This window comes from Acipenser ruthenus, chromosome 14, assembly GCF_902713425.1.
Source record: "Acipenser ruthenus chromosome 14, fAciRut3.2 maternal haplotype, whole genome shotgun sequence".
Taxonomy (NCBI): domain Eukaryota; kingdom Metazoa; phylum Chordata; class Actinopteri; order Acipenseriformes; family Acipenseridae; genus Acipenser; species Acipenser ruthenus.
The window spans coordinates 30,150,408-30,272,303 of NC_081202.1; the positions used below are offsets into that span (position 1 = coordinate 30,150,408).

At 39.4% G+C, this 121,896-nt stretch overlaps 3 protein-coding genes across 4 annotated transcripts in view; 1 reads left to right on the top strand and 2 right to left on the bottom strand.

Annotated features, from left to right (window-relative positions):
- LOC117419587 (single-stranded DNA-binding protein, mitochondrial) overlaps positions 1 to 722 on the bottom strand; it is an 11,253-nt gene extending 10,531 nt beyond the window's left edge. The window contains exon 1 of the mRNA XM_034032472.3: positions 601 to 722. The gene's annotated coding sequence lies outside the window, so the exon portion shown is untranslated. The remainder of the gene's footprint in view (positions 1 to 600) is intronic.
- A 548-nt stretch (positions 723 to 1,270) lies between these two features.
- LOC117419641 (aldo-keto reductase family 1 member D1-like) lies at positions 1,271 to 20,392 on the bottom strand. The gene is made up of 9 exons (XM_034032607.3): positions 20,086 to 20,392; positions 11,533 to 11,700; positions 10,404 to 10,520; positions 9,895 to 9,972; positions 9,089 to 9,211; positions 7,286 to 7,395; positions 6,498 to 6,663; positions 2,578 to 2,660; positions 1,271 to 1,777 (listed from the first exon to the last, which is right to left on the bottom strand). Exons 1-9 carry the CDS (start codon positions 20,176 to 20,178, stop codon positions 1,735 to 1,737), a joined length of 981 nt encoding a protein of 326 aa, XP_033888498.2. The 5' UTR covers positions 20,179 to 20,392; the 3' UTR covers positions 1,271 to 1,734.
- Positions 20,393 to 46,719: 26,327 nt separating this feature from the next.
- Positions 46,720 to 101,533, top strand: fbln1 (fibulin 1). Of its 2 annotated transcripts, XM_034033355.3 has the most exons (17): positions 46,720 to 46,989; positions 53,336 to 53,444; positions 60,541 to 60,676; positions 60,991 to 61,153; positions 62,721 to 62,771; positions 65,069 to 65,170; positions 66,824 to 66,961; positions 68,637 to 68,774; positions 70,558 to 70,701; positions 73,371 to 73,499; positions 74,202 to 74,327; positions 75,663 to 75,782; positions 76,939 to 77,070; positions 78,808 to 78,931; positions 92,417 to 92,559; positions 93,456 to 93,587; positions 100,398 to 101,533. In XM_034033355.3, the coding sequence occupies exons 1-17, from the start codon at positions 46,935 to 46,937 to the stop codon at positions 100,535 to 100,537; spliced, it is 2,082 nt and encodes a 693-aa protein (XP_033889246.1). In that variant the 5' UTR covers positions 46,720 to 46,934; the 3' UTR covers positions 100,538 to 101,533. The 2 variants fall into 2 exon arrangements, with proteins under 2 accessions (XP_033889246.1, XP_033889247.2); XM_034033356.3 differs by lacking the exons at positions 92,417 to 92,559; positions 93,456 to 93,587; positions 100,398 to 101,533 and adding an exon at positions 85,418 to 86,157.
- The last annotated feature ends 20,363 nt before the right edge of the window (positions 101,534 to 121,896 follow it).

The following is a 121,896-nucleotide window of genomic DNA, read 5'->3' on the forward strand; positions in this document are numbered from 1 at the left end:
CGGTACAAAAACTTTGAGGTGTAGTTATTTTGCTGAAGAATGCAATTAAATTTATCTCTGAACGCGGATGTGACATTCAGACACGATCACTTTAAGAGATGGAATGGCACTGCAATTTATTGTATTTGATTAGTTCTATTTAAAACAGTTCCATGTTATATCTGACTGTTAGTCATAGTTTTCCCGCTGAAGCACATTATCATTATACCGCAACAATTTACACTTTATTATTGTCGTAAGGTACTAATACTGCCTGGGCTATTTACTAGGGAATCCCGTTAGCTGTAGGGTTTGTATAGTGACGGTTTTACTAAATACTGTTAACCTTATATCAGATGTTATCCTTCATTTTTTAAACAGAATTGTGTTATTAAAAAGGAATATATTGTTTCAGTCGTTTCGTTATATCCTCTTGCAGTTACTAACACGAGCTTTGCGAACTCACGACAATTTATGCAACTCATAAAACTACAAGATGTCTTCGTAAATACTTCTATCTAACTAACAGATTTTGTGTCTTCTCATCTTGGCTGTCCAATATGTTCATGTATCAACGACTGTTCTACGGGTAATATAATTATTTTTTATAAAGATATTTACTTGCTCCAAAGATCTGTCTCCAGTTGGCCCACGCTGTATCCGGTCCGTCGCTTTAACCACTCCTCCCCGAGGAGAAACATGAACTGCAGCGTTTGCCTTCTGTCTTACTTTCTCAGTGTATCAATTGTCATGTTACAACCTTTCTACCATTTTCATGCTATTAAAATATTACTTGATAAAAATTATGCAGTAGGATGAAAAAATGATCTGTGGGTATGCTTCTATGAAATAATCACCAGAAGCCAGTCAAAAAACAGGAACAGTTTCAATATATCAAATATTTAATCTTATTATTTATACAGTATTTAATTTTTAATTGGATAAATGGCTCTCCTTGGTAATAACATCTTTTGGCCTAGGTTATTGGGAATATCACATTCTGGCGATATAAGGGCCTGTCTCTGTACATCTGTATGTGACTCTTGCATGCATCTATCTGGAGATCCACTTATCCAATTGTCATGAAACTTGCTATCAACATTTTCTTAAGGTTAGACAATAGGTGACCTAAAACAGTAGACTCTCAATCATCCAGACTCCTCTGGTGACAGACATTTTGTTCTAATAAGTTACATCAATAATGTTTTTTCAAAGTATGTTTTAAATGGAATTTTAGTATTTCAAGTATTTAAAATAACAGGTATTGAAATATGAGCCATCATTAAAAATGTCTTGGATAGAGTGTTGGACCACTATATTTTATTAGCATTTTATTAGTGAAACATTATACACAAAACCACCATGTCACTTCTTTTGTTTATTAGAATAACTTCATCAGAATGACTATTAGAGTATCACAGCTTACACTTCACAAACACATGCTGAATTATTACACATTCTCATTTGGCTCCTGGGTGATGTCATCTATTTAAACTGACCCATGGCCAATTCGGGCTTCAGGTCTACTATTAAACATTCCAAAAAGCTAAAGAAAAAACCCCAAAAGAAAGGCCAGTTACAGAACAATTTATTACTGGAAAACAGGCCAGTTACCGCAAAGCAAAGTAACATTCTGATGCTAATAAATATGTTGCGTGAAGCTGAGATGATCCACTGATTGGTTATTGATATTGGGTCATTGGGTCTACGACATCTTAATCTCATTTTCACCAGATTGTCGGAGAAGCCTGAAGGCTAGTATTCATCATGGAATGGATATTCTGGATGGTCACCCCACCTGTACAAAACCAGGAAGAAAATGACACACTGGCACCCTGCCTGCTAAAAACAGCTAACACACAATATAAAATATTACAGTGATTATACTTAAAAACAACCTTTACAAAAAGGTACTACTTGATACTTGTAAAGGTACTAGTGCTCTATAATACCACTGTACTACTAAAGCCAGTAATGAAGTCCAGTAGATGACTGGATTAAAGTGATTGTAGCTAATAAAGAATTCCATAACTCTTAGCTGTTGTGCACTTTCATTCCATTGAAAGGTCTTAAATGTGTAGTTTTGAAAGAAAATGATAGTAAACAAGTATTTTTATGTTAAACCATGTTACTGGCTGAAAGCATATCGGTCAATATGGGAAGAAGCTGATTGGTAATGACAGTAAAGGAAGCAATGACACAGGAAGTACAACGTTATCTGAAAGCATGAGATGCAAACAGATTTTTTAAAGTGTTTCTTTCAAAACTGCACATTTTAGACATAGTTAACAAATGGAAGTGCACAAGTGGTAAGATTAATGGAATGATTTTTAAAAGTTATCAAGTGATGTCCTTAATTTAGATTTCTGTTGATAAATCAATCAGTCATTGTAGTTGTCCGTGGTTAACCTATCATAGCTGTTCTGAGACACGTGTAATCTGAACACAATATCTTTTGCCATGCTTCTCTCCAGACATGTTTCAACTGCTCAGTCACTTCTTCAACTTATATCAAGCAGAACTCAATTGCATTGAGAACCTGAGACAAGCTGGAAGTTGCACTTAGGTGCTTTTCCATTTCAACAGTAATCCACTTACATTTTAAGTTCCACGAAACGTACATTTGTGTTCAGCCCTTCAATGGCTTTCATCTCATTTTCAGTCAATGAGAAGTCAAAGATCTACAAAAGTAAAATCACATATTGTTAAAAGTGGAGTGTTTCATACAGTTTGAAATCCGTACAGTGTGGCACATCAGGGACTACCAGCAGGTGGAGACAATGAGTGCCCCTGTAAAGGCCATGAATTGTACTGTAGTTTTAGAGTGGCAGACGCATGTCAGTCCAGACAGATGCATCATGCATGTCAATTAGCTGGCACAACCAATACAAAACAAAAATAGTTTGATATCTAAATTGTTACCATATTGCTATAGTTATAAGACGATGAACTTCTGTGTATGTGGGTAATATTGGCACGAGCAGAAGTGAACATCCACTTATAGTCCTATAAATATATATATATATATACACACTGCTTTATTTATAATATACAAGTTAAAAATCAAGCTATATTTTTTTTTCTAATCATTACCAACTTTGATTTAGTACAATGTCAATGTCATTGATAAGAGCAGCTCATTTGATGATAAACCAGGGGTCAGCCAGCCAGACCATGTTTTGGTGAACATCCTGCTGTTCATTGCTTTCCACGTTGTTTTCATAATTTATAACTGCCTGGGATCATTATCTTAAGAATGGCCCCTTCACCTATAAGTGTGATGCCAGAAGGTATTGCACATCTTTGTAAAATGTCATCTCAGTGCATGGAGTACAGTATGTAGGATGCATTCTGATACTGACGGGTAGGGTCTGACAATGCTTATATATGTACATTGCATGTAATAGGTCTGCTCAAAACCTTTTGCTTATTACACAAAGCATTGCATAAAGTAAATACAAAATCACTTCTCAATGAATGCTTTGTTTTTGTTCACATAGCACTATCTGTAATAGGTCTTCTATGGCCTCATACTTTACTGACCCTCACGTTAAGCATGATTTGTTCTGTATATACATGATCAACGTTTTGACTTGTGTGACCGAGCTGTTGTTGAGTGGAATGTGGGTGCTGACGTCACGGACCAGAAACAGAAACCAAAACAGGTAATGGCGGTGGTGAAACTGAGCGCTACGGTGTGCAGCTATTTATTAAATGAACAAAACAAAAGATTTAAACAAAACACCAAAACACTAAACAAAAGGGCACGTTGGCCAAACAAATAAACAAACAATAACGGAAACAAGTACATTCATATATATATATTGCAATATTCTAATTCTCCTTCTCCCTCTCCCTCTCCCTCTCCCTCTCCCTCTCCCTCTCCCTCTCCCTCTCCCTAAAACACGTCTCACCTCTGACACGCTCCTCTTTCAGCACGGACAGCTGCAGGCTTTTATATTCTGGTTACCTGTTAATTATTTTATTACCCCTCGGCCATATTCTGCACGAGTTTAGTAAGGATGCGTGACTGTCAGCTAGTTAAATAATCAGTAGCTGATCAGTCACGCATCCCCACGAGGTTTTTAAAATACAAAAACAATAACGGATACTGGCGGCGGCTTTTATCTGCTCCGCAAACAATAATACAAATAATAATATATATATATATATATATATATATATATATATATATATATATATATATATATATATATATATATATATATATCAGTGCCTTGCGAAAGTATTCGGCCCCCTTGAACTTTGCGACCTTTTGCCACATTTCAGGCTTCAAACATAAAGATATGAAACTGTAATTTTTTGTGAAGAATCAACAACAAGTGGGACACAATCATGAAGTGGAACGAAATTTATTGGATATTTCAAACTTTTTTAACAAATAAAAAACTGAAAAATTGGGCGTGCAAAATTATTCAGCCCCCTTAAGTTAATACTTTGTAGCGCCACCTTTTGCTGCGATTACAGCTGTAAGTCGCTTGGGGTATGTCTCTATCAGTTTTGCACATCGAGAGACTGAAATTTTTGCCCATTCCTCCTTGCAAAACAGCTCGAGCTCAGTGAGGTTGGATGGAGAGCATTTGTGAACAGCAGTTTTCAGTTCTTTCCACAGATTCTCGATTGGATTCAGGTCTGGACTTTGACTTGGCCATTCTAACACCTGGATATGTTTATTTGTGAACCATTCCATTGTAGATTTTGCTTTATGTTTTGGATCATTGTCTTGTTGGAAGACAAATCTCCGTCCCAGTCTCAGGTCTTTTGCAGACTCCATCAGGTTTTCTTCCAGAATGGTCCTGTATTTGGCTCCATCCATCTTCCCATCAATTTTAACCATCTTCCCTGTCCCTGCTGAAGAAAAGCAGGCCCAAACCATGATGCTGCCACCACCATGTTTGACAGTGGGGATGGTGTGTTCAGGGTGATGAGCTGTGTTGCTTTTACGCCAAACATAACGTTTTGCATTGTTGCCAAAAAGTTCGATTTTGGTTTCATCTGACCAGAGCACCTTCTTCCACATGTTTGGTGTGTCTCCCAGGTGGCTTGTGGCAAACTGTAAACGACACTTTTTATGGATATCTTTAAGAAATGGCTTTCTTCTTGCCACTCTTCCATAAAGGCCAGATTTGTGCAGTATACGACTGATTGTTGTCCTATGGACAGAGTCTCCCACCTCAGCTGTAGATCTCTGCAGTTCATCCAGAGTGATCATGGGCCTCTTGGCTGCATCTCTGATCAGTCTTCTCCTTGTATGAGCTGAAAGTTTAGAGGGATGGCCAGGTCTTGGTAGATTTGCAGTGGTCTGACACTCCTTCCATTTCAATATTATCGCTTGCACAGTGCTCCTTGGGATGTTTAAAGCTTGGGAAATCTTTTTGTATCCAAATCCGGCTTTAAACTTCTCCACAACAGTATCTCGGACCTGCCTGGTGTGTTCCTTGTTCTTCATGATGCTCTCTGTGCTTTAAACGGACCTCTGAGACTATCACAGTGCAGGTGCATTTATACGGAGACTTGATTACACACAGGTGGATTCTATTTATCATCATTAGTCATTTAGGTCAACATTGGATCATTCAGAGATCCTCACTGAACTTCTGGAGAGAGTTTGCTGCACTGAAAGTAAAGGGGCTGAATAATTTTGCACGCCCAATTTTTCAGTTTTTTATTTGTTAAAAAAGTTTGAAATATCCAATAAATTTCGTTCCACTTCATGATTATGTCCCACTTGTTGTTGATTCTTCACAAAAAATTACAGTTTCATATCTTTATGTTTGAAGCCTGAAATGTGGCAAAAGGTCGCAAAGTTCAAGGGGGCCGAATACTTTCGCAAGGCACTGTATATATATATAGGGGCGGGACACTCCGCCACACTTGGTAATGTTATATTAAAAAAAAAAAAGTTTTCTTATTTAAAAAAAAAACCCAAAAATTGTGACAGTATACTGTTCACAAAAATGTTACAAAATAAGTAAAAATTAGCAAGCTAATACGTTGTGAAGAATGGTGTCCTTTCCAAAGTTTAAAACTGATAGTTAAGATTCCTAGATGAACCTTTCATGTTTTCATCTACATTATAAAAATAGACAATGGTGTTACCTTGCATGGTGTGTTCTGGTAATATTTACAGTTCAGAGTTTAGATCTAACAGTTTAGATCTAACTGAGATGCAAGTGGTAAAGTCTACATACAGTAGGATCTTCAATAGCATATTCCTAAAATATATACATTTAGCTGTAAAAAACAACATCATCACAGTTGTCGTTTGTTTTGTTAAAGACATAAGGACACAGTTTCATTATGAAAACATAATACTAGGGTAAGTGTTAAGAAGGTTGTTATACTTTCTGATAAAGCTGACTGCACAGGCAACCATAAAGGATACCAGAGAATTCTGTAAGTAATTATTTTTAAACATCAACTTCATATAAGATACCAGAAGTGACATCTTCTCCATGTAAAAAGCGAACCAAACTTAGCAGCAATACAGTACTAACCTGGAAGTTTTCCTTTATGCGATCAGGGTTGAAACTTTTTGGAATGACGCCAACTCCACGCTGAACATTGAAACGGAGCGCAATCTGAGCTGCTGTCTTGTTATACTTCTTTCCAATGGAAATAAGCAGATCATCTTTTAACAGAGGTGGATTGGTTAAGTTTACCCTGGTGTGAACAAATCAAATAAAACAGAGAAAGGGTTATCGGTCAGTGTTTATTGTTTTATTGATCTGGAAAATCAAGTCTATGCATATAGTTCCAGAGAGACCGGACCAAAAGTCCTTTCCATTAATTTAGCCCTATCAAACGTTAACCATGAGTGGGTTTGGTTGTCACTGACTACCCCTGATTTTCAAAAGCGGATGTCGGTGAGCTACAGGTCTCTGGGTGAGGTAGGCCAGCTCTGCAGCTGTCTGCTTTAGCGCACCATGAACCTGACCAGTAGGGTCCGCTGTAGCACCATGAGGAAAAACAGTCCCAGCAGGTTTTGCCCAATTATATTTTTGTCAATCACGAGGGCTACTCATGAAAAGTGAGGTGGTTTCAGAAATGACCACAAGGCTTGTGTAACTGTTATTTCTTTCCCCTCTAGAACTGGGACAACAATAAGTTAGTAAACAGAAAACCTCTCTTTATACAAAATCAAAGTTACAGAGGGGTGAAAAAGTACAGCTGCATATCCCAATAGTGAATGACAGATAACATGATACTGAACAAGTAATTAAAAATGAAAATGTAGAGGAGATAAAGACATGCTTGCATGGCACTGCAGCATTATATGGCATACCAGGACTCATCTCTGGAAGTGCCCAAAGGACTGTAGCCTAAGATCACAATGTCTTTCTGTCTGCAATATTCTAGCAGCTTGGGCTGGGTGAAATACGGGTGGCATTCAACCTACATAAAGAAAAAAAATCATACGTTACAGAAATATGAATTCAAATTTAGTATTGCTGTTAAGGTAAAAGTCAGAATCTGGTCAATCTTAGGTTTTACCGGTAAATGTCAACATTTACCAAATAAGATGGTAAATGTCAGAAATGATAAAGAAATAAATTGATTTTTGGATATTTACCATTGGTAAATGCAGTTATATCATAAAAGAATGTATTTAATCCTGCCTATAAATTGTCAATTAACAAAATAATCATTAATGTCGAACAATATATTTATTTCTGCATACACATGTTCTATTAACAAAATAATCATTCATACGCTTACAATAATGCACAACTGTGCAATTCAAAATGGTGCAGAACAATATTGTGATCCACTTATGCAACACAACCAACATTCTGGTAAATCACCATTCACAATGGTGTTGAAGGATATTGTACTCCAAATATGTAGTAGTTTGATGAAAAATAACATTTTGTTAAATGCAAATTAAATCATTTAGGACCTTCGTTTTTTCAACAGTACCACACTTTGGTTATGACACAAAATGCGACAAATACAGCCAGCACTCGCATATTCGACCCTACAAAATTTTGACTTCAGTGACAGTTAAACGAGTGTGACGCATATCTGATTATTTCATTTTGGCCTGTTCCAACCCTTGTCCGTTTTTCCGGGAACACAAAAAAGATACAATATCAAAAATACATAGCTGAAAGGACTGTTTTAAAATAATTAGGCTTCCATTTATATGTACTGTATTGGTTTTGTTGGTACAGTAGAGAAGTATTTTAATTCAGAACAATATGATTCTAAAAATATCACTTGCCAAAAGAGACGACACATGGACTGTAATACAGTACATACTTTTAAATCTGGGTACGTATTGTAGAATTATGTCAAATTCCCCGTTAATGACCCAACAGCAAAATTAAATCATAAAGTTTCCCATGCACAGAACTGCGTACAACGTAAAAGGTAATGTAATTTAGCAAAAGATAAAAAAAAGTTTCCAGAATTAAAACAGTATCCAAAGTCAGTATTCAAAATTGCAGAATATATGCTTGATAAGGCCCTAATGTCACAGTTCACTTGCAAATGAAAATGCACAAAAGCAACAAAAGACCACAGATTTAAAAAATACATCATAGTATCTAAAACTGTTTAATGATGAACTGTTACCTAGCTTGTCTCTTTGCTTTGTTTTGGCTGCATTTTCGTCAGGTGAAACTGGAGGAAGCGATTGTGTAACTACACAATAAAAACAGACTGATTTACACATGTGAGAAAAACACGGGCTGACGGATAGTCAAATAAATTGTAACATTGAAGAGATGGGCTTGTATCAGAAAACTGGTGACGGAGTCAGAAATCGTGTGTGACAGGTAGGGGCATTAATTTGTTACATATATATATAATGGGGATTGATTTTATTCTTAATACAAGGGCAGTAAAACGGGTAACGGATATCCGAGTGCTGACTGTATTTACTTATTTATTGCAGCATGGTAGACTCTTTTGGTCTTACAATGCGTGAAAGACATTCATCATTAGCCAAAGGCACTTACTTATTCTTGAGATTTACCAGTAAATATCTGAAATAAATCATGTTTGTTTCTGACATTTACCATTTTGCTTCGACAAAGTGAGGGCGACTGGAACCAAGCTTTTCAAAGACAGTACAGCACTGTACCTGGTTGGAGACGGGCCTGTATTTCAGGCCTGGCTTGTTCAGGATCAGTTCCAGCTGCCTGCGGTTAAAGTTAGACACCCCGATAGACTTTGTCAGGCCTGCGTCTTTACATGCTTCCATTGCCTAGTATAATGAATAAATTGATCCAACAATCAGTAAACAAGAACTAAATGAACAGCAACTGTGCATATTAGTATAGACATGGGAATAAGTATGGCACATATTGTCTATAAATCACACTTTAGGGAATTATAAAACATGTACAGTAATCTGTCGTGTATCTGCCATAACTGGTTATCCACCATGATCAACCTCTTCAGCAACGTTAGTTTATTATTGATCAGAGGAGATTAGTTCAGATGTTGCAGATCCTACCAAAGTTTTCGTACACTGTTGTATGTGCTCCATGCGCTGCCATTACTTGTTTTGGGTACTGTATGTGACCGTGTGACATACAGCAAAATGGCAGGATGCAGCAATTTAACTATAGCGTTGTGTTTGAAATTTTGCATATTTTCAATTAATGTGAAAAAAACAAAAGTTTACCACCGTAATTTTGCAGTTTTCCCATGCTTTTCCTGTGGTTATACTATGCATTTACCATAATTAACCATGCTTTTTAATATGCTTTACCACACCTCGCTGTGCTTTACAATGTTTGCCTTTGATTTACTTTGCTTTCACTATGCTTACACTTTGCTGTGTTTTTACTAAACATTTATAAAGGAAACAGTGAAGAACGAAAAGACTCAGATTTTTGCTAACAGATTTTTTATAAGTTTGTTCTCGTTGTCTGTCCATCTTACCTCCCAGGTGGCACAGAGATCGGTTTTGTGAAAAATATATTTTCCATTGTCATCTCTGGGGTGAAATGTGTCTCCTGGCTGAAACAGGGAAACAAACTCTGATCAGTCTGCGGACATCTGTGAAACTCAAACTACAGTAAGAGAAGAATACCTTGGTTTCAGGCCACTGTCATTTTGTCCCTTGACAAAATGACAGCTTACAAAATACAGCTTTGTATACATTGTACACGTGCTTAAAAAACAGCAGCGTTTACAAGAAAAAACATTTTTAAAACATAAAACTGATTGATTTGATATTCTTATTTCAAAAATCATGGGTCATAACTCAGGGAATCATTTCCATGGCTGTTTAATGACCCATGATGTGTGAATAAAAATAATGAAAACAATCGGATTATGTTTAAAGATATGTCACTGCAATACAAACAACATAGGATTCAGAAAGGTACACTTGTTTTTAGGTATTCTTTCTGCAGGGAAAAAGCATTTTAGGAAAACATAAATCCTACCTTGAAGGCCATTGGCAGCTCAACAACATAGAGGTCAACATAATCCAGCTGCAGGGTTTTCAAGGTCCTTTCCAGGGTAGGCCTCACCAGCTCTGGTGGGTGGAAGGTGTTCCATAGCTGCAAGAAATCAAAACAGGGGCAAGTCAGTCGTTTACAAGCCGATTTCTAAATAATAAATCTTATATATGGCAAAAAGAGCGAGAACAGAAGGGTTTGACAACTGTTATCCTGTGTGTTACTAGAACTAGGACCCCTCAAACTGTAGTTTCTTATTACTTTATACAAACCAGTGGTTAAAGCCTTTAGGGGGTTGACCACATTTTTTGTGTGGATTAGAATTACACAGTGAGGTCTTTGCCCACACAAATCCACATTAAGACACTTTTTATGCAGGGTTGCTGCAGTAGTAATCACTCGGATTGCTTCACCAGATGATAACAATAATTGCTAAACATTAACAGACTCATCTGTCCATCTAAACTTTCCTGGGGGCTTGCCCAATTCAAATTTACAGTTGGTACAGTGTTATGCTTCAAAGATAAGTGTGTGGTAACCAGCTAATTTTTTCAAAAGTAAACCTGAAACTGAAAAAGAAAGCAGAAGCCACATACTGACAAAAAGTTAAGGTAAAGAATTTTTGCATTAGCTGACCTTTAGGAAAATGTAAAAGACGTGAAAAGGGTTTAATTTGCCACCGTTTACCAAAACACAACACATACTGTGGGACTCAACAAAAAAAAAAAAAGTATTAACTGATCGACGCTGTACAGGATCAAGTGCATATGCGCTCAGCAAAGAATAGTGCAGACATCATCCAAGTGACAATAAAAGGATTAGTCAGGAGAAGAACTAATATCTGCATAAGGGTGCAACACAGGATATACTAATTCAATTGGAAGAATGTATTGTCAGATGTTTTGATACTGATATTTCATGCTATGTGTTGTTTTCTGTATATGTATGTGTGCTGTTTTCTGTATATGTATTGTCATGTCCTGTACAGCACTCTGAAACCACTTGTGGCCTGTTGCGCTCTATAAAATTTTAAAATAAATAAATAAATACAATCTTGGGACTAACTCCTCCACTCCTAACTGAACCCAATAAATGTAAATAAAACGTTAGATACTTTGCCACAGTAGAAGATATCTTCACGTTTGACTTTTCCTTCAGCGATCTTCTCTCGAATGGCTTGTCCAACCTCGTGTTCATTAAAATAGACCAAGGCCCCATCAATATGCCGATATCCAACATCAATTGCCAGCTTTACAGACTCATAGCCCAATCCTTTTGGTGTCTGCCAAGAAAAAAAAAAAGTTTCAGGTACTTATTGAATACAGTATATAGTTGTTCTTACAGTACACACAATACAATTTAATGCAACAGTGAAATTAAAACGTTGTAATCTGTTTATATCACATGATATCTGTTCACAATCACCATATACCCTGTGTTACTGTTTCAGCACTAAGGAGTAGATGTACAAAGATGTTCCAGTCACAGCACAAACATACCGCAATTTGCGAATAAATAATGAAAGGCAGTTTAATCCCATCATATTCTATAGTGGGGCCCCCACCTTCACCTCCAATGTGTTTCTATCAAAAAGATTTTCATAATCATAAGAGTAGCCCCTTGCTAAACCAGACATGTTTGTCCGACATAAGGTGTCAGATTTAGAAAAAATACATTGAAATTGCACACGCATACATTTACAGTGCTCAGTGTATTTTAAATGTATAAATCATTGAGCTAAAATAACACTAATGTGTTTTAGGTAGGCGAAGCAGGGCAATTGCCCTGCACATCGGGAGATTAGTGTTGGTGTAATTTATATGTGGAAACGTGTTTGATTGAATCATTGTTTACAGGCGGCAGTTCGATTGAGACTAGGTTTGGCCGAGAGGAAGGGCAGCAAGTGATTGGCTGTGCTGGTCCTTGACCAGCAGGTGGCTGGGTCTTGACTGAGTGTCCATCAGCATAAAAACTTCCGGTGGGGATCGTTCTGGGTGACTGCCCTGCCATGCTACACAGGAGGGCGCATTGTGTATATTCAGCAGCGTCCCCTCTGCAGGCAAACTACAACTACGCAACCCTTAAACTGCAGACAGTGCTCGTGAAGGCAGTGCCCAGCCGAGGCCGTATGAAGAAGCAGGAGTCGCCGTAAGAATACCGGCTCATAAGTAGGTTAGTTTGGGGGATATTGATCCCAAGTAATGTATAGCGAGGGTTACATAGTGTAGCAGGTTCCTGGAGCGGGACGCCTCGTTTAGTAAGGCTAGTGCTTGCTCTGTGTGGCACCTTTTATTGTAGTTTTTGTACGGTGTTTTATTTTGCATTTTGCACAGTCTCCTGTATCTGTCCTCTATGCGTTACCATCGCTGGTAGCTTCACATGACCCGTTTGTTTACTTTCTTTTGTGTTAATAAATCCTGTGCCCCTGTGGCGGCGTTTCAACTCCAACTTCCATCTCTCTCTCTCTCTCTCGTATATCAGTGGTTACCCACACACGTGACAGGAGTACCCTGTCACAGTAGACTACACATTACATTATGTAAAAATATAAATCTGTACAGTAGGCCTATACAGTACAGTAGTAAAATCAAATGAATACCTAGTGCACTTTCCTTTTACTTTAGCCTGTAGGCTACCGGTAACACAAAATAATTGTACACATTTTAGATTATTTTAAATTGAAACAAATGATTTTAGCGATTTTTAATTATTATTATTATTATTATTATTATTATTATTATTATTATTATTATTATTATTATTATTAATAATTATTCACCCAGCTCCTCCGTCTGCCAAGCTTACATTTTGCTCCATCGTACATGCTCCCCCAATCACTGGCACGCATTCCTGTCTCACCGAGATGAGTATAACTGCAGGCTCAGAGACCTTGCTTGTGGTTGCTCGTGGTGGAATGTGGTGGCTTAGCTTTGGTGGCCTATGCGCACGCAGCTTCAAAATACATCATGGGTTTGTGGCTCGATAGGCGTGACATTTGAGACGGAAATAAAATCAACAGCAGCACGCGATGTTGTTCAGACCAACTGGAGAAGAGAAAGGTGAATGTGGGGTTCCAAGATGGAAATTTTAAGGAGTTAACTTCAGAAGATAAAGAAATCAGACAGAAACTGTGGCCTTTGATTGAGAAAGCTAGGAAGGATGGCAAAAGAGCTGGGAAACGCATCTCTGACTCACAGACATTTTTTGAAGTGCTGACCCCTTTTTTCTATTATTATTATTATTAAATTTTTGTTCCCCCCTTTTTTAGGATGAAATGTTATATTTAATAAGCATTTATCGATGTAGTACTGCCACCTACAGTATTATTATGTTATTAGTTTTTATTGTTCTCTGAGTTTTTTTTTTGGGGGGGGGGGGGGGGGGGTTTAGTAGGTTTCTGATAAGTGCTAATATTTTCAGGGGTCATTATAGCATTCTCTTAAGATTTAATCTAGTCTAGTTACTATTTTTACTATTTCTGCATATTGCTTCTTGTGTGATCGGGGTATCTGGGAAAGCAATTTTTTAAATTTTGAAATCGAGAAAAGCGGACTTGTTATTATTACAGGAGACACATTCTTTTAATTCTCCTGTGAAATTTTGGGAAAATCAATGAAGTGGAAAATGCTTCTTAGTCATGGTACTATTCGTGCTGCGGGTGTTGCAATTTTCTTAAACCCTAACTTTGAGGGAGCTGTGGTAAAGTCATGGGCAGATGTTGAGGGTTGTTGTATTATTTTAGTTCTGAAATTGGACGATTTCTATTTTATTATTACTAATATGTATGGTTTTAACAATTTGTCTCTTAACAATACTTTTTTTTAACAATAATTCCAACAGTTTAATTAAATTTCTTTCCCGTTTTCCCAATGCTTATTTGGTTGTTGGAGGTGATTTTAATGAAACACCTGATTTGATTTCCATTACATGAGAAAGTAGATGTTAAAACTTCATGCTGATTTGAACTCAGCTCTCGCCAACACCAACTAAGACGTAGCTTTACAGTAAACTAATATAATCCATCTGTGTCTCCATCCATTTGTGTTTCCTTCCATATGATGATGTAGATATTCTTCTGCCTGGTGTTGATGGCTGAAGTGTAATGCTGGCTCCAGGGATCAGCTTATTTAGCCTCCCTAGCACATCAGCACACAGAACGGCTGCAATGCTGGCTCTGGGGATCAACCACAGTGCGGTCTCCCCAGCACATCAGCATGACAACCGTCTGGATTGAGCTAAGTAGGGTACATCTCTGGGGTCTTCAAGTGGGTAACTTCCATCCTATGTGTTTCGTCTACTAGCCCACAACACCTCAAGAGGGCTCGACAGTGATTCTGGCGTCCCAGCATTACACCCCTCCGTCCCCCACTCAACTCAGCCCAGCTTACTTACCCGTACATCAGTGTTTCTTTCTTTCTATTGTGCTTGAAATCCCCAACCAGAATCTTTCTGTCTCAACCACAGCCAGTTGCTGCTCCTCTCTGCTGCTTCAGATAAGTTCTTCACTGTGTGACACAACTCTTGGCCACTGAATCCGACGTCTCTGAGAAACCTGGTTGTAGAGTGTGCCACAAATCCACCCTTAGGCTGAGTGGTCCAGGAGGCTGTGCGGTCCAGTGGTTAAAGAAAGGGGCTTGTAACCAGGAGGTCCCCAGTTCAAATCCCACCTCAGCCACTGACTCATTGTGTGACCCTGAGCAAGTCACTTAACCTCCTTGTACTCCGTCTTTCGGGTGAGATGTAATTGTAAGTGACTCTGCAGCTGATGCATAGTTCACATACCCTAGTCTCTGTAAGTCGCCTTGGATAAAGGCATCTGCTAAATAAATGAATAAATAGAAATTTGCTTTGTAGGAAATTGAATGAAGGTTGAATTGTGTGACAAGGGGTCCATCTGGTTTATGATTTCCACCTTAATGTTTAAAAAATGTGGTGGTTTAGAATTTCTGATAAATTGTAATTTTGATATTAGAAAACTTCCCTTGAAATTATCTGATTTTCATGCACAGGCACTGGTTTCATGGAAGATCTTTTTCAAACATAACTTTTCACCCCACAAATACTGTACATGGAACAGCCAGTTCATTACTTACAAAAGTAATTCCTTATATTTTGAAAATTGGGCTAATAAAGGCATTATATTTCTAATAGATTTATTCAAGAGATGGATCTCTGTTAATTTATATTCAGTTTTTAAATAAATATAATGATCCCTTTACAACCAAAGATTATTCAATTGTTTTTGATGCCATACCTTCAAGCTCATGTACTTTAATATGACACCATTTACTTTATAATTCTATAACCCATAATGCCTTACCCTCTTTAGTTATTGATGATAAGGATCTTCTAGGTCATTGTTATAATACATTTATTCGTAATCGTTGCTTGCCCCAGTATCACATTTCAAAATCTAAAATGTATTGGGAACAGATTGTGGGACCTCTAAACTGGTCCTTTTCCTGGCTAATACCTTATAGATTTGCTATTAGGTAAAAGAAATTCATTTTAAAATACTCCACAGGTATTATCCCTGTAATAAATATATCTCTAAATTTAATCCCTTGATTTCCAGTGCCTGTGCGTTCTGTGGTCAAGACAACTTTAAGAATACTCTGGATTGTTCTTTAAATCCCCAAATCACTTACACCCGATCTTTGTTATAATTTATTTTAACATATATATATACACAATATTTTTGTTTTTGATCTGTAGCTCTTGTTCTGTTTAATTGTTGTATATTAGAACTTTTTTTTTTGCAATAATAACAAAACAAAAAAAAAACAAGAGAAAGGTGAATGCATCCCATGTGTTGAATAAATCACATTATCAATTAAGAAAATAGTTTTGAATGACCTTAAAGGCCTAATCTGAGAAACGTTTAATGTAAGGACAAACAATCGTATATAAATCATATTTTTGCACATGCACAACCGAAAATATAAATTTAGTAATATATATAGATAGATATAAATATATAGATGTGTGTGTGTGTATATATATTTATATATTTATTAAATTTTTTTCTGTGTCTGCTTAAATTAATTCACCAGATTTTTAACTACCATTTGCTAAATGAATGAGTGTTCATTACCATTACAAGATGTATACTTGTTGTGTAAAGTTGAACAATATTTATAATGCTTAATACATTTATAAATTACATTGCTACAAATAGAGGGTGTAAATACTTATGACTACAATAAATACTGTATATACACATTTCCATACATTGCGGTATGTAAACTTTTGACAACAACTATATCGATCACAAGCATGATTAATTTACTCCACAAATGTAGGACTTTTTCTAGTTATCTGCAGTAATTACCCTTCAATGTGCAGTATTCCATTTAATTTCTTTGAATTTATCAATCATGAATGTGCAGGTATTGTACTGAACTGTGATAAGATCAGTGAGCCCAGTGAATGTTGTCTTGTAATATGAGCTGTCTATTGTAACTCAATCAATGTAACTTTGGCATCTTACTATCTCTCCCTTTTGAGCAGCAAGAGTGGAGGTTTCAGGAGGGGGATGGGGGATGGTAGAAAATCAACAATTTGGTGTGGTCAATATTTAACAGGGTTTGGTCATCACTCAGCTAGGCTACTTGTGACAAAGAAGGGTTCTGAAAGCTAACGTGACTGTTTTATGTAATATTGTTTAATACTGTGTGTATCATGGAACTACATTACATTATATATATGTTTCTATTCTGAACAGCTATTGTAAATTTCACAATGTTTTCAGCAGTGTGCAAGGCAGAATATTGTACGTTGTTCAGAATTTCAACATGTGGACGCTGTGGGTACCGCTACAAGGACTTTGCCCCCGGATACGTGGGTAACAGGAAACGTGGCATTTTGCAGGGGTTCTGCAGTCATGTAGAACACAGTGGCTTCTGCTCTATGGAGAGTGCAGAAAGATAAGACTCCAATCCTGGTCCTGGGAGGCCAGAGTCCAGCAGTTCCCTCTCTCACAAAATGACCAACCCTTTCAAAACTGCACTCTATAGTAACCATGAGCACTCTGAAAGGAGTCCTAAGCAGGGGTTCTGATTTTAGGCTTTTACCCGATTTAACCCGATTTCTCCCCCCACGAATGCTTTTTTTCTGCATTAGGGTTAAATCCGAAAATTCCCTGAATAGTGCTATTTCTCTTGCTCCAATTGGCTAATGTGAACACGCTGAAGGAAGTTCAGGAAACAGCTTTTTAATTCTACCTTGTAAATGAAGCTTGTTTATAATCCTTTGGCATGTCTGGGAATCAGTTTTTAAAAAAGCTACCATAGTTTAAAGCTGATATTTGTTTTTGTGTGTTTGTTTTTTTCTTGCTGCACTTTGTGCTTAAGCATTTCATTAAATAATTCTACCTGATTTGTTTTTTTTTGTTTGTTTTTTTTTAAATCACCCGAAAATCAGAAAATAAGCCATAAGGGTAGTCTGTGCCCCAAGGTTCACATCTCTTAGTTTCAAATAATGTTTTTTTATTATTATTTCATGTGGCCTGGGACCGTTGTCTTTCCTACTTCAATAGTCTGCAATTGCAACCTCTGCCTTAGCATTGTTGTAATATCTTTTATTTTTATTTATTTTCTTTTTTCTCTCTCTTTTCTACATTTTATTTTTTCAATGATTTAATTTGATTTGTTAGTATTATATAATAACATATCTCTCTGTTTTCATTATTATTTATTTGTGTCTAATTTAATAGCATTCTGGTGGGTGGGTGGGTGATATGATGGGTGATTATCAAAATGTTAATTGGAAGTTGCCCATGTTAAAATCCAATTTAAAAAAATTTAAACAAATAAAAAAAAGAGTTTTTGTTGCTTGGCCCCCCTAATTAAATCTTAATTCCTATCCTGTTATATGTCTTGTTTGTTTGTTGTTTTGGTTTTCCTCTGTAAACATTTTTTATTCCTGTTGTCTTTGTTCAGTCACGTATTTCTTTGTGTTAATGTGTGTAATAAAGTGTTGCCTTTAATAAGTTACATTGTTTCGTTTGGTGTTTATAGAATAACTGAAATGGCTATATTTGTGTTCAACAGGTGGACCTCCCAATCCATATCAACAAACTAATTAATAGTGTTAAATCAAATACATTGCTGTGGTTAAAGTCTTGAAATTAATTGGCAGATCTTTTATTCAAGCAACCAGTGTTATGCATTCATAGAGTAGTAATCTGAATTCTACTTTTCAAATCTTGGGGGGGGGGGGGGGGGGTAGTTTTCAAAGTATTTTTGTCAATGATCTGCGATGCTCAACTTCAATCCAGGGAATCTTTTTTTTTCCTTTCTCTTACTGTCTTCACTGAGGATTTAACATTTTAATAAGGGTTCCGTGCTTGTAAATCTACCTTGGTTTACGTTAATGAAACATGTTGGTAGAAGCAGTAGCCTATCTTTGCACTTCTTCATGTTGCATTTGTTTATAACTTGTACTTTTTGGTCATTGCCAGATAAGGCAATGTCCAAACCTTGGGGGGCCACAGGGTGCTCAAGATGTGAGTACTGGGGGGGGGGGGGGGGTTTAAATGGTCATGAAAAACTGACTTTACAGTAACAGAATTTTGCAACACTACACTTGCACCAATCAACTAATACATGTCAGAAATAATTACTTACAATTATACAATGTCTGATCGCCATTTAATAGTAAAAATAGAAAGCAAACATATTTTTTCCTTATATTTTTCTGATAATATTCAAACGACATCTTGCAAATAAATAATTATACACATCCCATTGTAATGCTATTAAAACAGCATGTTATTAATTTTAATTTTATAAACTAGAAAATGTTCGGAAAATGACTGCGCAGCAGGCACTCAAGTTAACTAATGAAAACACGTCAATTAGTGATCGCTTTATTTATGTTGTATAAGCATCTTATTAAGCGCCCGATTAAAAGTGTAGCATGTCTAAATATGCATGTTCTAACTCCAATGTGTTTAAATGTAAACGAAACGTTTCTAAATTAATCTAAATTCTTTGAGAGGCGTGCCGTAGGTGCATTTCTTACTGCTGCCAAACAGGTTTTTTTAAGCCCACATAAAAGATCTTTGACAGGCTTGGTTTCTTCTGCCAATTTCCTGTGCCTGAACACTTACTGGTGGTCACATTGCTAATTTTTTCTAAAAATACTATCAAATGAAACATAAAGAAAATATAGACATATGCACATAAGTTTTTAATGTATTTCTATAATAAAGCCAAACTGTTTCTCATTTTAAAACATACAGAAGCCCCTCTCAACTTCCCAAGCCTTTCTATAAAAACCCAGTAAGTTTAGTTGCAGTTACACACCTGTAGTTCTTTTGTGTTTACATGAATAAAAACAGCAAACATTACATGTCAACTACACCTTTACAGTTTTAAACAACCCACTGTGCTATATATAGCATGGTAATGATGCAAACCATGGATAACCATTATAAAGAGTAGTAAATGCATAGTATACGGAAAAGCAAAAGAAACTGCAAAATTGCTGTGGTAAGTGCACTATCCATCTTAAATAAAGCAGCAACTGTCAATTTAAATATCTACCTGTATTTACCTGTAATCGAGCTGACACTACAGTTATAGAGGGTCATAGAACACATTCCTCCAACGTTTCATGTATTATTTGTGCATTTGTTTAAAAAAAAGGAGAATGTTGTTCTTACTGTCTTTGGGTCTGCATAGGTTCCAATTCCCATAAGAGGCATTGTGTTCCCATCATTCAAAGGAACGGAATGTCTTTCTGCAGTCAGGCTCATGGTGTTGAGGAAAAGTACCCTTTAAACTAAAGAGGTTCCAAAAAGCAAATTATCCGACTAATGCTATCAAGTATTTTGTTTTGACCTTGGTAATATATGATTATATTGAGTAAGTAAAATTAAGTTACGGCAAATTGATTAACTTAAGTAAAAGAACATCCGATTAAAATGGCTAAAGTGGTGAAAGGTTGTTCCTGCTTTCCCTACCGACAGGACCGACAGGTTTTTCAACAGCATCAAGCCCTATTGGCTCTCAAAACAAGCCAGTCCTTAACCAGCTAACGTTCAGCAGTTTTGTTAAAAAGCTAGTACAGGTTTATACTTTGTGCGAAAACCAGCACAAACCAGCAAAATTTCTTACCACTCCACTGACTCCATAGAAAGAATTCTGCCGAGCTCTTATATACTATAACAACCCGGACAATTGTATTGTTGCAGGACTTGTTGTCTGTCCCGTTTGTCTTGTCTATCTTTTATGTTATGTGTATTGTAAGGGGAACGGGTCAAGCCGTTAGTTAGCAGCGGGAAAAGGGGGACTGCAGACCATGGGTCGATTGGTTGAGCCGGACAGCGGCGGGAGATGAGGAGAGGTTATATAAGGTGGTGCATGAGTGACAGAGAGTAACAGCGACTTGAGAGAAAGCGAGAGATAGCAATAGAGGATAAATAAGGGTTTGTTGTTTTAGTGGCGTGAATTCCGGCCCCTGACAGGAATTCCCTGTTTATTCCAATAAAAATTCGAGACCGAGAATTCCACACAGTCTCCGTGAGTCCTGCTTCATAAACCTGACAAAAACGCTACACTGGTGTACAGAAGCGGGATTATGGCGCACTTGCCTCGGAAAATTAAGCGGGAACTGGCGGAGATAGCAGTTTCACCGCCACTGGGAGGAGCAGGCTGGAGGACCTTGTAGCAGAGCTGAGTGTCAGAGGGGTGCAAAAGACAAGCGCCAGTAGGACCAGGAACAGCGGGGAGCGAATACAAGGCGGGAGCCTGCAGGGCGAAACAGAACGAAGGGCCAAGATGGCGGAGGCTGCGGCCAGGAGATCTGCCACACGCGCAGGGGATCAGTGTGTCATCAGCGTCGATAGCGAATGCGGAAGCATCACGACGCGTCAAACAGGAGGCAACGTCACAGTGGGGCGGAAGTGGGGCAGAGCACAGGGCATTGAGCGCCCATGGAGAAAAAAATGGTCCAGGAAGTGACGTCATCACGGTGCGGGGGAGCGACATCAGAGCTGCTGGATCAAAACAAAGGGGCCTGCATCAACAAACCCACCTATGATGGTAAGGCCGACTGGCGAATGTTCTTAATACAGTTTGAATTAATGGCAAAATTAGAAGGATGGACTGATAAGGAAAAAACTGTAGGCATTATCACCAGCCTGACCGGTGATGCCTTACCATACCTCCTGATGTAGCTCACGGTGAGAGCTACGAAAGTGTGTTGGCACAATTAAGTCACTGTTTTGTGGGGATCCAGATAGCTAGGCCCCGAGATGGGCCCCGTGCCGACCAAGGGAGTGGAAGTAGAGCAAGTGTGAGTGGCATGATGCAGGTGGCAGGCCGAAGTACGGTAAAAGCAGGCCGCTATGACGGGACATCGCCATGGGAGGCGTACCAGGCCAAATTCAAGATGGCTGCGCTCAACAATGCCTGGAGCCCGACAGAGAAAGCTGGCCAGCTAGCGGCAGCCCTGGATGGGAAAGCGCTGCAGGTGCTGCTAGACCTGGGCCCAGACGAGCTGGACAGCTATGATGTTATCGCCACGGCCCTGGACCGCCGCTTTGGGAGAGTAGAGCCTGCTGTCGGCTTGCGCCAACGCCTGGCCACACAGATCAGAGGCCCCGGAGAGAAGTTGGGTGTGCTGGCAGCAGATGTCCTGTACTTGGCCCGGCGGGGGTACCCCGACTACCCGCCAGCCACGCAAGGGGACTTGGCCATGGAGGCCTTTGTCCGTGGCCTGACCCCTAATGCCCTGCGTCAGCAGGTCCGGCTCGCTGCCACAATCTCCTTAGAGCTCGCCTTGGCCCACGCAGAATGTGTCGAGGCTGTGCTCGAGGAGGGTGAGCGTGACTGGGCCTCTGGGGGAAACCAGCGAGAGGGGAGAGAATGGACCGACCGCCCCAGGCCCACTGCATGCCAAGCCCAAGCAGAAGAGGAGGAGACTGCAGACAGCCACGCTGCTCCTCCCTGGATCTCTGACCTGGCCGCCCTGATCCGAACCATATCCACACAGGGTCCCCACACGCGCCTGTGCTGGAACTGTGGCAAACCTGAGCACCTACAGCGACGATGCCCCTCTGCTGCAGCCCCACCCACCCACTCATCGTCGGGAAACACCAAGGGGCCCGCGTAAGTGGGACAACGTGGGCCCCCCATCCTGTCTCCCATACTTACAACCGTCCACCTGCACCACACACAGCTGGGGCCTGACCGTCAAGCGGGGAGAGGGTGCCCCCCCACTCTCCTGAAGCCACTGACAGCAATCCACACAGACCAGCTGTGGTAGTTGGGCGAACCACTGCAGGGGACTTCTGTCATGTTCCTGTCCAGGTTGAGGGGGTCCCCTGTACTGCCCTGGTGGACACCGGCTCCATGGTGACCCTGGTCCGCCCTGATGTGCTCCCAGAGGGGGTCCGGCTGGAACCCACAACTGTCCAACTCCGCACAGTCACTGGGGAACTGACGCCTAGGAAAGGGAGGGGCAACCTGGCCATAGAAGTGGCTGGACGGACAGTACACCACCCTGTCTGGGTAGCAGCTGTCCAGGACCCCTGCATACTGGGTCTGGACTTCCTGCGCTACACAGGCGGGCAACTGGACCTCCGAACCAGGACATTGCACTTACAAGGGGGCCCGGCCCTGGCCTTGGCCTATCCGGAGGGGCGAGCCTTCCCGCCGGGGCAGCTGGGCCGTGACCGGGACCCCTTTACTCGTCAGGGCCAGACTGCTAAGATAGGGGAGCTAATGAGCCAGCCACTCCACGCTGGGCCGAGGGACCTCAGCCCTCTCCCGGACCCCACCACGCCAGCGCGTACTGACCCCATCGCCTACCCCTGCCCCTAGGGGCAACGCAGCATTCCAACGGGCCCAGCGCCTGAGAGGACTTCCACTCCCGCAGCCCTCCATGCCAGCCCAGGGGACCTCAGCCCTTTCCTGGGCCCCCAGCCACCAGGGACGGAGACCCTCCTTTTCCAAGCTCCCATCAGTAGCAAAGACGACTGCGTCAGCCCCAACTTCGTCTGCTCCCCCCCCAGGTACTATGGAGGACCCCACTGTTGCCACAGTGACCGCAGTCTGGCGCCAGAATTGTGAGGGGCTTGACCCGGAGCAACAGGCCCAGCTATGGGAGCTGTTACTGACCTACCGCCATAGCTTCGCTACCAACCCTGAAGACGTCGGCCGGACACACATGGTCCAACATTCCATCGACACAGGGGAGGCCCGGCCCATCAAGCTGCGGCCCCGCCGCCAACCACTGGCCCGCCAGGAGGCTACAGAGGAGGCACTGAAGGAGATGCGGGAGGCTGGAATCATTGAGCCCTCATACAGTCCCTGGACATCCCCGGTGGTCATGGTTCTAAAGAAAGATGGCAAGTGGCGCTTCTGTGTCGACTACAGACGCCTGAATGATGTCACGGAGAAGGACTCCTACCCCCTCCCCCGCATCGACGAGTCCCTGGACCTGGTGGCCGGGTCAAAGTGGTTCTCCTCCCTTGACCTAAGGAGTGGCTACTGGCAGGTGGCCCTGTCCCCGGCTGCCCGACCCAAGACTGCCTTCTCCACTGGCCGAGGGCTCTGGCAGTTCACCGTGATGCCGTTCGGACTTTGCAATGCCCCCGCAACGTTCGAGCGACTCATGGAAAAAGTGCTGGTCGGCATGCCCCCTACAGAGTGCCTGGTGTACTTGGACGTCCTGCTGGTCCATGGGAAGACCTTCCAGGCGGCCCTGGCCTCCCTGCGAGAAGTGCTCCGACGAGTCACAGAGGCAGGACTGAAGCTACACCCTGAAAAGTGCCAGTTCTTGCGCAAGGAGGTTACCTTCTTGGGTCATCGAGTGGAGAGGACGGTATCAGTACGGAGCCCTCCAAGGTCGCAGCAGTCAGAGACTGGCCTACCCCCATCAACCTCCGCCAGCTGAGAGGCTTCCTTGGACTTGTGTCCTACTATAGGAGGTTTGTGCAGGGCTGCGCCACCATCGCTGCTCCCTTACACTGCCTCCTGCGTAAGGGTGAGCCCTTTGAGTGGACCCAGGAACATCGGGAGGCATTCGACAGCCTGAAAATGGCCCTGTGTCAGTCCCCTGTGTTGGCACCCCCAGAGCCCCACTCCACCTTCTTGCTGGACACTGACGCGAGCGACGAGGGAATCGGAGCTGTCCTGTCGCAGCCTGGGTCAGACGGTAAGCAGGTAGTTGCATACTACAGCCGGTCGCTCAGCAAGACCAAGCGCCGGTACTGTGTGACGCGACGGGAGCTGCTGGCAGTGGTCGAGTCGGTCCGCCACTTCTGCCACTACCTCTGTGGGCTCCCCTTCACAGTGCGGACGGACCACGCAGCCCTCCTGATCTTCCGGGAGTCGGAGGGACAGGTTGCCCGCTGGACAGAACAACTACAAGCGTTTAACTATTCTATCCAGCATCGGGCAGGGGAGAAGCACGCTAATGCGGACGCCCTGTCCCGCCAACCCTGTGCCCAGGAGGGCTGTGCACACTGCGACCAGAGGGAACAGAAGGAGGCCGAGCTGTCCTCAGGAAGTACGGAGCAGTGCAGTACGCTGGTGCCAGTGGAGAGGACGGAGTGGAGGAGGTACCAGGACTCTGTCCTGTGCTGCAGTGGCTGGAGGACCAGTGGAGACCACCCTGGGAAGAGGTAGCAAGATACTCTACTGTCACCCGGGGGCTCTGGTCGCAGTGGACAGGGCTGGGTTTGAAGGATGGCATCCTCCAACGGCAGTGCCTGGAGGTGCTCAAGGCCCACCATGGGACCCCAGGCACCGGCCACTTCGGGGTCACGAAGACGCTCCAGCGGCTCCGACATTCCTTCTACTGGGGGCAGTGCAGACGGGACGTTGAGGACCACTGACGGCGCTGTGACACCTGCACTGCTGGAAAAGGACCCCCGGGCCGGTCGCACGCCCCCCTCCAGCAGTACCAGGTCGGCGGACCCATGGAGAGGGTCGCCGTGGATGTCTTAGGCCCCTTTCTGCGCTCAGAGAAGGGGAACCGGTTCGTCCTGGTGGCCCTTGACTACTTCACCAAGTGGTCGGAGGCGTACGCTCTGCCAGACCAGGAGGCAGAGACGGTCGCTGAAGCACTGCTGGAGGGGTTCTTCAGCCGGTTCGGGATCCCTCAGGAGCTCCATTCAGAACAGGGGCGCAACTTCGAGTCCTGGGTATTTGCGGAGATGTGTCGGCGCCTGGGGATCCAGAAGACCCGGACCACCCCCCTCCACCCGAAGAGTGATGGATTGGTTGAGCGTTTCAACCGCACGCTGGCCGTACAGCTGGCTGTGATCACCGCAAGCCACCAAAAAGACTGGGACACCCAACTGCCTCTTGTGTTGCTGGCCTGCCGTTCAGCTGTGCAGGACTCCATTGCCTGCACTCCAGCTCTGCTCATGCTGGGTCATGAGCGCCACACGCCAGCGGAGATGATCTTCGGCCGCCCCTCAGACACCCCCAGTGTGCTCCCAGGTCCTGAATACGCCCGGAGGCTGCAGGACCGGCTGGAGGTAGCCCACCACTTTGCCAGGGACCAATTGCAGGCTGCTGGTGTCAGGCAGAAGCAGAACTACGACCTCAGGGCTCGGGGCTGCCACTTCATCGCCGGGGAGCTTGTTTGGATCTTCAACCCCAAGAGAAAGAGAGGCCGTTGCCCCAAGCTGGACTGCCACTGGCTCGAGCCCTGCCAGGTCCTGGAGCGGATCGGGGAGGTAGTGTACCGGGTGCAGCTTCCACCTAGAGGGCGCAAAGTGGTCCTGCACCGGGACCGGCTGGCCCCCTACCTGGGACGGAACCCAGTACAGACTGACACAGCGACCCCTAACAGTCCCCTCTTGCATCCTGCTGATTCACCCTGTTCTGCTAGTCCCTCACCTTCTACCCCAGTTCCTGACAGCCCCTTGCCTGGGAGCTCCACACCCTTGGACTCTGTCAGTCCATCTGCTGTGGCTGACGGGGGATCGACGCCTGTGAGGAGACCACGGCTGCAACGACATCGTCGGCTTCCGGGCCGTTTTCGAGACTTTGCCCTCCCTCGAGGACGAGGGACTAAAGGGGGGGTTGTGTAACGACCCGGACAAATGTATTGTTGCAGGACTTGTTGTCTGTCCCATTTGTCTTGTCTATCTTTTATGTTATGTGTATTGTAAGGGGAACGGGTCACGCCGTTAGTTAGCAGCGGGAAAAGGGGGACTGCAGACCATGGGTCGATTGGTTGAGCCGGACAGTGGCGGGAGATGAGGAGAGGTTATATAAGGTGGTGCATGAGTGACAGAGGGGAGAGAGACTGAGAGTGAGAGAGAGTGACAGCGACTTGAGAGAAAGCGAGAGAGATAGCAATAGAGGGTTTGTTGTTTTAGTGGCGTGAATTCCGGCCCCTGACAGGAATTCCCTGTTTATTCCAATAAAAATTCGAGACCGAGAATTCCACACTGTCATATTGTCATAAACCTGACAATAACGCTACAATACCACAATGCTTTGCGCGCAATGAGACGGGCGGGACTAAAGGCGGAGTCGAGTATTTTGTTAAATAGAATATCATTGGTGGTTATGGTATCTTGACTTTATTAAAAGGCAACTTAAATATTGTGACAGAGGGTGTATCCCTGGCCAATTATGAAAATGTAATAGTGAATGGGATTTCTGTTTTAGATAAGAAGTGTAATAACTGTTTTATTAGAGACCTTTGTAACAGAAAGGCAATACCAGCAGCAATATCGCGGTGGTCTTCTCGATATAATGTTAAATGGAATAAATAAGGTGTGGACTATCCCTTATAAATATGTATCAACAAACAAGACTAAAGAAGTATCATACAAAATTGTTCATAAGTATTAGGCCTACCCCAGTAACAGTCTTTCAGCTAAATACATTCCAGATATAGAGGACAGTTGTGATTTTTGTTTACTGAACATTTATTTTTTAACTGCACATAGAGCAGCGGTGGCCAACGGGTGGATCGCAAAGGATTTTCGGTGGATCTCGGGACAAATCAGAACAAGCACTAGCATATAAGCATACAACAGTTTTTGTTTTTCGGGTGATGGGCAGAGCGTTGTGTGTCGCATAGATGAAAATATCCCAACAGTTTCTGCATATTAAACTAACAAAAATGCTTGTGCGAACCTACATTTTAATTTAGGCGCACGTATGCGACTATAAATTCCTAAAGGTTGACTATTAACAATAAACGGGATTTATTTTTTCAGCTGAAAAGTATAAAACAAAAGAAGAAAAAAAACTGATCTAAACTCATAGCTCAATCGTAATGTAATGTAATGTAATCTGGGAATGTAGTTTATTGGTGTCCATGCCCATTGTTTATCACACATTAAAAACTACAAATCCCATACTCCGCCAATTTCACTGATGTATCAGTGCGGTGGCTACAGTTTGTCAAACCAAGAGGAAAATAACAAATTCATATTTGTCGGCGTCTTTACAAGAAATGAGCAATGCAGGTATGTCAGAAGATGAAAGCAAGCAGGGAACTTCGACTCGAGTTAGTTACAGCGTGTTCACAGTTGTGTAAAATACTAGTTCAGCCAACAGTAGCTAAAAGATTTCCTCTGGCTTAAGTTTGACAATGATAAAATAAATAAATTAAAAAAAGCCATGTTTTGCACGTTTTATCAGGATGCAGGGTAACTGATGGCAGGCAAGACTGCATTTTTACAGGGAGCCAGAAGTTTAAACATGAAAATATATTTAAACACAGTGCTTCAAAATGGCACGCAGTGTGCGGAGAGGCAGACCATCCCGCTACCTAAAACAGGCAAGTAAGTAACACATTCTGAGGAACATGCGACCAGGCAGTAAAAAAAAAAAAAAAAAAGTTGTCCATTTTAATTTTGTTGATGCAAAAGTATTGAACTGCACAAGTGTTATGTAAGAAAGGAAGGAAAAAAAAGGTCTGTAGACATTCAACATACATCTGAGCAAAACTTTGTATTATTATTATTATTATTATTATTATTATTATTATTAAAAGTTAGCGTAGAGCGTTTGTTACGTTTTTGTTGTTGCTGTTGTGGTTGTTTTGTTTTATTATTTCTATTATGTATTGGACACTATTATATTAAATCCCGCTAATAATTGTTGGTCATAGCTTACTGGTGGATCGCGGAGCCCGTTGAGATGCACCAAAATGGATCGCAGTGCTTGGTGTATTGGCCACCACTGTACTAGAGTATTCTGGACTGACATACAAATCTTCTTGAGTAAAAAATTAGAAGACAAAATAAAAAATAGAAGGTGGTGATATCGTGATAGTAGAGTCTGAAGCACGGCATTTTGTTTTTATTTTTAAATGTACAGTAAATTAAAACGTTTTGATTTGTTCAAGTTATAATTCCTACTTTTTGTTATTACTGATTTTAAATCCATTTACCTATGCATCTATATTACATCCTTAACCTTAATAACACAATGCTTTGTCGGCATCATACTACCGTATCGGCTTACTTTCACCCCTGCTAATATCTCTAAATCCTTTGCAAGCAAACTCACACTGTGCACCTTCACCATATCGTAAGTGGCACGAACTGCCATTACTCTCATGAATATGCAAATACTGCCTGAGTGATTGGTTATACTCAGTGGCGTTTTAAAAAAAAAAAATTATTTTATAACTGATAACCAGACTGGACTATACCTTTATAAAGTTTACTGAGGAGAAAAGAACCTCAGATCTGCAGGAAATACGCTGACGGCAACACTGCCTACTGGTGTTATGAATGTATGCTTTGATTTGGTGTGACGGGCTACTCCCCCGCCCCTGGGCATATTGTAGCGTCGGGTCCGGCAGGACTGCCGAGTGGGACTTTTAGGTGCTGAATTGAACTGCTGGGGGGCAGTATTTGTGTTGTTAATAGTGTATATGGTGTTCACTGTCTGTGTTACAACCAGGTCCGCTCTTTCCCGCCTGCTGACTGTATATAAGGTGCAGCCTGAGAGGGACAGAGGGAGAGGCAATGAGCATCGTTTTTTTGAATACAGGTATATTCAATAAATAGGCCAAGCCTAGAATACACAGTCACGGCATGGTTTTTGCACTATTAAATAAAAACAATAAATAGTTCATTATAAGAAAGTGCAGTGCTGCTCAAAATTGTAGCGATCCGTGCATCTATGTAATTGTGTCTTCGGTACTATACTGTAATGCCCGTTGTACTGTGTTCCTCTCCCCCTCTGTATCCTACAGTTGCTGGTCGACAGTCTGTCTATGTAAATGTAGCCTGCGCTTGTGGTGCTTTCTGTGTTCCCCTGTAATTGGTTGCTGTTTGTCTGTGCCCATTGGTCCTTGTGTGCGGCTGAGGACCAATGGGATGAGTGTAAGCTCCGGTACCTGATTAGAATAAAGGGGCGGAGCTACATTATGAAAGGGCGCTGTGTCGGCAGTTATGTGTATGTGTTCTGATAGCTGGTGACTGTTCCAGGATTGCAGTGAAGCAGACAGAGCAGTGGTCTCTGAGTAATTAAAGTAATTGAATTTGAATCAAGCGTGTTGTCTCTTTCTTTTCTGTCTGCCTGCGAAACGCTACAATACGATTGCAGAGACGGGGCTTACTAAAAACAACAATAAAACCAATACTTTAAAGCTCCCCATCTCAAGCAGTCCTCCAAAATCTCCAATGCCTTTTAAAAATACTAAATCTGATTGAGTTAAAAAATGCACACAGAGTGAGACAGGAAGCACAGCAGGAGACTCGCTCTAAATGTCGACGGCTGTTTCATTCATCTTTCTCCCAACCCACCGCCGAACACAATTCTTTCTCTGCTCCTGCTGGCTGTGCGTCCAACCTCCACTCCAATTTACACTGAAAACGGGAGAGCATCAAAGTGCCAGTGGAATCTGCTTAAACTACAAAAGTAATGTCCAATACACAATAAATGTGCTTAAAATCAAAACAAAATTAACATTAAATCAAATGTGATGAATCAAAATGTGATTACCACAATTTAAAAATGATGGTTAATAGTTCCAAGGCGGGTTTTGTCCTCAAGACGCAGGAAATCAAGAACCGCTCTCAATGGTATTACCACAGCCAGTCCCTTCGGACCACTTCTGGCTTGGTTCTTGAACTGGACTTGGCAGACCACATCAAGGTTCTTGCTAGTTATTGTCCTTCCAGTGGTCTTTCTTGCTAGGTTATACAGCTACACTGCATCGCCACACTCGTATGTAATTTGGTCTTCATCTGGTAACTAGCCACATTAAATTGTTCACATACGTGGATTCAAATCCCACACTGACACCAACTAGTAGTTTTTGGCATTCTTAAGGACTGGAGATGATTTCCAATGAGAAGACTTCAGAGATTTTATTAAGTAACTTTCTACACCTTTATTTCCCAGAACCGTTATTTGCTCTTATTTGGAGCCTTCTTCCCTTTCCTGGACCACGCTGTCCTATACTGGCTTACACTATACCGTATTGCATTGACCAAAAAGCTGTTTGTTAACTTAATATATATGAGAGAGAGAGAGAGAGAGAGAGAGAGAGAGAGAGAGAGAGAGAGAGAGAGAAACAAATCTAAAGCAGAAATCCTCTTGCTAAGGAACAACGGTGTACAGCCCCTTAAATTCCTAAAAGCTCTCTGGCGCCCTCTGCTGGAAAAAAAGTATTGGTTTTACACTTCAAGCTGCACCACACGATAACCACAGTATACGGTGACATAACAGGAATGGTATCTCTGATAATTGAAGTAATGTGATGTAGATCTATTAATATAGCTTGTGATAAAAAACAATGTGGCAGTGAAACCAACTGTACTTGAGTAGTCCCACTTTTTGTTTTTGTAAATCAGGAAAAAACATCACTTACCTGTAGTAACTTGAGATGTACTTGTACTGATGCCTTCAATTGTACTTTTTTTTTTTTAACAAAATTATTATATAGTGTTTTACTTTTACAAAAAGTCACAGTTTTGAAACACAGGATTGTGTTTTTTAATATTTATTTTATTTTTTAAATATACAACAACATTGGAATTGGAAGCTTTATTCTTCAGTGTGACATTTTCAGTAATTATGTTCTTCTCTCTGAGTGGAGTACTAAGCAGCCCCCCGACCAAGTGCATCAGCTGAAAATTCTGCAAAACATGCCCATATTGTCACCACCATACTGTGCCATACCCAGATTGTCACTACCACACTGTGCCATGCCTAGATTGTCACTACCATACTGTGCCATACCCAGATTGTTACCACCACACTGCATCATGCCCAGCTCTGAGCAGATTAAAAATTTAGTACAGCCGACTTTCTGCCAGACAAGTTTGAAGGCATCAGCCAAATACAGAAACCAGGCCATCGAACTCGAAGGTGAACGCATCTTCATTGACATTACAGGTTACTGACAGTTAGGTAGGCTGCTAGCAAAATGTAGCAACCATAAAAAAAACCAAAAAAAAAACCATGAGACTTTCTTCTGGGAAAATTTGCAAAAAATACTTTTAAATTATTCTGGGGAAAAGTTATATTTTAGTCTCATTGGAACAGAAAATTATGTTGAAGAATGCTTCTGATTCCTGTTCATAGATGGTTTGTTTTATTTAAAAGTGGTTTGTCAACGTGCTGTGATGGAGTATACATGCATTCTCGAAACTATAGGGCAGTAGGAAAGTGGTTGATGACCTTTGTACAGTTCTTTTGTGCACTATTATGCCTGATGCTTCTAAATCTTTCTTTAAGTCCTTGGCTGTTAATCTTGTTTTTTTGTTTTTTTTCTCCTACCTACTGTACCTGTAATTTTCTTTGGACATCCACCGCTTTCAAGTGATTCATTTGGGTTTGTGGTGCTACTTGATTGTTGCTCTGATTGTGGATTTTGGGATTGCATAGTTCTTTGACACTAACCCTAGCCATTTCCTTTGTTGTAGTTTGCCACAAGTGCTTTTCTCAAATGTGAATCCAACTCCTTTGTCTTGAACATTATCTGCTATGTTGCCAAAACGTTCATCTTCAACAGTTTAAAATAATTGCCTCTTTCAGGCTATAGACTTTTATAATGCATCTCAGTTACTGTGTAATGATTTTCAATCAATAATATATTTTTAAATCAGTTCTATTACATTTTTACACACTTTCAATGTAAAGGGGCTATTACTTTTGTCATGAATAAATATTTTAAATTGCTTAAGTGCTTTTAAATTGTTTATTAAACTACCAGAAATTGTGTATTTTGGTCTTTGTCATATTAATTGTTAGCTAATGTTCATTAAATGCTTCTATTTAATAACAGTTGTGATTTTATGGTTTTAATCAGTATACAGTAGTATACACTATAAAATGTATGTGTGTTTATATGTATGCAATAAGGCCTGACAGGGTGTCCGTATACGTCGAATATACAGACGCCTCGGGGGGTTGTGAGGCACGAGACGAAGTCGTGTGCCTCCAACCCTCGAGAAGTCAGCATATTCGATGTATACGAACACCCTGAAGGGCCTTATTGCATTTATAATCCAGGTCAAAATGTGGATTTGAAAAAAAAGCATAAAGGCAAGAAATGATTCGTTTTTTTATTAAATAGCCTTACGCCAATAAAGTAGTCCCATTTATAACTTTGAACTACAGACTAAGTTAAGCTGAGTCAATAAATTTTATTGAAACATGCAAAAGTAAGTACATCTGTATTTTTGATATTGTGGACATTGCCATTGAAAAAATACACCAGGGGGCATAGGTGAGTTATTTTTTTCCTGTCACTGACACTGTTTAAGCAGAATAGATGAGAGGAATAAAAATAAATACAACAACGTCTCGGATTTCAGTAATTTTCCAAGGTATGTGTCTGAGAAGGGTGGCTAATGTGCAGAAGTGTCTTTTTGTGTTTTTCAATAATGTTTACAAACAGCTAAAAATACATTATTTTAAGTGACAAAGTTGGGGTGACAGCGATTTTTTTTCTATATTCCAGTTCATTTAATTGTTCTTGATCCAAATCGGCATGTCTACTTAGTACTTTGGGATTTTCTGCAGGTAATTGGTCACTCAGTTCCATAGTTACAGCTGTACAACTGTAACTGTAAAAGCTAGTTGGCTACCATCCGATTCTTTAAATTCTGTGAGGCAGACTTAACACCAAGTGTGTTAAATCTGTCTTGGATCATTGTAGTTTCATTTTTAGATTGTAAGACACCAGTTCTTACTCCAGAAGAGTTGAATCCTTAAGCTGTTCGGTCCCCAACTTCTAAAAAACCATGAAACCTCTCAACTACAGAGCCCTCAGTGATATACCTCAGCACAATCATTAGTTGAGTTGTACATGACACATCTGTCGTTTTGTTAGCTTGTACTGACACGAAGCTTGCATTTGAAAGTTCAGTTTGAATTTTCTTCTTGTACACTTCCAGCATACAATCTAGAAGTTCCTTCTGTATGGTCCTCAATGTATTTTTAGACACAGTTGCAGCTACCAAATCCAGAAACACTTCCTGATTTAAAGAAGACTCTCTCATCATGACCTCTCAGTGGCAACTCATCTTTCACAGAACCTGGTGCAGTCAATTATCCAGGAAAGAATACACCTTTTCTTCTGTACAAGATCATTATGCCTTTGCACGGAAGTACAGTAACCTTCATTAATCTGAGCAGCAATATTAACATTTCCAGTCATTTTCAGTTTAACACAGTTCCCGATATGAGAAGCAATGCACTCGTGTTTTTTTTTTAACTTTCTCTGACAGGTATTTTAAATCATTGATTCTGGTTTTGGTCCAAGCTGTATCCCCTCCAAACAAGATGCATGGCAAACAAAACAATGTTTTTTTTTTTTCTACACCCACCATCAGCCAATCCTTCCTGTCAAACCACGACACACAAAAGCTTTGGTTTTATTTTTTGTAATTTAATGTCATGCAGCTGTTGTACACCCAGCCTTTTAACCTCCAACTTTTCTTCTACTGACACAGAAAAAAAGACTTCTGAAGCAAATTGTCGACATGATTCATTATACTCTACTAGGTGTTTACCCTCGTCACTCACTGAATAACTGAGAAACTGGCGGTCTGAAGGGTTACATCGGTATTTTCTGTAAATACTCTGATAAATCTTGGGCTCTCAGCGATTAGCCCAATTTTATTCCCAGCATGCTTCGCGTCAACTGTAGGGAGTCCCTGCGAGCTCCAACTGATGAAGTGATGAACACATGGCAGGGCGCGAAATAAGAGATGTCACCGACGGCAATTGCTGCAGTGTCCAAACTTGCCGCAATGCCTCTCAAATTAAAAAAAAAACTTACGGCAAAAGTTTCCTATATGCCAGCCCATCATTGCCGCCGGTGTCCGTCAAAACCAGCACACCTGGGCTGCATTCAATAAGCAGAGCGCTTTTTTGTGGGGCTACGAGGCGGAAGTTAGGTCTTATTGAACGGTATGTTAGTGAACGTTTTCAAAAATGGCGGACATAGTAACGTAATACAAATACTACAGTATGAGACCATAAGTTTATATTTATTAACAATAACATATATAAATTCTGCCTAATCTCATCCTGCGAGAGAATGACTCATCATAATGTATTATTGTTGCCACAAGAAAGATGTACTGTATCATTGGTTAATGATGGGCAAACAGAGGGAGGGATGCTGTTAGACTGAGCTCAATATGAACGTGCCTCCAGAAATTTTCAGTCACACATGTTCACTGGCAGTGTCACTTTGTGATTTTTCTGTCTGTGAGCTCCATGCTAAATCTAAAACATTTAAAAAGAAAGAAGGAAGAAGAGCTGTCTAAAGCGGCAGCGAAGTGTTATAGGATTTACCTAATGTTCAGGTAAGCAATGGGTTCACAACAGTTTGTCCCCCCGACAATAATAATAATATTAATGTGAACTTACATCAAGTACTGCAGAAATTGTTTGTGCCTTCATATGTTAAGAGCCACTTACACAGTTTTCATTCCACTGTGTTTGGATCAGGCATTTCACAAAAAAATATCAAAACAGCAGAGGGTTTTCAGGCCATTTTTTTATGGAGGATAATTTGTACCAAACTTAAAAATAAATAATAAATTATATAAATAAACAACGAAAATAAATAAATACAAATATAAATAAATAAAAAAAAATCGAAATACATTTTATTTATTTATTTATTTATTTCATTTTTTCCATTTTGGCACAATCTTTTCACTGTAGTATTTCTCACTGAGCGTCAATCATACTGGAAGGGCGGGACATTGCCGCTGGTGAGTTTGATTATCTACTAACTTGTCTGTTGGTTAGTCAGCGTAGAATCGAGAACTGACGGCTGAAGAAACCATTCAAATTAACATCTTCAAAAAGAGGTTGCTAAATAGGTGAATATTTAACTAATTTTAAGTAAAATAAATACATTTAAAAAAAAGGACTGTAAATTCCACAACTGCATATCGAAGCAACAGACTTCCTGGAACAGGAACAAAGTTTGTCTACCACTAGCCCTGCCCCTGTTTCCAGCAAAACTAGTCCGTCACATATAATTCATTTGAGCTCAATGACAACAACCGGGGGCTCGTTTCTATATTGAATATGATCGGTCTCTCGATCAGTTATCACCTGCGATCTGTGTGAGCAACATTATATAGTAACACTATATAGTACGACATTGTATGATATACAAACGAGCACCAGGTCTTTCAGGTGACCAAATTACAACTACTGTATATTTAAAAAAATCAGTTTATATTTTAGTGGCTCACTGTGGGATGCAGGGCATATGGCTTGGCAACAAAAAATAAATACATAAATAATGTAACATTAACACCCTACACAAATCTGATGGTGAAACAAGCCATAAAATGTGTTTGTATTTGATGGAACGAATGTGCACAGCCCAAGGTTGTAACTTGCAAGCATTGTACAACTGCAGTCAACGCCCCTACACAACCCCAAGGCAAAGTTACTAGATCATCGATTCACTTACCGGATTGTCCCTTCCAGTGTGATTGACGCTCAATGAGAAATACTAGAGTGAAACAATCGTGCCAAAATGAAAAAACAGGGGTTGGCAACTTGTCCATACATGGACACGCATGTCCGTGGCAAGAGTTATCAGTGTCCGTGGCAGTGAATACATCTAACACACACACACACGTAATTGTATATAACTTCCGTTTTGTTTGTCCGTGGACAATATTATCATTATTATTATTTTATTTTTTTTAATGTCTGTCACCACTCGAAATGGTGCCGACCCCTGGTTATTACACTCCAGCCATGGGTAAATCTTCAGCCAGTTTGCTTGAAAATCTATCTTTAACTTTCTCTTCACTGACATCACTTATTTGTGCTGTTGTATTACTAAGGCTGTATTTTTTCACAGTGAGCATGGATTCCATGATTTCCATGAATTAGACCCAGTGCTGTGTAATAATAATATCCAATTCTCTGTGAAAATTTCTGAAACTACTATTTTTAGCATTTAAAAATGCATTGATTTAATGTTCTCTTCACCAGCAGACATGTTATATGAAATCCAGTTGAACTTGCTTACCCTAAATTATGAAACACATGGCATAGAGGATTTTTAAAAAGCTTTAATTACAGGACACAAACAAGCGCTATAGTTAGCTCTTGTTAACAGGGTGACAGACTTTAGTAAAATATTAAATAAATAGAATATTTATTTTTTGGCAAATTACCCTTTGTATTTTTTCATTCTGAAAGTTTGTTTTTAATTGAAGACAACATTGCCTTGCCTTTCATGACTTTAACTTCATGCCCTGACATAGCAACTCGAAAAAAGCCGAGGGCTAATGAAATGTAGCTCTCTCCGGTCTGATAACAATGCAAGTCAAGGAAGTTAACAACGTCCTAGCGCAAGACGGTGCACCTTTGCTGTAAATTTAAACAAGGGACTGAATTTAATTAATTGATGATAAGAGAAACTAACCATGAATATTAGCATTGTAGGTAAACACGTTGGAATAATATGTCCCTGGAGGGGCTTAGTCCTTTCAGCCCTTAATGACCAGCCGCCATGTATGTGTGTGTGTATATATATATACAGTGCCTTGCGAAAGTATTCGGCCCCCTTGAACTTTGCGACCTTTTGCCACATTTCAGGCTTCAAACATAAAGATATGAAACTGTAATTTTTTGTGAAGAATCAACAACAAGTGGGACACAATCATGAAGTGGAACGAAATTTATTGGATATTTCAAACTTTTTTAACAAATAAAAAACTGAAAAATTGGGCGTGCAAAATTATTCAGCCCCTTTACTTTCAGTGCAGCAAACTCTCTCCAGAAGTTCAGTGAGGATCTCTGAATGATCCAATGTTGACCTAAATGACTAATGATGATAAATAGAATCCACCTGTGTGTAATCAAGTCTCCGTATAAATGCACCTGCACTGTGATAGTCTCAGAGGTCCGTTTAAAGCACAGAGAGCATCATGAAGAACAAGGAACACACCAGGCAGGTCCGAGATACTGTTGTGGAGAAGTTTAAAGCCGGATTTGGATACAAAAAGATTTCCCAAGCTTTAAACATCCCAAGGAGCACTGTGCAAGCGATAATATTGAAATGGAAGGAGTATCAGACCACTGCAAATCTACCAAGACCTGGCCGTCCCTCTAAACTTTCAGCTCATACAAGGAGAAGACTGATCAGAGATGCAGCCAAGAGGCCCATGATCACTCTGGATGAACTGCAGAGATCTACAGCTGAGGTGGGAGACTCTGTCCATAGGGCAACAATCAGTCGTATACTGCACAAATCTGGCCTTTATGGAAGAGTGGCAAGAAGAAAGCCATTTCTTAAAGATATCCATAAAAAGTGTCGTTTACAGTTTGCCACAAGCCACCTGGGAGACACACCAAACATGTGGAAGAAGGTGCTCTGGTCAGATGAAACCAAAATCGAACTTTTTGGCAACAATGCAAAACGTTATGTTTGGCGTAAAAGCAACACAGCTCATCACCCTGAACACACCATCCCCACTGTCAAACATGGTGGTGGCAGCATCATGGTTTGGGCCTGCTTTTCTTCAGCAGGGACAGGGAAGATGATTAAAATTGATGGGAAGATGGATGGAGCCAAATACAGGACCATTCTGGAAGAAAACCTGATGGAGTCTGCAAAAGACCTGAGACTGGGACGGAGATTTGTCTTCCAACAAGACAATGATCCAAAACATAAAGCAAAATCTACAATGGAATGGTTCACAAATAAACATATCCAGGTGTTAGAATGGCCAAGTCAAAGTCCAGACCTGAATCCAATCGAGAATCTGTGGAAAGAACTGAAAACTGCTGTTCACAAATGCTCTCCATCCAACCTCACTGAGCTCGAGCTGTTTTGCAAGGAGGAATGGGCAAAAATTTCAGTCTCTCGATGTGCAAAACTGATGGAGACATACCCCAAGCGACTTACAGCTGTAATCGCAGCAAAAGGTGGCGCTACAAAGTATTAACTTAAGGGGGCTGAATAATTTTGCACGCCCAATTTTTCAGTTTTTTATTTGTTAAAAAAGTTTGAAATATCCAATAAATTTCGTTCCACTTCATGATTGTGTCCCACTTGTTGTTGATTCTTCACAAAAAATTACAGTTTCATATCTTTATGTTTGAAGCCTGAAATGTGGCAAAAGGTCGCAAAGTTCAAGGGGGCCGAATACTTTCGCAAGGCACTGTATATATGTAAAAAAAAAAAAAAGATTTTGCACCCTATTCAGCAGTTTTTTGTTTTTATTAAGATTTTTTTATTTTTATTTTTAAAATTTAGTCGTTGCCAATTATTTTTTATTATTTTCTCCAAATTTGGAATGGCCAATTATTTTTAGGCTCAGCTCACCGCTACCACCCCTGCGCTGACTCAGGAGGGCGAAGACGAACACACGCTGTCCTCCGAAGCGTGTGCCGTCAGCTGATCGCTTTTTTTTACACTGCGGACTCACCATGCAGCCACCCAAGAGCTACAGCGTCGGAGGACAACGCAGTTCTCGAGCAGCTTACAGGCAAGCCCGCAGGCTCCCGGCCAGACTACAGGGGTCGCTGGTGTGCTGTGAGCCGAGGACACCCTGGCCGACCTAGCCCTCCCTACCCCCGGGCGGCGCTCGGCCAATTGAGCGCCGCCCCCTGCAAGGACAGTCCTAGAATCTGATGCACATCACCTAGTACTGATCAAATATATTTTATTTTGGACTGTCTAGGAATATAAACTCTATAGGAATGCAGAGTGGTCTAAGAGGGAATTTTTCCAACAAGTGAAATAAAAAATATATATTATGGTTGTTTCACCTATAATGGGAAAACCACATGGTTAGATTTTTGCAGAAAATAACTTCTATAACGTCTATTGCCTCATTCTTATTTTCTCCACGTGTATCGAATCCCATGTAGGCCCACTTGCACAATCTGGCTCCTTCACCTGCTGACATTCATTGCTCTGTGATGAATGCTTTTTAATCACCGTGTTCACAAGATGGGAACAGTTTATCTGGACAATGATAAAGGGAACGATGAAAGCTAATGAGAGGAAGGAACATGGATTTTAAAAGGGGGTGGAAGTATGGCTTTAATTTACCAAATGTTGGGACTGATACAAATCATGGTCCTCATTTCCAAAATACATCTGGTAGTGTGTACGGATTCCAGGAATTCAACACCAGCTCCTCCAATTATATTTAAGTGGCAGTGGCTGGAATTGAACCAGATGTGGGTCTGACAAAATGTAACTGAAATTACTCAACCAGCAGCTAACGTGTGTCAGCCACCTGATGAACTGTAGAAAACTGGCCTCTTTACAACAACGTACATGATACTCTGAGATTCTGTTATTCCTCTTTTCAGTGGTGGAGATAAGCAATTACTCCAATTACAAGCCTTTGTTTTCCTTTTAGCGCTGTGAAAGATGTTAGAAGAATTATTAACTGAAATCCCAAGATGGAGTCTGGAGTTCCTGGAAAAGTGAAGTTTCAGGGTTTCTTGAGACAAACTAGTGGGTTTTGGCTGGCAGTATTTGAGTAATTGCAGATAACAAAATAGTTCCATATATTTTCTCCACCATGCACATACATTCATTATATAGGTCTCAGATATGCAGTTTTGAAACAAACACGTTTTAGCAAACATGTTTTCATTTTAAAACATAATACTGTATCTGGTACTACTCTCTGTTGTCCCCACCTCTTTACTGGTTCTTTCCTGCTTCCCCTATTGATGGACATGCTTTCAGCCAGTAACATGCTAACACACATCTGGGGTGAAATTGCCAATGAAGTAAAGCGTAAGCTGAGCAGACTTCCTGGAAGGCATGGCTTGCAAACAGAGATTTCTTTAACCTAGAGTTCATGTTTGAAATCATGTGTGCTATAATGTGTTTATTTCAAAACTGCACATTTGAGACCTATGCAGCTAATGGTGCAAAGGTCGGCCAGGGTGTCCTCGGCTCACCACGCACCAGAGAGTTTTGAAAATAATCCTGAACTTTACAGGTAGCCAGTGCAGCTGGGCAAGACGGGGGCTGATGTGATCACGTTTTTTACATCTGGTAAGGATCCTGGCAGCGGCATTCTGAACTAGCTGCAGTCGGTTTATGGTACGTGGTGGGAGATCATCATATAGAGAGTTGCAGTAGTCGAGTCGAGAGGAGGCAAATGCATGACAAAGTATATCCGCATCTGGGAGGTAAAGGTACAAATTTATGTCCCAAACAATTGAAAAGTAGGGTGCACACAGACATAAAAAACCATAGTAAACAAACAGACTATTTATCATTGAGCTTGATTATGAGAACAAGGGTTCATTGTTTTCGACTATTGTTTTATTGTAAAATGTTCATTTATGTATATTTTCAGTATGTATGGAAAGTGGCTAATGAATCTCCCCTATAATACTAACATCAGCATAACACCTGTACTTGCCTCTCGACTGCAGAAAGATTTAAAGTGCTATAAAGGAGCAGTTTTAATCATTAAAGGTATGCTGCTGTGTGATTTAGAGATGGAACAATTGATTACATTACTCTTCAAAGGGGATAATTGCCCCTTTTAAGAGCATATCCTTTTAAAATGTCCTTGGTTGCTTTAATTTCCTTTAGTGAGGAGCTCTTTAATCAAGTTTGCTGTTTCTTGTTAAATCTTAATGGAGGTAAACGCAATGAAAGGATTTTGTGAGGAGGGATATTGTGGAGCCCACAGAGATTCATTTCACTTCAGATCTTTCCTGTGTTGACATTTACTCTGCACTGTAGTCTGTTTCCAATTAGGTGACATCTGGTAGAAGTACCTTACGTAGTCTAACCTTTTCATTGCTCCATCATCTACTTACAAAGGATAACATTTATTGGAGAAGCGTGCAATATAAAGCTTTTACTTTATTGCCCAGTATTATGCATCCTATACAAGGTGTTAAGATGGTCTTAACACTGTACAAATGGAAGCAGCTGGCTCCAATGAAGATGCATATAGTGAAAAACAAAAGTTGTAACAAAATTGCAATGCACCATTAATTATAAACTAGGAGTCATGTTATATTGCCACCTTACTAGGAAATGCTGCTATAACAGTGGCTCTATGGGAGGAATATCAAATATCCCAGATGATGTAGAGGTCCACAATGCAGATTTCTCAGGTTTTGTTCAAAAATGTGTGTGTGTGTGTGGGGGGGGGGGGGGTTGTAGAACTGCTGAGTGAGGCGAACATTTGTTTTTAAAAAGCTTTGGTAACCCTCATTTTTACTGTTCAATCTTTTTCAAGTTACTGTTTTTGTAATAGTAAACCCACAAAATTGGGCAGGTGTTTCAGCATAAAATAGAATATTTACTAACCTGAGCATTTATTAAGTACAAACACAAGTAGCACCAAATGGCAGAACCAGTTCCAGTGGCATATCTGCACAATGCTGTACAGTGCTTATAATTCCAACATGCAGCTTATTAAAGGGAAGTGCTGAACAAACACAAACAATAACATGTACAAACTGTTATAATATGGCTTGTTTATTGCTAGATATATTGACATATGTATGTTAACAGATAAAATATTCCTTGCTTGGCTTTGTTTTAAATGTAGTGCTGGATGCTAGAGAATGTTTTTCACGGTTTGTCATCAAACATTGCTGAGCTCTGTTATCACAGCGAGACCAGCTGCTACGAGACATTCGCAAGGCAATGCTTGGTGCTGATAGGTTGAAACAATAAGCATCCATCCTCACACAGCAATGCTAATTGGTTGAAACAGCTGATTCATGACAATACTTGAAAATTGCAAACGTAATACCGATCCACAAAAGGGAGACAAAACTGAACCAGGTAACTACAGACCAATAAGCCTGACTTCTATTATATGTAAACTTATGGAAACTATAATAAGATCTAAAATGGAGAATTACCTATATGGTAACAGCATTCAGAACTGGGCAGACACATGGCAAATAACATTTAATAGAGAAAAGTGTAAACTATTGCATGCAGGCAATACAAATGTGCATTATAAATATCATATGGGAGATACTGAAATTGAAAAAGGGAACTATGAAAAAGACCTAGGAGTTTATGTTGACTCAGAAATGTTTTCATCTAGACAATGTGGGGAAGCTATAAAAAAGGCCAACAAGATGCTTGGATATATTGTGAGAAGAGTTGAATTTCAATCAAGGGAAGTAATGTTAAAACTTTACAATGCATTAGTAAGGCCTCACCTAGAATATTGTGTTCAGTTCTGGTCACCTCGTTACAAAAAGGATATTGCTGCTCTAGAAAGAGTGCAACGAAGAGCAACCAGAATTATCCCAGGTTTAAAAGGCATGTCGTATGCAGACAGGCTAAAAGAATTGAATCTATCCAGTCTTGAACAAAGAAGACTACGCGGCGATCTGATTCAAACATTCAAAATCCTAAAACGTATAGACAATGTTGACCCAGGGGACTTTTATGACCTGAAAAAAGAAACAAGGACCAGGGGTCACAAATGGAGATTAGATAAAGGGGCATTCAGAACAGAAAATAGGAGGCACTTTTTTACACAGAGAATTGTGAGGGTCTGGAACCAACTCCCCAGTAATGTTGTTGAAGCTGTCACCCTGGGATCCTTCAAGAAGCTGCTTGATGAGATTTTGGGATCAATAAGCTACTAACAACCAAACGAGCAAGATGGGCTGAATGGCCTCCTCTCGTTTGTAAACTTTCTTATGTTCTTTCTTATGTTCTTAACACCTTGTAGGTCAAGAGCAGGGTCTTTAAATCATACCACAAGGCAGTGGAAGAAGGTCAAAAGTGATATGATCGCATTTTCTACACTTAGTTAACATTATTGCAGCAGCATTTTAAAGTTGTCTATAAAGCTTGCACACTATCCAAAAAAAAAAAAAAAATCCAATAATTTATTACAGTGCTGTAAATATTTGGACTTAAGAGCTCAAATACAGACTTCGATAAAATAAAATAAATATTGACGCCATGGTTACAGCCAGCATGCTTGTACACTGGAAGAGATAACCACAGTAAACATTCCACAGCCCCTGGGGCACAGCTGAAGACAATCAAAAAGATCTACCAGACAGCTCTGTGAAATCCTCTTAACCCGGTTACCTGTATGAACAGGTTTCAAGGCGAAAGCCTTTCAGGCTTGCAAGCTTTCAGTCTTTTTTTTCAGTCAGTTTTCAGAAACTATGGGCAATTTAATCATAATCTCGGAGATAAAAACTATAAACAACTACAGTAAGTAGACAAGTGAAGACAATGTCTTCTTGAATCTAGGAATTTAAAAGCTGATACAAGAATAGCAGCTGCATATTCAAATTATTATTATTTTTTATCATTTGAGAAAATGTGAAAACCAAGTGCTGTTTAGCATTTACTAAAAACTACCAAATGTCCAACCTTCACCATATAGCTTATGGCAGGGCAAAAGCCCTGCTTGTGTAAATAATGTGTGTGGGAATGTAAGGTTGGCAGGGATGGGGTTAATTCTGTCCCTGCCAGCAATCACAGGTGTGGCCATTCCACAGAATGAACCCCAGGCTTTTCTTCTGCCACATAGCTCAAGAGCTATCTGTTGTACATCCCTGATGGAAACATCCAAGACTGTGTTTGTGAGATTTGAGAGTTCTTGAGATCACTGCTTCCTATTTGTAATCTTCCATTTGCTTTTTTAAAGCCCCTTAGTTATTGCCATCAACCTCCCACTTCTTGGAAAACTGACACTATGGGGACTTTTTCAAAAGACAGTAAAAGGCTTTTGTTATTAAGAGTAAGCTCTTTCTGGCTATGGTTTTAAACTGAGCTGCCAGCTATGCTGGCTTCAGCAGGACATGTGGGTTTAGCGAATTGTGTTGCTGGATCAAGAGCTGGCTATACTTGTTCAACTATTGTTGCAAATCCTTTACTATTGAAAACTGACTCTCAATTAATTGTTCTGTGGTATCTTGTTCAATTTTACACATAATTCCCAGTGTCTCGTTAATCTTACATGTACGCGATTACCAGAAAGGAGACCCTACTTATAGCCAGTTTGTTTACATTCCCTAAAAGCAATAAGGACACAATCTTCCTCCTACCTTGACACTGGATTGCCACTTATCAATCTTAAGCCAAAAAAATCATTATATTTGCTAATACTTAGAGAGTGACATAGGAACAAGCAGGTTACAGGGACTGAGGAAGCTTTCTTACTGTTAAAATGACCATTTGTGGAATAGAAACATTGAAGGGACAAGAGGATAAGCTATTTCACAAAAGGGTTGTACCAGTATACATTTTAGAGGTTTAAAATCTGCTTTTATTCTCCAGTGATTGTATTTTGTGTGCATACTGACTGTCTGCAGGTTTTAGTATCTCAGGAGCCACTGTGGATCCAACAATCAAGTCAGCATTATTGGATAAACTATAGAAAAGCTGGAGCCAAAATGATGAACTACCTGGATCATATTTATCATTATCAGAAGCAACCAACCATTGGTGTAAATACATGCTACTGTCTCTCACTGAGATTCAATAATAAGTAGCAAAGGTTTAAAGTGGCTGCATTTATTTATTTTTCAGCGGATCAAAGATGTACAATGACTTGCACGGAAGTAAAGCTAATTTTCAACAATTGTTATTGAAAACCAGGGTGCCAAGTGAACATTTAGGCCCAGAGTTAAGCTTAAGAGGCATGCTTTAACAGCCATTACCAGACCTAAGAACAGCGCTCTATACATACTGGAGCAGTGCCAGACCCTCAGTGCACCATCAGTGTTGCAAACAGGGACCCCTGCAAGCAGGTAAAGAGCCCTCTTTCAGCCCCAGAAATCATTACCCTGAATTATTACCACCTCTACATTTGCATATCTCCATAGATCATACAGATTAACACAAGGATGGGGCTACAACTGCAATACTCTTTTAAATGTTACTGGAATTGTCACATGGATGCTAGTGCTTACAAAAGTTATAATGCTGCTTTACATTGCTTTGAACATATAACTAATATTATAGCTAACCTAAAACTAAACAAACTCACGCTTTCAAACTCTGTGGTGCTAGAAAATACTTGCTATGCCCCACGAAACTTTCATTTTACACCAAAACATCATGGTTTGGTCTTTATGTATTACATTTGTATTCCTTGTCCTAGTGCTCATTCTACTTTATCTTACAGTAACCCTGCGACATCATTGTCAGCAGCAGGAGAATATGAATAATCCATATTTTCAGTAATAAGAAGAGAACGATTCAAAATGGTGTTTTTTGGTACAATGTATGGTAGTTGAAGATATTACATATTCAACTGATACCATGGTTCACCATTCATTGTGCAATAGGTTAACTGTTAGAATAAGTCTAGTTCTGTTTTTAAACTAGGATTGATTTGTTGTGAGTTTTTTTTCATTCCCCCAACTGAACAAAACTCAACGTTTAAAAATATAAATCACAAAATATAATGTATTAACTTACCATGCATATAGCATCATCTAGAATTTTTATTTAATACAGTTCACTAACCCTTTTTTTGTTCTGCATAAGCAAATTTAGAATAAGTAGTAAAATCCATTAAAATAGGGATTATATGTGTGTGTGTGTGTGTGTGTGTGTGTGTGTGTGTGTGTGTGTGTGTGTGTGTGTGTGTGTATATATATATATTATATATATTACCCTTGCAATAGTATGCTATTTAAATTATACAGTGCTGTACACGCCTGAATAAGAACGTTTTCAATGCCGCAGATACTGTATTCAATAATGTATCAATACGACAACAGTGATTGTCTTTTTTGTAAGGGACAGGACGGTTCCATGACGTCAATTTAGCACTTACAAGAAACGTATGGTTCTCTGACAGTTAAAACAAATACTACGCTAGTCTCTGGCAAGCAGTCCCCCGCCCCCCTCGCCCCGGGTGTCTTAACCAAAAGTCAGGATAATTAGAATCAACTTTCGAGAGAATCTGCAGCGAGAACATTCTCGTGCAATTCTTCTTAAGGGCGTGCTTTGGAAACCGCTTCTGCCCAGACAACCCGCACTTTATACAACAAAAGGCATTTGCCCTTTAAAAGACACCGATAACATACCAAGAAACATCTTCTTCTGTCTGGACAAGCTACTTTTGCGTTGTTTTCAATGGGACCCTCCAACTTGTTATCATTTGCTTTCTGTGGCATTCTCATTTTTCAAGGTAAGAGTGACATTATCAAATGCGTAGAAGTATTACAACGTACAGACCGGCGACTCTTTATCTCTTAAAAGTAGAGTTCGTTGTTTGCTTTCACGTTTCTTTTCACTCTCTTAATATCAGGTTACAAAGTTGGAAAGCTGTGGAAAGATTTTTTTTTCTTTTTCATTGATAAAATGTCGATCAACACCGCTTTGCTTTAATTAGGGGTTAAGGCATCAATATGTCGTGCCTGTTTCTTATTCCTCTATGATTTTATCATAGTGAGGCTGTGTGTGAATACGCGTCAGCGAGTATTGTATAAAGTTTTTTTTTCTTGTAAGTAAACAGTTACTTTTCTCTCTCTCTCTTTTTTAATGTTAGCGGTTTTTTTTTTACTCTGGGAATTTTGGTACGCTGTTGATCATTAACCAATGCTTCGTTTGTTCTACACGTTAACACGGCATACTATTTTGGGTCATGCAAAATATGCTTTATAATGGCTATGGGTCGTTTTAATCAAAACATAATATGTAACTACCTCCACAGCTATGGACAAAAGTTTTGCACCCCCCAATAGAAATAACCAATTTTGTTTCATAAAGTCGAATGAAACCTGCTAAACATACTGTATGTAATTACATAGTGCTTTGTAGTGTTCCACATACTTTAAGATTGAAAAATGTGACATTTCACTATCTAACATGAAATACTCTGCTACTATTATGGTGTCCTAGACATGGTGGCCTAGACATATATCATTTTGTAGTTTCTTTGATTACATGATGTTAAATAAAAGATAAAAAAGTTTGTTCATATAATCTTTTTTTTTTTATTATGTCTCAATCACAAAATTCTAGGTGATGCAAAACTTTTGTCCATAGCTGTACAATATGTCATGGCCTACGGCCATTTTTGATGACATAAGTATATTAACACATATTGGCATGTTACATATTTACCACAGAATGACATGACCACATTTGTGGATCAACTGGTCTATAAGGGAATTGCATGTGGAGTAGTGGTTAGGGCTCTAGACTCTTGACTGGAGGGTCATTGGTTCAATCCCAGGTGGGGGACACTGCTGCTGTACCCTTGAGCAAGGTACTTTCCCTAGATTGCTCCAGTAAAAACCCAACTGTATAAATGGTTAATTGTATGTAAAAATAATGTGTAAAAAAATAAATAAAAAAACAACACATATTGTAAGTCTCCCTGGATAAGGGCGTCTGCTAAGAAATACATAATAATAAAATACTGGAAACTGGTGAAAGGAAATCTCCAGCAGGCTGTTTTGAAAAGCAATCAATAGCTGCATATTCAGAGGAACTGCCTATATTAATTTTCATTTAAATATTGGGTAGACTATAGATTGGGCACTTTGTGATCATTGCCCAGTAACATTCCATAGAGTTATCTAATTTCTGCAAAGAAACCTGCCCAGCCTGGGTATTTTGGCAGTAACCCACCTGTTAATTATACTAGACCCAGACATTGAGGACTATAAAGAGAAACAAATGGTCTGCTGTGAATTCCATTTCTCTTGTCCCGCAACTGGAATGCCCACTCACCCACTGGAATGTTCCCTTGGTGCGGGTTTTGTTACAAGATAAACATGACAAATCAATCTTTTAGCTTCTTTTCTTTGCAAGCTAAATGTATTTCACTTCTCTTGCAACATTCTCTAATTGGGCCTGCAATGTTAACACCTTGAAGCCTCAGATCTCAGCAGCTACAGTAAGCAGATCAGAGCAGTGTTTGGATAGCTCTTACAATGAGCACCAGGTGCTGCTGAATGGTGGAGGTGACTCTACAGGCAGTCAGACAGGCAGCACGACCTGTATCTGAACATCATACTGGCGGGGAATTGATTAAAGTTTTTATAACATCTTTGAAGGAGTCACCCTTAGGCTGTGTGGTCCAGGAGGCTGTGTGGTCCAGTGGTTAAATAAAAGGGGCTTGTAACCAGGAGGTCCCCTGTTCAAATCCCAGCTCACTCACTGACTCACTGTGTGACCTTGAGCAAGTCACTTAACCTCCTTGTGCTCCGTCTTTCGGGTGAGATGTAATTGTAAGTGACTCTGCAGCTGATGCATAGTTCATACAACCTAATCTCTGTAAGTCGCCTTGGATAAAGGCGTCTGCTAAATAAACAAATAATAATAATATAAAAGTTTACCATAGTAAAAGCCTTGCAAAATGTAATAAAGCATAGGTAATCACTGTAAAGCCCAGAGATGCATGGTAAAGCATATAGAAGGGTAACCCTAGTCAATACTTTAAATCCAGCACAAAAACCAGGACCAGAGGATACATTTGGAAATTGAGAGTAGGAGGTACTTTTTACACAAGTGTAGTTAGTGTATGAAATGTCTTAACAAGCCAGGTTGTTGCTAACAGACAAAATTTGGGATCAATTGTCTACTATGAACCAGATAAATACCGATGAGTCAAATTTCCTCATCATAAGTGGAAATGTTGCTATGCACAAGTACTCCATTGCACATTTAAATGTTTGCCTAAATCTATTACTAAGTTTCGTTTTAGTACTATAAATACATAAACAGATCTCATGGCACTCAAATTAAAGCATGGGTGTTAAACTTAGTGGCTTCCTTCTTTCTATCTTGTGGTACGTTCTTAGTCAGTGGCTACTCGGTGATTGCAAAACAATATAAAGGACATCAAACAAATGTAAGTTCCTTTCCTTGCACTAAAATGGTTAGAAACAACTTGCAGATCCTCGTCCTGAAACAGCATTACTTTAGTAGAAGAAACATAAGAAGTGAATGGGAGAAGGCTATTTGGCTCATCACTGACTATCTGAGAGTTCTATCTTAGGAGCTGCTTGCATGGATTTTATGAACTTCTGTTTCGATCTGCTATTCTGCATGCTGAGGCCAGTTTGTTTGTGTCATACTGTCCTCTGCCACTTTCAAGTGTAATTTGACTTTGCGTATGTATGTACTGCCTTGACCTCTAAAATCATATTGAGCCCAAGAACCATCTTTTGTACAACCATGATGTAGATATTTTTTATATAGTTCTGTGGGTGAACAGAGATTAATGGGACATAATAGTCATAACTTGAAACGTTAACCAGTCTTTCAATCAATAAAGACTGAGTATACAAAATGAGATCATCTTCTATGTTGTGGTGAACTCAAACACACACACAAACTATAGACAATAGCATGATGTAAATTGATGTGCTAGAACTTCACCAGCAATGGCAATTTAATGCATTTGGAACAAAAACATCTCCTCTCCTTACATAACAATAGTGTGGGTGCCAAAAGAAAGTCAATCTAGACAACTAAATTACTAGGACTTGTATACCACGTCCCACAGTGTAGTGTGACGCTTGTGGAGAGAGTGCTTTTGAATGTTTAGAATGTCACCCCCTAGTGTGTGACAAATGGGCTTTACAGAATTCCCAGAGAGAATGTTTTTTTTTAGGCTGCCTCCCCTCCGATTCCCTGCTGGGACTGGCAGTACTAAACCCACCATGCTGTGTCCTTACTCCTCCCCCAACATCACCTTTTCTCTTCAAAAATACCTGCATCTTCACCTTTCCCAACAAAAGAGTACCACACTAAAAGCATAGCAGAGTGTAATAAAACATAGTGAAAGTATGGTAAAGTCTATAGGTAAGCATTGTAAAGCCCAGATAGGTATGGTAAAACATGGCAAACCATGCCACACATATTTCTACAAGAAGTTATTTTCGGTGAGTTTCATGTTATAATTTCCTTTTATTTCAATGCAGGAAATATGTTGCGTAACATACTTACTAATTGGCTATTTGGATCATTAAAATAATTTCCTTATATATCAAAGTTATAAAAAACAACAGTGCTATTAATTCTTGTTAGATTATTGCATCATGTGTAAAAAGCAAGGGAAGGTTCTTGTAAGATGTGCCATGATTTAGATTAATTGAATAGACTCACTTTTTACAGAAAAAGGTTTCATAACTTTTGGAAGCCTTATAATGTGCCACAGGCAGTCTGGCATAGTCCCCTGTTTAATATAAAAATGTGAGCTGTCGTAACATTTTACAGTGTTTTTTTATGTGTGTCTGAGTCAGATGTTAATGGAGATAACTCTTAAGTAGGACTTGGCAGTCTGAACTGTTTATTTCATATTCTTTTATCTGTTTATTGCCTCATGGTATTCATTCTTTAATATTTATGCAATTCAAAACCAATCTAAATCAAGGAGCATCTCTATAATTAAAAGTAAAATAGTAAATAAAAGGTTCTACATTAATGGTGAGGCAATACCAAGAGTGTCTGAGAAGCCAGTGAAAAGTCTTGGGAGATGGTACAATGGGGATCTAAAGGACCTAGTTCGTGTGGGAGAAGTTAGACAATAAGCAGTGGAAGGGTTGAAGAGCATAGACAGCAGCACTTTACCGGGCAAACTGAAACTCTGGTGCTTTCAGTTTGGTCTACTGCCAAGGCTGCTGTGGCCACTGACTGTGTACAAGGTTTATTTGACAACAGTTGAGAATCTGGAAGCTTTAACCCTTTGCAGTCCTATGTCGGACCAGGTCCGACATTGCAATTTTCCCTTTCCGGTCCCATGTTGGACCCTGTCTGACATCATCAAAAAGCAGAGAAAACCATTCAATGACCGAGTGAGACCGATAGGAGCCGAGAGAAGCCGAAAAAAAGGGGGTATCTCATGAATACAGATAGCCCCGGCACCACATAGATAACACGGACATAAACAAACAAGATAGCTGCTTCTGCATCCAGCGCTCAAAGAATGTCATGGACATTTGCAGAGATTTTTTTAGATGTTGAGCACCTGTGTTGAAAACTGGAAGAAAGTGGACGGCAAAGAAAGCCGTGGAAGATGCAAAGTCTGCTCTTCGAATCTGTGATATTATGGGGCAAGTTCAGCATAGAAGAGGGGGTCTTGGTCTCAGTTAAGCTCCTCCTACATGGCACAAGGCAACCCCAGCTCAACGGAGGAAGTAGGGTACATCCCTGGGGTCTTCAAGTGGGCACCTTCCGTCCTCTGTGTTTTGTCGACTAGCCCACGACACCTCAAGAGGGCTTGACAGTGATTCTGGCATTCCAGCATCACCCCACTCCGTTCCCGACTCAACTCAGCCCAGCTTACTTACCCGTACATCAGCATTGCTTTCTTTCTATTGTGCTTGAAATCCCCAGCGAGAATCTTTCTGCCTCAACCACAGACAGTTGCTGCTCCTTTCTGCTGCTTCAGATAAGTTCTTCACTGTGCGACGCAACTCTTGACCACTGAACCCAACATCTCTGAGAAACCGGGTTGTAGAGTGTGCCACAAATCCTCGACAACCCACTTCCACTGGGTAAACCCAGACTCTCCATCCTCGCTGTTCCGCTTCAGCAGCTAGTTGAGCATACCGAAGTTTCTTCCTCTCATATGCCTCATCCACAGCATCCTCCCATGGCACTGTTAACTCTACCAGATGAACAAGGCGTGCTGATCCAGACCACAAGGCAATGTCTGGTTGAACGTTAGTGGTGGCAATCTCAGGTGGAAAAATAAGCCGCTGACCAACATCTGCCACCATTTTCCAGTCTCTAGCAGCTTCCAGATGTCCTTGGCAAGGCTTAGTTTTAACACCTTTTCTTGGTGGTTGCTCTCCTGGATGGAGGTATATTGTCTTTTGTGTGTAATGCTTTGATGGAACTGGTGGCAACTTATTGGTCATGTTACGCTTGTCTTCCAATGCTAAGGCCAAACATCGCAGCACCTGGTCATGGCACCAAGTACACCATCCTTGGCTAAGACCCACCTTACATCCTGTCAAAATGTGCCTTAATGTTGCAGGTGATAAACACAAAGGACATGAGGGGTCCTCACCCAACCAGAGTCTTAGGTTCTGTGGTGATGGGAGAACATCACATCATCTGATGAGGAAACTGATCCTGCTCTGTTCCATTGTCAATAGGTCTTGCCAGCCAATCTTGCGTTGTTCCACACTCCCATCTCATCCATTCTCCCTGCTTGGCCTGGGAAACGGCCTTTACACACCTCATCCTCTCCTCCTGATTTTGCACCTTTGACTATTATTTGTTTATTTAGCAAATTTAGAAAGACAGAGCACAAGGAGGTTAAGTGACTTGCTCAGGGTCACACAATGAGTCAGTGGCTGAGGTGGGATTTGACCCGGGGACCTCCTGGTTACAAGACCTTTTCTTTAACCACTGGACCACACAGCCTCCTAATGTACTATATGATGAATAAAATACAAGTGGTAAAATATGTGTGGAAAAACAAATATTCTGGCTGTTGAGATGGCACACCTGTACTGGTGTTAAACCGCACATTAAGCTCAACGTGCCAATCGTATTTTCTCTTCATGCAGTGAATGCGCAGATCTCAGTGGATGACTGCTGTACAAATGGACAGGAATGGGCTGGTCAGAGGCAGGATTGTGCAGCCCTGCAGACTACATCAGACTCACAGATGTGTAGGTAAGTAACCCATTGTCATCTTTCTCCTTCTCCCTTTATTAAACAGTTTGGTGGAATTCCTTTTGTGTATGTGTAGAAAGGTTGGTGCCCTGAGGCTGCTGTAGGCCAGGACAGGGTCTTGCAAAGATTAACCAGTTCACAGATACAGCAGCATAGTACAAGTTTGTCAGTATTGGGTGGTGTTGTATTGCCTAGCATTCTACTCACTCTGTTTTGTTTCTTGCCCAGGGTTCTTATAGCTTGTGTCTGATCATTGGTATATTGTAGTTTATGAGTCAGCTTTCTATCACCTCCCTTATAAAAGTATTGTGCTGTATGCAATAGCAAAAGCATATCTGATATGCCGCGTTTCCACCTGCCACTGGAAGCGATTTGAAATCAGTCCTATTCATTTCCTTAGCAGCAGATCAATATCAAAATGATTTCAATTGGTACTCTGTCAGTCTCAGTATTGGGCTAAACAGATGTTTACCATGAGGTATCTCGTCGCCCCCTGATAATGTTTTTTTTAATAAAAAAGTTTCATATACCTGTAGATACATTGAATGAATGACATCAGAAGTAACTTTACTGTTATGAAATGTTTAATTTATTCTCCTGATTTAATAGTTATTTTAAACCTTCAAAACAATGAATATGCACAACCGTTCCGTCTGGACCCCCTGATACACAGCCCCCCCTTAGTCCTCCTCGTCCCGAGGGGGCAACAATTTGTAAAATACAGCCGTTTTCTGGGGCATGTGAAATAAAATCCATTTAAAAGTAAAATATGTGTATCAATGTATTCTGGGAACTGCTCTAGAGAGAAAACTAATAATTAGGCTTGCTACTATTCGATTTTTATTTTTTTGCCAAATCGACGATTAATATCAACATTTATTTTTAAATTTTAAAATTGTCTCAAATAAACCGTGGAAAATGCAACATATAAGTGTATAGCATAAATTTATGAGTAAAAATAATATGCACAGAACAAAACATTAGATAGTTGAACAGAACTAACTTGCACTTATTATTCAAAGTCTGAGCTCCACCCCTCTCCTGCTTCAGCACAGCTGGACTCAGAGCCAGTGGAAAGCAAGGCAGACAGGCCCGCTTCGTCCTGCCGTGGAGACTTCAGCTGTCTGCCAGGGTATTGTGCACAATATTCATTTCAGTAGTTCGGGACAAACACCAATCACAGCATACTTTGGTACAAATATTTATTTATTGGGGAGAATGCAGAGTATGCAAAATTCGCAGAAGTATGTTATATATACACATTCATTTGGCATCAAACCTAACCCGGTTTGAGGGCTTGCTGTCTGGCCGACATGGACGAGACGGAGACCCCCAAAAGAACAAGCAGGTCTCAATGCCGCGAGTAGTATTGGATATAGCCCACTTGAAGGTTTAGCACGCAGGAGAGAAAAACAAAACCCAAGTCTGGGAAATAAACCTCTGGGAATCCATGGCTGATCCGACTGCCCTTCCTCCGGGCAGGCTACTAACGCTTAAGAGCATTTTTTGTAAAAGCATTTTTAAGATCTATTATATTTGTTCTAATATAAACTTGGTAAGCACTGTAGGACCAACGACCTAACTGTTTGATGAGGGAGTCTGGAACTCTGTGGCGAGAAGCAGAAGAGGCTGCTCTGATCCTGAAAGAATGGCCAGAGAACTGCTCAGTCAGGACCTGGAAAGAATCTGGCAAAGGTGAAAGAGGAACCAATGGCGGGTGACAATTGCTCCGTTTTTGTTAATGAACAGCGGGTCTGAGGGTGATGTGCCCTGAGGAACCCAAAGAGGCTAGGGAAAAAAGGGCTTCTAAGTTCTATCTAAAAACGGGGAGAAGTAGCCGCAGCGAATAAATTAGATGCACTGGAAGAGTATGTTGATGGTGATAGGTAAGCGAGTCTGGAGAGAAGGAGATTATGATCGTTGAAGCCCTTTCAGGATTAGTGAAATTTGTGAGTTGCTGAGTGTAGAGCTGGGGGCACCAAAAATTAGTTTGTGGAAACTGGATACCGGAAATTGAAACTTTGATAGAGGAACTCTTATAGCTCTATTCTTAAGGGACAAAAGAAAGGATGTTACTGCAGGCATTGAAAATGAAGGGAATGGAATGTTGAATACAATATGACATTTTTAAAGCAATTCCAGGATTACCAGTACATTTACGGTGAGCAGGGAGCGATGCTGAGAAGAGCTGTTTATTGGGCCTGCAGAAACAGGGATATTGTTGATCTAACCTTAATAATCCTAAAAAATAACGAACTAGTCACTTAACGAGGGTGATTTAGGTGCATTGGCAGTATTAGATCTGGTTTTCTGAAATTCGGCTGATTTTTTTGGGCTTGCGTGGACAAATTAATCGTGAATGGGTGAGTGGCTGCAAATGTGAAGTTAATGGCACCAAAGCGGAGGGAAGTAAGAAAAGCAGGTGCTCGCTGCGAGTTTGGAAAGGAAAAGGAAGCAGGGGTTTGCTGGACTGCTGGAAAGGAGGGAAGAGTGGACAGAACGACGGGGCCATGCTGGGCGAGCTGGAAAGCAACGATCTTTGGTGTCGTCATAGCTCCTGCGACGGGAAGGATGCCGCAGAGTGGAGAGAAATAAATTAAACAAATTCTCCTTACGTGCTGTAGATTTGAAGGGGATGTTGTTGCTATGAATATAATGCTAGAGCCTGGGGATCGTCCAGTTTCTGATGTCAGGAGTTGCGGCGGAACGAGTGGCAGGGCGGGAGCTACAGCAGACAGGAGTTGTGCTGAGCGGCAGGGAAAAGACAAGGTATTTGGTGATGGTGCTGGAGAAGCAGACATCTGGGCAGAGAAGGTTGGAGTGGTAAATACCGCCAACCGAAGTTGTCGTGGAGTTGGCCTGGGAGGGGCTGGTTGAGCTGGTTGAGTGGATCTCGGCTTTGTGGAAAAGGCAAACAGATCATCATCCGACAAAACTGAATAATCCAGAATGTTGTACATGCACACATCATGGACGATGAATGCAGCCACTGCCTGAAGCGGGAGGTCACAACTACGGCGCCAGACCACGGTTGCTGCTGCCATTGCGGCATCTTCAGAGGCAGGTGATGGAGGTGTAGCAACAGGCATGCAAGCTGCTGACGTAGGCTGGGCTGGCTGGAGCCTGGAAACAAGTGGCGGTGGAGCCCGGGGGGTTGGTGGGGTCCCCCGGTGTGTCAGTCACAGGAGCTGGGCCCGGCTGTTGACAGCTGGTGGTTGGGGGCTCCAGCTGTGCTGGCTGGAACTGGCAGCTTGTTGTTGGGCCCCGATGTCTTGGTTGCCCCGGGGGCTTGGCTGGGTCCCCCGGTTTTAGCCACCATAGGAGCTGGGCCCATCTGGAGGCTGCTGGCGGCTGGCTGCTGGAGAGTGGGATTCAAGTCCTGCTAGGAGGTCCAGTTGGCTCCCAGTATGCCTCAGGAAGTCCAGGCCTAGGATGCAGGGGTCTTGAACAGGGGTTAACCCACACAGGATGTTTCAGGGCCTGATCCACAACGTGAATGGTCATTGTTCCCTTCCACCATATCGGCGACAGCTCCTGCTTACAGTTTGCAGCTGCGCTGTCGTGGCCTCCAGCTGGATCTGACTTCAAAGCTCATATTTTTTTCATAAGGAGAACAAATAATGTAAATCTTACAAAATAAGAAACAAACACCTTGGGGAGTTCCTGAGTGGTGCATCCAGTAAAGGCGCTCCACGTGGAGTGCAGGATGCGCTCTATAGTCTGGACGTCGCAAGTTCGAGTTCAGGCTATTCCACAGCCGTCCATGGACAATTGGCCGAGCGTCGCCCGGGGGGAGGGAGGGTTAGGTCGGCCAGGGTGTCCTCGGCTCACCGCACACCAGCGACCCCTGTAGTCTGGCCAGGCGCCTGTGGGCTTGCCTGTAAGCTGCCTGAGAGCTGCGTTGTCCCTCGACGCTGTAGCTCTTGGGTGGCTGCATGGTGAGTCCACAGCGTGAAAAAAAGCGGTCGGCTGAAGGCACACGCTTCGGAGGACAGTGTGTGTTCGTCTTCGCCCTCCCGAGTCAGCGCAGGGGTGGTAGCGGTGAGCTGAGATTAAAAAATAATTGGCCATTCTAAATTGGGAGAAAATAATACAAATAATTGTCAACCACTAAATTATTAAAAAAAAAAAAAAAAAGAAACAAACACCTTGAGACTGGAGTAAACATTTTGAATATCTGGCACATCGTGTCTAAATTGGAGAGTCAATTACTCAATGACCCAAAACCTTATTTGGAGCACTGCATATAGCCTATCTTTGTCTGGTTGCAGATTGGATTGTAGACTGCTGATGAAAGTGGCTCAAGCCCAGTTTGATACTGGAATGAGATGAGATTGAGTTTCACAGACTGGTTTCATGACGCAGATGGAAACGTGTCCTTTTTTTCAACTCAGTGCCACAGTAATTGAAGACAGAGGGTCGAAAGGGTGACACAAGACCATAAAAAATGTGTTTTGTTACTTAATCTGCCTTTTCGTGGTAAACATTTTTGTTGGCAGTTGAAAAAGGTCCTGAATGTGTATAAATGAGAGAAAAGGGACTTCTTAATCCAGGAAATACCTGGGAGGTGAAATGGTGCTGAGAGGCAAAGTGAATAACAGGAAACCTGAAGGATTAAATCAGACAAAAGCTGTGTCCTTAAAAGGAAAGATTTGTTTGGTGGAATTGTTTTTTGGAACGATTCAATGTGAAATGCTCCACAAGAGCTTAGTGAAAGGTTTTTGAGTAACAATCTGAATGGAGTGGCTGAGGGGACGCAATGCTGTACAACTAGAAAGAACTAATCTCCCCCCCCCCCCCCCCTCGCGCCTGGTTTCAATTTCTTAGAACAAACTCAAAGCACATTGTAAATCAGGCTGCCACAGCAAGCCAATCGAAGCTGTCATGCAAGCACAAGAGGATTTTATGAGAGGCTTCAATACTTTCCAATTTTATTTCTTCTACTGTAAGCAATTTGAGTTTAACTGCAGACTTCTTTAGCAGATGCACTTGTTTACAACACTTTTTATTTCTTTATATATAAAAAAGTAACTGACTTATTCTGTCAGCCTGGCAGAAGATAATCCTATTGGTTAGATCTGGGGTTTTAATGCTTGGATAACACAAATCCCACACGGTAGACAGTAACTGATAGCTTCCATTGGGAAATCATTATAATACCCACATTATTATTATTTATTTTTTAGCAGACGCCCTTATCCAGGGCGACTTACAATGGTTACAAGATATCACATTATTTTTACATACAATTACCCATTTATTACAGTTGGGTTTTTACTGGAGCAATCTAGGTAAAGTACCTTGCTCAAGGGTACAGCAGCAGTGTCCCCACCAGGGATTGAACCCACGACCCTCCGGTCAAGAGTCCAGAGCCCTAACCACTACTCCACACTGCTCCCCATTTCCTTGAAGAAACTATTAAAACTATTAAAACCATTAAACACCATATTATTACCAGCCATGGAAATACTGTTACCATTCTATCAGTGGCTCATACCATTGTAACTGCCCTTTTGATACTTGTCCCCTTGGTCAAAATCATTTAGAGCCATTGTAGTCCAACTGCATTGTCATTGAAGATCATTTGGCAAGGTAGTCTTTAAAACTAGGCAAATCTTACGAGTTGTAACATATTACAAGATATGGTCCTAAACAGAGATGTAAGCACTTGTCAGAAATAATGCATGGGATGTTATAGGCTACATTTGTAAGTGAGATTTTGTGTATTTATTTCTTATAGTTTAGTTTGTAAAATTAGCATTGTTTGTCTCCTAGCTGAAAAAATAGGTGCAAACTTTGCACTATTGCAAAACGACTGAAAAATGTTCACAGTTTCTCTGTTCAAGCAATTTAAATATTTGTGGATCTGACAGGTCAATATAGATTGCTTTGTGTGTATTTTTTATAATGCATCAAAAGTGTTAACAAACTTTAGTATCTTCGCATTAAGTGATTAAGCGGCAGTTACACATGAGTGGATGGTGACACATGTCTTCACATGTGTTACCCTCACATGGCTAAGCTAGTGAAAACTAGATCATGGAAAGCACGTGTCCCAATTGCATGAACCTTTCTTTGCATGAACTGTTCCACATGCTGTGCCCCCTAGAAGTCAATCCTGCTATAGACCCCTGCTTCAGTGCCAATGGGCTGTCGGTGTCCAGATCTTTTTCTGATCGCTTAATAAATCTCCTTCTGTTTGCCTTTGTGTGTTTGACTCATTGTTTTGGGCTTGTCCAAGTGTGGTCTGGGCTCTCATTGAACTCGGGTCAACACAAAACAAAATACACAAGGCAACCTATAGTACTGACACTATATCTATTTACTCCTCGTAATCTCGAGTTGAGCATACCTCAACCCCCCCCCCCCCCCCTTTTCAGGTTCAATGTGTAATTTTTAGTATCAGTGGCTTTGCCAATCATAGTATTGTCAGAGCTTGGGGAGTCTACTCATTCACTTGTTCCTTGCCACTGTTTACAGGAGCCTCTCCTCGCTCACATGCTTGCTGTTGATAAGGGGGGCTACACTGATTTAGCAGAAAGAATAGTTTTTCTGCAGATGTTTGGGAAGGGCCATTATGCTATTGCTCCATAGCGTCTGTTCCCACTTAGCAGTGTTCTGTTGTGTCTGAATCAAAGCATTGTCTATCTACTGCTCATCCAAAAAGGCTTTTACTGTAAGCCTAGATTTTTAAAACAAGTGACAGAGTTGGCTAAGCAATGAGTGAGCTCTGTTGCTATAACATTTTCCCATTGTAAATTGGCACAGAAAAGTTTGCTTTTCCTGTGTTTATATTATGCATTGACTGTGCTTTTCCATAATTAAACGTTTTAATATAATGCTTTACAATACTTGCCTTTTCTGCATGTGCTTTACCTTGCTTTTACTATGCTTCACTGTACTTTGCTGTTCTTTTATCATACCGCAGTAAAGTTTTATAATTGAGAAATATCGAAGAATCCTTGCATTCTGTTTTTGAGACCCAGACTGACAGTGTTGAATTGACTGGCTACTGTCCTAAAGTTCATCAAACATATTTCACAGGTGACCTGTTTCATTTTGAGTTATTTCATTATCTTTTTATTTTTATTTGCAGAATAGCACAAGAGCAGTGCTGCATTGCTGCGCAGGATGATAACTATTGTACAACAGGTATTAATCTGGCCAAGCAGCACGGCGAGTGTGAGACTCTGTACACTGATGCCAATAGCTGTGAAGCAAAGAACATTAAGGTTTGTGAAGGGTTCACACAGTAGAAGCTTTTTATTACATCTACTTTGCTTTTTGAGTGCTGTTCTTTGTGCAAGAATAAAGTGCATATTGAAAGCAGTACAATAATTAAACAAAATAATAACAGCACTGTTTTAATAAAACAAAACAACAGCATGTTAAATATCAATAGCATTGCAGCATCATTCAGTATTTGTTTAAAATGATACAATATTTTGCCCCACTGTGATAAATGTATTACATGGGCAGCCAGTGTAAAATCATAGCCAGCTCTAGCCAGTGCTTGCACGATTTAAACTGACTTTCCTTTTCTCAGAGGTGTTGCAATTGCTGTCTCCTGGGAAAGAACGCCCAGCAGCAAGGTCTGAGCTGTGAACAGAACCTGTCGCTAGGTTACGAATGTGGGCTGGTGTACAGAGCATGCTGTGTCGAGGGACAGGAGACCGGGCCCACTCTGCCAGTTGTGCAGCCTTCACAAGGTAAAATAACAAAGTGCCTGCTGTCTGAGAAGCCATCGCATTGTTTAAAACAACACTGTCAGCTGTAGGTTTGGGCCAAAAAATCCCAAATGAACCTTTTAAAATAAGCAGGGAGTTGGAATCCTCACTCAGTACTGAAATATAAAAATAAACTAAAACCCTTACAGAAAAGTTTAAATTGGAATGGAATACTATTATAATTAACCTAAGAAACTGCAGCAGGTCTTTTAGCAGACCATAGCATTAATAGAATTGGAAACACATTTTGATTTGGAACAAGGACTACACAGTGTGGTACTAGTACAGTTGCACAGCTGCATTGATTTTCTGATATTGTGTTTTGGTATTGCAATGAATATTGTAAGTATTGGTTCGTACCATGGATGTGGTATGTCAAAATAAGAAATGTTTACACAGGGGTACCATTCTACCAATAATTCATACCATTGCCTCTATAAAACTATTGAATTGCCATATACACTTTTAGCATGATGTTTTTAGGTAGTACACACACAGCCCAACTACTCAGAGCCCAGAGTACTTCAATACACCAATACACATACATTGTGTGAATTGCTTCTTAACACCTCACATACTAGCCTTTGCTAATGTTTAATGAACAGTTGGTGACTGTACATGCAAGTTTATTTTGAAATGTTTTAATGAATTCAAAGCTAGTGTCATGTAAAGGCATTTCTACTGTTGTGCAACCCCCCCCCCCCCAATAAATAAATAAAGGATCCTAAGAATAACAAGATCTTCACCACAATCACATGGAGACCAGTAATACTGTTGCCACTGATAAGAAGAAGTCTATAAATAAAGCCTGGTTCGCCCCTTTGAGGTGAATGCCTGTTTTATTACTGTGAATGAGACGATTATATAGCACAAAAACAGATTCGGGATGCCATGGCAAGATAACAATACTGGAGACAATTTGAATTATTTAAACATCATAACACTTTAACTGTCTCTATTAATCCTGCTGGTGTTTTCTCCTTTACTGATGTATTGTCCTATTTATTAACATTACTACATACAAGAACAATACACAGAATCTGCTGTATTAAGACCTGCCTATGTTTAAATCATTGATATAGACCCCATTGGCTCAAAGCTTAATTGCTTCAAAAAAAGAAAATACATATGGTAAAATAGTGCTAATCTGTAAAAAACAGCTTTCTCATGTGCAATTCAAATTTCTTTACTACTTTTTTCTTTGTAAATACTGCCATCTGGTGGTTCTTAGTGGACTATCCTTCTTTAACCACTTTCATTTCTTCCATGTCTCTTTGAATCTTACATAATTGAATATTCTGTGTAATTTAGACATATTGGAGCAAGTTAAATTTGATTAAATTCAATTAAATTGAAACGGTGATTTTTCAGTTTTTGAAAATGCTTTTCATGTGATTTATCTATTTTTTCTATGCTCTACAGTATATGCTCTTGCTTGACAACATAAGGTACTTGCATTACAGTACTTGCCAAACCTAAAAATATGGTGGATTTGCAAACACTATAAAGAATAGTGTTAAAATGAAATAACTTGTATGCTTTTCAACAGAGCCTGCAACCAATGAGCAGGATGACCCATACCTTAACGACCAGTGTAGAGGTAGGCAAAATAACTCTTCATTTTAAAGATATCAGTGCACGAAACGAGAACCTTCACCAAGTCTAGTATTGGAACACAAGTAAACAAGACATTTTACAAACGGGAGGCCATTCAACCCATACAGTGCTCGTCCGTTTCCTAGTAGCTGGATTACCTTAAAAGATCCCAATGATTCAGCCTCAACAACATGGCTAGGTAACCCATTCATACCCTAATACCACTCAGTGTAAAGAAGAGTCTCTCACCCTCTGTTCACTTTATCTCCACCTGTGTCCTCTGGTCCTGGTTTCTGTGCTGTACTTAAAATATTGACTTGCATTAACTTTGTTAACTCCTTTTAAGCCTGGAAAGAAATATTTTCTTTTTGGTAAAATGTCCTTGTAATCACCAATGTGTTTACATAGTGAGTAGCAATTGAATAGTTTTAGAATAAGAAATATACTTTTTTTTCGAATGTGAAGGATAAATGTAAATTAGTATGTTTGGAAAGCTTGTTTGTTGAGATAATGTTGGCTTAATCTTGTTTTTGTTTTGCACCAAAGCTTGCCTTTCATTTTTGACTATGAGAAACACAATGTTTTGGAATGGCAGAGTGATTCCACTTACAAATCACTAATCTGAGCACGGTGTGGACACAACTAGTTTGGGTTAGGGAGAGCCTATTGTACTATAGTTATTACCTGGGGAGAGTTTGTTAAATTTGGATGCCAGATGTAATACTAGAGAACATCACTCACAAACATGCCTGTTGATTTCAAAATCAAACACCTGCAATTCCAGTCTTTTTGCATTTCCCAAGTCTTGATTAATCATCTTGCCTTTTGGTATGAAAAGGATTTGACCAGAAACACTTCACGTCCTTTACAGTCTGGGTTAAAGGCGAATGTCTTTGTTATTGGCTTGTAAAGGTTCAGGTCCCTTCTACCCTAGTCTGTAATGTCATTAGCAGAACAAGCACATGATGAACTGGAACCATGCAACCAAATTATATTTACTGTATAAATTTTTTTGCAAATGTTTTAATACTTTTTCTAACCTAATCTTAAAGAACAATTAGCTTCAAATGAAAAGTGTTTTCCCTGTGCCGTTTTATGGTGTTTGTCATCATTCGGAGTGCTTCTTATTGCAATTACTCAAATACTGTTTCACTTGCTTTCACCTGAGTTCAGGAACTGCTCTTCATTTGTAGTTGCCTGCCATAGACATGTAACATGTAACCAAGGCTAGATCAGCCAAAGTGTCATTACGGTGGAGTGCAAAACACAAATACAAATCGAAAAACACAAACCGAAAAACACAAATACAAATCAAAACACACAAATCGAAAATCACAAATACAAATTCAAAACACAAATACAAATAAAAAAACACAAATACAAATCAAAAAACACAAATACAAATCAAAAAACACAAATACAAATCAAAAAACACAAATCGAAAATCAAAAATACAAATTCAAAACACAAATACAAATCGAAAAACACAAACCGAAAAACACAAATACAAATCAAAAAACACAAATCGAAAAACACAAATACAAATTGAAAACACAAATCGAAAAACACAAATACAAATTGAAAACACAAATACAAATTGAAAACACAAATACAAATCGAAAAACACAAATGCAAAAAACTGAAAGTACAAATCGAAAATACATCACGATGAAGGCCACTCTCCCACAAACTCCAGCACGTTCTCCAACTGTTTCTAGAGAAGTTGAAGCTGTTTAGAAAGTGCAAGTTGAATCTGTAGTAACTTATATTTGAGTTTTGCACTTCAGGGCCACCGTACATTATAGAAGTAAGAACCAGCGCCATCCGTACACAGCTGTGTATAGCTAGATCGGCCGTGGTGCCTTTATAGTACTGCCGAAATCTTTTCACTAGACAGCACTGACTTTTACTTACAGAAATACAATTTGGCCTATCTCATGTACTACATTTGACAGGGCAACTAGAACTGAAGAGCTGCTCCTGAACACAGACTTATCAAAAGATAAAGAAAACACAACACAGATAATAACTTGAAGCTAATTCCTGTTTTAGATACGAAATTCTTAATATAACTACTCCAGTCCTAACGCTTTCTCTCAACTTAAGAACAATACAAATTACAAACATTTCAGTCCTGATTTTAATCCAAAGCCACCATTTTTCTTTTCATTTATTTATAGTTTAAAATGTTGCTGAGGCATTTGAATGCTACGCTGCATAAAACATTTATGGCATTTAAACACAGAATTACAACAAAATATGGGCAAATGTTGATCCTGGATTGTCTGTCTCCCGTTGTAGGAGCGGCTCACTGCTCACAGCAGTGTCGTGTGACTGAATCAGGGGCAACCTGCTCCTGCTTCCAAGGTTACAAGCTCAAACCAGACGGTCACACTTGTGAAGGTAAGTGTATCTATCATTGCGGGACACAGGTGTCCGTTACACTAAAGGCTAAAGGATTGCTCCATTTTATAATCTGTGTAAAAGGCGTAAAGGCGCTCCATGTGGAGTGCAGGATGCGCCCTACAGCCTGGAGATCACAGGTTTGAATCCAGGCCAGTCATTGACCGGGAGTTCGTAGAGGGCGGCACGCAATTGGCTGAGTGCCGCCCGGGTAGGGAGGGCCTAGGTCGGCAGGGCAATCCACGGTTCACCGCTCACCAACGACCCCTGTGGCTGATAGGGCACCTGCGGGTCTGCAGTGGAGCCATTCAGATCTGTGTTGTCCTCCGGCACTATAGGTCTGGTGGCTTCACTGTGGATCCACAGTGCGAAAAATGGCAGGAACACGTTTCAGAGAATGTGTGTTTCAGCCTCCGTTTCCCGAGTTGCCGGGGGTTGCAGCGGTATAATAATAAAATATAATATAATATTTGGGCATTCCAAATTGGGGAGAAAACCGGGGTAAAAACCATTGGTGACGACTAAATTTATATAAAAAAAATAAATTAAAAAAATCAGTGTAAAAGGCTCCCTTCTGTGATTTGTTTTCCAATTGCTGAAGTTGCTCCATGGTACTATAGACAGGTACAGTACTAATGGATAGTTTACTAATATTTGTGTTTGTGGGAGAAGAATGTAACATGTAACATGTAAAATTACATTTTTTCTATAATGAAGAAGTAGCTCATCATTACCTACAGTACACAGTGTGTGTGATGCAGAGAAGCAGGTTCCATGCTGTACTGTAGGTTTGCTCTCCACATAGAGCATTGCTGTGGACAAGCCAACACCATGGAGATGCAGAGGACACAGGCAAAAAAGAGAAGCTACAGCTAAATTGTACTGTAATTCTTTATATGTATTTTTTGTATACAACTGGAAGTCACCCTGGGTAAGGGCATCTGCTAATAAATAAATAAATAAATAAAAATGATCCAATATACAGCTGATTTTAATAGAACAATATTTTCTAATACATGGGAAGACATAATTATAGTGTAGCCAGGACAGCTCATGTAGTCAATCCTTTCAAGACATCTCTCTGCCAACCCTTTGGTTGGATCTGAAGAGCTCCCTTCCACTGCACCATTAAGGCTATACTTGACAGGCCTGCTGAAGAACTTAGTGTCGAATTAGGAGACATCCACATTATAAAGGGCTTGTCCTTCAAAAGGGCTTGTAACCAGGAGGTCCCCGGTTCAAATCCCACCTCAGCCACTGACTCATTGTGTGACCCTGAGCAAGTCACTTAACCTCCTTGTGCTCCGTCTTTCGGGTGAGACGTAGTTGTAAGTGAATCTGCAGCTGATGCATAGTTCACACACCCTAGTCTCTGTAAGTCGCCTTGGATAAAGGCGTCTGCTAAATAAACAATTAATTAATTATCAAGGTAGATGACAAAATTACATTCCTAATATTATAATAAAAGTAACAAGCAAATCAGAAATGTAATTGAAATACTCGAAAGTTTCCCTAATGTAAGATTATTGCTACTATTTTTTAAAATACTTTTTCAATTAGACAAATAATGATAAAAACTGAATTTTGGTGTGATGATAAAATATAACATTGTAAACTTATTAAGGTAATGCTTTTTTCTTGTCTTCTGCCTAGATATAAATGAGTGTTTGCTGGGCTCTCATAACTGCCGCAGTGGTGAGAGGTGTATCAATACCAAGGGGTCATTCCGCTGCCAACGGGAAGTCAGCTGTGGGACTGGCTATGAACTGACTGACAGCAACAACTGTCAAGGTAAAACGTAACCTACAGTGCTGGTAGAATATTCCAGCTACTGCTGCTGGAACACATATCCACTGGTTTCTCACTGGGTAGCCAGCCAGCTGCTGAGTTTGTTAACTTAGGACTGATTTTAAAAGCCTCAATAAAGATGTATTGTAGACCCAAATTTAATATTTTTGTTTTGGTCACTATTAAGTAATGTACACCTGCTGGTACTTAGTGTTACAGAACACCTTGCAAAGTTTACAAGAAGCGCATTACGTTACCCCTGCTGTAGTCTGTGCTGTCCGTATCACAGTGTTATATTTGTAAACATACTGCAGACTCTTTCAACATTTGTAATCACACATCATGGGTCATAAATGAACTGGGCAATAGATTTCAATGTTCCATCCTTCAAAAATGCTGGTTTTCTGTTCCCACAGTACTTATTTCAACCAGAACAACAGCATTGCTGTAGGAGGGAGCATCATCTGGTTACATAATGAGATGTTTAGAAGAAAAATTATCTTTCCCTTAGAGAACATTGAAAAAAAGTAGTTCCCTAGTATGACAGGATAACGTTGTGGCCCAAGATGTTACCATCAGGAAGCAGACTCAGTCAAGAAAGAAAGGGTACATAAGGACCTTTTATTTTATTGTGTTACATATTCCCATGTGTTGCTACAACTGTTTACATAAGGTGTGTGTATTGTTTAATTATTTTTTTTTAAATTGCATTCCTCAAGGTGGCTTCCCATGTACCTGCATGGACCTCTCAGAACTACATTTGCCCATCATCCTCCTGCTCACTGGTAAATCCATCTCAGTTACATATTTGAGCAGGATGATGGGAAATGTTGTTCTGAGAGGTCCATGCAGGTACATGGGAAGCTATCTTAAGGCCAAACTTACACTTATTTACATAAGCAGGGCTTTTGCCCTGTCACATCTAGTTTATTTATCTATGATGTGTGAATAAGTAAGCATCAAACAATTGCTGAGATATGGAGAACACAGGATGCAGCAACGGTAAAGTAATGCGTTTCTTGTAAACACAGCAGCGGGTTCAGTAACTGCTGCTTCAGGCTATGAACTAGTATACAGTATTGCCCTGCTGATATTGGGTTGTTCAACTAGCAGTCAAACATTGAAAGACAGAACAGGCTGAATCGCTTAGTTTTTTTGTTATATCAAATGTTTTTCAACTAACCAATGAAATAGAGGAAAAAAATGTGTTGGGCAATGGGAGAGGCACTGGTAAGTTAACACATCAGTATATCAAAGTTATAAGTTAAATACAAAATCAAAAAGAATTGAAACATTAAGAGGAAATTGTAAAGTTCATCCTTTGGTTGTTTGTTTTGTCTCGAGAAGGCATACTCAGTTGTGTCCAGCTCTACTCAATTGATTTTGAATCAGAGAGCAAGATTTTCGCCAGTCTATGATAGACTATAAGGTTAAAAACACAGGCACCGATATTTTATTCAGTGTTTTGGCACAATATCTTTCATGTTCTGTAAAGAATAAATAAAAACGGTTCATGTTGAAAAAAAATTAAAAAAAAAAATTCTAGTTTTGTAATGGTGATAAGCATATTATTCTTTCCAAACAACATTCCAAAGGTCTAACCTTGATTAGATGTTGATTGGTACTCAATTCTTTGTTCTTAATTTGAAGTGTTATGTAACTCCTCCTCCTCTTTCAGATATTGATGAGTGTGAAACCGGGACTCATAACTGCGCTCCTGAATTTGCTTGTCAGAACACACAGGGCTCGTTCCGATGCAAGCCTCTCATGCAGTGTGGAGATGGCTTTATCCAGGATGCTCAAGGAAGCTGTATTGGTAAGAACGAAAACCATTAATATGCTGATGATTCTATAAGGCTTAAGCCCCCCCCCCCCCACACACACTTTGTTTTTTAAACGCATTGTGTAAATGTGTAGGTAGCTGGTAGCACAATCCAGGTGACAAATGTATAATCAACACAGGTGTCTAGAGAATAACATCTTCAGAATGTAGATAAATAAATGAACCAGACACAACGGTAAGAATTAATATAAATCAGTTTTATGAGTTGGATTCGTGTTCTGGTGTTTTTTATACATTCATTTACATTTTGCTTAAATAAGTAGCTAATCTGATTTGTAACCAAAATTGTGCAATACATTGTTCTTACTTAAGTGAAACACTGCCACGCTCATTAAAGTTTCTTTCATTTAAAAATAAAAAATAAAAACTCTGTTGCAAACACTTTGTACGTACATAAGTACTTGTATGTAACCTGCCGTCCGGGACGACTTTGTAAATGTCACATCTCGCCAGTCCTGTGCTGGTCCTGCAGTCTCCTACGTGAAGTCTTAAACTCCCAAGTTTTAGGATACACGCATATGTTCCATGTGTGTGATGTTACTTGCTGGCTGTGATTCCATATTGTGTCAGTCTGTATGGCATGTGAGTGGGTGTTCAGTCCAGGCTGTCAGATAGTGATGTATCATCTGCTGAGACTGTACAGGCAGCACAGAGCTAATCCCTCTGATGTGTTTACATTTTACGCTTCACTCTTGCTTACTTCACAGATGCTGGACCTGTTTCAACTTTTAAGTCACGAACAGTATAAATCACTTTCGATTTCAACAGGTTTTCGGTTAGTTGAATGGGGCTACTTGATATTTTTAAGTAAATCCTTCAGATTCAATTGGATTGATATTTTAAGATACCGATTGGTCCCTGTGGAGTTTAGGCCTTTTCTGGGGCCACTGTAAATGTTTTTAGTATGTATTTATTGCACAGCATATTCTGGTGGCGTTGTTATGAGATTCAAACACAGGCATATTGTGTATATTTTCATAATTTACAACAAATCAAAAATGTTCTACTGAGAAAATGTTTACAGTGTTTTAGTATTTTGACCAATGAATTGCCTTTTCTCAAGACCAATGCCATGTTGTAACTAAAAGACGATGAAGCATGCTGTTGAGCCTGACAACTTACATCAAATATTAAAGTACATGGTGTTTAACAAAAGAATTCCAGTAACTAACTACCAGAAGTGAATGTTTATTTCCTGTTCCACTCTGACCCCTTTCTTTCTAAATATCTTAGCATGTTGGAAGCACTGTCAGTAAAGACTGACATGACGCTCAGTGAGGGACCTGTTTGGCCAGTCACTGCGGAAACCAATGTATCCAGTGGATGTTCCTTTACTGATTGCTTACTGTACCTACTGGGCAGTTGTGAAAAAGACATAGAGCAATGTAGATGTGCATTTAGTATATCGCTGAGTACTGCTGGTTAACTGGCTGGTTTAACAATTTCAGTACCTCACTCTGACATTTATTTTACAGAATGGAACTAAGGAACAAAGTATGATCTTAAGCATTTGACAAAGGAAATAAATGTGCTCAGTACTTGTTCCTGCAATCCATCTCTAGTCTTTCTGTACAATGATGGTAATCCGGCCCAAGTCATTCTGCCTTTGTAGGAAACGCCTTCCAGCCTTGCTTTCACTCATTCTTGGTTGCTTTGCGATCATAGTGCAGTGAACTGTTGCTGTAGATGTTTTGATTGCTTTGTAAACACTTTTATTATTATAATCTTTTAGACTAATACGATTTTTTTCTTTCAGATATCAATGAGTGTATGAGTGCCAATGGGCCCTGTCCTTCTGGACAAGTGTGCATCAATACCGTGGGCTCATTCAACTGCCAGAGGAATTCCATCACCTGTGGCCGTGGATACCACCTTAACGAAGACGGGACCCGCTGTGTCGGTATGTTCCTGTCTGTGGGTTCATTTGGCAACTAACGGGCTAACCACAACTGTGCCTCAAGCATCTAAATGATAGAGTTCAAAGTAAATTACTCATACTCGGGTGACATCCCCGGAAGTAGGGCGTGGCTAACACCGAAAGTACCAGAAAATACATTTCTGGCCCTGATTTTCACTCTGAAACTTACCATACTTTTTTTAAAATGTTTATTTAACAATTCTTTTTATAATTTTGAAGTCCTAATGTGTCATTTTAATTCTTGTTGAGCAAGACTTATTATTATTTATTATCAACTTATATGGGCTGTGTGGAATTGAGTGGTGGTTAATGTGACCAGATTGCAAATCTGCAAGATGTATTTACAGGTGAGGCACTAAATATACAGGGTTGCTCTGAATTGCAGTGCAGACACCACTACAGAATGAAAGCAGGACAATTTATAAATGTATTAGTATTTTATTAAAATAAACAGACAATCAGATTTGAAGCACTAGGGGTGGTAGTAAAAACCTAATTTAAGTGAAGGAAACCTCTGGGAGTCCACGGCTAGCAGCTACCCTCTCCTCCAGAGCTGTCTCTTGTACATCTGCTGGCAAAGAAATACACCTGCGGGAAGAACTACTACTAGATTTCTTTAAAAAAATACCCTTTTCTTTAAAGTAAATAACTAACTTTGTTATTAAACTATGTACATTGTAAAATGAATATCTATTTGCCAGATCTCCAAGGTCTAAATAGTTTTTAATTTAAAGATTCTGAATATCTCCAGTTAGTAATTCAAATAAAATTTCCCTTGTTTCTTTGAAGCAACGTTGCATTGTGTGCTGACTGACAGAGTTCCAGGTATGCTTTAGCAAGTGCACAGCATCTAACAGACATTTTATTGACACTGAATTTTTCTCTTTCCAGCCATGCTTGCTTACTGTTGCAGTCAGTGCTGTTTTTTCAAACTGTAAATAAACCTGACATGCATACAGGGATTAAATAGCCAAGGTACAGTACAGAGGTAATTGCTCAGTAACGAGGTGCAAACAGATGATTGATTGATCTGTCAAGCTTTTTTACTACAGTAAAGTGCTGCCTTTATTATTAAAATCAATGTGAATGGTAAGTTAACGAGGTGAAAACAGCTGATTTGTGGATTTGTGGATTAGTAAGTGCAATTACTACAGTATAAGCAGTGCGTTTGTTTTTTAAATCTATGTGAATGGCACATCCAAACATCTGAGTTTGCCCGAAATATACGCCAAGCTTAACGTGGTATAAACAATGCTTTTGTTATTGAAATCAATGGGAATGGCAAACGGCAAACGCTGTTTGTCCGATATTAATGGCTGCCCGAAATAACACTGTATGGTGTAAGTGGTGGCGACTGTACCAATAATTAAACTGAAGTCATCAGAAGTCAAATTAAAAGGCAGACTTTTTATACCAGAAGGCACAACATAACTATCTTTACAGGCAAGAACTTGTTCTCAGTCAGTTTTACAAGAGTGGTTTCACTGAGTTACGCAATATTCTCGTATTTTATCAGATGAAGCCAAGTCATACTCTGTTCCTATATATTAACTTCTTGAAACATTTTTTCGGAATCATTTTCGAAAGTGTAAACAGTATTTTGTGCGTCGTTGCAGTACCATTGTTTTCATTCCTCTTAAATATACATAAAAATGGATATGCACTTAATTTAAACAGAAGACATTTTATGTGTGCTTTCTAAAAATGTAGGTGTGCTCCAGTTTGTTATTAGCATTACTGATGGCAGATTTTTTCCACTGACCAGCACTTCGAATCTGAACTTTATGGGGCTCACTGCATGCCTAACACCCCACCTCAGCTCCTTATTGCCCTTCCCCTCCACGCTGACACCTGCGTTGTGTAGATGCCCGTGAAAACTTACATTACATTACAGCAGGGCCGTTGCCCCTCCCCATGCTATAGTTGAACGTGAAATGTGACCCACAGCTGTGACAAAGAATTATTTCATTTCTGTGTTTAGATGTCGTGAATTACTGTCATCACAGGATGGCTTTTAATATTCCAATAGTATGGCAATGAACCCCTACAGAAATGAAATGGTCCAGTTTTTCCATGAACATGATCTCTGCCTGTTCCGGTTGTCTTGGCAGACGCAAAGCTCACAGGTCGTGTTCAAAAAAAAGAATTTGGCAGGCAAAATGGTAAGAAAAAATGTATACATTTGTCATTAGAAAAAATGTAGACATATCTATTCGTACAATGTCCTTCTCCAACAAAAGTGTATCTCATGAAAAGGAAATAGAAGGAGAAACTAGCCAGGAATCCGTAGCTAGTGCAAGCTTCCATGTTGCCATTGCTAATGAAAGAAATCACTTCAACACTAAACATTGATGCTTATTGTAGCATTTCAAACTTCATACGAAATGAGTGCTGTATTGTGGGAACAGAAACCAGCATTGTTGCAAGACAGAATGTGATCTGGATACATTGCAGTCCTTAGATTTATTTTTCTCCTGGCGAATGCTCCCGAGTACATGTCACAAGATGTGTGATTAAATATTTCCAAAGAGTCAGCAATATATCACTGCGATACGTAATGTGTTTCTTGTAACACATTAAACTAACAACAGATAGATTGATGGTAAACACTGCCCTGAGAAAATAAACTATATTCCCGTACCTTTTTCCAGACATAAATGAGTGTACCAGCCTCTCCCAGCCCTGCGGTCCAGGTCATGTGTGCATCAACGTTGCTGGAACGTTCCGCTGTGAGTGCAGTGCCGGGTACTACTTTGACAGCATCAGCAGGAGCTGTGTTGGTAAGGTTTTAAACACTGCTCGCTATAAGTACTGGATTGCAAATGTGTGCTTAACAGTTGGATTTACCCAGCTGCCTTATTTTTAATTGCTCTGGGGCTGCAAAATATTTTTTATATCCCAAAATCTACTTATTCAGAATACATCAATTACAAAAGATGATGGCTCCACTTTCATAATTGTATTTTCTAAACCAGTTTTTTTTGGAAAACTATGAGAAATTTGACACTGAATAGAACTGCACTTTTATTTGAAAATCATTTGTATAGGAATGTAAATTTGTCCACAGGGTGGCAGTGTGTGCTATGGAAATAATACTATTCAGATGTTTTACAAACCCATTACAAAAGCTGAAAACTGAACACCTCTGAATAAATTATTATTATTATTATTATTATTATAAACCTTCCGTATCTCCTCAGACAATTAGTTTCCAAACAGCTATCATTTAGTGTTAAGCTGCCCCCTTCCCCATCTGTCATTGAAATTAAATGATGGAACTTCAGAACTCCAAAGGCAGAATAATAGTCCTCATTTTAAAACACTATTTATTATGAATAGTAACAGATGGCCTTTATCCCCTATGACTAATAGAACATTAAACACATATTAATTGCTTGTTTATTTACATTGTGATAATACAATTATTGAATGTATTTGTTTGTTTATTAATGTATATCCTTTCTTTGTTTTATTTATGTCAGATACCAATGAGTGTAGACGCTACCCAGGACGTCTCTGTGCTCACAAGTGCGAGAACACCCCTGGTTCTTATCACTGCAGCTGCACCATTGGCTTCAAGCTGGGCAGTGATGGCAGGAACTGTGAAGGTATATTTACACTGACTAATACATGGAGTCTGTGTAACTGATTACAAGGCAGAAATCATTCCAGCCTGGTTATGACCAGCATACGCAGTTCTTGTTATCTTTATAATGTTCTTTTGATGTTTAAATTGTATTTGTTATTTGCAGAACAATAGAGTCCCTCATCTGTATATTTGTTTAGTTGTATGTCAGGTTTGATTAGACATTGACACACCACAGGGTGTGCATTTGCTGTGGTAACTCAATGAAGCACAAGGCTGAGAAGTGGTCTTATCCAAGCACGGCACACGCCCCGAGGTTTGTTATTGCGACAATACCAAGCCTCAAAGTTGTCTTATTAAAAAGACAAACAAAAAATGTTATTTTAAACTTTAAATTCATTTTTATTGAATTGACCATTACACCAGTGCAAACAAGCTCTTTACTTTGACTTTTGAGGTGTTAGGTTGCCTATAATAAAAGTTAACATGTACAGTTGACCCTGTCTTTTATGGAATAAGTAGGGCTTGTGATTTTTGGTGCTTTATCCTGACTTTTATACTGTCCTTTAAGAAGTCAGTTGATACCTGCTAAGCTGTTTGTGTATTTCAATCACAACTGAGAAACATGTTAATAGTAAAATTGATTGAATTTACAAGTTTTTTTCTGTGAAACAATTAAATGGACTTTTAAATTTACCAAGCCTTATTTTTTGATTAACAAGCAGAACGTACAAACGAGATTGCAACATGTTAATAAGCAACTCATCTTTATCAAATCGTTCTGTGTGACTGTATTTACATTATTAAAGAGGAGTCGATTCTGCTTTGAAATGAAAAAGTAAGACTTAGGAATTTAAAAGCCCATTTAGTCAAAATCAATTTATTTATTAAAATCAAGTTATTAAATTAATTTTACTATTAACACGTTTCTCAGTTGTGATTGAGATACACGAAAGGCATGGTATCAATTTAATTTTTAACGGAGAGTAGAAAAGTCAGGATAAAGCACCAAAAATCGGAAGACCTAGGTATAAGAGTGTCATGAGTAGTGTTTTAATAAAAAACAAAACAACACAAATTAATGCCGTTATACACATCTTTAGTCAGTTGTTTTTTTTTTTTTTTTTTTACAAATGCCAACATGCAGCAAACTATTATAATAATTATTATATATGCTGTTATATACAAACTGTAGCTTGCAAAGCCTGAAGTCTCGTCTTCAGGTGGAAGTTTAAAGAAACAGATGGTTATGGTATATTAACAACACTTTCTAGTTGCTACTCCCAGTTTCTTTGTGTCAGTTCGTCTGATGTGCAAACGTAAACAACAACATGTATTTCTTAATGTCTGTGTTTAGATCTGAACGAGTGTGAGAGCAATCCCTGTAGTCAAGAATGTGCTAATGTGTATGGTTCATACCAGTGCTACTGTCGCCGTGGTTACCAGCTGAGCGATGTAGACGGAATTACCTGTGAAGGTAAGAAAGGAAAGACGATGACCTGCCATGTAGTCACCCTTGTATGCTTAACAACAATTCTCAACATCGTTTTAGAAAAGGAATACACATATTCGTTTGGTCTTTGTGAAAGGATACCGTCATGGCCAAGGCTGGGGAATAGCAAGAAGCAGACCCAGAGGTGGAAAGCTGCAGTTTATTTATTAATTAAACAGACAAAACACGAGAACAAACAAAACACATGAACAAATGGTTTAAACACAATAAATCATTTAACCACACACTCTTTTCTTGTTCAGACTGGGCAGTTGCCTTCACTGAACTATGCCTCTGTAAACAAAGGACTTGGCTTAGTTTTATATAGCATGTGGCTGGGGCTTGATTAGCCATCAATTGTTCAATGAAGGCTCCATCCCCATCCCTGCCAAACTTAGATTCTAAATAATAAATCTTTTATTTTCACAACACCGAAACCCCACTATTTACATGTACAAGGCTTCTGCCCTGCCACAGTCTTATCCTTATTATTTTTTATTATCCCTGTATTTTCTACCGTTTGAAAAGCCCAACTTGAATGTCACCGCACCACTGCAACACACTTACTGTTCAGGAGAACTGAAAAGTAACATACAACCTTTGTTCCGGCTTTCAAGCCATTTGCCTCTGTTTTTCACCTGCCAAACCTTGGTGAACTAGCCCTGTTTGATTTTCCACCCAAACCCTCTGAGAGCACAAAGCCCAATGGTATGGCTCCCCCTGCACTCTAAACAGCAATGCTTTTACAATGTGTGCCACAAGGGACCCTTTGACTTTACCTTTGTTAACAATAAAATATGTCATAAAACTGTACATGTAATTAAAACAACAAAATATAGTGATATGTTACACACCTCGTGGGGACAAAACAAAGTAAATGCACACACACGTCTTGGCTCCAAATATCAGACAAAGACCTAGGATACTTCGTTCCCAAACTTAACTGGGTATATATCCATTAATTCTTTGTGAGCTGTTGTTATCACTAAGATATGGCACTTAACTATGCAAAGCAATTGTTTTTTTGAGAACCTGTTATTTTATTTATTTTTTGCTATGTTGTGCTTTTTCATTTTTGTTCAGGACTTGTTTAAGCTTGTCTTTATTTTTATTTTTTTTATTATATTATTTTTTAAACTAGATATTGACGAGTGCGCTTTACCCACTGGGGGACACATCTGCTCCTATCGCTGTCACAACATCCCAGGCAGCTTCCACTGCACCTGCCCGACCACTGGGTACACCCTGGCCCCCAACGGACGCAGCTGTCAAGGTAGGAAAAGGGAACAGGAGCTACTACTTTTTTGTAATGGTGCGTCTCAATTCAAACTACATACTCCTTCCCTCTACTGCCAGACTAGTACATTTCAAATTGTTTGCTTTGTGTTTTGCTCAAACATTCATTAGTATGAAAAAAGCAAGTGATGCATTAAGCACGTTAATTTTCAAAACATTAATTATTGTGCACATCACATTATGATCTATTCAACTGATTTAAACAGTGGTGGATCTAACTACTGCCACCATTTCAATATTAAATTAAGCTACACACCTGTATTTTCTAATTATTTTTTAACACAAACACTTCAGAGTCTCACTTTTTCATATACCACCTAAAATGGACGTCAGAGGAGACACAGCAGGACCCATTGTGTGCTCCTTTAATGCATCTTACTGTCCAGGGAAAAACAACCCATCTGAAGTCAAGTCAGTATGTTTAACATTTCTGTAGTGATAATTTGAATTAGACAAAGGTAATACACCTACTGTATATGACTCAAGGTAAATTGCAAGATCAATGTAAATTTAAGCAATTTGAGGTCAGTATAATTAGAAGAACTCTGAACTTCCAGACAGAAGCATTGATTCTTCTCCATCTTCCTCTGAAAAAATGAAATGTGCCATAAAATCGTATTATTGAGACAGAGTGGCATGAATTATATTGGCATGTTAGTTGCCCTTATTGAACCCACTAATACAAACTGGCAGTCCCGGGCCTGTCTAAACGTACCTGATAACATTTAGTTCATGAAATAGTATCTGCTTATATCCACTATCTTGATCTTTATAAATGTTGTAAAAACATATATATTAAAACAGATAAGACAAAATAAATGACGTCACACGAAAAAGGAAGTAAACAGTCCCTCCCCTATCCAGTGATATGTGTTTCGAGCCTGTACTGCAAAGCATGGTGGCCCTGTAAGTCATCAAAACAAAGTGCTTTTTTTATCGTGTTTACACGATCACAGTCTTAGAAGCCCATTTCAGTATTATCGTGTTAACACGATCCCGGTCCTTAAAGGGTTAAATGAGATGGGTGTAGTAATTGCCTCAATTAAATATGCGATTAAAATCCAGATTAACTGAGAATTTTTTTTTAATCTCAAGATTAATCTCAATTCTTTTTTGCTTGACCGCCCTCGTATTCAGGTAAATGGTTGTACTGCAGCTAACAATTACATTTACTATTGTGCCCTTCCATTAGCTACACAGGTCTGAAATGTGAAAGAAAGACACAGTACTACACTAGGTTAAAGAACATTCTCAGTTTCTCTCAGGAAATATGTTACACTTCCTAGGTCATTTCACCTCAGCTGTGTCTATGTCAAAGCATGTCAGCCATTAGAGAAAGACAATGATTAGTTACTGATAGGATAGGAAAAATACCTTGAAGGGGTGGGAACAATTTCACTTTCCAGTTGAAATGACCAGGAAAGTGCAAGACTATCTGAGACCCAAGTTTATTTCATTTGCTCATGGTGTTTATTTCAATTGGCTCATGCTCAGTTATTGAAGATACTAGTCATGTCACAGTGTAAGAGAACAGTGTTCAGGGCCTCTGTAATGCGGGGATGTGTATGCTACTTATATGTACTTCCACATGGGGTGGAGGTTTTGCGATGAGGGATACTCCTGGATACTGAACAGGGCTGAGACTTTCAGAACTAATTTGACATTACCTGTTCTGTACTCCTGTCTGACAAAATTCATTGTTTTTTTTTTACAGATATTGATGAATGTGTAACAGGAACACACAATTGCACTGGCTCCGAGACCTGCTTCAACGTGCAGGGTCATTTCAAGTGTTTGTTATTTGAGTGCCCGGAGAATTACCGCAAATCTGGAGAAGCGTGAGTATTAAAACCTTCTTTTCATTCTTTCAGTCAAGAAACTGCATTACTGTGTGTTTTACTCATGAATTACATGACAGTCGATGAAGAGCTTTAAAGAGTTTAAAGCTACAGGCAGTGCTCTAGATAAGCTGGGTGATTTACACATTGAAAGAATATGAATAATGTATGATATTTATATTGAATATGTAAAGAATATGCATAGCAATTTTTCTGCACGGCTTGAGTTCGTATGTTATTAAGCTTTTTGAACTTCGCTGGTTCCCGGCGTCTCAGTGGTCAGTTGTGACTATATTGCATGCAGTAGCTAAAGAATGGATCACAGAAATGCCGGGACAGCTAATTGTAGCCTGTCGGGGTGAGTGGTGTGAGTGAAATGATTCATGTCCAGACAGTTTTATTTCCCAAACAATAAATAATAAAGCCGGCCCTCTACCAACGATGGTATCGAGGAGGGGGGGGGGGGGGGGGGGTTCATGGCGAGTTACAGTCTCAAACACAAATATTTACATCACATGTTATTTATCCCGGTGCATGAAACTGTGCTCTCCAAACCCGGGATGGTGGTGCGTGTGTGTGTGCGTGTCCGTTCTGTGCTGTGCAGGTCGTGTTCAGGGGTGTGTGCTGGCTCCGTGGCTGCAGCTTCCCTTCATGTGTCCTCTGCAGACACAAAAACAACAAAACACAGAGCTCTGGCGCGTCAAGCTCCATCTCCTTTGTATTGCCAAATTTCTCCGTGATCAGCCGGGTGCCGCTACGCACTTCCTCCAAAATGACCGACTTACGGTTGTCACCTTTCCCCGTCTATGGGAAAGCATTCCACCAACCTTACACAGCGCCCTTTCTGGTCAGGAGGGAGATTTGCAGCTCAGATACCTTCTCTCTCTGTCACATACCTCCCTGGGAATTGCCAGAAACACGTGACCAATTAGTCCTAGTTTTCAATTAAAACAAAAACAGAACAGAACAACAATTTGAATCCTCCCACTTGCAATGCATGCTTGTGACTGGTGAATAAGTGACTAGATTCTTGATCCTTAGGATTTCTCGCTGTCTTAGTTCTCCTCAACCTAACCTACCAATTTACCTATCTGTCAGCCGAATGTTTGGAAGGTAAATCTATACAATAAATACAGTGTGTTTGGAGAGAGTTGGGATGCTTTATATTGCTATAGCAGTACAATATTACCGTTTCTTTATTTCCATTAGTGCAGTATCAATACAGTTTAAAAGAAATAATAATTGAGAGAGCACAAGATAACTGTAACAGTCTAGTACTAGTGGAAGGAGACTCACTGAACAAAGTAGCTAATTACATCCAGAGTAGCAACTTCCTGGACTATTAAGGACTAAATGGCTGCGAAAAATACATTGTTAGATTTTATTTATAGGTGATAAATAAGGAAAGGGAAGTTTTTATTTTAAGACAAGGTTTTTGTACAGTAGTTCAAAGTAACATTACAGTTGAAACTTAATGCATACCCCAGAAATTAGCATTAAGTATGTACAGTATTTATTGAAAGTATTCATGACTTGAAGGTAGTGTTGAATTTTACTCGCCCAAAATGTTTGTTACTCACATAGTGTCTAAAATCGATAGTAAATTACTCAATGACCCAAAACCTTATCTGGAGCGCTTGCTTCAGGGGTTGGATAAAAATGATAAATACCTGCACATGTAGCACATACTTGTTTAGAAATGGAATCCCTGACTGTTCTATAATATATAAAAGCTGCATCTCCCTGTTGCAAGTTAGTTTGTCAGGATACTCAAGAGAAAACTGCTTCCAGTGTACAGAGGTCAAGGAACAAGACGAGATGTCGTATTCATGCTGAAATGTAGCTGGAGTTTACTTCAGTATTTAGTGCTGTGGTGCACAAACTTTTTATATGACGCCCCCCTTTCTTAGATATATTTTGTTGCCCCCCCCTTTATATTTAACAGGTATTTTTTTCTGGATTTAACCACAAAAAGTCCAGATTTAGCTAAATACATAAGCATATCACAAATTCAACATTTAAAATCAGTCCATGAATCTTTCTTTCTATTTTTGCACTTGGTGAGTGAACATTTAGCTGACATGTTAAATCTGGGTTTATAACAAATAAATCTGAATTTTTTAATATATATTTTTTTAACCTTGTCAAGTCAACATTTTAGCTAACATTTCTAACAAAAATCTGTGAAAAAATACATGCAACTTAAATTATTATTATTTTTATTTTTATTTATTGAATGTATTTATTTATTTTTAATTTGCAAATTCAACATTTCAACAGGTAAATCTGAAAAACATTATCGTTCATCAATAAATCTAAGAAAAAAAATCTGAAAAATCTGGGTATATCTGAACTTTAACATGCAAGCTGCAGAGCTGTCTTACACTCCAACTTTTAAGAATGTGTTTGTTAACATTCATGCATTTAGCTACATTTTTTTCTCTGGTTAAGAACTTGGACTAATTAGCTGTCACTTATGTATTTATTTATTATTTATGTAAAAAATGTACAGAACTGCCCCATTAGTCATAGTCGCTCCCCCCTTACTGACTCTCTGCTCCCCCACTTTGCACTCCACTGATCTAGCGTGTTACTACTGAACAAGCTGTTAAAGATACCGAAAACAATACAAATCACCCTTAAGATCAGGTCAAGGAGCTTGGTAATAGCCATCCAGATAACAAAGAGATAAACTTGTATGAATACTATTTGTAGTTTATTCTTACTACACAGACGTATTTGTAATGTTTAAAGTAAAATAGTAAGTTTGTTTATAGTATTGATTGATGGCACTGGTGAGCTTGTAACTTCCTTAGAATTTAAAAGTGTACCAATAAATACTTCCTGTGTTACCTGATATTCAGTAGTACTGTTTGCATATCTTATAATGGGGGTCTCAATTTTAGCCTTTTATTTTAATTGCGGAATAACGCATATTTTTATTGTTTTTTATCTGATAATTATTATTATTTTTTTTATTGTGGAAAAATAGAATCCCTACTTATAACACATTTCAACAAGCTAGTTCTCAACAGCAGGACTGAGTGAGGACAGTGAACAACTACATAGTTTGTGTTTTCTCAGAATAAGTCACAGTTATGACAATTATCCTTTTCAGTATTTACTGAAGATTCTTTATCATAAATCTTGCAAGAAACGTATGTGGTGGGCCTGTAACGCTGTTTATTTTCAAATATATTCAACTTTGATCTTGTGTAGTGAGTCTGTGACAGCACTTTTCTGTTTTGCCTTGACCATGGAAATGACCATTTCCAGACTCAAAGCTAACCACATATTGGAGTGGCTTATTTTTTCCAGTTTCTATAAATGAGATTGTATATATAGGAGGAAACAACTATTTTTTTCCTATCATGCGTGGTTGAAAATTGTGATATTAAAATAAACTACAGGACTTGCATCCAGTTATGGGTTAGACTTAGAATAGCAAAAGGGACAGTTGTCTAGTTTGAGTGCCTTTCCAATATCCTCATACACTGTGAATGTTGTGTTTTTATTCGTTTTTTTAAATGTCACATTTGCTTGCAATGTATTTGAAAGCATAGCAAGGTGTTAGTAAATGTACAAATATATGGTAAAGCACAAAGTATGGTAATCCATGGTAATGCACTGTAAATGCATAACACAGTGAAATAGAGTGACCTGCTGCTGAAGCCCCAAGTGCATTGTTTGAGTGGAAAGGAGTATTTTTTGTCTAACGTTGATGTTAATGATTTGGGCCACTGTTGCTTCTCACAATCAGTGTTGGGGAAGTTACTTTTAAAAAGTAATCTGTTAGTTACAAGTTACTTGGACAAAATTATAACTAGTTACAGTAAAATTATTTTTAAGCAAATGTAACTAGTTTGTTGCAAATAGTTACTACTTAGGCATAGTTTACAATTTAAAGATATTTTTTCAGATTGATCAAACTGTAATATTCAAATTATTCTTTGAAGATCTAGCTGTCAAACCCACTCATTTCCTTTTCTGACGCCACCTACTGTGATGATATGAAAAGCGCATTCATGTGACATGTAAGGTTTCAATTGCACTGTTGAAGCACTTTCTGATTTCCATGTTATTAGCCATTATTTTTTCACATAAAATCTAATCCGTTACCACATTTCGTTACCTGTCTTAAAAAGGAACCATTACATTTACAAGTTGCTAAAAAAATGTAATCAGATTACAGTAATGCGTTACTCCCCAACGCTGGTCACAAAATGATGCATATGTTTGCTGTCTGAATACGCTCATGCTATGTGGTATTTTACTTTTGTACATGTGATTTTTATATTGTAGTTTCAAATGGTTGAATAGCTAATGGCTTGCACAGAATGGCCTGAACAGTATTTGTGGCTTGAGTATTTGCAACTGAAAGACAAACCAGACTATCGGAGCCAGACTATCCTCAAATCTCGGCTAATATACCGATTACGTTTCCTCACTAATCTATATTGGAAACCTCCAGACCAGGAATTGACATGCTTTCTCAACTAGTTTGAATTTTATAGTTGCACAGGGCAGATTCTTCCCAGAAGAATTTGTTCAGAAGGTTATGTTTGAATTAAATTCTCATAGGCTGCTAGTAAAACTACACTTTTTATTCAGTTTGCTGTGTTCAGTGCAAAGTTCTTCTACAGTGTATATGTTATAAGTAGGATAAACAACGATAAATGTTGAATCAGTAGAAATAATTCACTGTTTCGAGTGCCATTAGGCACTTGAAGCTGTGGGTTATTTTCGTACTGATTCAGCACTTTGAGTTGCTAATGCCACTTAAAACATTTCTTCCTAATTGATTCTTGTTCGATAATGATGTTCAATTGATTGTTAATTTGGAAATTGGATTTGGTTTTTGCTCTTTTGTTACACTTTAGTTTTAAACAGTTAAAATGTTTGTCTCTCATATTGTGGGAATGTTGTCATTAGTTCCTCGGAGATTGAGTTTAATCTCACTTAAACTGACAAAAGTGTCTGTTGTAAGTGAAGATAGTAATGAGGACTATGTTTTAGAAAATGAAAGTGGCATTGACAAAATAAAAATACAAATATCAAGGGAATCAGAACCAGCAACAGGAAATAAAGTCATTGATTGTTTTGTTGAATCTGAAACAGAGTTTCAAGAAGTGCCCAGTCAAAATGTAAGTGAGCTGTAAGCTTGTTTGAACAATGGTTAAACAAAAGAATAGCAGAAGTGTAGTTGATGGAGATTTATTAAGTGGTGATGAACTTGCTGTTCCTGAACCTGACCAGAAGATGTGTGAAATAAAACTTAGAAGAGGGGTCTTTATGTGGAAATGAATTTATAATTATGAAAATCTTTTTTACATTGATAATGAATTATTGTATTACTTTTCGCAAACAACATGAAATGGTAAACTGAAATCTCAAGTGTTTCATTTGAAATGTGTAATACTATAATTATTTGTTGAAACGATTGTTGCGTAATAAAATGCTTTTCAGTTTTCTGTTGATGGTTCTGATTGTGGTTTCGTAGACAAATCAACAGTTTTCTGTGGCTTCGTAGCACAAACTGTGGATTTGTTAATCAGCAGTATATCTGCCCCGCACTCCCCTTCTCTTCAAAGCCACACAACCACTTAGTTAGAAGATTTATAGGATTAATCAATCAAAAGATCAACGGGTGATGTCACAGGAATGTTTTAAAACTAGCAAAAACAACTTTAGAGTGTTAAATAGAAGCAGTTCATGAACATTTGGAGTTGTTTTTCACTAGTTTGATAACATTTACATGTTTCCTTGTCAAAAAATGGAGGCACTGGTACAAACAGGTTGGAATCAGACCCCTGGTAATTGGATGTGTTGTAGCCTATGGAATTTGTGTGGGTTCTTGTATCCAATTCTTTGAATTGTATATTCAGTATTTGACAGGGTGTATTTCAACATTTTGTTCTTTTGTTAGACATTCATCCATCACTATAGGTAAAGGTGTCTATTTCCATACATATTTTTGTATACTTCATACTATACAGACATATGATAGTCTAAATGATTGATAACTCCCAATCAAAATGCCTATTTTGTGCTTTCCACATACTGTTGTACTGTATAGAAGATATAGCAATGTTCAGTATGTGATTATAACTTCTATCACACAGTTTTTCAAAAATACAAATACTGGAAGGCAGAAGAACTAGGTGTGAAATGTTAAATATGATATCACATGACAACATATATGATAATAAGCATATCTAATACTCCGTTATTTAGTATGTTACTTATTAAACTGTATGCTAAAAGATTCTTGTTTATCATCCTTTTGTATAAAGGAACACCCTTAAGTATAGATGACAGGTAATGGAATATCTTCATTGCTGTGCCACTGAGCAGTATGTCAAACTGGAAGGAGTAATGCGCTCTGTTTTCCCCGCTCCTGTGCTGCCACGCTACCACGCTGTCTCTGCATGTTGTGCACTGACATCACTGTCTCTCTTGTTTTTTTTCTTCTCACTTTTCTTGCAGTCGTTGTGAGCGCTTGCCTTGCAATCAGAATAAGGAGTGCCAGGGCCTGCCTATGAGAATTACCTACTATCACCTCACTTTCCCTACCAATATGCCTGTGCCCACCAATGTCTTCCGCATGGGTCCCTCTAACGCAGTGCCTGGAGATGACATTCTTCTCACCATCACAGGTGGCAATGACGGAGGCTTCTTCACCACTCAAAAAGTGAACTCTGGTGGAGTTGTTGCCATGCAAAAGTCGATCACTCAGCCTCAAGACTTTGTTCTCACTGTTGAGATGACCCTCTTCCGTCACGGAACTGTAAATACATTTTTAGCCAAAATCTTTGTCTTTGTAACTGCTGAACAGCCAGACTTCGGTTACTAATTATAGAATTAGACTGTCTCGTGTCTTAGGTTTTTTATTATTTTTTTTATGTTTCAAATTTAACATTTCTTTAATCATCATTTAATAATGGCTAAATAATGCCCCATATTTGAAACAATCACAGATTTATAATAACAGAAAGAAATGGGTAACAGGAATCATTTAATTCCTTGCTTTTCTTATGCTTTAATGGCCACAGGGAGGTAGCATTGGACAGTGAAAGGCACAGTGAAAGGTCTGTGTTCCATTTGCTTGATGTGGTTTGTTTTTTCAAAAGTATTTTCAGCATAAGTTCTTTGCTGTAAGTTTAAATGATGTAATATCTTGATTTAGGGACCTTGTTTTTTTGCTAATAAATGTGTGAATTTGTGAATGTTGTGAATTTATTTTTTTTTGTTCTGTGTAATGGCCGTTTCTAAAAGCACTGGCAAACAACCGTTTACAATAAATTGAGCAGAAAAAAAGAACATTTGTTGCCCAGCAAGTATATAAAAATATTCAAACAACTTTTTAAATAAAGTTAATTAAATGCATGCTAATTTGCTGTTCACCATGCTTTTCCTATGCTTATTCTTTGCCTTTACAATAATGTGTTTTACTATACTAATTTACCATGGTGTTTTTATGCTTTACTACATGTAGCTGTGCTATTATAATCTATCTAATATGGAATTGCTTGCGACCAGAAAATTGTGCCAAATTATGCAGTGTTCTGGATAACAAAATGTCAAATCCAGTACTGTACCTAAAATGTATATGAACACAAAAAAACACATTTCCAACACAACTACTATCCAGGTATACATTCTAATTAAAGGATTGTATTCATTTTAATGTTACTTCCTCCATTATGTAAACAAGGATTTTACTGCAGATGTGTGTTTACACAACATACTCAATTATAAACTTAGAAAAGAAAAGTCACATGACTTGATGCTGGACTGCACAGTCAGATATACATTGATTTTAGGCCAACCATGCCAGATTCCAGAATCACAGCATTAGTTTAAATTGGGATTTCGATCCTTTCCCTACCAATATGACGCCGAATTATACAGAATGCCTGTTTGGAGGGGCTGGATTAGACAGGTTTTACTGTATGAGGTCATTCAAGTTTCATAAAACCACAAACATAATGAACTTTAAAAGTGACAGGAAGTATTACAGTTGTGATAAGTTGCATTCCACTTCATTGAGGTAACACAAGCTATTACAGACGTTGTGTTGTCTTTGCCTTTTGTTTTCCTTCAATTCATGTACAGATCAAAATCAGTTTGACTTTTACAGTAATACAGAAAGTGCGAACCATAAATCCCTGCATTAGACAACATACATTTTAGCAATGAGCACAAACACTCAATTATTTAATTAGAAGTAATGTAAGTTAGTGTACTGTATAAATGTACATAGTAAAAAATGAAACGGAGTATTCAATTAAAACTTCAAATAAATACCAGTAGTTCATTGAGGAGTACTTTCTTTCTATTTTAAAAACAACTTTTTCCATTCTAGACTGTTGATAATGAAATGTGATGACATACCAAGAGCTATCAAGTTTATTACCTTTAGAGTTTACATTTCTTTTCAAACTTTTTTGCATTGCTATAGTTTTATATAGTTAATTTGTGCAAAAAGTTCCTTCTCTGAGGGTATAGTAGTGATTGTCTTGTTCCAGTATATACTTTTTGTCCAATGATAATACTGACACTCCTGGAAGTTGCCATACAGCATTAACAGCTAAGTATATTATTTAATTTAACCAGTTTAATGTGTGCAAACAGTGTGTTAATTGCATATACTAATGTTCTTTAACAGTGGTCAGATGTGTTTTTAGAAATATAAGTTTGGTAGAGTAGCTTCACTTGGAACTTAGTTTTTATGTAACTGCCCCTATTGTATATAAAACAGCATTACTGCACTTTACAGGTCTCCCCTGGAGCATGTATAGGTAAGTGGTTCCCTTTTAAGTATGAAATGTAACCGTTACTGTATGGGTATTTACCTCTTAAAAACCTGAAACCTGAATATGATAGATCAAAGTTACTCACAGAGCCTGTGATGCAGTCATAGCCCACCCCCGAGGGCATAAAAGCACTGAGCTCACAGATCTTATAGGCATATTAACTTTCAAGAACTAACCTGACAGGAGAGCCTGGTTAAGATAAGTACTTGTTACTTTTTCTGTTATATATTTCACATTTTGTGAAATATACAGTGTATATATATATATTTGTTTTTACACAAATTATATGTAATTTTAAAATAATTGCTCTATTACTTTTTAATAATTATGCAGATTTTGTGCACTATAGCTTGTTGTTTGTAACGTCCCCCTGCGGCCTTATGCCCCACGTGAAGCCAATGGCTTGAGTCACGCCTTCCCAGGGACCCAGCAACATAAGTCGGCTGACTCTGTGCTCTTCCCGCAGGCTGCATATCTCCGGCTGGAGTTATTTTATTTCTCATTTAAAATACAAGACATTTATGTTATTAACTGTAATTGTTTAATTACTGTTTTTGTGGAGAAATATTTGTCTTGTGTTTTTTTTTTATTTTAATGGCTTGTACAGATGGGGATCTCTGTACAGTGCTAAAGTCACTGACCCGGTACTGTCCTGCTACCTACCTGGTCCTACACGGCCCACTACTGACCTGTGCTCACATCCCCGGTCTGGTACCAAACTGGTCTTGTTCAGGTCTTGACCCGCCCGGTCGCTTTCTATAAGCAGATTGAGGCAGCACCTGTAGATCTGCCTACTGTACACTGCATTGCTTGCTTCTTGCATCATGTCTGGGTTTTATCCCTGCAAGACATGCAAGGCCAGTCTGCCTATTGAGGACAAGCATGGCTGATGCTCTTCCTGCCTTTTTGCTTTTCAGGGAGCCATCTGGAGTATTGGCGTCAGTGCACCACGGACATCTGGGTGCTTACTACTGTTCAGACCGGCTACTTGCCATTTATCCTGTCCCTAGCTCCCCATGCCTTCTCGAAGTGCATGGAAGCTATCCTGGCCCCACTGAGACTCAAAGGCATCAGAGTACTTAATTATTTGTACGACTGGCTCATTTGTGCCCAGTCTCCAGCACAGGCAGAGGCCCACACAGCATTTGTTACCGGCCACCTTCAACGGTGAATCATGCAAAGAGCCAGCTCACGCCTTCTCAGGCAGCCTCATAGCTAGGAGAGTGCTTGGACTCCAGGTCCATGCTGTCCACTCTGTCAGACGGGAGACAGAGCGATCACGATAGTGATGTTCCAGAGACTTCTGGGCTTGATGGCAGCAGCTTCCCAGACCCTTCCATTGGGTCTCCTGCACATGCACCCTCTGCAAGCCTGGTTCAACAGCAGGGTTTTTAAGACTGTGTTGAACCACGACCGCCTATTGACAGTGTCTTGTCACTGTCTAAAGGCACTCTCTTGGTGGAAACAGCCTGCCCATCTGCGCCTTGGAGTAGCACTGGCCAGTGTCACCAGAAGGGAGGTCGTCACCACGGACGTGTCCAGCCTGGGCTGGGGCGCTGTGTGGAATGGCAGGCGGATGCAAGGTGTGTGGAACCCACCTTGGCAGGGTCTTCACATTAATATTTTGGAGTTGCAGGCAGTTTACCTGGCCTTGAAGAATTTTTTGCAGGAGGTTTGTAGGGAGACATGTGCGAGCCTCAATTGGGAGAGGTTCGGGCGAGCAGAGACATATCTCTTTGCCTCTCAGGAATCAACCAACTGTCCCCTCTGGTTCTCCATAATAGGAGGTGGAGACCCGCTGGCAGAAGATGCCTTGGCAGACCAGTGACCGAGTCAACTGTTATATGCCTTCCCACTGCTCGCCCTGCTCCGGCTGTGTCTGGAGAAAATCAGACAGGACCGGGCCAAGGTGTAGTGTAGTAGCCCCTTATTGGCCCAGGCACTGCGTTAGAGTTTTTCAGCCCTGATGCAGCTCCTGAGTGGCCAGTTGTGGAGACTGCCCAAGTGCCATGATCTGCTCAGTCAGGCACTGGGGACCTTATGGCATCCCGATCCATCGAGCCTGCAGCTCTGGGTCTGGCCCCTGAACGGCTACATTTGAGCCGTCTGGGTCTGTCCAATAGGGTTATTGACACCCTACAGAATGCCAGAGCAGTGTCCACGCGTTCCCAGTACGGGTACAAGTGGGGCGTCTTTCAGACGTCATGCCTATCTCGTGGGATTGACCTCACAACCTGTCCCCTGGCAGTTATACTGCAGTTTTTGCAGGACCTTTTTGACGAGGGGAAATCCATCTCCAAGTTAAAGGTCTATCTGGCAGCCATTTTGGCAAAATTAACTGTCTCCCCAGGTACTCACTTCCTGGCGGGGCAATTTTTGAAAGGGGCTCAGCAGCTTTGGCCACCTATGAAAGAAATTGTTCCTCGCTGGTTAAACGTGATGCTTAATACACTCATGAAGCCTCCATCTGAGCCTATGCATTCAGCTTAGCTAAAATATTTATCATTCAAAGTGGCTTTCTTGCTTGCTATCACCTCTGCAAAGCAGTTGAGTGAGATGCAGACATTCTCCATTGCAAAAGCCTGCAAAGGTTAAGCACCAGGACAAAGATTACACTCTGTACCAATCCTGCCTTTTTGCCAAAGACAATCTCAACATTTCATGTCAACCAGCCTGTGGAATTGGAGGTTTTCCATCCACCTTCTTTCCAGTCTGACAGGGAGCTCTGCCCTGTAATGGTAAAGCCACAGCTAATATTACATAATTAGATAATTGTCCCAATAAAGTACATCTTTTTTTTTTTTAGTAAAAGTATATAAATCACACACATTCCAGCTGTTTTTTGTGCACACAATCTTGTGCAAGCGTGCAACTGTGTCCAAAGAGCATGCAAAGATAAATTAAACATAACTGAAACATTGTACTCTCCTCAGCTGCAGCTTTTAATAACTGAAAATCCAGACTATCTAGCCCTCTGGCTCTTTGGTGGCGATTTCCTTAAAATAAACATTTTCTCGTCAGACATTTGAGTGCCTTGGTCTACTTGGTGGTCTCAGCAATTTGTGGTCAGGCAAGAGAAGGCCTCACGAAAATGAATAGCGTCCTGCAAAGTTTGTTTTGGTACATTAGCAAAATATAGACTGTAAATAAAGTATCTACATGTAAAAGGACAGCTGTGGTGGGTGTGTGCATTATTTAGTATTATTTATAATTAGGTTTCTGGTGTTTTCCATTGTTTTCGGGTAAAAGAAAAAAAAAATCATGTTAAATGTTATCATACTCATAACAAAAAAAAACATAGTAAATGAAAGAAAACATAGTAAATGGTTATAAACGTATTCTTGATTTATAATTGCTTCGCAACAATAATGAAGGGAGCTGTCAGGTTATTCACGGGTCAGCTTTATCCGATTTAAGTTTACTGAAACAAAATAATTTAAAAGTGATCTTATTTTTATGTTAGCAGTGACTAAACAGTTGTTTTTCTTTACCTCCAAAAGTGGTGCAAATTTCATTTTGGTATAAAGAACTGGATATATCTGGCCATTTGTTAAGATGAAATCGGGTTTAAAAATGATTTTAAAAATTCAGTTTGTTGGTTAGAAATTCAGGTTTATCAACCACTACTTATATCAGAGAATTACAAAACAAAGTAAAACCCTTATGCTCTCTAAACTATTTTCTGGTACATCAAGAATGAATCACTGTGTTTAAATGCACTATAGTATTCCATTATTCTTCAGAATTGGTGTTAAGGCATTGTGACTGGTTGCCCCACCCCCTGTGTGTGTGTGTGTGTGTGTACATATATATATATATATATATATATATATATATATATATATATATATATATATATATATAGGTAGTGGACAGAAAATGGAAACACCTGGGTAAATGAGGGACACCAAGTATATTGAAAGCAAGGGCTTCCACACAGGTATGGCTCATGCATTATTTAAGCAAATAACATCCCAGCATGCTTAGGGGTCATGTATAAAAATGCTGGACAGGCCTGCTTGCCTATAATTATAGCTAGCATGGCTGCAAGAGGAGACCTCAGTGACAGACATAAACCACACTGAGTGCTATTATTTGTGAGTTGTTAACATGAACTTCCTAGAGTACAGAGTTGTGTTTGCTCACCACAAATGGAGGACCTCTCTTTGGTCTCTTAACCTGGAGCACAGGGTGTGATCCTCAGTCACTGCCTCTCATTCTCTTGACATCTACATACCTTATAAAGGAACAGAATTACCAATGCTTTTTTTCTGTTTACTGAATGAGAAAAAAAAAAACATTACATAAAGAATAAAAGCTGCATTGAATTACAAGAACACAATAATTATGTCACGTCATTTTGTGGTCCATTTGTTTTTTGTTTTTTCATATTGCGTGATTTTAAACTAGAAGGGTTGCATTGAGTTTTTCGTACTGATATATAGATTTCTCATTTATGAAATGCATCAAAAGTTTTTATTTTGGTGCATTTTGTGCTGTGTCTGTTTTCCTTATTTTTCAGTTTCTGTGTTCTAAATCCATAACCACAATTTCATTTTTCAGTATTCTGTTGACTATATTTTCCAGTGGCGTGTGATATTCCCATTACCAATGACGTGTCTGTAAAATGTAACAGTTACATTGTTTTTATATCTTTTTTAATCTACAGGGTTCGAGTAGACCGAACAGAAACCATTCGCTGCATCAAGTCCTGCCGTTTAAATGATGTGAACTGTGTGCTGGACCCGATCCATACAGTGTCCTACACGGTCATCTCTCTGCCCACATTCAGAGAATTCAACACACCCGAAGGTAAGGGCACATTAACTTGTATTTTGTTGTTTTTTTAAATCTCTAATAAGACCAACATTGTGTAAACTAAAACCTCATTTGCACATTTTATTTAATGCAAAAAAAAAGGAATTAGGCATTCCGTTTGTTGGGGGAAGAAAATACTTTTTTTTCTGAAGTAATTTTGCTGTCACATTGCTCCAAAACAAACTAATCCAACTTAGTTTGTTTTCCTTCCTCCTGAGGGGGCTTCAGTTCAGATTGATTTCACTCTGAAAGGGAATGAGTTTGCTTGGCACTTTCATAAATGCTTTTAAACTAACCAAGCAACACTCAGTTTGAACTTCTAGAACAAACCGAATGTGAATAGGCCCTAAGAAAGACCTAATATTTGGTAACTCCTTCTCTTGATCCAACTTCTAGTTATCAGTGAAATAAACCAAGGAAGATTCTAAAAAAGCACTACTGTTCAGGATCTGTTGCATCTTTTGTGTACCAGTTGGCTCATTATTATAAAATACACTACCCTCCAGAAAGCATTGAGACAGATGAACCACTGCAGAATGACTGGTGGTGGGGCATTTATTACCTGTTTTACATTACTCAGACCTCTTGCACACTAAATATTCTGGTGTCCTTGACTAGATTTTAATGAGTAATTATCTACAAATGAAGTGGAAATATGATCAAACTTCTACCAATGCAGAAATACTGGGTGGGCCAATTTTCTCATTGGACCTGCAACAGTTACTACCAATATCTGTGCATTCAATGGCATTCTAGTTATTCATTTGTCACATTATTTGTTGAAGGGTTAGTGTGAACAGTAATTTGTGGAATTACAAAGTGATAATGAAAAATGAATACTAAAATAAGGTCAAGAAAATGAGGCTAGTATTGTTTTTGCATTCCTACAGAGATCATTTTCCTGAGAGCAATGTCCCCAGCCCACGCCACTATCCAGTCAGATATCGTGTTTGATATCACGGAAGGCAATGTGAGAAACTCCTTCGACATCATCAAGCGGTTTGAAAGTGGCATGACAGTCGGTAAGTTGACATGCATTGTATATGCACAGGGTGGTTAGAGCATCACGAAAACTGGAGGGTACACGGAGGATCAAATGCAAAGGAAAAAAGGCTATGGCGGAGTCACCAGGGGGCTGTTCAATAATGTCAACATTTAACTACAATTGAAAACAAAGCAAAACAGCAATATAAAATTATGAATCACACTGTATGTTATTGTTAACTGGGAACCTGAGCACAAATAGTGTACATTGGCCATTGGCTGAAGTATGGAAAAATGCAGAAAACAGGGAAACCCTCGACTGGGTATAGCCGTTGTGTAATGCACGATGACTAAGCCAAGTGCCTTTGACACACCTGAGGAAAGTGTATATTATGCTTATACAAAGTCTATGTGATGGCAAATAATTAGGATTGCTCCTTTTTTAATGTTTATTTTTCAGCGGCTTACAAAATACCATAAAAAAAATCACTCACCCTTTAGAGTAATGTATTTATTTTTGAGCCAACTCACATTCTTTGTTGAAACATCATGAGCCTGTTAATTATGTAACGGCCTGCAGGGGCTTTGCTACTTATACAATCATTTTCTATTTATTCTTTGCCTCTGAGCAGCAACTTGGATACGTGTATCTTCGGCCCACTCAATTACATCTGCTGAAAGTGGCAAAACCTGTTGTTTAATTAACTCGTTTTGTGGTGTTCCAATGAAGAACATAGTCAAATCCACACTGTAAACTAAAGGGTCGGCGATATATTATTGGATTTTGTGAGCCACTGCAAAATAAACGTTGAAAAGGAGCAAGCCTACTAATATATTCTGGATGATATCCAAGCAGTCTGGCTATGGTGGAATTTTAAATGGGCCATGCCTTTTTATAATGTAGCTTTTATTTTAGTAAAAACAAATTATATATATCACAGAAGGCAATGTGAGAAACTCCTTCGACATCATCATCAAACTGCACTAGATCTTCATAAATCTGGCACATCTGGGTGGGGGGACTGTCTGTTATTACCTCGGCTTAATTAAATAAAATGTTGAATCTTCACACTCCCAATTACTGTATGAATAGCAGGTCTTTACCATGGGTGAGGTGACCATATGGCTCTGTGTTCAGTGGGACAGTTCAGGCATTTCAACTCACAACCCAATGCATTCTGGTATATTTTACCTGTCTCCGGTACCATTCAGATATGCAGGACTACACTTACCAGAATGCATTGGGGTGTGAGTTGAAAAGCCTGAACTGTCCCAAACTCTCCAACTGAACCTGGAACCATATGGTCACTTTAACCATGGGGCATGTTTAATAATTACCATAATAATTGGTGGTGGTAATTCAATAGCTTTGTATTTGGCCTGGGTTCGTGAGTCATACCTGACGCTTTCCTAATGTTGACTTTGGATACCGGCATCCCTTCCCCCCCCGCCCCCCCCTAAGCAAGTGTTTGGAGGCATGGATTTGTTTGAATCCCGCTGGGGTTGAGGTGCTCACACAGAGCAATATGCTCTCATTGTACTTTCTGGGGACCATACCAGACTGCAGCCACTTCTATTCAGTGTTTCCCTCCTTGAATGCCATTTTCTAGCGTGATGATATGAAGATTGTGTTATTGTGACATGTAGAGATTGACTTGCACTTATTCCAGGTTCAATACAGACACACATGTATTTTTGTCCCAGTGCATTTTATTGAATCTGTTGTAAGTTTTAATATCGTTCATGTACTGACCTTTAGTTACTATTCAGGAACAAGTTCACTAAAAAACAACAAGCATGTATGCAAACTCCATTTTGTTATATTGAGTTCACATTAATCCACATCCCATGCTGCCACAAAATATTCATTTAATCCAAGCGTTCATAGTTAGTAACAAAGATTTCAAATTAATCCTTTTTAATAAATTACTGATATATTCCACAGTCGTTTACAGGTGAAATGGTAGACTTATCAGTCCAGAGACCTGTCCTTTTCTTTGATATATTCCATTAAGTTTATTTTTCAAGTGAATTCTTTCTCGTATCGCTTTCAGATGCTGCATTCGTGTAGCATGTCCCTGGTAAAATTGTTTTCATTCTTTTTCCTCTTAGGATCCAGTGGCGACATAGCGACTGTCTCGTTACTGTGTTTGAATTATTACAAGGTTATTTACAGTTTTTTTTGTATGTATATGAATACGTTTATGTGCTGTACTGTCGCACTGTATCTGTTGATGCATTCAGCTAGGTCGCCATCTTACTTTCTCCATTAAATAGTATTGTCTCGCTGTTAATATTGTAGTCCCTCGCTAATACAGACACCGTTATGCCGAACATTCGGATATGCCGGACACAACATATGTCCCCCAGTAATAACCAATTAAATGTGACACTAGATCACTGTGAATTGCATGATGCAAAGAGACACACTTAAAAAAACGCAGCTGTTATACTGACAGAAAAACAGATACAAGTAGCTATTAAATTGTTAATTAAGAACAGGATTAAAAGAGGACATATAAACTCATTCTCTACAGGCTTTAGATCGAAATGGCAACATGTGGACTAATAATTAAAAGTCTGAATTTTACATCTTTAATTGCAATAGCAAAGAAAGTGTGACTCATACCAACAGAGAACAAAAGTAGCAGGTAGGCGGTGTGTTTTACTTGTAGCCATGCGCACACTGTAAAAAATCTGATGTAAATTTTAAAATGTGCATTATATGTAAGTTGCTGTATAGTATTATAACGTGTCAATGCGGCACCATGATCTATTTTGAGTTAATCGTGTACTATGTAGGCTACGGTAAAAAAAGAAAATACACTAAATTCATTTTGTTTCAGTTTATAATAATTTTATTATTTTTGAAATTTACAGTAATGTTAGGGTGGTCATTTTTTAGATTTAAACCAAAACAAATCTAAATGGATTTTAATAATCAGTTTTAATCTAACGTAAAGATATCTAAAACCAAAATGTACATTTTTTTTTTAAACCATTAAAAAAGCTGTTTAACTGCGTCTGCCACTAGACATGATCGCCACGTCTACATTCAAAACGGAGCCTTGCGGTGATGCAAGCGCATTCTGTCTCTTACAGGGATTGTTGCCTGGCCCTGATTGGATAGCAGATTCCCCAACCTACTCAGCATTGATTGGCTGGGCATTGTCAGTGTGCCACTAAACGCGGTTGCTCTGGGTTTTTAATCAGAATCACACTTTTGAAGAAGCCACTCCCTGCGGGGAATACGCGATTGACTTTAATCACTGCGTTTGCGATTTACACTCATTTAATCAGAATAGTGTCTTATAATACAATACTGTGGCACAGCAATGTGTACTTGTCATTTGTTTTGGTGTGAAAGCCGCATATTTTGGATTTTGTCATACAAGTCTTCAGGGATCAAGAAGCCAGGAAATTGTCAGTTTACTTGCAAACCTTCAGTACAATGCACTTTCCTCAGTTGAACAGAATAACCTTTTGGTATTTAACATTGTGTTTGTGGCAGTATTTTAATGCAAACATACATTTCACAAAGAGAGCCGTAAACAACCCTTCGGGGGCCCGTGGTTATTCAGCTATCCTCAATAGTGGAATAGCTACAGTACTCTATGAACGCTCATGGTGTATGCTCAATATGTTTTTTTCTACATCCGGAAGAACTTATAAGATATGTAATTAATCAGTTCATTGTTTCTGGCATTTAACTGCACGAGACAGGCCTGTTCTTCGGGTCCATGCCAAGATTACGACCTCTGCTTATAATTGAAGCCATCAGGGGAAATACATGTCATTGTAAGCAAAAAGACTTGCAAGTGAAGTGGCTTAAACAGTAGGCATAGATAAGAAGTTTCATGTGTCAAATAATCAAATCCTTCCAGGCAGTGTTTATGTAACCCAGTAAGAGCAAGACTCACTCCAATCACAGCCAGCTACAAACCTGAAACGTTGGTTATTACTGCAGTATACTCTGGGATTAAATTATTGCAGCTATTATGGCGCTTTTCTCCCTAAAGCTGCTGAAAAAAATTTAAATAACAAAAAACTGCAACTGTGATTAAGGTGAAGATAACAGATTGTTTTATGATTCATCTGTGTGTGTTTGTATTTCTGTATACTGAGGCTTTTATGAGTAGGAATTTATTTGCACAAAAATGTCATATTTTTAATCCGACATTAAAAAATAATTATTGGTGGCCTCTTGCCCATTTGCTGGTACAAAAAGTCTGTGCTGTTATCTTTTTTTATGTATGTGAAAGTGACTGGTTTACAAACAGGGTTTACAAACAGTTACTATAAATTAAAATTCTATTAGCATTTTCTTTAATGTACTGTTCTCTATTTAATAAAAGAAGAATTTCAAAGTGGTATTATGGCTAAGCTGCATGCACCACTGAGGTAAACCAGACTTCGCTTCAAATTTCCACTCTAACTTCCCTGAAACAATTAGAGGCAGTACTCATTGATGAATGGTCATGTACAGGATCCCTCCTGAACAACTGAAACACCTTGCAGTCTCTTCACGTCAGTCTTGGTTGTATATGAGCATTGCCAGTTTTATGTTCATTGTTCAGCCTCTGTAATGCATACTACACTCATGTTGTTTATTATAACTGAGGTGTTTTTCTTTATTAAGTTTAGTTTCAGAAGTTAGCTCTGTTGAGCAAAAACTTTAGTGTGAACCTTATTTTATCTATCTCTCTATCTCTCTCTATCTCTCTATCTATCTCTATCACACATTGGCGTAAATATGGTTTCAAAAGTGTGGGGGGGGGGGGGGCGACAGTTTCTGTAGCTGCATGCATAAAGATTATTCTATGTGAAATAATGAAAAAGTGGGGGGGACATGTCCCCTGTGTCCCCCGTGTAAATTACGCCTATCTATATATATATATATATATATATATATATATATATATATATATATATATATATATAATGTGTGTGTGTTACACTCATAGTCTGGATTCAGTCAATGACCGACAAAAATAACCATTTTGCAATCAACGCATTGAAAAATTATCAAAGAACGAAATGAAAGGTTATTCATTTTATCTAATTGCGAAATGGAAAATATCAAACAAGCAAAGAACGAAATGCAAAAGAAGAGCCAGCTTCTTCGGTCATCAGCCTGCTGGAGGATACAGTCGGAATGAATTTCAATTGTCCAATAGTTCATTCCTAATTTGGACGAAGTACCCAAAGAAAGCAAACTTTCTCTTCGCACAGCAGCAGCAGTGCTCCTGTGTGCATAACAGAGTTCAGTGCAATTCTACATGCCACAGTAGCAAGCTTATTTGTGTTGTTAGAAAGCAGTCTCCATCTTTATTCCACAAGTGCGCCACTGTCTGGTGCTTATTGGGTCTGCAAACGTTTAATAAGCATACTTTTCTTTCTTTTTTTCCTTCTTTTGCTTAAAAAACTGTGATTAGACAAACACGGAATGACATTTTATTCTGCAGTGTAAGTACTGTGTATACCAGTGGTTGACAATTAAATTTCACTGGGCCAAATGACCCGCGGGCAGCCGCAGAGCGGGCCACTTGACCCCCGCCCCACACTTAATAGTTTTTGTCCGTGATCCATTTTCAATCAACCCTAATGGTGATTTCTCATCTCATCCAAAGCAAGTGCTTCCCGCAATCGAAGAAGCAGCAACTAGAACTAGTAGTATATTTACAGGCATCGTCGTTGCTGAAAACTGAATTCATTAACAAAGCAAATCTGGAATCATTCTGGTCTGCCTATATATGTCCAGACAACTACTGCTGGCTCTGTTTGTGCTCTCCATGTTTGGATCTACTTACACATGTGAAGCGTCTTATTCCACAATGAATGCAGTATTAAAAACAGATGCAGGGAACAGGCTGACACAAGAATCTTTGGACTGCCTGCGTATCGCTGTCACGTCTGTCACACCTGGTGTTCGAAAGCTGATCGCAGAACGAAAGTGCAATTTTTCTCATGCAATTCATCATAACGCAATGAAGCATTTAAAATAAAAATGTATGCTACTTTTGAATTGTGTTTGATGTTATTCTGCGTTCCTGTCCATGTAGGAAAGTGCCTTTTCTTCAAGTATGTCTAACTTAATTATAACAAACCTAGGGAAATGTTCGTTATATAAGGTTGTTCACTATAATATGGTTTGGCAATTTGCTGTATCAGAATAATGAAGAAACGCCCAAATTGAATTGAACATCTTTATAAAGTAGTTATTTCAAGACAACTTTACATTGATTAACATTTAAACTGTGTATTTAAAAGAAAACGGTAAAGAAATGAAAACAAATAAAAAGTACACTTACATGCTGAATACAGTAATTATGTGCTCTTTCTCTTGAAAAACATATCCAACGTAGATTGCTTCATATTTTCCGTGCTTTTTTCAATGCACGCTGTTTCAATCTTGTTACCTCCTCATGGCTGTTGCCGTGGTTGCAGTTTGTGTGAAGATGGCAACGGTTGCATTCGTCACACATGATTCACACTACAATAGGTTATCTATGAATCAGCCTTATCTTCGAATTAGCCTACCAAGGTCTTTGTTTTCACTGAGAGAATAACACATTCACACTAGAGAAAGTTCAGTGTCAGTCACTACCAAGATTGTTTTATCTGGGTAGTTAATTCATGTACATTGCAGTTATACCTCCTTTCAAATATAGATAGATAGATAAACTGCAGTGTACATAAATTAACAAGTTTCTTTTGGGATGTACACAAAAGGTTTAGCTGTGTAGATAGAAAAAGTGCAGCAAAGAATTCTGGTGTATATATATGTACAGTATATATGTATGCATATGTTATCTCGTCTAACCACCGTAAACTGTCTTCTCAAACAGGTGTTGTGCGGCAGGTGAAGCCCATTGTCGGCCCCTTGCACGTCGTGCTGAAGCTGGCAATGAACTACGTCATCAGAGGGGTAGTTTCTCATCGCAATCTTGTCAACGTCCACATCTATGTCTCTGAGTACTGGTTTTAAAAACCCTGTTTTTTCTTATTGTATGAATCAAATCTGGTCCTAATATTTCTAAAAGAAGGAACAAATTCACAAAAAATTGTATTGGTGTACTGAAAAAGAAAAGTACAAATATTTGTCATTCTTATGTGCTGCAGATATGCTGGGGATGCTTTATGTTGAGCCAGTTACATTTCAGTTATATATGAACTACCAGTTTGAATTCATATGAAGTAAACACTCTGTGATCAACATTCAACTGTCCCAGTGTTCCCAGGACCCTCCTGCAGATGAGGTAGGAGATTTAATCAAATCACAGCGCATTCTATTACTTGTAGTCCTGTATAGTCCCTTATACAAAAAAGAGGTAAAATGCATTAGATTTGTGTTAAAAAACCTGACTTGCCTCAATGTCACAGTTAACCTAGAGTCACATGGTCACCCTGCAAAAGCATCAAACCCTACAAACAGAATGTACCAAATCAGAGTATTCAGAGTAGCAACCTGATAATTATTATTACTTGCAACTACTGGCATAAATTAATGCGGTTTATATGAATTACAGTGTTACTAAGTAGTTATTATGTGATTGCTATTGATAATGGAACTTAAAAAAATGCATGACATTTAATTTTAGCAGTGCCATACTGGTAATAATAATATTAATAATATTCATGACAAGTTAAAATACCATTGCAATCTTCAATATTCAACTGAACTGTATAACCAGAGCTTATGTTAAAACAGTAGGATACGGATATATGAAATCCTATGCTTTGCAATAGCTGCATATTTCAACAATGTAATGAAATTCTTTCAAAATCTCTTATATCGAACCGGACATATGGCATATGGCATTATGAAACAGTTTCTTTATCAGAATATTATATATATATAATAAAATGCTGTTGATTGTGCAACAGTTGACACTGTCAATCTTTCACCCTTTTACTGTCTAAAATTTAAAACATGTGACAGCAAACATAATGTTGTTATTTAAATAAATGAATTCAAATTCTACTTTTTTGAATCTGGTATTTTACATGTGTTGGGCACACCGCCACATAATAAATTGACATTGTGAGGTGTGGAAATTGTGCCAACTATGGGAAATCCAATTTGTTACTTTAATTCAGGTCTACTGTACACAAGGGGTAAGGGGTATCTAATAAGCAAGTTGTCTGAATTTGGGGTAAAACCTGACATTACCCCCAGCCTCTACACGGCAAGCACGATGACTGCCTTGATTCTGCATCAGTCTTCATCAAACTGTTATACTATACTCCTAGCTTCCTAAAGACGTTTCGGATTGCATTTGGCTCTCGATTTTATACAAACCATTTTTTTTTTTTTCTGGGGAACTGAGAAATAATAGATCTCCCTGCAAGCATGTGTTCTATGAAAATAATAATTTGCAGATGACACAAAGATGAGGAGTAGTGCCCAGCACATATGCCCAGGAAATCCGCACAGGCCCAGGAAATCCAAAAAGACTTAGACCGCATACAGAATTGGCCAGAAACATGGCTTATGAAATGTAATGTTAATAAATGTTAAGTGGTGCACGCTGATGAAGGATTCTAATACCATATGTTGGAAGAAGCCTGCTGTAAGAAAGACCTTGGAGTTGTTGTAGACTCTTCGCTGACAACAATCAGGCAGTGTGGGGAGGCAATAACAAAAAAAACAAAACAACAGAATTCTTGGCTGTACAGTAGTCAAAAGTGTAGAGTGCAAATGAAGGGAGGATGAGGTTGTACAGTGCACTAGTGAGACCAGCAAAGATTACCGGTACTAATTCCAGGTCTGAAAGATATACTTATGAAGACATGCTGGGGGCACTGTTTAGCGCAGAACAAAAAAGGATGGGGGGAGTTGTTTGAAGTGAAGTCCTAAAAAGAGTCGACACTCGTTCAGCACAGATACCTTGATTACAGGGCACAGCTAGACAGTGGAGACAGACCAGACTTAGGACAAAGAGTAGGAGACACTTTTCTACACAGTGGTGAATGTATGGAATAGGTTACCAAGCTGCGTTGTTGTTGTTGAATCATTGGGATACTTTAAGAAGCAACTAGGTGAAGTTCTGGGATCAATCAACTACTAGGAACCAGATGAAATGTGACAGAGTACAGTATACACGCAAATTATAACCTATAGGAAATCTGTCAGTAACTGGTATATACAGCTATAGCATATCCACAATAATTACTATGTTAAGCTAATCACATTGGAAAGGTGTATCAGTCTCTCTCTTCTAAAGTGGTTGTAGCTAACAAAATAGTTTAATAAATCTGCCTTGCCATGCACTTGTATGCACTACATAAGTTTCAAATGTGCAGTTTTGAAAGAAACACATGTTATACAACACATGTATTTCCATTTTAAATTAAAACATCTGATGCTACACTAGGTTAAAAAAAAGCTGTCACTTCTTTGCTTGTCTGTTACTGCTATACTTCTTAGATCTTTTAAGCAGCAGTGTCTTCAGGGTCAAAGCATCTTACTGGCTGCAAAGCATGTCAGTCATTAGAGGAAGCAACTGGTTGATTACTGACAGGAAATATGACCTTGAAGGGGTGGGGACAATCTTAAAGCATGACTTACAAACAGAGATGTCTTTAAACTTGTGTAGTACCATATATCATTGTGGCAAAGTGGTTTGTAGTGGCACAACCTGCTTTTACTGTGTGGCTGTTATCCCCGAAACAACAACTATCTCTAAACCTAACATTTCATTGGTTAAGCGGGTGCACGTGATCGACGTTGCTGTTCCAGGGACAACAGCCACATAGCAAAATCAGGTTCTGCGCTTGCAGTGTGCAGGTGTAGTGATGATGTGATTGTGGAACAGAAGACAGACAACAAAGTTCACGATCCAAACAGGTTTTATTTTTATAATCCTGGTGTGGCGCCCACAAAGAAGGCAATACACAGCAATGTGTATTACACTGTTCCAAAACAATGGGTTGCAGTCCCGAAATAATAAGACACAGTTCATAAATAATAAACACAGTCAGAACACACACAAAGACACACGTTCACAAGTCCAGAGTGATTGTTACTGTGCTTGTGGTGAATTACAATTTATTCGTGTGAAGACGACCACACGCTGTCCTCCGAAGTGTGTGCTGTTAGCCGCTCGTTTCTTTACACACTGCAAACTCACCATGCAGCCACCTCAGAGCTACAGCGTCGGAGGACAACGCAGCTCTACAGGGGTCGCTGGTGCGCTGCGAGCCGAGAACACCCTGGCTGACCTAAGCCCCCCCTCCCTCCCGGGCGGCGCTCAGCCAATTGTGCGCCGTCCCCTGGGAGATCCCGTCCACGGTCGGCAATGGACTAGCCTGAACTCGAACCGACAACGTCCAGGCTATAGGGCGCATCCTGCAATCCACATGGAGGGCCTTTACCAGATGCGCTACTTGGGAGCCCCAAAACAACACATTTAACATTATAAATGTACAGACTTTCAAACCAAAAATCTATTTAATGAATATGTCTTTCTGAGCGTACAAACCTGCACTATTCAAGTATATGGGATGAGATTCAAGTTGCTTTTGACATGGAGTGAAATGCAGTGATAATGAATTCTTCCAGCGTCTGTATGTGTGTAATATAATCAAGGCTTCTTTCTAGCATCACAAATCCACCATTATTTTGCTTTATTTTCACGTTTTATAAAGAGTGAAGCTATTTTTTTTCCTGCCCAACACTGTTGTCTCACTTCCTGTGTAATAGTGCTTCTCCCGGAACCTTACATTTCAGTTCAGCGAGACGCCTTGAAACTACAAGCCCTATCTACAAATCATTGAGAGAATTTAAAGTATGAATTTTATCTTATCTTTTAATATGCCAACAACAGTCCAAAACAAATGAATGAATATAAAACTGCATTTTATACAGATTTAAAGTATTTTAAAATGTAAAACTATGTGAATAGAGATCATTGTTTGATGTTTATAACTTTTTGTTTTGTGATCCCCTTGAAAACAAGATGTCTATCTCTCTATAGGATGTATAGTATAGATCCTGGTTAAACAAGGCAAATTCAATTTAAATGAAAAAAATGAAAACAATCCAAGTGGTTTGTCATATTAGTTCAGTGAAATATGTTTGGATCCCCTTGGAAACGTGATGGTTATCTCAATGGTTAAATTAGGCAAATTGAATTTAAATAAATAAAAAATGATAAAAGTCTACGAAGTTACAGGAAAAATGTGGTTAATGGCAGTACTAACTACATACTGCACAGTGGAGATTGGAAAGTGAGCACAGTTCACTTTGATCTATATTTTTAGAAACAATAGGGCCAGCAGTATAGCAGATGCAAATTGAAAGTGATTGCCAAAGTATGTATATAAAATGTCTACAGCACTTAAACATGCTCAGATATCCTTGCAAACTGCCATACAACCACTGGAATGAGGTAGTGAAGAAAAAAATAAAATGTATTCATCAAAAAGTCATTGTCCAAATCACTCATGATATGCTAATAGCTAGTTTTCCTTAAAGGCATTTTTTTTAAATATATTGATTAAAGATGTGGAAAATAATTACAGTCTACTGAAAACAATCCTGGATGTTACTATAGTCTTTAGCAAAAGCAATGTCCTTTTTAAGAGATTTTGTCTTGAATGATAAAGATTGGACAAGGTTGTCCATAACACTGTCATTAGGCTGCCAGGACAGCACTGATTGGACGTGATGCGTTTGAGCAGTGTTTACATTGTACTCATCATCAGAATGGCCCATATATTTCAATACTCATGGGTACCACTGTACAGTATATACACATTTGTCCAAGAATTTCACAAAGATGTTACTTATTTTAGCTTTCTTCTATGCAAACTGTTTACTTTTTTAGTTTCTAATAGTTTTTTTTTCATAATAGAAATAAATAAAATGAACAAATGAGTTACATCATGTGGAATCCAGGTTTTTACCGGGTTTCATCTGTTATTTACATTTCAGAAGGTTGTTATTTTATGAGTGAATATATAAATATAGGACCTGTAGCTTTTTTTCTGCTCAACAAATGTGGATAAAAATGGAATTCCCTTTTTAAAATAAAGAAATATCTGCTTCTTGAGCTAACACAGCTTGTAGATCACATAGAAAAGGTTCCAATGCTGCATTAGCAGCAGGAGTGTTTGATTTCAAGAATGACAAACTAGCATGCTGATTTCAAAGGGCAAGCAAGCTTAGTCCATCTGCCTTGGGTAAAACTGATAATTGGTTGTTATTTAAAAAAACAACAACAAAAAAAAAACAGTTAGTCTTGGCAATCACCAACATTACCAGGTCAAACGGGTCACTTTGCCTCATTCAGCATTCACTGGTCATTGCTGACAGTCCCAAAACCTGTTGGTAGAGGTTGATAATGATTCCATTTTATTATGGTCAGCAGCAGATTATTACAATAATGATAGAATCAGTATGGCTTTATACCGTATGATCACGTGAATATATTATACTATATTTTTGCATTCATGCTAACTGGAATATGTTGCTTTACATGAATTTGGATCCAAATAATAAGTATACAAGTATACTTATTATTTGGATCCAAGTTAGTTCTGTTCACCTGTCTAATGTTTTGTTCTGTGCGTATTATTTTTACTTGCAACTGTCTGTGTAATACACTTTTATATTCTGCATTTTCTACGGTTTGAGACCATTTTTTAATTTGTGTAGGATCGTTATCTTTACAAGGTATAGCTCCGCTGTGACCAAACATTATTTCAATTAGAATGTTGGTAACCATGGTTTTGTTGCATGTTGAATATGATAAAGGGTTTTCGCTAAATGAGACGTTTCTCAATGGTGTAAAAAGTCTGTTTTTTGTTTGTTTGTTTATTTGTTTTGTTTAAGCATTTCACCTTTCTCTGCTTGGATTGAAAAATAAAGATAGAAAAAAACAGTAAATTCGTTCTAAAATAAATTAATTGTCTATCAACATAGGGGCCTATTCCGACCTTGTGTGGAAAGTCAGAATTACGTCATATGCAATCATAGAGGTACAAACTCAGAACATCTAGTTAAATGTAAATGTATCCAATTTTGCGAATGCAGTCTATACTTAAAACATGAACAACATGCAACCACTTTGCACAGTCAAAGGGCTGCGACACGATGTGTCCCATAGAGCAAATAGTGAAGCGGCTCAGCTTTTAGCTTCATCTGCATTCATCTGCAACAGAAGTGCTGCATGAACCAGGCTTTAATAGAGTTTTCCACAATTCTGAAACAAACCGCATGTCGTAATGAAAGCCTCTGTAAGTTGGTTAGCTTCTGCTCTGTGATGTATTTGTTCTTCTGTCTTTACAGAAAACAGCTCACTCACATTTTTTTTGCATTTTAGCTGTCACTGATTTACATGCTTGCTCGCTCAGCTATCTCGTTCGCTGACCTGCATAGCTACATGTAAATGTTGCGTGCATACACAACCAAACAATTTACAGATACAGTACTCGCAGATTTGTATTTTTAGTGCATGACATACTGTATTTTTTAAAGGAAATAAAGGAAGCGCCTAATCAAAAGTGTTTTACATCCATTATCAACATTTCACTGACTTTTTATCAAATTTGGCATTTTCACGATTTCCGTGACCTCCGTGACAAAACCGTAGCCTTACACATAACTACAACAGTAAGCTACATCGGTCAAACTATAGGCATGCAAACACAGAAGAAGTACACTTATACAATTCCAGACAGAATCTAAATATGTATATTTGTTTTCTAATAAAAATGAAGTAATCTCAAATGTTTTGTTTTCTATATTTCTTTTATTTATTTATTTTAGTGCCAAATTATTTTCCCCTCTCCCAATGTAGAATGCCAATTATGTTCCTCACTGCATCAATTTCCCACACAGCTTAGGAGTACTGAAGGTCAGTGGGTATCCTCCGAGCCCACAATCAAGCCAGTTGCCTCAAAAGCAGATATCTGAACATCAAATGCCAACCTGCAGGTGTCTGCTTGAACTTACTGTTTGCCTGGCCAGTAGGATCCACTGTAGCACGATGAGGAGAGTCCCCGACGGTTTTGCCTCCCTAACCGGTGGGAGTGATAGAGCCAATGTGATGCTCCCTCTTGAATCCCCAGTGAAGACGGTCGACATTGCACAGATAGGCCGCGAACCTGCACTCCCCTGATTGTATGATGCTCCGTGCATATCGCGTGACTGTGCTTTTACCAGGTGAGCCAGTCAAGGACCTTTCTGTGTGGCTCTAGGTTTTGTTGCTCCAATATTCATATTTTCCGCTCTTCTGCCTTTGTGGTTTGGGGAGGGGAAAACTCGTCATCCCTTCAGTGGTAGTCGTTAAGACATCACAGAGCACGTTTGTAATTTAGGTGGTATGCACGCGCATTTGGACCTGCACCGGCTGAGTGTGCAACCGCAGCGTAAATGTTACGTGAAAAATGAATCTCCACGATCAGTTGGACCTGAGTCAGCTTAGTTCTGACGTGGCAGTGTAAACGCAGCATATGAGAGGGAGAATCAAATGTAATACATATTGAAGTAATTGTAGCTAAGAAAATAGTTCCCTGCATTTTCTCATTTCACCAGCCAGGAAATAAAGTAGTAAGACTTCGTGGAAGGCAAACAAATTAAAAACTGCACATTTGAGACCTATGTAGCTAATGGCAGTACAAAATGGTTAAGATTATAGAACTATTTTGCTAACTACAAAAGCTGCTTAAATGCACAGTAGATGTTTATGAGCTTGCGGATGAGATGTTAAATCAACGTCCTATTTAAGTGACTCCGCACATAATGCACAGTTCACAGCCTACCTCTATAAAGCGCTTTGTGATGGTGGTCCTCTATGAAAGGCGCTATATAAAAATGACGATATTATTATATTATTGTTATTCCTGTTACTGTCTTGCATTTAATATGAAGATACTGCCATTCAGCAATTGAGTTAATATGTGAGAGCTTATTTTAACAGTGCTCCCTTGTTATTTTACAATTAGATAATTCCCTGATCCTTTTAATTCACTGTTTGGCCATGCTGACAGTAAATTGTGCATGTACTATACTTTAATGTATAAGAAAATTAAGCAAGCTTTGGTTCTGGCAGGGAATTCACTTTAACTTTAGATCAAATTACGTAAATATCAAGCATATTTTAGACGCTTCCATTACCAGATCAAATCGTCAATCGAACAGCTAGTATCTTATTTGTTCTTCACTAAACAATACATTCCAATGATGGGCAAGGAAAGGATTTTTTTTATCTTACCTCAATCCATAACGTTCCCACTGTGCACCAGAGTTCGCCTTCTCCTCCCCAGCCTCCACCTGCTTTTTGGCTTAGTCTAAAGGAGGAGGGCAGCTGCCCCACTGCCAATGGCTTACCTACGATCAGCCTCTCCACTTATCTGCAAGTTAATTTATGGGCAGCGGTACCTTGAAAGGTGAGGCCAATTTCCCAGAGACACTGAGCGGGTAGCACCAAACACGACAAACAATTTCAAGTCACAGTAATCAGGTTTTATTAACATACAAGTAAAACTACACAGAGAAATTCACTACTACTAGAGTATATGAACTAGCTTGAATACAGATAATAGGTTAATACTTAGATACTAGCTCTGGACAGTTGGCGATGTCAGCTCTCTTCTCCCTTTTCCATCTGTGCTGAGTTTCCAGTATACCACAATAGATATACTACACCCCAACCCCAGCCCATGCATTCCTTGATAAGCCCCCTCTCCTTAGAAACCCCCATAGCAACCCTATTTAGATAAGAAAAAGGCCCCTCTGCCTAGCAACCCACATTCCTAGCTAATTGCCCTTGTATCAGAGACCGTTCACAAGATATGTCTTTTACAGCCTATCAATTACTTCATGTCTAGTCTGTGTTTTAATAAAGAATTAGTTTCCTGACTGAACCTTCAGTAATCCATGCACTGCGCTTATAATCACCATTTTTAAAACATGTCTCAGATAAATAGCACTGTACAGGAGTTAGCTCTTGGAGCTTAACTTTAAACCAGGCAGAGAGAAGTTTTTGAATTGAACATTTCTGTGAGATACTTTCAAAGCAATCACCTCTTTTCCTTGAGTCTCAAGATGAAAACAGACTTCTGAAGCCCTTTTGGGAATTGTTTGCTGTTCCACATGTTCCCAGTGCATTGTGTTTTAAAAACCACATCCCTGCTCTACTCTGTAATCTTAGCCAGGAAATTGTTGTTAGCCGCAGAAGAACCGTGTACGCTGCATCATTGTAATTTTGTGATTTCCATTCTCGATTTTAAGGACAGAATGAGAAACGGTGGCCCCACATGGTAACTCAAGATATTTTGCGTGCTTCCAACCTCCTGGTTTTTCTTCCTGTTTTTTTGCTTTACATTTATAATTTTTTGCTTCATTGCTATATTCTTTACGAAAAAATCCTTTACAAATCCCCATTCAAGAATGTAAAATAATACTTCTAGGTGTCTAACTCTGTATCGTGAAAAAGTATTTATTATATGACCATCGACTTTCATGGGGATTCAGACTCCTGTAATACTGTGACGTATTTCATTTCAAAACATACAAAATATCTGCTACTACAACTATAGCCAAATGTTTGGCATCAACCCCTTTACTGGCTTCTTTCCTGTTAATAACACGTCAATGCTTCCCCTATTGACTGATATGCTTTCAGCCAGCAGCAAACTGTTACCCAGGAGACACTGCTGGGGTGAAATGACCCAGGAAGTAAAGCAGTAACAGACTTCCTGGAAGGGAAAGCAAGCAAACAAACTGTAAAATCTGTTGGTATAAACCATGTATGTTTGCTATTATATTGAACGCTGGTCCTTTCCTGTGGTATCCTGACCCTTACCTCTAGATATTGTTTGGATTTCAAACCTGAACAGTAAAAAAAAAAAAAAAAAAAAAAGTAGAGGTAATCATGACCTACAGTAGATTCTAATATCAAAAGAATTTCAGTAGTTCGGGACAAAACACCAATCACACAAATTTATTTGATTTAAACTATTTATTTAAAAGAAATGCAATGTATGCGATAGCTGTAAACAAAAACATTTCCGTAGAAAACATTATTTTGGCATCAAACCTAACTTGGATTGAGGACTCACGCCTGGCCATGAGGACGAGGCAGAGACCCCCCCCAATAGGAAAATTGGAGGTGGAGATGGGGAAGGTGGTGGGTTACAAATGAATCAAAACGCATACAAGGGGTAAGTGGAAAGGGTATTTATAATGCTAGCAGGAGTTAATTGCTGACGTGTAAATTGAATGATTCAATTTGGTGACGTGGAGATTGGTGCATGCCCCTCCTCCCGAACTTTAATTATAAATTTCATTTGTGCTAAGGAAAACACTATTCATAAAGATTTCACTCAAGATTTATTTAACTCTTTCATCAATAAATAACTACAGAAAGACTAACCTGGGATAAATTAATAGTTTCAGTCTCTGTTTTTTTTAATAGCAAGGTCCTTGCAGCTACTGTAGATGGTTTCACTCAAGTACAAAAAACTTCTTCACACATCTTGTATTTAGCGCTGAAAGAGTGAAAGCTGTGTGAATAGGGACAATTGTCTCAGGACTTTTAATTATTTCACATTCTCTTCTGGTACCTCAGGTAAAGCATAACGACAGAAAAGAACCATAAACTGCCTGAAATGATCGATTCTCCAATAGACGTGATGATTCCAAGCTGAGCGAACCTTTAAATATACACAGGGTGATTCATAGTTTGCACAATATTGTTGGAGCATCACAGGGGCTTGAGGGTTGCGTGGAGAAGAATGTGTGCAGGAAAAATGTCTGCGGCGGAGACACTCTGTGGCGGAGACAGTTTGTTGTGCACTGCTTGGTCACCGGAGGGGTATTCAATAATGTCAATGTCTGAGTGGAATTGAAGACAATGCAAAACAACAATGCTGTGCAAATTATGAATCAGCCTGTATATATTTCTTTTATTTAAAAATATGTTTCAAAAACCATAATAGCTGGGGTGTACATTGCATTAGAATTATAAGTCAATAAAATAATACTTTGGTTTTAGAAACTACAGCCATGAGAGTAAATGACATCACTCTAAACCAGACCTTTGTATTAGTAACGTGTAATGCAGTCCGAGACAACTGCTGTATTACAGAGAGTAAGGTGATTGGATTTATAGCCCAGAATATCTCCAATTTTAAATCCCACAGAGCAGGGGTTCTCAACCTTTTTGCTGCTGAGACACCCCCAAGTGCTCTGGAATATTCCAAGGCCCACCTGTGCCACAAGAAAATAATGGTTTTTTTTTTTTCTGTACACAGTGTACAGATGACATTAACATGGCCACCAAACTTAAGTCAAGGCCAAAGTGTAGGTAATTTTGCTCATGATTCATATCTAAAGCTAATTATTAACCACAGAAAGAAACAACACAGTTTAACGTAATAATAACTATATATTTGTTCAGAAAATGGTGTTTTTTGACAAAAGCCTCTGCCTCTGTATATTTTTTTATTTAATGAACTGTCCTGTGTGGCTATTGGCTTGCTGGCATGAGGGTGACTTGTTGTGCCCACAGGGTCAGAAAAGATGTTCAAACCCTGTTTTTTTCCCAGCTGATGCGACGTAACCACACAAATCACGTTATAATATTATTGTTTCGATATGGTCGGTTAGGTGCTTAGTGTAATGTTTCACCAAACAGTTCTTAATTTGGTATGAACAGGCATCTCTAGTTGCTGTAGCAAAAAGTGCACTGCTGCCATAATTTCCGGCGTCAATTTGAAGCCGTCAATGTTTATCCTGGCTCTGTACTTTGTTTTCATTGATGCCATGGCTGAAAATCCAGTTTCGCACAAGCAGGTTGTACTTAATGGGATCCATATTTTCAGTGCAGTATTCATCAAAGCTCTCACACCAAACTTTCTCCAGTGGCATTTCACTTAACTTGGTTCTCAGGGAGCTGTCTGATAAAATGTCAAATGTCAGCTCTTCTAACAGTTTTCTGGAATAGAAGAGGGTGCCAGTTTAGCTTTGATAGTCTCACTAAAGGGGCTTTCAACCCACAGATGTGTTGCTGCTTGTCCTGTCGTGAGTTAAGGAAATTAAGCACCCTCGGAACTTGCAATCAGCGAATTAAAAAAATTTATAAAAAAGGGGTTCAAATGTAAATGTCCTGTGGAATGCACCAATGGAAACGAAACCTAGAGCCTACAAATGTACTTTTCTTGACATGGTCAGAGTTCAGAGAGTTGGCCAATGCAAATTCAATGGATATAATGGCTAGATTGGACAAGTGTGCTTGGACCATGGAGGTTCGGAGATCATTTTTTTTTCTTAATCCATTTCAGCTTTCTGAAACTACGTTGGATTGTAGGGAACTTGCAAATAAATGACCTACCTGCTTGAAAACATCTACTGTTAGTTGGATGGGAAAATGTTTATTTGCATGTAAAGAATTATATAATGTGAAGGTTGGAACTAAGTTTTAGGTCACCAATAATCAGTATAATAATTAGAATTAATAGTAGAAGATGCTGAACTGGAAAATTCTGACAATCTCTCTGTTGTGTAGATTTTCTATGGAAGGTTCCCAGCCTAGAATAAAGAAAAGGAGACTCTCACTCTCTAAACTAAGAGGGCTGTTCTTGCCTGTTCTTGAGAATTATTATTTGGCTGCAAGGCTAAATTTGGTGCAATACTCGATTTTCAAAAATGTTAATACTGGATCTACCCACATGAAACCATTTGGAGAACAATCTGACTATTCATTCCTAACTGCACCCGACCCCCCCCCCCCAAAAAGAAGCTATTTTACATAATCTAAATTTCTATTTTAAAAATGTTTAGGATTAGACCATGGTTATTTAAAACTGGAAACACAGTTAAACTGAACACAGCAGGTAATCTCTCAAAATGACACACTAATCTTTGTCACAGCACAGTCAGTCGGCATTGTCGATTGTTTTACATTGAAAAACACGCGCTTTGAAAGTTCTGCTGACAAGCTTGTTATGCCGCATAACCTGAGCTTTAAAGCCAATTGATCTTATTTTTTACTTCTCACTCATTGTGAACTGATATTGTAACTAGCTGCACAGGTCGTTGCGAATGAATGAATGAAGGATCAGTTTCCAGTCAGAAGTCAGTCAAGTGAAACAAGAGTGTGAAGTAGATCAGTCACGTGAAACGACAGTGTCGAGTTTTTAATAGTTTGTATCCCTTCGGTAATTGTAATAAGTGTCGATTTACGAGTAAATCCCCTTTAGTTGGACTTCAGGCGTACAAAATCCACCAGGATCTTCAGGTTTCTCCCCTCCGTCCTCAGCCACATTGGGGTGCTTGGGTTCAGAAGCCAGCTCTCGTACCTCTCCATGTCTCTCTTTGGCAGGTAGTCTTGCCTTGCCTCGGCAGAACTCAGCAGATCCCACTCTGACACCAAGTGTAACAGGGGAGTTCTGTTACTGTGTGGGTATTCGCTGAGAGATGAGAGAGAGACAGAGGGTTTGTGATTGAGTACGCCGCTCAGGCTTCCAGGTTTTATTAGGAATCACAAATATTGCCGGCAGTTGCAGTGGTTGGTGGCCGCCACTAGGATACATACAAACACCAAATAAAAGAAGAACAAAGGACTGTTTTTTTCAGACCCTTTTTAAAGGCAGGTGACCAGGGTTAATTGATGTTCAATTAGTCAGTTAACACCTGGCCACTTGCTGCACATTAAACTTCAATTAGGCAAGGATTAAAGCCCTGTCCTCTAGCACTCTTTTAAATGCAACACCATTTCTTTACAAACCCACCAAACCATATTTATAATGAAACAAAAACAAATTCTTTACAGGGGCGGGCCTCACCCCTGTCGCAAGGCTGTTGGTCAAAAGGAGAACGTCTTCAAGTTTTGAGAAGTTGAAAATGATCTGTTAAGAAGAGTGGCAAATAGTTGTGTACATGCTATGGAAAGCCATCTATAAGCTGGGATGAATCCACAGGATGTCATTCTAAATTTTAATAAAGATACACTGAATAGTCTTCAGTACTTGTGATTAAGGTTTAAGCATTAATACCTGATGCAGACTTTGGCTCGCTGTAGTCAATTAGATATACGTAATGACAGCTGCAGAGGCTATGAATGCTGTTATAAACCAAATGATGAAGACATTTTTTAAATGTGTTTTTAAGGTTTTATTTCTTACTGGATTGCTTAAGCTACTTAAAATGTCTTTCAACGTTATCAAGATTCTGAAGCCAATCCGTCATGCTTATAATTTTCTTTATTAAAGTTTGTTTTTTATTGTTAAAAAAAAAAAAACAAGCAAGCATTGTCATTGAAACTGAACTCTGCTGCTTCAGGTAGTAGCTTGTTTAATTTATAAAGTTTTTTTTTTTTTTTTTTGCATTAAATCAAACAAATTGTGGGACAGTACAGCTGTAAAAGGGTGTGCTCATGAAAAGTGATGGAAGCCCACAGTTCTTAACTGAACACCCCTATCATTCAGACCTGGATGCAGAGCAGACTGACAAACACCCATAATTGTGCCATATTGGTAGTTTTGTAATGTGGACCAGTGTTGTCCACTGGGAATTAGGATCACTTGCTTGACTATAGCAACTGGATTCAATGACCTGCAGAAATTAACATGAAAAGCTAGCCCATTTCATTCCCTTTTATACTATTCCATAAAGTCAGAAACCTTTTAGTAGTTTCTGAAAGTCTGTCTGAAGCAATTGTGTTTTGTTAAGAGTTCCCTTCATTATATGGAAAAAAATGTGTAACTGGTTGCCTCCTTGTGGTGTCTGGCATCTCTGTCTGTAGATGCCCTAGCATTGCGCTGTGTCAGGGGTCACCTGACTCCAGGAATAAACTGGGCAGGGAATGGGATAAACTGGCTCATGTCTGAGAGGATAAACAGGGCAGCCTCTATATGTCATGAGACATCGCTTCTTTTTCCTGGCTTCTTCCCCTCATGTTTACCGCTACACATGTAATGGGATATTTGTCAGTTCTTTTATTAAAATCTGGGCTTCTAAAAAACCACTGCTTATAATAAAATTGTTCTCCACTCAAGTTTTGTTTTATATACATAACAAAACATTATTTAAACCACTTTCATGTGTTTTCCAAAACTTCTCATAATGTCAATGGGAAATTAGGGAGAACGCTGATTGGCTGCCACAGGCTTTGTTGGGAATTGTTGGTGCTGTTTTGGGGTGTTTTGAGGGGCTCAGGGTAGGCACAACAGGGTATGAAGAGGGTTTGGGTGGTGTTTGTTGGGGGTGGGGGATTTGGCACCGTGTGGGGGGGGGGAGCCGGGGGGGGTTGTTATGTTTGCTCGGTTCATTGGCATGGAAGAAATCCCACAGAACGCCATGTTACGCTTGTCCTGGGTGGCTCTACGTTGTGCTGAGCAGCCTTTAATAAAGTTTCACAGGTACCTAAAATCTAACTAGTAGTATGTTATTGCACAACCAACATGCTTCAATATTCACTGAAAAGGGCAAAAATTATCAACAGCTAAATGATAAAGGACTTGAAAGAAAGATGTTACCCTAATGATATTGGAGGGGAAAACCCAGAAGAAACACACACAATTTATACACGAGTAAGTCGCTTCAAGTGTCATTTTCTTACCTTTTTATGGTGCTTGCTATCATTTGGAGTGGTTCTTCTTGTAATCATTAATTGTATTCATACATCTCTGTGTTAAGGAGCTGAGTTAATGAGCTGCTCTTCAGTTCTTATTGCATGTGTGGCAAAATGGTTTGCAGAGCGCAGGTGTAGGGGTGATGCAGTGCTCAAGACAAGGACAAACAACAAAGTACTGGTGAAATGGTGATTTATTTATAATCAAAAGTCTGATGACAACAGTAAACAATAAAGAGAATAGGCAATGCACAGCGATGTGTGTTGCTCCGTTTAAATCCACGGGTTCAGTCCCGAAATAATAAACACGGTATTTAAACACACACAATAAACACAAACACGATCCAAAGTGAGTGCTGTAGTGCTCGTGGTGAAAATACAATTAATCATGAACAAGTGCAGTGTTGTCTGGGTTTAGTGCTGGCCTGTAGCGACAGCTCCGGATCGTGTTAGCCGTCTAATAAGAACAAACAAGTAGATTTTATACACGACAATAAAAAACAAAACACTCACGATAACAATACGGTTCTCCTTCCGGTTCAGTGTTAACCATAATAAAGAAACAGATCACCTCGCTACGTCCCCTTATGTACCGTCAATAACGCCCCCTTGGTTAACGATTGCTCCTTCAATCCGCGGCTGCCATTTTTCCCTTCCGGATCGATGACTTGGTGTACCGCAGCTCCGTCCTCTTTATAGATGGCTGACTTCCACCTAACCCTGGGAATGAATTGTCTGGCCATGCAGTCCAGGGCACTCTGTTCCTTTTACACAGCGCCCTCACGGGTCAGGAGGGAGATTTATCACCAAGAATCATTCTGTCTCTGTCACACCTGCCATAGATTTATGTAACAAAAGGGTCTTAACAGAAGTGTCTTTGGATCATGTTTCTTTTGTTTTTCAGAATTTAACTTTTAAAAAATCATACCTATAAATATCCCAGTTTGCATGCCTTACACTCAGGTAGTTTGCTTCAATTGCACTTCCTAGGTCATTTTATCTCAGTCATTTCACCTCAGTCTTCAGGGTCAACGCATGCATAGGCAGGATTTGGGTCTATAATGTGTTTGTCGGGGGGTCAAAACAAATTCACAGCTGCTGTGCTTTTGGAAATCTCTACATCTTTAGTTGTCTTTTTTCAATTTGAAAAGCCTTTCATATGAAACATTTCCTCAGCACTTACTGTCAGCAAGTACTGCATTGATTGGTCAACAGTGATAGGTCTACCAGCATCAATTCCAGCACAATTCTCACTATTTAATAAGGTAGCTACATATAAACTGCTGTATTTTGAAACAATCATTCTACCACTTTGGGAGTAAAACTGATGAGGGGATCCAGGTTGAGAACGCACAAAATAATTAATAAATAATACTCTAATTAAAATCACACTTACAACATGTCTCTGTGGTTACACAAACTCTGTTACTGCTGTTGGGAAACTGATACACATGAAAATTAAGTTTAAAATATAATATTTATAATACAGTGTGAATGGGAGAGAATTAATCTGAGCTGCAAATCTACCTCCCGACCAGGAAGGGTGCTAAGTAAGGTTGGTGGTACGCCTTCACAGGGATGAGCCGACTCGATGGTAGGATGGAACCGGAAGTCGGCCATCTTGATGGAAGGGCGTAGCTGTAAGACTGCTGAACAACTCTGTGATCAGCTGTGCTGATTGGATTGAGCGTGGGACTGTGCTGATCACGGGGAGGAGTTCGGCAGTACAAAGGGGACTGCAGCTAGTGGAGTCCAGCACCCTTACATTGACACGTTACCAGAGCGGGGCACTGGTGTGTTTTGTTATTGTTGTTTTGTGTAAGCAGGCGGAGACGAATTCGGGAGCTGAAGCCACAGAGCCAGCACTACCACCCGGAGCACCTGCCCTGCCACCTCACTGCAACATGTTACAGCACCATGGAGCACCTGCCCTGCCACCTCACTGCAACCTGTTACAGCACCATGGAGTATGAACACTTCCACCCTGGAACTGGATTTATTGTTTATTGGTTTATTATTGTTTGGGACTGCAAGCCCACCATTTGATCCCTGACACCTTTCTTTAATAAACGTGACATGTACTGTAAATACACCCTCTTTGTGGACATTGTTAGCCTTACCACACCACTCACATCCTAACATACAGGAATGAGTAGTTAAATTGATACTACAGCTTTGCCTCTTGAACACATGCATGTTGTAAAAAGTAAGTGTGGGTGTGTGGGGGGTGCCTCCCCAAAAACCCGCCTATCAACACATGTCAGTCATTAGGGGAAGAAACACTGTGTGAAATATAGGCCTTGCAAGTCCTGCAAACTCTTATTTAAACCCAACCAAACTACAAGGTTACTAACTTTAAACATCATGTACTGTACCTGTAAACTGATCTGCAAACATTAGGTTTAAACTTAATTTACAAAGTCCACTAACCATGTAACAAACAGTGCATATAATCCAGCACTAGGTTTACATACAGTTTTGCACACAGCTTACTTCATCGTAATGTGTAAACTTAATGTTCACAAACGTACAGCTGGTTGGTTATTGACAGGAATGAAGTAGTTGATGAAGTAGAAAGAATGTCATTCTTGAGGTGAAAAAAAAAACAAAACCACCTTTTTCATTAGTTAACATTTTCTTCTGTGAGATACTGTAAATAGCTTTATCTGTCATTTATCGCCCTATTCAGGTACTATTGCTGCATGTAGGGACATGCCTATTTGGCTCACAGAGGTAACAAGCACCATTCTTATGCCTGTACAACAGAAACAAACCTGTGGTGAATATAAACAAACTGGACAGTTAACTTCGGAATAATATTATAAACAGACACCCCAAAATATATTTTAGTGTAAACAATTGAAAAATTAGGTTCCTGTAACATAATTAAAATAAATCAGATAGTTTTTTCTTACGTTTTACAGCAATTTAATTTTTGATTAATTAAACACAATGTTTTTTTTTTAAATGGCCATTAGATGGCAGGCACTTTCAATATTTATGACTGTAACTCAAAATAATCCTGATGCTTTTGTCACGAAGTTAATCAAAAAACTTGAGCCTGGCTTGGTGTGGAGAATACATAAAATAAATACTGGTGTTCAGGTAGGCTCCTTGTCTAATCTGTTGTTGTAAATACCCACTGACTGTGACAAAAGCACAGAGGTGTGGAGAGTGGCAGATATGGAGGCATGTCCATATTATGTTAGACATTAAAATGGCCCATGGTGTGCCCAGATTAGTATATTTATGTAAGCAGACTGAGATGGACAAGTACGGGACTTTCCATAACTGTCCTGCAGGGGATTCCAAAAGGTTTGGTTTGAGAGTGATAAATTCCAGGAATAAACTAGCGTCTCCAAGATACCCAGATTGTAGTTGTGACAAGTGCCAGTAAAGACAGGGCCCCCATTTAAAAAGAGAGTTTGCACAGTTTGCTCCCTTGAAGATGTTGTGTTTATACTGAGGTTAGTTCAGGAGAGCCAGTGTCTAATTTCAAAGGAAAGGAAATAATAAGAGCAACCTGCCTTAAGTGTAAACAGCCAGTAGACTGGAGAGCCATGGGAAGCATAGTATGCCTGCAGTGTAGGGAGCTTACTGAGGGAGTACATTACAGGTGCCGACCAGAGCGAGATAACCATACCTGTGATGCAAGACACTGGATGCCTGGGACCAGCCTTGCTGTTTGAGGGAGAAGAGGAGAACAGAAAAAGATGGGGTCCCTCTTGACCTGAAGAGAAGAGCTTGCTTGCTGCTAAATAGATTTTATCATAAAGTATAGTTGCATACTGCATTTTCTATAATTAAAAAATAAACCTGTGCTTTCTGGTCACTAGCACCAGTTTTCTCTAAAAGATTAATTATAGTTGTCTTTTCTTTTAACACCTTTTCAGTGAAGCTGCAACACCTCAAGTGTTTATAAACGAGGCCAGAGCTTGGGGCTTTTTCTAACTAACCATTTTCTCTGAAAAAACAAATTTATACCCAGTAACGGCCATCTAGACAGTGTATTTTCTATCAGTCAAAAGGTCAGGGTGTTGTTTGGTCTTGCAGTATCGCTTGCTAGAGGCGGATTTTTGAGGAAGTAGGCTGAAGTCTATTTTTTGTGAAGGTGTGAAGTGAAGATGCATAATTAAAATGCTAAACTTATTAATTAAATGTGATAAGCTTATGGTTTATATATATATACTCAAACTAATGCATTATAATTATATTTACTTAGAGTAGTATGTGCATTTTGCTTAAACATGTTAAATATTTTGTAGTGTGCTGTGTGGTCCAGTGGTTAAAGAAAAGGGCTTGTAACCAGGCGGTCCCCGGTTCAAATCTCACCTCAACCACTGACTCATTTTGTGACCCTGAGCAAGTCACTTAACCTCCTTGTGGCCCGTCTTTCGGGTGAGACGTAATTGTAAGTGACTCTGCAGCTGATGCATAGTTCACACACCCTAGTATCTGTAAGTCGCCTTGGAAAGGTGTCTACTAAAAGCAGGGGGGTTATGGTGACGTCATAAAAGGTGGGTAGGCAACTGAAAAATTAGACATAAAAACTTTAATAAAATAATACCAAAGCATTCTTTTTTCTGACCTCCGATCCTCAACTGAGCTTGTGAGAATTTAAACCCAGCCTCTGTAGTGTAATCCTGATTTGAGACTCGACAAGTCCTTACCTACTGATTGACATCCCCAAACTGCTCTGAATCAATTGCACCTCAAAGAGGAGGGTAAGCATATATTCATTGCCTGAGCTATAGATGTCTTAAATATGAGTAGAATTAATACATCCATGATGTAAGGTGGTTTAGTTAGATTAGTATGCCTGACTGAAAGCAGTAACTGGTTTTAATTGTTTCTTGTTCAATTGTTCTTTAATACTTGTATGATATTTTTCAAACGTGATAAAACATTGTTAGAAACTTAAGTCGTGAAACAATTGTATTATTGTGGCAGTAATGCTCCTAATTAAGAAAAGTTTCAGATAAAAACGCTGTAATATTATCATTGTTGTGCTTCATAAATATAGTCTCTCGAAAGGAGACTGTTCTCCTTTATACAAGTGTCCTGTGTTTGTCTCTCATAATGTTTGCTAAGAAATAAATAGTAGATTCAGTGGATTCAGTGCATTCATTTCACTTGGGCTGAGTGCATAAAAATTAACCACTAGCAGTACTGTTCCCTCCTGAGTTTTACCTTCATAAGACTCGAACGTGACACTTTGTTACAACTGTACATTAACCATAAATACCATCACTAGTGCAATGGAGGATGTACAGAATTTATAAACCCAAAATGGCATTTCCTGTATCAGCTGGCTCTAAATGCACAGAACTTGCTAAATAATAAGAATGCTAGGTTAGCACACCATTTTTTACTTTTGTATAGCACAGTAAAAAAAAAAAAAGAAATGCTTCATCCATCTATAGTAGCAGTCTATCAACTGTACCAGCTTATTGATGCCCTCCCCCCTGAACAGCGCTCCAGATAAGGTTTTGGGTCATTGAGTAATTTACTCACTAATTTAGACACTATGTGAGTGAAATGTATTTCATTATGTGTACTTGAATACTACATTAAATACTGTACATACGTTAATGCTAACTTATGGGGTATGCATTAACTACAACCTTACATTTTAACTATAATGTTGCTTTGAATTACTGAACTGTGACAAAGAGAGAAAGAATCTAAGCTGCAAATCTCCCTCCCGACCAGAAACGGCACTGTGTAAGGTGGATGGTATGCTTCCCAGTAGACTGGTCGACTT

Bases quoted from the DNA above. Each gene is read 5' to 3' on its own strand.
- LOC117419641 (XM_034032607.3), bottom strand. From the start codon at position 20,178: ATGAGCCTGACTGCAGAAAGACATTCCGTTCCTTTGAATGATGGGAAC. The intron at 10,521-11,532 runs GTATCTAACGTT...GATTTCTTGCAG, and splicing joins ATATCTTCTACTGTGGCAAA to CTATGGAACACCTTCCACCC. The intron at 6,664-7,285 runs GTATGCCATATA...TGTTCACACCAG, and splicing joins ACTTCCAGAGATGAGTCCTG to GGTAAACTTAACCAATCCAC.
- fbln1 (XM_034033355.3), top strand. From the start codon at position 46,935: ATGGGACCCTCCAACTTGTTATCATTTGCTTTCTGTGGCATTCTCATT. The intron at 46,990-53,335 runs GTAAGAGTGACA...CTCTTCATGCAG, and splicing joins TGGCATTCTCATTTTTCAAG to TGAATGCGCAGATCTCAGTG. The intron at 66,962-68,636 runs GTAAAACGTAAC...CTCCTCTTTCAG, and splicing joins TGACAGCAACAACTGTCAAG to ATATTGATGAGTGTGAAACC.